This window comes from Haemorhous mexicanus, chromosome 2 (assembly GCF_027477595.1).
Source record: "Haemorhous mexicanus isolate bHaeMex1 chromosome 2, bHaeMex1.pri, whole genome shotgun sequence".
Classification (NCBI taxonomy): domain Eukaryota; kingdom Metazoa; phylum Chordata; class Aves; order Passeriformes; family Fringillidae; genus Haemorhous; species Haemorhous mexicanus.
The window spans coordinates 84,823,766-84,966,378 of NC_082342.1; the positions used below are offsets into that span (position 1 = coordinate 84,823,766).

Below are 142,613 nucleotides of genomic sequence, written 5' to 3' on the forward strand. Positions count from 1 at the left end.
TTTATGCACTGCACATTTGTCACCTGATGTTATCAGTGCTCCCAGAGTTTGTGACAAATATAATGCTACAAAAGGCACCACGTACATGACATAATTTCATAAAAATAGGTGCCTAGCACATACACATTATATATTTTTTATATACTTTACATTGCATGTCAGTAACACACTTACACACATAGTAAGTACGAATAGACTAAAAACAGGTGGGCTTATTCCTTCACCCTTCCTGGAGAAAGCGATTCTGCCTATTGCCCATCACTTCCTCTTTCATGGAGGACTCAAAACTTCTTCAGACACTCAAGAAGTATGATGCAATAGCTAAAAATTAAGCAGTGTTATGGATATCAGCCCTTTTAAACAAAGGAAACTATACTGGCTAATCAGGTAATAGTTGGCTGAGCACTTTCAGAAAATTATTAAAGCTTACTTTTGATACCTGTGAACACAGCATGTCCATGGGCTGATGTGTATCTACATCCTCAGGGAAAAAAAAAAAAAAAAAAAAAAAAAAAAAAAAAGAGGTTCTTGCTCAAAAGTCAAGTTTGTAATTTAGAGGGAGAGTTGAACTTTTAGAGCAAATATGTGTCTCCAGCCTAAAAAGAACTCCAAAGTTTTTACACTCTTCTAATAAAAAGCTTAAGAACAAAAAAGGTTCTGAGCCTAATGTCCTCAAGCTGATATTTATTTTACACTGAAATATAGACCCCCCCAACATATGTTTTTATACTTTTATAATTATTTTTATACATTTCTCTGAACAAATATATTCCAACAAAAGATCAATGCAAAAGGTCATCTCTGTTGTTCGCATTGTGTGTTAATCTAAGTCTCTGGTACGAAATGCTGTATTTATAATCCAAAGAAAAGAACAGGGATTGTCTGATGTGCTACTGAAAGTTATCGGGTCCCAAGTTTAGACCAGGGATAATGTCATTCTTTGGTAAACAGCCACTGTTTCTCCAAACCCAGCTGCCTTTGGCATATCAAATCTGTCAGAGGTGCTTACAGCAGTGCATAGGTTATTATAACGCTCGACATATATTCCCATTGAGAAATGGCATATCACATACCCCAAATGATTTTCATATTTGGTGACAGACTTAGATTATTATGTACTATGTCGTTTCCAGAATCAGCTTCTATTTCCAGGAGTGATGTAAGGTTAAAGTTATGAAACGATGCCATGCTCCTAAGAAACCGTGTTTTCTTAGATGTTAAATTAAAAACATGGATTCAGAAGTTCAGAAAAGATTCATAATTGGGTTTTTGGGGGAGCTTTAACTTACAGTATTAATTAATATTTAAGTGTGTAAAAAAAAAAAGGATTTGCAATACTCCTGGAAAGGAATAGAACCGGATTTCAGAACAGTTACTCAGCACACTTGAAAATCAACAAGAATCTATCTAAATGTTCCCCTAAACCCAGAAAGACCTAATTTGGAATAGTTTGATATGAGAATTGCTTTCTGATGCCAAATTAAAAAAAAAATCATTTGCATGTAATGCATTTTATTAGGTATGCAGAACTCAATAAAACCCAGAAATTATTCATCATAAAGAATTTGCCCATGAGTTGGAATCTAATATATGTATTTATAATTCAGTTGCCTTCAAAATACTAGCAATAATTGGGGTCATTATCTTCCAGAAAGAAAGTTACAGCAGGAAAAGCGTGGCAAAAATGTACTGGTCCAACCCTATTGCCACAGACCAGTGGATTACAGAATGACAGAGTCTCTCCTTCCTCACACATTCTCTTAATCACAGAATCACAGAATGGTTAGGGTTGGAAGGGACCTTAAGGGTCACCTATTTCCAGCCCTTCTGGCATGAAGAGGGACACCTTCCACTAGACCAGGTTGCTCAGGGCCCCATCCAGCCTGGCATTTGTGATTTTCTCAACTCTGCTGGGTATTAGCTACCCTACCTCAAAGACTGTGTTTATGCACAGGACAGTTTCAAGTGTTGAAAGGAGACGAGCCAAGAAAATGAACAGAGAAAAACAGGAAGTAAACTGGTAGCAGCTTGCTGTATGGAGAAAGCATAAGAAAGTAGTTTTCCAGTGGGAAGGGGTTACACATGGGTAGATTTAATGGGATACAGGTTCCTCAAGGACTGCTCTGGAGACAGTATGTGAGTACAGCAGGACAAATACAGCAGGTAGACTGAAGAGGGAAGAAAAATTAAAAAGAAAGAGAATGCAAAAAGCAGACCAAGAAAGGAGCAAAACAGGACCAAAAATATACATTATACCAGAGCACAAAAACATCCATTACATATAGAAAGGAAAGCGGTAATGAAAAAAAAAAACCCAGAAATTATTATGAAGGAAGATTTTCTTAACCTTCTTCTTGCATACCTGTTTTTAGGTCGAGGTTGTAACTACTTTGGGACAACAAATCTTCTCAGTCCACTTTTGCCAAGTATCTTGTTTACAAAGGCTTAACTGGTGTGAACTACTAATTAGAATAGTGTGATCTCCAATCACGACAAATTAATCTGACATTTCCCCAGTTTACTGCACTCCCCAGATGTGAGGTACAGCTCCAGGAGCAGCTGCCTGGACACCATCCATGGTTCAGCTCAGTGGAAGGTGCACAACTCACACAGGCTCTGCCTAGCTTTCACTCAGCTTAACGCTTCTGCATCCCACTTTAGCTTGACATCTTTTAGGCAAGGTAGAAATCCAGATGAATAAATCTCCCTGTAAATCTCCCAGGTTCTTCACTTCTGTCTTTCACACTTACTAATAATACCTGGACTGGGAATTGGCCTGTGAGGTGGCAGGATGGTCACTGAGACAGCAGCTCAGAACCTGAGCTACCCTGCCATGTTCACTTCTCAGAGGGCTGCAGTATTTCAATCCCAGTGTTTGACAATGTCCAGCTGGCAGGCTGACTGTGAGACACTCACAGCACAAGCCAGAGCGAGCTTATTTTCCAGCAGGTGAACATATGAAAAACAAAGTTCTGCTGGGTGATGACATCTTCAATCAACTAAGTAATAGGGCACCTTAATTGATATGAGTGAGCTTCTTACACTGGAAGAAAACATGAGCTCCGGCTAAATACCTTGCAATAGAGGATTTTGGAATTTTTTTATTGGCCTGTGAAATACTCACTATACAAATACTGCGAGCACTGTTGTATATTGTTGGTGCTGTCTCCCACCAGATGAAGGCTGCGTTTTGAACACAGTGGGTCAAGTACTGTACAACAGAGCACAGCCCCGGGGACAGATGTGTACCTAAAAAACCAGGCATTGAGTGTCTCCCCTGTTTGTCAATGTCACACAGATCAAGTGTGCTGACAGCTGCCAAAAAAAAAAAAAAATTGCCTGATGTCACTCTGGACATCTAACCTTTCCCTCTGTACTTGGCTCTGCCATGTCCACACCCTGAATCCTGCCTCCCATTCTGAGCCCTCACTTCTGCATAGACATGGAGGCACTTGAGCAAGTCGAGAAAAAGGCAATGGAGCTGGGGAAGGGTCTGGAGCACAAGTCTTATGAGGAGCAGCTGAGGGAGATGGAGGGGAGAAAAGAAGGCTCAGGGTGACCTTATCACTCTCTACAACCCCCTGGAAGGAGGCTGTAGCCAGGTGGGGGCTGGTCTCTTCTCCCAAGCAACCAGCAACAGGCCAAGAGAAAATGGCCTCAAGCAGTGCCAGGGGAGGTTCAGGTTGGACGTCAGGAGCAATTTCTTCATGGAAAGGATTTCTAAATATTGCAAGGAAGGTGGTGGAGTCGCCGTCCGTGGAAGGAGTTCAAGAAATGACCAGATGTGGCACTCAGCGCAGGGGTCTTGTTGACACGGTGGTGTTCAGTCACAGGTTGGGCTCGATGGCCCCAGGGGTCGTTTCCAACCTAAATGATTCTGCGATTCTGCAATTCATCCTAAGCATCTCATCGGCACTCCGAGAAGTCAGCAAAAACCTGACTTTCCGAGCAATCCCTACGCAATTTGCTTTATTTGTTCTGAATTACCACCTAGCAGTCCGTGGAGTTTTTGTACAAACGGGTGAATAAAAACCATTTACGTGGGGCTTGATTTGTTTTTGGCTGTTTTACGTATTTACCACGGCCCAACCCACGCCCATCCACAGCTCCCGCTCCCCCGCGCAGGCCGCTGCCTCTCCGCGCCCAGGGGGCGGGGCCGCTCAGGCTCTGGCCAATCAGCGCCGCGGCATCCGAGCCGCGGGGCGGGACTGGCGCGGGGGGCTGTCACTCCAGTGACGTCACGGCGGGATGACCGGGCGGGCGGAGGTATGGCCGCAGCCGTGCGCCTGCCCCTTGTGGGGGTGCGTGGGCTCTTGCTGCCCGGGGCAGCCGCCCTTCCCTCTGAGAAGGCCCTGGAGCTGGGCAAGGGGGCGGAGTGGGTGCGTTGCCGCCTGTGTCTTCTCAGGAGCGGTGTGTCCGTGGCTGGTGGTGGCTGCAGCTCTGCCTGTGTGCAGGCCTGCAGCTGTCCCGCGTGTCCTCCGCCTTCCCCTGCCTTGACTGGCATCTGCCACTCGCTCAAGGGGCAGCAACTCGGCAGGGCCGCTCGGCGGCTCCCTCGGCCTGTGCAGCTCCTCTGCGGAGCGCTGCCGAGGAGCGCCTTCGGGACGCTGAGTTTATCCCTGCCCTGCGGTGTCTTTCCTGCTCTCAGAAGCCGCCACAGGGGCACTGGTGTTGCCCAGTCCCCGTTCATTCCGCAGAACATGAGCAGGTCTTGTGTCCAGCTGGCTGTGTTGATGGAGGCCCTGTGTCCCCCTGGAGCTTTGGCCGAACCTGTGCTGTACCCTGTCCCTGGGGAAGGTTCAGTCCTTGCCTCTGTTACTTCACTCACTGGTTACCACCGTGTGATTTCGAAATGTTTGCTAGGCTATGTCTTAATGTCACATATTATGGTCCAGGCAGCTAGTTAGGTCTGGAAAAGCTAGTCATAAATATATAGAGAGGGCCAGAACCATTTCAGTTTATGCTTTGAAGCTTCATTCTCTAATGCAGAACATAAGGTGTGGAGTCATAAAGTGATTTGCCCATTATTGTACAGAAAATCTTTGAACTGCAGGTGCAGTCACTCATTTAGTACTCTTAAACAGAAGAAATAAAAGCAGGCATGCAATTTTTATTTATTTCTTAATTGGGGTTTTTTTCATAATAATGTGTAGATGTATAGACTGGGAACACTCCCTCTTGGTTTTTTGGGTTTTTGTTTGATTTTGGTTTTTTTAATAATAATTTTGGGGTTTGTTTCATTTCTAGGTTAAAGTGAAAGTACCTTTTGGAAACAAATACCTTGATGCTATCTTTTCTGTCCCAGAGAAGAAACCAACATTTGGAGTGATTCTTACTCATGGAGCTGGGGGAGACATGAATTTCCCTCAATTAGTGTCCTTGGCAGCCTATCTTGCATCCCATGGAATTCTGTGCCTGCGATTTACTTGTAAAGGCCTTAATGTTGCCTACAGAACTAAGGCTTTCAAAGCAGTTGTGGTAAGGAGTGAAAAAAATTCTTAGACCAAAGCTTAGATCCATGGGTGCTGTCTTCCAGGTTTCTTAAATTACAGCCAGAGATTAGTCAAGCAACAGTGGGAAAATTAGAACCAATGCTTAGGTAAATGGAGCGCTGTGTGTGAACAGAAACATCAAAGCAGTTCTTAGATGGACAACAGCTGGAACAGCTGCCACAAGTGTGTGGGTTCGAGTTCAGGGAAAAAGAAAAGCCTGACAAAGAGCAAGGGTGTTTCATGGGAAAACTTACAGCTTGCAAAAAGTGGAAGAATTAAGGATGGAAACGAGCTGGGTGAAGAATTTATGATGGGTGATCTGCTTGCATTGAGCAGGAGGCATTTTCAGAGGGGAACAAAGTCCAGTTCTAAAGGAATTTTTTATGATATCATTATGATTATATGTACATTAATTTGGAGTCAGACTTTACTGTCTTTGATGGGCATCTCCAGTCTTTCTGGAAGAAGCATAATGTTGTTAGTGTGTTTATGTTAATATGCTGCTATGTAAGGATAATTTTAAGGCATCTGCTACGATAGCATCTGATTAGTTATCTCCTAAAACCAGAAAAAATGTTGCTGAATTTTATCTTTTCTATTGGACTTAACTGATTGTGTCACAAATACATAACCTCAGTGAAGGGCATTTTTGCAAACCTGTTTTTCCTTTTGATGGGACAAGAGTGTGCATGGGTCTGTTACTATAACTGAGTTGATACATAGTAATCAGTTATGTTTTGGTAACTTTTTAGGCCATCTGATATTTTAGACTTGCTGAGAGCTAATGTGAAATTGATTATGTTGTTGCTGCAAAATGTCATGAAACCAGTTATGTGATAAAACCCAAGAGGGCACCTTGTATGTACCTGTTCTTTTAATCTGCAGTTCTGAAAGAGCTTCCCATTTTCTGTGTGGGGAAGAGATCCCCAGCTTCCTAGCTGTCTTAATTCTGACTTGTAATGCTTCTCTTTCTCTTATTTCTATAGGAATACTTAAAACTTCATGATGATTATAAACTTTCTGGTGTTTTCCTTGCAGGTATTGTTTTTATTATCAATAATTTTCTCTCTTATACTGTCTGTAGTAATAGCAAACTGTAAGTATTCCAAGTCTGTCCCACTTTGGTGAGAAGCAAATGAACACTCCTTATGATGCCATAGATCTTACTGCAGAAGAGGAAAGAAAGAGCAATAGATTGTTTTTTCCAGGTACTTTGGGAGAAAAATTCCTTGTCACTTAGAATTTACAGGGCATGAGTTTTCTGATTATCTATGTGTACTTTTTAACTGCAGATCTTGAATAATTCTGGTTACTGATAAATGGAAAACAATTTTCCCAAAACAGGTTTTGGTATTAAAACCCAGATAAAAAAAGTCAGCTCTATTATGTGGAAAGGGGAATAGATGGGGGTGGTTAGGAATATCTTGATAGGGGAAATTCTAAGTTTTCTCTTAAGTGAACCAAGTCTGTGCTGCTCTAAGAACTATCGACTTGTAACACTCAGTTACAGTGCATTGTCAGCTCGTATGCCTCCTCTTTGAGGAGATACTTTGAATCTTCCTTGCTGACCTCATGTTCCAAGTTCACACTTTTTTCCCTCCCTTCTACTTTTTCTTTTAGGCTGAAGTTCAAGGTGTGCAAAACACTGGCTGGACTTGTTTTGTGAGCCAAGTGAAATCAAGCACAGATTTTTGTTTTGAATTTGAGCAAATTGATGTTGCATGAAAATAATGATACAGGATACTATCATGGCTATCTCAAATTTCCAGGCTCTGGAGCGTAGGACCAGTCCTTCTTTTCCCTTGTCCCCAGGCTGGGGTGTTGTTCCTTCCAGTATTGCAAGGGATCCCTATCCATTTATATTTTCTTTTCTTTCTTTTCCCCTTCTTTTTTCAACAGGGGTGTAAATGTTACAACTAGGCTAATATCTTAGCCTAGAAAATGTTGAAATTAGGATTAATGTTTTTCATGAAGTAGAACATCCCTAGCATTTTGTGACACTGAAATACACTCAGTTGGATTGGTTTGGGGAGTTGTTTACTAAACCAGAATGTAGATGAGCTGACAGCAGATAATATTTTTTCCTTTATTTCTGCATGGGAGAAAGGCCGTTCCATGGGCTCACGAGCTGCTGCCTCTGTGATACGTCAGCTGAGCCAGGGTGATGATGATGATGGCTTCATTCAAGGTCTCGTGTGTTTATCTTACCCATTGCATCGACCAAAACTGCAGTCCAAGCTCCGGGATGAGGATTTATTACTGATCACGTGTCCAGTGCTGTTTGTCTCAGGATCAGCAGATGAGATGTGTGAAAAAGTGAGTACCCTTGTAAATCCTGCTATGAAAGGGCAGTCTGGAGGAGCAGCAATGAGCCTCAGTGAGCCTTAGGTGTATTTCACCTAATTAACAGCCTTGCCTAAATAGCTGTCTTCTGAAGGAAGCCTTGGGTAGAAAACTTCATCAGACACAAGGAAGCCTGGCAGTGTTTCCTTTTGCTGCTTAATACTTAATGGACCATGCTTGATCTTCCACTTTAGCAAGCTCATCTTTGGGTCACTGAAACACCTGATTTAAATGGTTTCAGTAGGATTGCAAAAATTAAAAGTGGTCTATGGAAGGAGTGAGTTATTTCCTATTTTGTTTTAACCATTTCAAGTTACAAAACCCATTGTGTGGTGCCATCAATGTCACATTGGTCACATTTTCATGGCAAATTCTTCTAGCAAAGCAGTTCTACCCCTAAGTCAGGCTTCTGTGGTAGAAAGTGATATTTGTGCAGAGATGAAGAGCAGGTGTACAGAAGGAGGGAAACAGTGCTTTTCTTTTTCTGTGTTTCCTTGCAAACAGGTGTCTGCAGTTCTTGAACAGGCCAGTGTGAATTTGAGTCTATGTGCAATTGTCATTTTCCATGCTTGGACAGTTTCTAAGGAGTCATAATGATTTTGTGAGGATTTGTTGCCAAAATAAGTCAGGCTGGTGACCAGCAGATCCTTGGAGTGCCCTCTTTATGGGGGAATCTTTGACTTTGTGAGCTGGTTCTTAGATCTGTTTGCTGAGAAATTTCAACAGTGTCAAAGCTAGTCCCTAAGGAATTACATTGCTACTCAGCCTCTGAAGACAAATCTGACTTAATTCTATCATTTTATTGCCAGCACTACCCTCTGACAGTAAAAATGGACTCCTTTGAGGTTTAATTTTCTGCTGTTCTCTTTGAATGAGGGTGAAGCTTTGAGCAGATCCCACTATTCATATCCTGAATAGAGAATACATCCCATTTTCCTAGCAGGGTATTTTTCATGTGCACACAGATCCATTTATCTGGTTTTTAGGAGCTGCCTATTTTGCATTACACAGGCAAAACAAGAGATACTTAGGAGTTCCAGAGTTTGTAGCAGTTCTCATATTGCCTAATATTTGCATTCTTGTTTTCTCCATAGCAATTGCTAGAAGGTGTGGTGAGCAAAATGAAAGCCCCTAAAAAAATCCATTGGATTGATAAAGCAAACCATGGGATGGCAGTCAAAGGACGAGCAGCAGATGATATCATGGAAGAAGTAAATGCTCAAGTTTTTTCTTGGCTTAGAGAGAATGTTCAACTGCAGCAAAAATAATTTGCAGTGTTCAAGCAGTATCTTCATTTAGTTTTTCCTAAATGTGGCAAATAAGGGATTTGTTATTGTTTAGAGGCATATTTTTCTTAAATCGGATGTTTTCAGAGGTCTAAGTGCAAATGCAAATAAAGCTTTGTATGAATGAAAAAAAATGCAAAATAATAATAAAGAACTTCCAGAAGTACAGAAAATATATCATGGCAGCATTGTTCTCTGTGTTTCTATGCAAATATCCATATACAACACTTTGGAATGCAGAGGATTAAGTAATGCTTTTGACTAATATTTGAAGCAATATACTGGAAAAAAATCTACTTCAACAGCATATCTTTAGGGAATTTCTGAGTATATTACTGATGCTGTACTCACTTGCAATTAAAACCTACTGATTTTAGGGTTCTGCCAGTACATCCCCTGAGGCTGGCAAGCCTGTTGTACTACTTTGCCTTGGTGCTGTGTGCTGGCCTTCCCAGGTGCTTCCAAACCTGTGAGGCAGGGAGAGGAATCTTTGGCTGGTTACATGTCTGCCACCTTAGGGAGCCAGATTCTGCCTCTGTGGGGAGGAGGAGGTAATGCAGGCACAGCTGGGCATGTGGAGCAAAGAACATGGTTCGGTTTTGAGGAGTCCCCTTCACTAATGTTCTTTGTATAAAGGACTGATCCCTTGTGTAAAGGACTATCAGAGACCCTCTGATAAAAAAAGACCAATAGACAAATTGTGTTTAGTGATGGAAGAACTCCTGGAGCAGGAACCAGTTCTACATCCATTGTGACAGGAGGATCTCAGGTCCCTGTCTGAGCTGTAACACTGGAGAGTGGATGAAACACTTTGTGTGTACTGGCAGCTGCAGCCCTTCTCATTATGGGCTGTGACTAACCTGTTGGTATAACCGAGCCTATAGCAGAATTGGACTGTGGTTTTCCTTCAGGTTAGCAAGATTTATTATGAACCCCACAGCACTGCCTTTGAGATTCTCTCAGAAGGGGCAAAGTTACGGTTTGAAGACAGAAGCCTTTGGATGGATGGATAGATAAACAGAGAGATAGAGTGGAGGGAAGATATACAATTCTCATCTGCCCTTCTTTGCAGAACAGTTTCATGTTTGTGAAAAGACTTACTTTTTACTCATGCTTGTATACAGTATCTGCATTTCTAAGGTAACACAGGACAGGAACACATGACTGATACAAACATGGTTTTTATTTAAAAAAAATTATAAAAATGTGTTTGAATAAGGCTCTGCCACCACTGCATGATAAAAAGGAAATCAGGGGTGCTTTGTTTTCTTCCCTACCTAGATCACAAAATGGTAAACTTTAAAATATCCACAGGCATACTAACCCAGATTTTTCTTCAAGACGACAGTCTGAATTTAGGTAAATACTGAAAAAAATTATTTACTTCTGTCAGAGTTCATCTTTGGCCTGCAGTCAAAAAAAAAGAAACATGTTTCAGTTAACTGGAAGCCTATTTTTCACTGTCTAGTCCTCTAGTCCTGCAAATACATCAAGAAGTGTTTCTAAGTTCGATAGGTGTTAATGGCCTGGCCTGATAACTGATACTGTGGGGCACTGAGCAGCCCTGCTCCAGCAGGGCTGAGCAGGAACTAAAGACACTCAGCACTTTACATTTAACTCTGCATGGACTGTACCTTTTTTCGGTGGCAAGTGCATGGGAAAAGGTCATCATCAGGCTGCTGCACCTTCTCCATCCCATCTCTGATTTTTGGTTCACTCACTTGCAAGCTGGCATATTCCTAGTTTTAGAAAAAGGAAGGTATCATTAATGCATAAATGTTATAAATTTTACATCTAGTTGCCTATATTGTACCAAATCAGCTGAGCAATTCTGTAAAAACTCCGGGGCTACACCATCTGTTCCTGCAGCCTGTCACAGACAGGGTGAGGGAACACCCAGCTGCAGATGGGAGCCCCTTCGGGTGCCGCCCTGGAGTTCAGTATCTTGGTGCTAATGCACAGATATTTTCAGCTGTGGTTCACAGGGTGTGCGTCTGATGTGGAATTCTTTGATCATTGTGGGCAACATATTCTGGCAGATTAGATCAAGATTTATGGGATCCCACTGCCTCTCAAACAGCCAGCATACTCTTAAAGGGTTTCATAGCATATAATTGAATACAACGTTTGTAAAAACCAAATTAAGATTTTAATTGCTGCTGCTTGCTTCCTGGCTTCAAGTACCAGACTGGCCAATTTCCAGCAGCTCTGTTGCCCTAAATTCTTGCTGTGTGATTTCTATTTCTGTGCCAGTAGCCATTAAAAATATACTGACCTGGAAAAGCTTGAAATAGTAACAAAAAATGTGGTCTCCCATGAGATTGTTTCTTGCAAATTCTTGTCCAGATTTTGCAATATTTTTTGCCTGTCAAATAAAATGAAAGTTTGGTTTATTTTTTTTATTGCCCAGAACTAGTATTTATTTTAGGGTGCTACTGTTGGTTACAACTGAAGTTGACAGGATAGGATTAGTTTAGGATAACTCAAATAAAACATTCTTTTTAAAAGTTGTCAGGAAGATACTCTTTTTTTTCCTGAAGTTCAGTCTGATTTCAAATTAAGGACAATATTATGCATTTTTGAGTGTTTTTCTTCTTTGTAGAGTTGATGAAAATAAATTTCAAGTTCTCCTAGTATTTTTTTTTTTGCTTTGTTTTAAAGAAATTCAATTTCTGTTCTCTTCTAGAAACATTACTTCATACTTCTTAATGCATATTTTACCTCTTCATCATGATCTTTAGCCCACTGTAGTTTTTCTAGCAGATCACTCAGGTCACTTTTAAATGGGATGTAGTGTTTCCATGGCTGCAACTCGTTATAAAAGTGCTCATAGTAGATGGAGTCTTGCTTTAGCACCACACTGTTTCCTGCTAGTAGATAAGGCAATCTGTATGCTGCCACTGTGCCATCAACATTAATTTGATATTTATACTGCAAAGAAAAGGACCAGAAGTTATTAAAAACCACAAGATCCCAGTGGCTTGGTTAGGTTATATTCTGAGGGCACTGGTATTACTGACTTGCCGACATTGAGACAGGTAGGACTGGCTAGGCAAGCATCAGTGTCTAAGAAGCTTTTATTATCTAGTTTGGAATTCATCACAGTGCAGGGTACACAGAGCTTCATCAATTAAGTTCTCCGGGAATTCTTAGGTGCTCATTCTCGGATGTGAGGGTAGATGTGCCACTTCATCCACAGATTTTCCCACTATGTTAGTTATGTTAGTAGTCCTGATCGCTGAATCAGGAAAAAGAAATAAAAAAAGGAACTTGAAGTTATATAGATTACACGAGGTTCTACAGAACCTTTAGATGTTACTCAGACATTACTATCCTGAGGGTAGGAGCTACATAGCAGTTAATTCCACCGGAGGGATGTCTAGTCATGCTTGTTACTGGTGGTGTCCTGAAAAACTAAAAATCATTTTATTTTCAATAACACATACTAAGTTATTTCATAATGGGAAACAGTGAGAACTGAGTTCTATGAAAAATTATTAGTGGCTTACCTTAAAAAAATCAAAAAATGAAATGTGCTTAACAATAGGGCCATAGAGGCTTTCATCATGTTTAAAGAAAAAAAAGTTTGTGAAAGCAGCATCTATGATCTCTGGATATTTCCTGCTGAGTTTTACAAGCTCAAGCCTCTCTTTGCGGCTGTCACGTCCTCTCCAGAAGGCTGTGGTGTTCTTGTCTTCCCACGATGGGCCAGTGTTTGCTTGGACTGACATCATATCCAGGCTGACTCTGCAGCAGAAAGAAGTGGTTTAATAGTGAAGCCTACTGGAAACTTTTTAAAGTGCAGTTACTTAAAAGAGTTCACAGTACCCATAGGCAGAGAGCAAAGATGAAGGCAAGTCATGAGCACACCATCATGTGTTACTGTACCAGTCATTTGCAGCAATAGAAACAGATAGTGTATGTTAAGTTCACAGGTGACAGCATCATTCAACAACATGGCATGTGGAAACAATACCAAGGAAAAAAAATAGGTAAAAGTGGATATGGTTGCCAGAGAAGGTTGATGCAAGGTAGTGTAACTTGCTCAATAAAACATACTGCACATCCTTAAAAATGTTAAGAACTTAAAGACAAACTGGGAGGGCAAGGGATAGCAAATTTAGAAAAAGTCGTGACCAAAAAAAAGGAACTTGAACGGAATGCAGTGAAACGATAAACAACTTCAAGATGGATTACAAAGATTTCTTAGAAGCAAGCTGTCTTTTTAGTGTGTCAAGACAGAACAGAGCAGTTGCTAAGGCTAGTTATGGTCAGTAATCAAAGTGGGAGATGGTAGCTCCTAGTTTGAAAATTCCTAATAGCTATGCTGGGATTTGAAAGGTACACAAAAAACAAATTCTAACAAAATCAGGAAAGAAAGACACCTGGCCAGTTGTTAACAAGTTCATGGGGGGAGAAACAAAGCAAACAAATCAAATGCCTAGCCTTGAAACACTCTAAAGTCCTGTTTTCAGTGATTTGACCATGTTTAGATAAATTTAGATTTTTTTAAATGAAACAGTGAAGTACAATAATATATTGATTACACAGTCACTGCCTACCTGGGTTGCCAGTGTTGCAATGAGTAAATGAAAATAGTTAATATACTGTTACCATACAGATCTCTATGGAAGATCATTAATTGTGAATTTTGTGAAAAGTTTAAGCCATTTCTTACCGTCCCATAGTCTCCAAAACCGAATCTGTTAAGTCGTATGTTGGCATGACAATGTCTTTTGACTCACTGGACCCACACCACGAGAAGATTGGGTGCAAGTTCTGTGGGGGCTTCCTTTTCTCCAGAGGCCAGTCCCCCAAATTAACAAAAAATTCTACATCTGGCATTTTCACCTAAAGAGAAGCAAAGTAGGCACAAATGCAGTTTAGCACAAACAATATTCTGCTGGCCTCTTGCATTATGAAAACAACCTCACTAAGAGGAAAAATAGCCAGGTGTCTAATGTACTTAATGTACCTGTAATAAATCATTCATATTTAGAAACCTGTAAGAAGTACTGAGACCACAGAGCAAAGCCTACAAAATAGTATTTTTTAAAAAAATATTTGCACAAAGTCACCTAAGGCATAGGAGCACCTTTTTAGAGGATGGTTTCCTGTTATACTTTACATGATTGGCCACACAATCTGTTTATCAGGCTAGCACTAGGACCTAGTCAGTAATTGTATAGTTCCAAGGTAAGCTGGATCACCTTGTTACTATATAGAAAACTGATGCTCGCTGGTAAATCAGTTTTCTGTCACATCAGTGACCTGACTGACCCTGTGTCTGCAGGATGCCTAAATCCAACAGAAGAGAAGAAACAGAAATAAACAGCCATGATGAGAAGACCACATTTAGTCAGTGCTTTGGTTAATTATTAAGCATAACAACGTCACTTATTTAAAATATTTGGAAGCGTGGAACCATACCTGAAATCACTGTCACAGCCAAAGGCAAGGAAAATACTGTTGATGGCCAGGAAGCAGGACAGAGGGCATCATTTTGCTGCTTTATGAAACTGTGATGCACCCCTGTATTAAACATTGTGTGTGATTTGGGTATTTTCAAGTGAAGTAAAAAAAGGGACAAAGAAAGGCACTTTGTAGTTTTCCAAAGAAAGGACCGGCTGCCTTGTGAGAAAACACTGAAAATGGTGGGACAGTTCAGTCTGGAGAGCCAAAGGCAAAACATGACATATGGCTGCTATTTTACAGAACCCTGAAGGCACATATAAGGTCAGTGCAGAACTAATGTCATATCTCAGTTCACTCTCTTCATTTCATTTTTAAAAAATATACATCTCCCATACATCACTCTCAGTTGCCTCTTTAAAACCAAAATAAATTAATAATTAGCCAAATCGCAAATACTTCTAAATGGTGGAAGATACTATTTTCCTTTCAAAGGGTGTCTGCTAGTCTCATGCTCAGCACCGAACTTCATTACTATGGTGCCATCTAATGGTTGTCATGAGCATAAACCCTACAAATTGTATTTTCTCCGCATCCTCAGCAGCAGAATCCATCAGCAGCCTGAATCCTCTTCTCCAACCAACTATCTACTGTCACACAGTGACACTATCCTAATAAAAGTTCTTATTTAATGGGAATGAGACAAACTGTGTTTTCTAGATTTGTAAACAGTTTCTTGTTTTGGAGTTAGCAAACCTTTTTCAACTTTTAGTCTAAAGTCCTTAGATGCAATTTAACTCCATTATTTCTTGTCCAACACTACTGACACCAAGAACAGTTTACTTCCATCTTCCAGAGAACAATCTTTTAGGTAATTGTATTCTACATTCATGTCTTCCCTTAGAACTCATGTCCTCCTGTAGACAGTGTTAGATGAAACAATCCCCAGATGTGCATTTGTACATTTAGTAATTTTTCCCATTTTCCTGTGCAATGTTAGTTCAGCAATGTTATCAACAGAGCAATCCTTAAAGCATGACACACAAAGGCAGACAGAGGAGCATAACTGATCCATTACTAATCCTGAGGATAGTGGAAAGGTTACTTGCTATTTCTTTAACATGTTAACTTGCGTTCAGATTTTTGCAGCAATGTACCTGCAGAGATAGAATTTTCTGTTAGATGCTACAGGATGATTTATTTATTCTACAGAAAAAAACCAAACCAACACACCCTGTTCTGGCTTATCAAACTCACCTATAAAAGCCTGCTTATTCAATTAACTTTTGTGATACTCAATCAGATGGCATTCCAGAACATAACAGCTTCAAACAAGGAAAATCCGTGACCTTTCCATAATTAATCAATGAGCAAGAGTTTTTTAACAGAAACAGCAACAAATACACTGACATGTATTTAAGGCCAGGCTTCTATAAATTAGGACATGCAGAAAAAGTGGCTGTACAGATGTACTCACTTTTCTGGTCAAAGAAAGCAGTATGGCATCCATGAAAATTCTGAAGCCAACATGTTCCCCATATGTCTTTATATAAACCTGAAAATAAACAAAGTTTTACTGGGTGATTTCATTTCAGAGAACAGCTGGCACAATTCAGAGCTGTTTCAATCACATAGTAACTACTCAGACAGACTACATGGCTGTATAGATTTATGAATCAGCTGGGAAGCAATAGAAATCTCATCACAGAAAAATGATGGAAAAAAAAAATTACAAAATTTGCTTGCTTTTGCAGATGTTTGAGGTCTGTTTCATGGAAGCAGAAACTGTTGCCTATTTCTGTGGTGTTCCACTCTTCTAATTTCCATATAAAACTCCACTGAAATAAGTACAGTATATACAATTCTTTGTTGTAAAGAATTGTAGCTCTGATCCTCAGTTCAACTAAAAGTGGTATCTCAGAATTATGCATGACGTAATTTATTGATGTACTTCAAATTAGATGACTGTGACACCTCACAGCAGTATTGCTCAGAGAACAGGAAACTGAATTAGCATTTAGGAGACTTGGGTGTGTGCCCAGTACTCACATTGATTGCCTGGAAAGTAATTTGCTTTTGCTGTGTTTCAGTTGTAACGTGGACAAAAAGGCACTTACAAAGTAGCTGAGACATTGCTGAGCTCATACACAAACTGCAAAGTATTCAAGGACAGAGAAGCAAGCAAAGTCTTGCTCTTAAAGAATACACTACAAGAAGCTTTTAGAACTTGGAACAACCAAACTGCCTATGTCTTGCCACCAAATTCCCATATGGACCTCAGATCAACCAGACTCCATACCTCATTGTCTTTGATGGTGTAGTGACACAAACTCTGTCTTTGTCCAAACCTCTGCGGAATTTCTTTGGCAATCTTATCTGGGTCAACAATGGGAAAATTTGCTAGATCTCTCTGAATCTGTGGAATGGTTTGAGGGCAGTTCATCTCTTCCAGCCATGCACTGCTTTCCTCCTGAGGGCAGTCACAGTTTTCATGGTAAATAGGTCCTGTTGGGACAAAATTATTATTTTACTTTTAATAAGTCATAATATTGAGCTGTTCAGATCACAGAACAGGGTCAAACATTCACTGCTTAGGGCCAAAACTTCAGCAATGCTAAATGGATGTGTCTGAAATTTTTATTAACTCTAATGGAGTCATCAGCTTATGTGTGAGCCTTCTACCTGTATTTATTAGGCAACAGCTTCACAGCATTTGCTTCCTTTTATTATTTTGAATACTATTATTCTGAATTCCAATGGGATTTGATAGTCCAGAGAAGTACTGAGATCCCAAAGAATCCTATGCTTCTAGTAGAAGACATTCTGGGACACACTTTGTCAGCCATGACAGGAAACCTGTGTGCAGTGGTGCCTCTTACCTTTTAATATATATGGAGACTTTGCAACATGCTTATCTCCAGTTTTGACTTCTATCCTCAGGCTTTTGTAGCTTGCATACATCCTGTACCTCACGAGGAAGGAACCATCTTTCCTGTCCAATACTTGCACACCAACACGAGTGAACTGTTCTTCAGGAGCAGTGATCTTCACTTGGAATGCATTTTCACCTGGTGATGAAGTGAACCTACCCAGAGAATAAGTGGGAGCTTAATAAACAAAGGAAACATACAACAAATTTCTTAGCTGGTCCATTCCTTTGCAAGTCAACAGATTTCCCGTGAGCCATGTTAGCCACAATTTCCTCTGAGCCGTGTTAGGCCTCTACAAGCACATCGAAATGTTCACTTTAACAGGTTAATAAGTCTATTATTTTACATTCAGAAGCAAAATGTTTTCAGATTACCTTATTTTCCAGGTATTATTTAAGGAAGTAAAGAACAAAGTTACACTTCTTAATCATTATGGTAGCTTATATGGGAAAAAAACAGGGAAAAGAAATTATAGAGGGATCACATAATTCAATGTGTTAATGAGATATTCTGGTATAATTAAACATTCATCAAAACAGAAAAATCTCCATAAAACCAAATAAAATAATCTGAATAATCATGAAGTTATCACATATCATTGAGGTTTTAACAAAGTTGGTGCAGTCAAAATGCTGTCAACTTCCTTCCACCTTTCTTCCAGTGACCAGGCTCTTGGCCTCTAACTCCTTACTTCACCTTGCCTAAAACTTGTCCAGACATACTCGAGAGCTGCCAGTTCAATTAAATGCAAGAAATATTTACTATCCAAGTTAAGATGAATTGGCAGCTTCTGTACTCATACAAGCCATGGTGCATCTAATCTGGATGACCTTGATAGAGCATTCTGAGCACCTATCTAGGTTGCATGACCAGTTTTCCTAAATAAATGGAAAGCAATGAGTATCCTCTGAAAATCACAGAATCACAGAGTTGTTAGGGCTGGAAAGGACCTCCGGAGATCATCTAGTCCAATCCCCCTGCCAAAGCAAGGTCACCGTGCAGCAGGGGACACAGGAATGTGTCCAGGGGGTTTGCAATGTCTCCAGACAGCGAGACTCCACAGCCTGCCTGGGCAGCCTGTTCCAGTCCTCTGCCACCCTCAGGAAAAGTTTTTCCTCATGGTGAGGTGAAATTTCCTGTATTTTAGTTTATGGCCATTGCTCCTCGTCCTATTTAATTCCTAAGAAATTTACCTATTAGTCTATGGAGTAATTCCTAAATGATTGCACTGATCTTGTGCCTCTGCAAGTAGGAGAAATACTAACGTACCAAAACAGTGGAAACAGTGATGCCTGAACCTAACAAATTAAATGTATTAGTCACTGCTAAAGTTTTGACAAAGGAGAATAAATAATGAATTTTTCCACTGACTAACACGTATGCTTTGCTGCTGAACGTTTTCATCTTCCTATCTCATCCCCTCGCGCCGTTATTTGATACTCCTTGAAAGGATTAATCAGCTCTTGCCAAGGGATATGCAGAGTCAGGGAGAGGGAGCTTTTAGCCTGCATCTTCTAGGAGCAAATCGCAAGCCTCCCGGTTTGACCCTGCCCAGAACCTCCCCGAAAAGCCGCTGCCGTCGCCCTCACCTCAGCCCTCGGGCGTCCACGGCCTGCACATAGAAGTACCGTGCGGGGAGCGCGGCCGCGGCGCGCAGCCCGGGCCCCCACACGGCGCTGCGCTCGGCGCTCGGCCGCCCGCCCCCGCCCGCGGCCGCCGCCGCGGCTCCCAGGGCGAGGCACAGAGGCCACAGCGCACGCATCGGCAGCGCTGCCCCGCGGGACGAACACCGCCGGCACCGGCCTCCTGCCCTCGCCCGGCCGCCGGGCAGTCCCGCCCCCGGCGCGGCTCCATGGGGCGGGGCTGCGGCATGGCGGGGCGGCGCTGCCGGGAGGCGCCGCCCGTTGGGAGGCGCCGGCTGAGCCCCAGGAGCTACTGGGACCTAGCGCATGAAAAAGATTGGGGAGCGCTGGGTCTGACGGCCCGCCGCCCTGAGCTACGGAGCCGGGCCCCTCTGAGCCGCTGTTTAACCCGTGCCATGAGCTGAAGCTCTTCACCCCCACCCCCCAGCCTCCCTTCACTCCGCTCCCAAACTTTAGAGTGGGAAATGGAATCTACAATCCGGAAAATGGGTTTTCAAAATCCTCCCCTGAGCAGCTGGAGGTGAAGAGCCTCTTTTCGCTGAGGGTGGCAAAGCCCTGGCGGCCCATGGAGGCCGTGGTGTCTTCCTCTCTGCAGACATTCCAAACCCTCTGTGTTCCCATGCCATCTGCTCCAGGTGACCCTGCCTTGGCTGGGCGGTTGGATTAGATGATATCCCGAGGTCCCTTCCTCCCTTAATAGTTTTGTGATTCTGTGATGTGTGGCTGCTGGTAGTGCAAGTCTGGGATTGTCTGGAGCAGAGGTGAGGGGGCACCAGGGCAATCGCCCAGTGCAGACGTTTGGTGATTCCATGGCCCTTTGTCAAATAATCCAGCCTCCGATTGCAGAGAGCTAGTCCCAAACTCTAATGCTATTCTCAACTACATGCAGAATCAGGTTGGAAAAGACCTCTAAGATACTTTCAACTTGGCTCCTGACTACTTCTCTCTTGTTAAGGCAAACAATAAAGAAAATTGAAACTCATCAGCAAGGACTCATGAATTTCAAAAAGATTTTGTATTTTACATTTTGAAATACTGCAAATATGCTTAGAGAAAAGCACACAAAAAGCACTTGTTTGAAGAAAATTTCAAGCTGAGAAATGACAACTTGGGTTGATGAAGAGAGTCTTTTCTAACCAACAAGGTCATTACAAAATGCCTTAAATATTATCAAGCTCCAGCTTTTAAAGACACAGTTTTTGCCCTGTTATGTTCTAACCGTCATGAGTTTTTCAGGACATTCAGCAGTTAGAAGACTTACAATTTCCAGTCTAAAAATTCACACAGACTCTATTGTATATCCATGACTCTTTAGCTCCTCTCTTTTCCCCGTCTTTACTCTCCTGATGTGTTTTACAGGCAGAAATCACACTCCTTCCAAGCTCATATTTTGCTGTATGAGAGAAGCTTGTCTCCTCTAGTGGGAGAGAACTTCAAAGTTGTTTTTAATTAAAAAGAAAATTGATAGCTGTAGAATTCACAGATCATGCTTCCTCCTCTTAGCAGGATGGCACTGACATGTTAAAAAAAGCACGGCAGTGATGAAGTAAAGGTGACACACTTCCATCCTCCTGATGTTCTCTCCTGCAGCTTTTTTTCCCCCTCATAAGTGCAGCTCAGGGAATCCATGCAGAGATTTGGCACTATTTGTCAGCACCCAAACAAGTTATAAGATAAATCATGCAACCTAATTTTAGTGTTGGCTGGCAAAGCCAACATCGCTGCTATCCTAATGCCTATAATTTGGCTCAGACAAAAACGCTTTGGAGGCAGAATTATTTAATTATATGAAAGGCTGTTGGCCGACTAAGGCTCAACAGGCTTCCAGCTGGCAAAGGCATAAGAGATGCTCTCCTTTACAAGGAGCAGGTTGCCTCAGGATGAAGCCACATAAACTACAGAATGTAATCTAGGGCTTCTCATGTCCAGGGGATGGCAAACATGGCTGTACCCTCAATTGCTGGAGCACTTTGGCAATTCAGCTCTGCCTAACCACTGAGAACCATCAAATAACACTAGCAATTCAGGAGATATTAGATTCTGGTTTTTTCTATTAATTTTCTATTAATTGCACCACCTCTCTACTCATTGCTGGGAGTAGAGGCTCTATGGACTGAGGCACAGTGTTGTAATTGCCAGGAGTAAATCTTCTGTCAGCAGGACATCATATATTTTGATGTTTTATTTAAAATTTTATAACGACTTTGTTATAAAATCAACCTGAATATTTTAAAATTAATTAATTTTACATATTTGTGGCAGTAGCTGAACAGCTCCAGTTGTATCTTCTGTACTGTGTTTGTTCATGTTGACTGCAGTGAAGGATGAGATGACAAATATTGTCAGCAATTCCAGACAGTGTTACCTAAAATAAACTTTCATTCCTTCATACAGTTTTACAGAAGCATTGTTGTTGCACATGTTCTTACTACTGTCAGGGGAACCAACCCTGCTGCAAATATAAGGGAATCTGGTCCAAGCTCCCTGCCCAGGCAGGGTCAGCCCAGAACACATTGCACAGGATTGCATCCAGACGGCTCTTCAATATCTCCAGCGAGGGAGACTCCACAGCCTCTCTGAATAATCTGTTCCAATGCTTGGTAACCTGCACAGTAAATAAGTACTTCCTCATATTCAGGTCGAATTTCCTGCACATCGGTCTCTGCCCGCTGTCTCTCGTCCTATTGCTCGGCACCACCGAGCAGAACCTGGCTCCATCCTTTTGGCACCCTCCCTTCAATAATTATAGACGTCGATGAGATCCCCTCACAGCCGCCTCTTCTCGAGGCTGAGCAGGCCCGTCTCCCTCAGTCTGTTTCTCACAATTCCGTGCCGAGCCCTTACACAGGCGGCGCTTCTCGTCCCCGCCATCCCCGACCTGCTCCTCCCGTCCCTCCCCCGCCCGCCCGCGGGACACCAGCGGGTGAGACCATGAGGGCGCATATGGGGGGGATGGCGACCGAAGAGGCGCCACTTACGGCGCCGAGGCACAGTCGCGGCCCAGCCGGGAGGCGCTCGCCACTGGTTCCTCCGAGGCACCGTGAGGGCCCTCAGCGGGAGCGCGGCCGCCGGGCAGCGCCGCACCTCCCCCCGTCCCCGTGCGGCGGCGGGAGTTGGTGCGGGCCGGCGGCGGAGGAGGCGGGGGGCGGCGGGGGCGCGCAGGTGAGCGCGCGGCTGTGTCTGCTTCCGGCGCGCCCGCGTCCCCGCTCCACCGCGGCCGGGGAAGCGACGCCGGCGAGCCCCGCTCCGCGCAGGTAACACGGGCCGGGGGCGGCCCCGCCGCCTCTGCCCCTCGCAGGCGCCCAGGAGGGGAGCAAGCCCACGGTCCCGGGGGGCCCCTTCCCCCAGCCCGCGGCTGTTCACTCTGGAGCCGACTGGCGGCAGCGCGGGGGGAGGGGCGGGTGCTGGGATGTGTCCCTGCGCTCCGCCAAGCGGAACCCGGCCGGCTCTGGGGGGCCGCAGGCGCTCCCGGGGCGCTGCAGGTGCGGGGCAGCGGCCTGAAGCCAGTGTTGCAGGAGGAGGCTGTGGAGCGGAATTCCTGCCTCCCTCGCGCCAGGTTCCCATCTGCGGCGCGTGTCTGCAGACGTGCGAGCTGCTGAGATGACAGATAACACACACGCTGTCAGCTTGCCCTTTAAAAATGATCGTTTAAAGCAAGCCAGCCAGCCGTCTAATTTTGTTTTTAGTAATTCTTAGCTGCCATAAACAAAACCTGCTTTTCTTTCTCACATTTTGAAGAATAGGAGGCACGTAAAAATAAAAGGGAACCTTTAACAGCTATAGGAGGAAAGCACTGGAACAGATTGAGGGTGATGTTGTCAATTTACAATCGATAAGGTTATAGTTACTGTAATTGTATGCTTGAACTTCACTTGCAGCAAAAGTTTGCAGGATTCAGCAGAATTAAGACCTTAAATTATGACCTTAAATTGCTGTATGATGATTTATTAATTTGTATAAATTATTCTGTATTTCACTGTGTATCATGACTGTAAGGGATAGAAGAGAGCAACCACAACCAAGAACATGTAGAAAGCTTTAAATTTTTCTGGTTTTTTATTAATGTGCTGGTTTATAAGTGCAATTACTTATGATGTCCTTATCATGATATCACTGCGGTGTATGCTGTTGGCACCTCACAAAGAGTTCTAGAGAGGCTTAGGGAAAGACACTATGTTGTGTTGTGGTATCTCAAAGGGTATTTCAGCTTTTATTGGTTATGAGTTCAAAGATAAGCTTTGTGTATATTTTATGCTGAATGAGACACCTGTACTAACTTAACATTTTTTTTCAGGTACCTCGTTGATACCTTGCAGAGGCAATGGAGGCAATGATGAAAATCCTGTTGTAATTAAAACATAAAGAAAAAATATTCTTCACTGTGCAATACTCTTAGTATCATTCAATGCCTACTATTTCAGAAGATGAAAAAGAAAATGGTTCTGGAAATAATGGAAACACTGAAAACAGACCTGGGAAAGAATCCCCGAAAGCTTCTCTTCACGATCCCGTGAAGCCATACTGCATGTCAGACAGCTCCACTGCATCCTTGGTGTCTAGGGAAGATGGGCATTATCCATGGGGATGTCCTGTGACTCATACAAGAGAGAAGTTTTATACCATCTGCTCAGACTATGCTTTTTTAAACAGAGTCACATCTATTTGTAAAAGTCCAAGTGCTTCAGTTAGTGCCTGCCTATCAAGTAGTGCTGCCTTAAATGTTGGGAATAACACGCCTAACTTACTCAGCGTTCAAACTGGTGCTTCAGAGATTATCTACAATGAGGATGCTAACTTGGAAAGCCTGCCTGGCAAACTTGGAAAGCTTCCACTGGCATGGGAAATAGACAAATCTGAGTTCAATGGCGGGAACTCAAATCTGAAGAACAAAGCAGGTGAGGTGGTGGTGTTTTGATGTGAAAGAAAAGTGCTTAGTGTTTCCGGCTTGTTTGTGAAGGGAGCTGGCCAGCTCACGTGTCCTGTGAGGAAGTGCTATACAAGAGCCTGTACTTCATTTCAAGGAGCCTGCTCATCAGGATAGGAGAGAGAGAAGGAGTGAACATCAAGTGTAACTGCCAGGGGGAGTGGATCCAAAGCAAGGCTGATTTCTGCTTAACTGTGTAGTATTTGGGGTGGTTTCTGGTATCCTCCCCCCCGGCCCTCCCACTGTGTTGTTGGAGTGGGTTTTTTTGTTTTGTTTTGTTTTAATAGGACCTAGTATATTATGCATCTGGATGTATGGCTTCAAAAGAGGACAGAAGTATTTCTGCTTTAGCACTTGGCCCAACTCTCCATTTTCTACTGTCACAGTGGCTTATAAAAAGGAAAAGACTTTGGATGTATATTATTATTAATGGATTTGCATATAAGTTTTTGTCAGAAACTAGCTGGTTGCAAGGCTGGCAGTGAAAATCAAGCATTTCATTATGTTCTGTACCTACATAGTTTTAGGAGATGGGAGGTCCATGTTGGTCTGAGAGTCTATTTCTGGGATGGGTGATTTAATGCATTAGAATAATCAGATTGACTTATCTCTCTAAACAGTTGGGCAGGTCATCATTAATTCTGTTCATGATCTAAACACCATGTTGTTCACTGAGCTAATGGCAGCTTTGCAAACCTGTTGACAATTTAGGTTATGTATTTGAGCTTTCTTCTTTCACTTAACGTTTAGTCCAGTTTATGCTTACTAACACAACTGGTGTGTCTATTTGAGCTGTATGCTATTACTAAAAGTACTTAAGAAGAAAGCTGTGAATAGTAAACTAGACATTCATTTGATTCTGAAATTCGGTTTGCAGGCAACATGAAGAAACAAGGTACAAAGAAAAAATCTGTGGACAAAAAAAGCAAACAATACAGGGAGTGTCCTCAGCGTTCAGCTCTTGAAGACGTGAAGGAGAGAAAAGTATTGGACCTGCGGAGATGGTAGTATTTATGAATTCATTTATGAAGTTAGGAATTTATGAACTACACTAGCTATGTATTTTCTCAGTAAACACTGTTGCTAGTTACCCTATTTCAAACTTCTCAATAATGTCTTTATAATTTTTTTTAGTAGAGATATTAAGCATACACACACTATCTCATGCATTCTAGAATGAAAATTAGAGCTTCCCTCCCATCTCTTGAAATTCTTAAAACGTTTCTCTTTCTAAACATACCTTTTGCTTTCAGCAAAGGGAAAAACTTACATGGGGATTCATTGCAAAACAAAATACGAGTTCAGTAGCATGGTCAGGCAAAAAGTAACCTTAAACATACCACTGATATGTTTTACTTCTGATTTTACTTTTTGCTGGGAAATACTTGATCAGAATCTGTAATTTCTGTACAACCATTATTGTATTAATATAGCTCCCTAATTCAATTAGTTTAATGCATCTGTCTGGTTCTAACTTTGTCTATGACACCAGAAAGTTGGAGTTAAGCTAGGGAATATGTGGTCCAGAATGACATTCATTAGTAAATGGAATTTGTTTGCCACAAGTGCATGTGTTAGAAGGGACTGGATAAAACCATTTATTATATTAGTACAGAATCATATCTTCCTACAGGATCATTTGTACAAAACTCCCATGAGGCTGTTAGAAATTTGGCTGATTTATATGAAATAGGGTAGTGGCATCTGGCAAAGAAATTGATTAACATATTTCTTAATTTTTGTTTTTAAGGTACAGTTGCTTTGGATTTTTTGTTTGCTTTTTTATTTTAATACAGATGACAAAAACATTCATTATAACATGGCACTTTACTGACATAGTACACAAAAAAGTAGTTCAGGTTTGTCATATATGTGAGTCAAGATTGTGTTACTAATATGTTTGAGGTTTTTTGTTTAAGGTATTGTGTTAGCCGACCTCAATACAAGACTTCCTGTGGAATTTCATCCTTAGTGTCTTGCTGGAATTTCTTATATAGTACACTGGGAGCTGGAAGGTAAAGTCACACATAGACTGCTTTGCTTTGCCTCTAGAGTGTCAAAACTATGTTTCTAATTACAACACTTTTGGTTTTTTTTAAGTTTACCCCCCATCACTCAAGAAGAAGCCTTGCATATACTGGGCTTTCAGCCCCCATTTGAGGAGATTAGGTTTGGTCCCTTCACTGGAAATACAACTCTAATGAGGTATGTTTGGTTCTTTTGATGCAGCTAAGAGATAAAACCTTTAAAAATATGGTAGTAGTTCATTTATTTAAAAACAAAGGGGCATGATAATTCTCTTAAGTTTTAGAATAATGACTCATACCCGAATACTCTGACAATGAAACTTCTCAAAGAGTTGTTTGCACTGGCCATTTTAAATGGTGTGATGTTGTTACACAGGTCCGATCAATGTGAAATTCTATTTGGTTTTTGGTTCAGTTTGTGTAATGGTTATATAATACTCTAATGAGTCTGGTCTCTTGATTAGGAAACTTTCTCTTTACACTTATTTTCTTATTTTTGAAAATGCATGTTAAATGCTTGTTAATATTGCTGAAATGGCCTGAAAAGACAATTGGTACACTATTAGCTTAATGTAAAATGTAATTTAAGAACTGAAAATGAGGTAGTGCTGAATCCTTGCTGCATTGGAGCTGTTCAGGAACAAAAACATGGGGCTGGAGTCACAGAATACTTTGAAATTTTTTGTCACTTCTGCTCTACTGTTTCCTGATACTTAAAAGTTGGACTTAAATTCTTTGTAGTTTGTTTTGTTTTGTTTTTTTTTTTTTCATTAAATTAATAAGACATTCTAGGATTAAACAGAGCCAAGAAGCATCTTGTAGTAGAGTGCTGAGCATTTTGACAGGGCTTTGGTTTATTACCTTTTGGTGAGATTAGATTTTGTAGTATTCTTGCTTGCTTCATGAGTTGTATTTGATTTAGTTTTTTTTTTTTTAGGGCAATATATACTATTTGGCAGATCAGGGTTGTGCTGGATATGAAAATGTTGCCACAGTCTATTCTCCATCTAGCATACTGGCTAGGTCGTTGGAAAATGTCATGAAAATTTCCTTACCTGCTTTAGGAAATTCAGATCCAGGATTTGTATCTCTTCAGGAGTATGTCAGGGTGTAGCAACTCTATGGTATAGCAAGTCTTGTAGACCGAGCTGATATAATGTTCTGTCTCTTCGTGTCAACAGTCTATACAGACAAAAGTTAAATTTATAATTCTTATTTGATTTCCTCTTTCAGCATTCTCTATGCAGCAGAGAAGTTACCAATCTTCTTGTTTTCTTTTTTTTTCCCTGCCTTGTCCAATAATTTTGAAGTGCTTAGCAGATTGGGAAACAGGAGGGCTGGAAGCCAGCCCCATTACCCAACATAGCTTTATGATTGAGGTATTATCTTCAAACATGTGAATTTGAATCTTCTGATGTGAAAAAATTGCTGACCTGTCATCACTTAGTGCTGCGGTGAGGAGTTGCAGTATGAGGCTTCTGTAATGCTCAGGCTTTGTGAAATTTAGGTGAGAGAAACCCAACAGGATAAGCAGAAAGTCTCACTTGGAGGGTCCCTTCTGGTGTCTTAGATTTCATTTGTGTACCCTACAAATCACGGTTGAAGTTTGTTACCTCAGAATTTGTGTGTCTTTCTAAAGGCTGAATAATTGAACATTAGAGGTGACTGGGCTAAATACAATAGGACTAACATTTCACATCCAGATCTTTGGTTATTATGTATCTATGTCAAGTCTGGAAAAGCAAAATGAAGGAAAAGGCTCTGTGTATTTACCTCTCTGTCTAGGATATGTTAGGTTTTGTATTGGGTGCTGTGGTCATCTACAATCTAAATATTAGTGAGGTAGGTACTTAGTAGCACACCAAGACTTATTTTCCTAAACTGTCAATGCACAGGAAACATGTGAAAAATGAAATTGCATTTTATAACTCTTGAGTTACTACAATCTTTAAGCTTATTGTTTCAGATGGTTTAGGCAAATAAATGATCACTTCCATATCAAGGGATGCTCATATGTTCTGTATAAACCTCATGGGAAGAACAAGACAGCTGGAGAAACTGGTACGTAGCTAATGCTAAAGTATTCATCTTACAGTGTATAAATTGAAAAATCCTGCAGTGTGTAGCATTTGACAGGACAAAGTCTGTAAGTAGTACTTCCAATCCAAGGTATCAAATAGCTTCAAGTTGGCTGATTTTTCTGGTTTTACTTTTCCTCTTATTTAGCTAAAAATTTCATTTATACTTTTATTATGATAAAATACATTCTGTGGTATGTATTCTGCTGTCACAGAATTGGAATTTTAAGATATCCAGGAAGACAACTGCATTTCCTGTTCTGTGTTGGTGTGTGGGAAGATTTCTTTGATGTCATCCACTGGGAGAACAAAAAGAATTTGTCCGTACTTAATGTTTTATGCTTTTAAAAAGCCCAGTTTTAAAGATAATGAACTTACCTGTACTGCCTGGCTGTAGCTAACATCTCTCTCTAAAGTTAGGTGATTATTCTCAGTTAGCTTATGAAGCTGCATTTCGGTCTACTTTTTAGGTGTGCTGTTTAAAAAATTTTACTTTCATGTGCTATTTACTAGCCTTTGGTATAGCCTGGCTAATTACCTTCTAACTGAAAGGTTCTTTGAAAGCACAAAACCACACTGAAAAGTTTTAGATATTATTAAAATGGATTTTTTTTTCTTGACATTCCACTTGAAAATTGTCATGTTTCAGTGCCTCTTCTAGTCTTCTCCTGAAACTGAGCACTGTGGTCACATTGCATGCCTCTATGTGTTCCTGAGACTAGGAAGCTCCAAGAGGCTCATGACACCAAAATGTTTGAGGGTTTTCAGTGGTTTCAGTATTATCATCAATGGCTGCCACATCTGACCTAGGGCAGCTGGGTCTGCGTTCTGTTGCAGTCTATATTTCCTGGGTTAAGAGATACTTCTGGTTCTTTTTTTAAGTTTGATTTTGATCTAAACATAAAGAATACTTTATTTTGCATATCCCTGGTACAGAATGTGCAGCAGATAGTATTTAATTTCCTGCCTGGTACAAAAAAGTAATAAGTTCAAAATCAAAAGTGTATTTTGTGTGTGCCTGTCAGGTCATGTCCTCGCACTTAACAACCAAGTAGTTATACTGCTTTTTAAATAGGTTTTTTTTTCCTGCTGACTGTGTTACACAGGATCCAAAGCACCCTGGACTGTAACCTGATCTTTCTGTGTAGCTGCAGGGGCCCTAGCAAAGCTAACGCGTGGACTGAAAGATGAATCAATGGCCTACATCTACCATTGCCAAAACCATTATTTTTGCCCAATTGGATTTGAAGCAACCCCAGTAAAAGCTAGTAAAGCCTATAGGTAAGATACTGTGTTTATGCTTATTTTAGTGGAAGAAACATACAGAAAAATATTGATACCATTTTTCTCCATAAATAATAGTTCGGGTTGTGTCATATAGGCATCTGTCTGAGCTAGAAAAACACTACATTGTGATTTGAAGGGACTGACTTAAAATGTAACATGACTAAACTGACTACATTGAAAGAATTAAAAACAGAAAAGTTTAAGTGGTATTAAGAAACTGGTTTTTTAAGACCTTCTAGCCATGTAGAGAGAAGGTAGTTATTTTATTGAAGGGCAAGTGAAGGTAACTAATCTGAAAAATAAAAACATGTGGGCTGAAAAAAGGCCAGGTGGGGTTTTTTTAAGGCTAAACAATAAAAAGCCAGGTAATTATGGGGAGAGTCTGTTCCTAGAGAGCTTGGAAGGGAAAACAAAGAAAGTGTGTGTATGTTGCGATTTTCCTTTATAAACTAGAAGCAAAAAGTCTATAGTGATATTACTCCTTCATGAGGTGGATGTGATGAAATTTACATTTAGAAACCAGTGCTTGAGTATGGCAATAGCAGGGGTTGTGTAGGTATCACAGGATGGTGGTTATGTACTTTTGTTGTATTAATGTTAACTAATAATGGTGATCATAAACTCCAGCTACTGGTATGTAAGGCATAGAAAAGTAAAGATATGTGAAGAATTTGTTACCAGGAATTGGGAGGGAATGGGGGAGAAAAGCTAGAAGAGATCTTTAGGCTAATACATTAGGTTTGGCTTTTTTAACAATGCTTGAAATGCTGGAGTACTTCTAAAAGCTTAATATGCCAGTTATTTTAGAATAAAAATACAGTTCCCTGTACAATAATTTCAGATTTGTCAGAGTGACAGTACTAGGATAATATAACACAACAGTTGATAGAGTTTTCAATTAAATACAGATTAAAAAAAAAAAAAGGCAATAGCATTAATATTCATACAGAATTTGGGGAGAGTCTTGCATTAAAGCTACAAATTTTAACTTTGAAAATGTTAATTCTTGAGATACATATTAGCTTTTGAAGGGTATTTACCTTGCTGCTTGATGTAGAGTGCTATGTGTTGTAGAGCACTCTGTGCACTCTCTTGAGGAGAGTAGTTTGTTTTACCTCATTCACTGAGTCACATTAAGCCGTTTTTCCTCTCTCAAAGTGGTTGCAAACATGGTATGTATTAAAGGATCCTGTTGGACTTTGTGTTCAGCTATTGGTCAGTATTTATTAGTATTATCATAGAGCATAAGTAGTCAATCCTTGAGAAAATTAGCAGATACCATTTTGGGGAATGTTAAATGATGAAAAGTGTAGGTCACTAGTATAAGGTGAACTTCTGCCTATTTGCTTGCTGTGCAGTCTGACTTTGAGGTAGGGTCACATCAAGGAATAGAGAATGCTAGCTCTGCTTTTGAAGTTCAAAATGGTCATTGATTGGGGTGGTAAAGCATAGGCATCCAAATCTAATTGGTTCCCAGTGTGAAGATTATGATAGGGTTAATTAAAGCTTTTAATGTATGAACAAAAGAATACAGTTTTTTATTGAGACTGAGTTCACTGACTTGCCAAGTTTATGAGAAGAGTGTAAAAAAATATTCCCCAAGTAGAAATCCAACACATCAGTCTACTTGAGTTTAACAAAATGTTAATCTCTTACTTAATCAGTTAGAAAGAATCTGCACAAGAAGACCAAAGTAAAAAAAGAAGTTTACTAGATCAAAAATATAATCTGCGAAATAATATGGTCCAGTGTGTGGAAACATTACATACCTTTTAACTAATTTAAATTTATGTTGTTTAGTAATGAGTGAGAGCAACTTTCATTCTTTACCCACGGCTGAAATGGATTCTTAGTCACTAGTGATGTTATTTTTAAGTTGATAGTAGTTTTCTTTCTTAACAACAGTTCTCTTCTAACAATGTTGCATGAAATATTAAGTTCAAGAAGCTTTTATAGCCTTACTGTAGGCTGGAGGTCAGACCAGATGAGCACCCTGTTTTCTTTGAATTTTCTGATCCTACTAAGGAAAAAAAAAAGCTTTGTTTTCAGGAGGACTACCAATAGATTCTGGAGCAGTTCTTGTTTGCCTGTTTTTGCACTCTACTTACAAAGTAAAGTTTTTATTTAAAAATCAAGCCAAGAAACATTTTAGGTCCCAAAAGAAGTGGGTGGATAGGTTGCTAGGCTGAGCTTAGAGACAGTTCTTAGGTCACCCACAGACTTCCTGTATGATCTTAGGTTGCTGGATTTGGACTCGGGAGACCTGGGTTCAGTTCCCAGTTCAACCACAGACTTCCAGTGTGACTTTAGGTAAGTCAATCAATCTATCCCGTGTCTTGGTTTCCCATCTTTGCACTGATGGAATACATTGTTATTTTACAGGGAATTTTTTGAAAGTAAACAAATTGTTCCAAGCAATAAGGCCATATGCTGTCTAATACCCTCGGCAGAAAAATGTCAGGTTTTGTCACAGTTGAAACTGATGTAGTTTTTCATGAAATAATTATACGCAGGAAGTCACAGAGCAGTCCTGTGTATCTCATCAGTTTTGCCCTAATACCTGTCAGAAATTTTCCTTGACAAGGTGAGTGCAAGCGTTGAGCTTCTTGGAAGTTGATTGCAAAGTGGTATTAATTGAAAGGTTTGGATTTTAGTATCTGGTATTGGATGTTTAGAAGTTGCCAGTTTTGTTCTTACAGATTACCCTACAGCTCTTAGTAACAACTGTCAGCCAAGGTATAGTTTAAAAACAGTGGAAAGGACTCTTTCATGTCTGTTAGACATCACAGATGGGGAGGAAGCTGCTTGTACCACATTTATGTGGCTTTTCACAACTCTTATTTGTATTGTTTCTTATGTCTATGTTTACATCATGTACCATTTGGATGATTCATCCAAATAAAACTGCTTTTAGTGAAAATCTGTTTTCCCCTCAAATGACATGTAGTAGCATCCCCAAGGTTTTCTTTCAGGCTCTGTGGAACAAAAGGTTCCCCGTACACAATTGCGAGCACTATAGCACAGGAGCTGGTTTTTTGTTTGGCTGAGGAAACAATTTTAAATGTTAGAAACTCCTAAAAAGAACAAGAGAGTGTTATTTTCTTTTTAATATGCACAATACATCTTACTAGTATTGTATCTTCTATTGAACAGAGGGCGTGTCTTGCAGCAAGAAGTAGAATATTGGATCTTAATTGGAGAGCCCAGCAGAAAGCATCCAACAATACATTGTAAAAGGTATGTTACTTGGTAAGAATGTAAAAGAATGTTTTCTCTCAAAACAGTTTGTAGTTCTCAAGAGTCACTGAGTGACTTTTTAGTTCTTTGGAATGAATTGTATACATGTGTATATATATGTATCTAATAGAAGCAGATGCTGCTTTAGTGAGAAGCTGTGTGTTTTGACGTCAAGGCTGGCTCTGCAGTTTTATATCACCTGTCAGAACATATGTGGGCTGCCGAGAGCCCACATCTCTTGTTTGAGTGTGACACAGCTCATATTAGTCAGGAAGAAAAGGCAGTTTCAGCTGTTGTTGTGCCAGTTGTGACTTACAGACTGCATGGCCCTTGGAGGAGTTTGCACTGGAGCTGAGGACATCCACAGGCTGTGTCTGGGATGTGCACAGAATATTCTTCTGCTGCTGGGATTGTGCACAGAATATTCTCCTAGCTCAGGTGCAAGTGCAGCCTATACTCTATTGTGTTATTTGCTTATCTGTGCGTTCAAACAGTACATTTAAGACGAGATTTGACTCAAACAAAGTTGGTGTCTAAACTAGACATATAGACTATGAGAACTAGAGGGTGCTGGAGGTCTGGAATTTGAAATTATGTGTTTCAGTTGGGCTAGAAGGAATTATGAAACTTTGAAAAGCTGAGTGAATGGGGAATGATTGAACTGATAGTTTAGAATTAAATAAAATGTAGGAGTGAGTTATGATGAGAGCTGTCTGGTAAAAGCATATTTAGTGTGCAAAAGAAACCAAGGAACTGAACAAAATAATACAAAAGTGTAGGAGAGGTTTAAATTTAAAAAAGGCTAATGTTTCTCCTTGCCTAAACCACACTTTGCTTCTTTCTTTTCCAAACTGATGAATTGCTACGTGTAAGGAATGTAACTATGACTCATGGTGCCCTTACTCATTCTGGAAGGTGTTTCCCAAGAGCAGGAATAATCACTGTGAATGCTTTGATTAAAAGTGACACTTTTACATCTAGCTTGATGTCTTTAATACTGAGGCTTTTGTAACTTTACACATTCATTTATCTTTAAATGAATCACTGATAAGACACTTTAAAGCTGCAGGTCTGCATTTGCACATGATTTGTGTATTTGTGTATGTGTGCATGAGTCTTTGTGCAGCTGAGGTTTCATAAATATCAGCTGAGTAGTAATGATTTTATTCTGTAGGTGGACAGATATTGTCACTGACCTAAACACTCAAAACCCAGAATATCTAGATATTCGACACCTTGAGAGAGGATTGCAACATCGAAAAACAAAGAAGGTAAGGTAAACTCACTAAGATGGGAGGAAACTCATGGTAGGTTTTTTTGCAAACTTCCTCATATTTCAGCAGTGTAAGATAACTTCACTAAAGGAATTTGTTCTGTTATGAAGTGTTGCTGAAGACAAAAGTATAATGTGGGTTCTTACATACCAAAGTAATTTAGATTTACTTGCTGGATGAGATATAAAACATCAGTAGCTTAGTATATACCAGGATGAACCAGGATATCTGTGTATACAGAATGTATTTGGTAAGAATATTTAACTTAGTTGGTTTAAAATGTAGCTGCAGCGAGTATAGGAGTGTTCTGCAGACAAATTACAGTCTTTGGGGTATAAGCCTCCAACAACATCTAAATGGGAAAGAAAGTACAATTGAGAAGGATCAGGCATAAATGCATGTGTGTGTCTTCCTTTAGTGGAAATACTGTCAATGCATGTGGCTTCCTTTCCTATAGATAGGGCTGTATCTCATGGGTGGAGGATGTGTTTGTGATTTGCAGATTGAAACTCTATGAGAAATAATAGACTGAAGAGATTATTTCAGATGTGAAGACCCTATGGAAGACTGTCAGCAAGATCAGAATGGACCAGAAAAGATAATTGCTGAGAAGATAGCTAGAAAGTAAAAAAAGACTAGCAGAAGATAAGTGATACTGGCCCATGAAGGATATAACTGATAGCTTAAGAAGATTAAAAAGATGAATAAGAAAGTAGTAATTGAATCTGGGAAATAATCAGAACTGATTGATGCATGTTGTATATTTCTGTATATGATTTTGTGGTGTTTTGTTGTTTGTTGTATTTATTTTTTCTCCTGGTTTGTATGTTGTGGCGCTCCTTGTTTGCTTTCTTTTTGAAAGTATCATGTTATTTGCCAAAATGTTAATGTCAAGTATCTGTGTGTGTTAGAAATGTGCCTGTGGTGTGCATTTAACAAAGAATCTCTTTTACTTTGATTAGGTTGGAGGAAATCTTCATTGCATCATTGCCTTTCAGAGACTTAACTGGCAAAGATTTGGTCCTTGGAATTTTCCATTTGGGAATGTTAGACAGAATAAACAATCCCAAACACAAGGACAAGGAATTTCCAAATCTGAGAGTGAAGACAATATATCTAAGAAACAACACGGGCGACTGGGTCGATCTTTCAGTGCTAGCTTTCATCAAGAATCCATGTGGAAGAAATCTAATCATCGGGAAAGGAGGAACAGTGGGTATCAGAGTTATAACGATTATGATGGAAATGATTAAAATTAACTTTAGATGATAGAGTTGATATATTAAAGTTAGTTTTAATCAAAACATATTAGGGATTTATTAGTCCTAGAACACATAAGAATAGAAATTATGGTATAAGATACAGCTTCATAATTATTAAATAAATATGTTGATATGGTTGCAATAGATGAGATCTGATGTATAAAGTGACAGATAAGCACAGATTGTTGTAATTTTGCAATTAAAGGTGGATATGATAGCAAAATCAATCATTTCTTTTGAAATAATTGTACTATGTCCTGATCTGTGAAAACAAAAGAGCAGGTTGAAATCAGTCGGTGTAATAAACAGACTTCATTGAATATATTTATTGTTCAAAAGCATGAAAAATTATGGTATGACATTATTAAAAAAGGGTTATTCTGCAAGTGGTATAAGGATAAAAGTAAGCATTGCCATTGTTTTTAGCACTTCATTTTAGTAAAGCTGCCCATATCCAGTGCAAATGAAAAAAAAAAAGTCACATAGGTTAGAAAACCTTGTTGGATTTTCAAAGAGAATGTATATTCTCTGTTTAATTCCTATTTGACTTCTGTCAGTCAGATAATCATATCTTGTCAAGCAGGTCTCAGTTTCTTTTCCCTTATCTGGTTGCCTGTTTTTGACTTTGAGGAATCACCTGTTTGAGGATGGACCTTCTCTGTTATTTTTGCTCTGTGGGTAAAGTGGCTGAATTCCTACCCTGGAGCCTCCTGAGAGCATGGACTCACTTAAAACAAGCTTATGAAATTCCGTATTAAAAGCTGCATTTACCATTAGCCAAATGAGCTAGCTGAACACTGAGTTCTGTTGGCAGTTCTTTTCCTTGTTCAGTCTTAATCTCTGTCCTTTGTCTGCTGCTTTTTTCATCTTGTGTGAAGGGGATGCAAGTGCTGAAAATTGCTGGCAGCCCCGATGATATACCTCTCAGCCAGCACACAATTCAAGCTTTTTCAGGTGTCCCAAGTGAATTCTTTTTTTCCTTTTCTCTCTTTCCCTGATAAATCCAGTTGTTTGCCCAAACACCTCTCAACAGTTATATTGTTCTGTGTACAAATGTTCATACCTGCTCAAAGATTAATTTTTTGACATAAAAATATTTGTCATGGAATGCAGGGGTTTTGTAGGTTGCTGCTTTTGTTAACCAAAAATGGGAGACTTTTAGACTTTTGTTCATTCAATAAAATTTCTTTTCTATCTTGTTGTTTGCTTTTCATTTGTCTTGGAAATGATGGCCCTACATTTAGTGAAGGTCTTCAGCAAAGTAGGTAAGCGGCAGATCAGAGCTGCAACTACTGCTTAGCAAAGTAGGTAAGATCCCTTGGGTCATAAAAAGTGGTGCTCAGTGCAGCCGCTGTGACTTCTACTATTGAATTTCTCGAAGCCTGTAGCCTCACAACTGAACAAAATTCATAGTTTTTGAAATTTTATTTTCCGGATGAGCTATTTTCAGCCCCTGTTTTTGCAAGCTGAGTTTGGGCTGAGGGCTCGGCTTTGTTTAGAGTACTTGAATTGTGTTCTTTAGGGGATTTAGGACTTACATGGCCAGAGTTCCATGTGTGTCTCTAACTTTTGCTTGATAATGACAGTTGCACTGAGAAACAGGGTCTCTCCTGTGATGGTAGCTGGCTGTTCTGCTTAAGTAGGTTGGGATGAAATTCTGGTTTTACATTTATTTTGCTCTTGGGCTGGAGACTACCACACTTTATCCACAGAGTATGTAGTATATGGATTCTTCTAGCATTAGCAGGAGCCAAGTGCATGTCCTTGGGGTTGTGCTGCAGGCAGTATTCCCTAGGGATTCTTGAGTGGTGGGGTACCTCCAGTGGGGTGCACTGGGGCTATGCTTGGGGCAGAACAGAGAGCACAAGGCTGCAGGGGAAACCATGTTTGGGAGTGGGAAAAATAGGACTACTTTCCATCTGCATTGTGGGATTTTGTTCTGGAACAGGAGACTTTTTCCATTCTCCAACCAGAGAAGGGCAATAGTGCTGGTAAAGGCTCTGGAGCACAAGTCCTGTGAGGAGCAGCTGAGGGAGCTGGGGTTGTTTAGCCTGGAGAAGAGGAGGCTCAGGAGTGACCTTATCACTCTCTACAACCCCCTGAAAGGAAGGTGTAACCAGGTGGGGGTCGGCTTCTTCTCCCAAGTAACAAGTGATAGGATGAGAGGAAATGGCTTCAAGCTGCAGCAGGTGAGGTTTAGGCTGGACATAAGGGAATTTCTTCACAGAAAGGGTGATCAGATATTGGAAAGGACTCCCCAGGGAGCTGGTGTAGTTAATGTTCCTGGGTGTTTAGACTGGACGTGGCACTTAGATCATGGTCCAGTAGACAAAGAGACTTTCGGTCAGAGGTTGGACTCGATGACCTCAGAGCTCTTTTCCAACATAATTGATTCTGTTATTCTCTGCTGTTAGGTACTAGGCTCTCCTCCAGGCAGCCGAGGAGCCCACCGGCCTCAGGAGCCGCAGCCGCAGAAGGGGCGGTAGGAGGGGCCCGCCTCGGTGCGCAGGCCGGGGTGTGGGCGGCCGCTCCTCCGCCGGGCCTGCGCCGGCTCCGCCCCGCGCGCGGCGACTCCCGGCGGCCCCGGGGCTGCGGCGGGCGGGGCCTGCGCTCCGTGCGCGGGGAGGCCGCGGGGGCTGGGGCCTGCGTCCCTTCCGCGTCCCTTCCGCGTCCCTTCCGCGTCCCTTCCGCGTCCCTTCCGCGTCCCTTCCGCGTCCCTGCGCCGGGATCCGCTCCCCGCCGCAGGTCAGGGATCGCGACCCACGCCTGTCCCTGCTCCTGTCCCTGCTCCTGTCCCTACCCATGCCCCTGGCTGTCTCGGCCCGAGCGGCTGCCTCGTTATTTCCGTTTAATTAATAAAGCAGTCGCGAGCTGCGTAATCTTTGGGGTATTCCTTCCTTTGTGCCTCACACATTTTCTGTCACAGCAGCTAAGGAAGGACAATGGGAGTTCAAGGACTTTGGAAGCTGCTTGAATGCACCGGGAGACCCATAAACCCAGAAACGCTTGAAGGGAAAATTCTTGCTGTTGGTATCCTTTAAAAGTAAAGCTGGGGAACCCAAGTTGCAAGGGAGATTGTTTTAACTATTTCCCTTATTTCTAAGAGATTATTATTATTATTATTATTATTATTATTATTATTATTATTATTATTATTATTATTATTATTATTATTTTTAATTGCCTACATTTTGGTAAGTGGAAGTTTTGCCTTACAATATGTGAAATACTAAGCTCTTTTATTTTCATCTTTTTAAAAATAGACTTTTTTAATAGGTTCCTTATGCAAGTGTTGGACTATAGAATTTTGCGCTTTATAAATAAATGTGCTGCTCTCAGTAGGACTACAAGATGAAGTCTTATGCTTATACATCAGCTTTCCTATCCTATATACTTGGTTAAATGCTGGAAAGATGTGGAAGGAAGTGACTCATCATTTACCTGTAAAAATAACTGGGGAGGTATTTGCTGTGCTTTTGCTTCCACTCTGCTTTTTATGCAGGGCAATATGGGCAATGATTTTTTTTCCTTCCAAGTTCATAGCTATTTGGATATTCTTGGTTATGATAAGACATGCTTGGAGCCATGGGCAAAAGCCACTCAGTCAAATCTGTGCACCTTATAGGAACTCCCAGTGTGGTATATGTGTAAAAGAGCACATTTGTTTCCTCTCAATGGTTTTTTAAGATATCAGTATTTGGTTGAACCAAGCAATAAAGGGAGCCAGAGATCGTAGTGGCATTTCTGTATGGAATGCTCACCTGCTCACTCTGTTTCATCGCCTCTGCAAGTTACTGTTTTTCCGGATTCGACCCGTCTTTGTTTTTGATGGAGAGGCACCTCTTCTGAAGAGACAAACCTTGGTAAGTACCTTTATGAGTTACTGCAATGTAAGAGGCTCTATGTCTGCTGATGATGAGCAGCCATTTTCTATTTCCTTCCTGTTTTTCTGCTTATGTTTCTGAGCTGTGGGGATGGAGGATTGAAGTCCACTGCTCTGCGGGTGTCCTTTGCAGTCCCAGCCTGGGTTAGCTCTTGGAGCATGCAGCAGCTCTTTAATCTAGGCAGGTTTGATTTGCATGGGAGCCAGGTTGCAGAGAAGTGGATGATGGCAGAAGCCTGGCTTCTGCTCGAGAGTGGACCTGAATGCAGCTCTGCAGGCATTTGTACCCGAAGAGAAAAGCTGCTTCTGAGTCCCACAGGGAAAATGGATATAGATTTAGAGGCTCTGAAGGCTCTGTCCCCCTTGGTGTAGAATGAGTTAGGAGTAACTCATAGGCTCAGCACACAGAATTTTAACAGGGATTCACTGGATGTGCATCTTCAGTCTCCAGCAAAATCTCTTTGGTGTTAATCTTATTTTCATAGGCTAAGCGAAGACAAAGAAAGGAAATTGCCATCAATGATTCCAGGAAAACTACAGAGAAACTCTTGAAAACACTTTTGAAGAGACATGTTATCAAAACTGCTATTACAGGCAAAAGGCAAGAATAGAAATTATTTTTCCCTGGTTTATAAGTGACAGTAACTCTTTCTGAACCTGTTAATTGCTGTTTTATTTTTTCTTTTTTTTTCCCTAAGCAATGAAGCTTTGCCCAGTATTACACAAGTTCGAAGACAAGGAATTGATGATATGTATGTATTGCCTGCTTTAGAGGATGAAGAGAAGAATAGGTAGGTAGAATTAAGAAAAAGCTTAAATGGCTTTTAATAAACTTGAGTAAAAGTATAAACCCCATTTTTTTATGCTGATGAAAGACCTTTAACCTATGAGACACGGTAATATATATATCTAAAGTATATTTCTTTAATTTATATTTTATTTCAGTTTCTTTTTGGATATAGAAGCCTCCTAGTTGTTTATGGGAAAGTAACAGAAGAAGCTTTTAGCCCACAGATTAAATTTCTACCCTGGATTCATGTATGAGGATCAAAGTTCTACCTCAGTGTCTCTGGCCATGTCCGTACAACTAAATGGGACTGATTGTTCAAACTTGGGTGTGGCAGCTTGATTCTTTTTTGTGTTGACATGTTCAGCAGAGGCAGGCTTTGTCTGTACTTGTCACACCTGTGGCATCTTCTTAAATAACACTAAGTGAGAATGTGAAGCTGCCCTGTAGGTTATTCTTTGCCCATCTGTACTTTTATATACTTCAAATGCTGACCATGATCTAAACAGCAGCAGTTGTCTCCATCTACTTTTAACTGACATAAGTTTGCCTTCTTACTTTCTGCTCAGATCTTTATCACCTGTGTGCATATTTATATGTGTGTGTATATGTATTATATGTATATATATATACAGATATAAATGTGTATGTAAATATATATATGTGTTTGTGTGTTTGATGCTGCAAATTTTTGTGCTTGACCAGCAAAGGCATGACTAATGTCTTTTTGCTTAAAATAGAAACTCTGTTTCCCTGGGTAAATATCTGCACATTTGTTTTCTCTTTGTGATTTTTAGCTCAGAGGAGGAGGAAGAAAAAGAATGGCAAATGAGAATGAGCCAAAAACAGATGTTACAAGTAAGTGCAACATAGTTGCCTTGTTACTATGTGCAATACTCTCATTCAAGTGCTGTGCTTGAAAGACAAGCAAAAAGCTTATAAAATCCAATTATTTGGAAATATAGGTTTTATTATAGCATTACTTATGAGAAAACAAGGTAATTTTCAGTGCTCTAAGAATTCCTATTAATGAGGAAATAGAAATGTGATTTCTCCACTAGAATGCAGCAGAACAGAAAGTTCTTGTGATAGCCTTTCTTTTTCTTTTTACTACTTCCTTTGAACATATGGAGAAGACATTGGCTTTGTAACAATGCAGGAGAAATGCACGCCTCTGACAACGTGTATGTACATAAATATCAGCAGATTTAACAAAATTTCTGTACTTCTCCAAATGTGAACTGAAGTTGAAGCACTTAAGTCCTTGTGATTTCACAGATAAATTCTGTGTTTGCTTCTGATGTGCTGATTTGATTGAAAGAGGAGAAGAGAAATACATAACCTAAGAAGAAGACATAATAAATAATAAAATCATCTCTGCTTTCACCAATAGGAAAAAAAAAAAAAGAAACACACTTGGAAAGATTTTTTATCTTTGAAGCAGTTCTCATTCAGAAGGAGAACTTCTTTAGAAGGACAAAATCTGAGTAGCTGAGGCTATATGACTGGTTCTGTGTTTTATACTAAGTATCTTTTTACAAAAAGAATAAAGCCAAGTTTCTCTGTATAGTGTACATCAATAATGAGGTACTTAGTGCTATTTTATTACATAGTAGTTACTTCTTTCATGTTTTCTTCACTATGTGGGGAAGTAGCAACAAAGTTCTTGAGGTTTTGGGGTTTTTTTGTCTTGCTTGGAATGATGCTCTAAATATTTTATTATTTTTGTTGTGCTGTAATATATGTACTCTTGTTTTCCATTTTTATAGGAACAGTTATGTGAAAATCCTTATTCTATAGATATTGAATCAGAAGATTTCCACAAGCTGCCTCCAGAAATAAAACATGAGATCTTGACTGATATTAAAGAACTTACAAAACGAAGAAGAACGTTATTTGAAGCAATGCCAGAGGTAATATTTAAAATAGTTTTCAAGGCATTGGAATGAAGCTGTTGCCATTAATGCAAATGAAGAAAGAGTACTACATCTGGAAAGCTTTACCCCCTGGACTGTTTAATAAGACATGTTAACGTGAGGAGAAAAAAAAATCCAGTGAGATAATGACTCTTAACAGCCTTATCTCTTGATTTCCACTGAAATTAGCAGAGGTAATTCAGTTTGGCAAAAATGTTAAAATTGTGCTGTGTTTTGTGCTTCATCAGCATTATGCCAAAGATTGCATAATATGCTGCTGGTGTGGATGAACCAAGCAGGATGAACACAGCTTGAATTCCATACCCTGAGGTTGTTAGAGGAGCTGGCAGCTGGGAAAAGGCTTTTGTAACTTAAGCAGCTCTGTTGGCGCCGTTCAGACATGAACGGAGAATCCTATAGTGCCACTTCTACAGTGAGGTTTTGAAAGTGCAATATACATCAGATCAAATGATGGCTTGTGTCCAAGTGTAAACTAAGAACCATCATTTTAAAATCGTCCACATGTGGATTCTGTCTTAATTGCTTTTTTTTTAAGATGGGGATGAGCTCTGATAGCCAAAATTGAGATGTCATGTTCTCCAGCACTCAGAACTACTGGTACCTTTCAGAGTTGTTGTATGTTGCCGGGACAGTATTGCTGTTGCTTGTTGAGTGCAGCAGCCAGTGAAAGACAAATGTTAGCTGCTTAAAGGAACTCTTGAAAGAATTCCCACACTTCCAGAATGTGGGAAATGAATTGCTTTAAAAGGGGTGTTTTATTTCAATTGATTTGTTTGTTTTGTTTTGTTTTTTTGTTTTGTTTTGTGTTTTTGAGGACTCCAATGACTTTTCCCAGTACCAGCTTAGGGGTTTGCTTAAAAAAAGCAACCTCAATCGGTGCATAGAAAATGTACAAAAAGAAATGAATCAACAGTACTCGGGTGAAATCCAAACGCAATATGAAAATGAAGGTGGTTTTGTGAAAGAAGTGGAATCAAGGAGGGTGGTCTCTGAAGAGACTTCTCACTATATTCTGATAAAGGGTATGTTGGGTCTTAATTTTGCAAAACCTGTTGTTTGGAGTGTGCACACTTAAAACTGGCAGGTTTAAGACAAACCTGAATATTGTTTATTGGTGCACCTAGCCAGTACTTTGTATGAAATGTGCATTACTGTTATACGTCATTAACTGTGATCTGTAAATCTGTAGAAAAGTGGTTTAATAATTTTTATATAATGATGTTTATTATGTAAAATGGAATGTTTTTATAAAGCAGTATTTTTCCACACAAAACTTTCTTTCAGGTATTCAAACAAAAGAGGCTATGAGTAGAGATTTGGAAACTACTGCAGGACCCTCATCAAAAGTGCATGAATTGACTAAATTAAATAAAATCAATGAATCACCTGCTAATGCAAAGCTGTCTGCATCTGACAAGAAGCAGACAGAGGAAGATGACAGTGTGGTGGCAGCACCCCCCTCTCCTCGGACTTTGCTTGCTATCCAGGCAGCCATGGTGGAAAGCAGCTCAGAAGAAGAACTGGACACAGGACAATTGAACGTGGGCCAATTTGTGCCAGAGGAAGGCAGCGTGTCTCCAAGAACACTGCGGGCAATTCAGCAAGCTCTGAGTGAAGATGATAAAGGGGAGGAAGATGTTGCTGGTACAACTGGTGGAGTGCTATCAGAAAAACCAGAAGGGAAGGATTTTCTGCTCTGTAGCTCAGATGAGGAAGAGCAGATTCCTGAAGTTAAGGAGGGAAAAAACATTCCTACTGCTACAATTGATTCATCGATCCAAGTGGCTATGCAAGATGCTAAATTTAAACAAAAGAGTCAGGAGTTGGAAAAAAGTGATATTACACCCAAGAGTACTGGAATATTCAGAGAAGAAAATAATTCTGCTATTGAAAATACTAGAACAGGCAAAGAAGATATAGACAAAGAAGAAAATGATTTGGAGAAGCATATTGCACCCATGCATACCAGTATATCCATAGCTCAAACTTATATTGACAATACTATAAAAGACACAGAAGATGTAGACAAGGAAGAAAATTATTCCAAAAATCATATTTCACCAAATGATACCAGTATATCCAGAGCTGAGAATTATTCTTATATTAACAATATTATAAAAGATAAAGAAGACTTGGACAAAGAAAAAAATAGTTCCAAAATGGACTTAAAGTCTCTGGGAGAGAAGGATATGAATTTGTGCTTGCAGAAGCCAAGCTGTTCCCCCGAGCAAACCAATATAGGTGCTTTGATTCACACGGAAACAAAATACCTTTCTAAAAATGAGGAAAACTTGAAAATTTCTGAAAATACACAGGCAGTAATTTCACAAACAGAGGAGAATGTATCTGAGGATATTAGACTTTTTCCAGAAACAAGAGATCCTGAGGTGGGAAGTGAAGGGATATCACAGTCTGAAGACAGTGATTCGGATGGTATGTGCTTTTTTATTGTGTAAAAGGATAAGAAAATGAACAGTATTGTATCTGTAGTCAGTTGAAGGTAACCTTTTCTCTTAGTAAGAAATGCTTAAAAATGCATCCACTCTCACATATATCAAAGGCAGGAAGAAAATCTGAGCTGTGTTTTTTCCACCTGGTGTCATATTTTACCATTGAAACCTGATTATAGAATATGGAGAGTCAGGAAAGCATGTTGTGTACACTGAATTTAATAGGTGTGTTAACCAGTCAGCCACTTGGTTTGTGTAATTTCACAATCCTTATATTTTTTAGCTGCATATAGAAAAAAAAAGTCACTGCCCAAGTTAAAAACCTGTACAAGTCTCTGTTTTCCTTTGGTAGGAAGCTTTATTGAAGTGGATGCTGAGGTCAGTAATGAGGCTGAGTCTCCTACTAAATATGAAGAAAAAGTGGGTGATGAGCCGACACTTGAGGAAGTGGAGACAGACAGACCTGGTGCTTTCACACTGGACTTGCTGAAGGAGTCTGATGAGATGCAGTTGGGAAACACTCAGAATGTTGAAGGAGAAGCTGATGGTAAAGGTGCAATGGATGAGTGGCAAGACATCAGTTTGGTAACTCATTGTTTCTTGTTTTGAACTTGTAATGGAGTGCTTTGTCTCCAAATAGTTGTTAAGGAAAACTATTGAACAGCTTCTTATTGTTTCATTGCTTTCTCACATAGCTAACTAATTGTATGGGAACTGATGTTTCTTTAAAGGTGGTTAATTATAATCTCCCTAAAATCAAAGGAAGACTTCAAGGTAAATTGATGACTAGACCATCTCTGGTCTTAAAATTTGCTGCATTAGAGAAGCTGTAACAACTTCCTAGAGTTATTAATGGAACATTTACTGCTAGAATAATTGTAGTGGGAGACTTTGTGCTTTACTTTCCTAGGTATACCCGAATTGTTGAAATAATAAAAATCTTGGTTTATACTTTCAGGAAGAGCTAGAAGAATTAGAAAAGAACCTTTCTGTTGAGCAGAGTACACTTCAGTCTCAAAAGCAGCAGCAGGAACGTGTTGCTGCTTCTGTAACAGGACAGATGTTCTTGGAAAGCCAGGTAGTATTTGTTGAGTCATTTTGATATGTTTCTTTCTTCCATCCCAGTCATTTACTCAAAAGCTGTTAGTAATTTTGCTTAGTTATAGGTCACCTTTTTTCCTTCTTTGGAGCTTGTTTTCTTCAGTTTGCTTGTTTTAAAATATTGAAAGTTTTGAGGTAGTCTTGAATTAAATAGTAGTATGGTTACGGATAAATCGGTATATCTTTTAAGCACCAGCTTTTAAAGGTTGACCCAGTTTGATCTTGGCCTCTTTTTGTGAAAGGTGCAAAATGAACAAAAAATATTAGGAAGCTATGTTCGTTCAGCAGCAAAGAATTGGTGCAGTCTGTGTGTTAGGTAAACTGTGATTATGCCTAGGGATTAAAAGGTTAAAAAATTACAAGATGTCTGTATAGTTTATGCCCTGAGTAAGCAATTTGAAGAATCTCACCAGTAACACCTGAATAAGCCTGATATTTCTGTGTCAGTGTTTCAAGATTTGGGTTATACAATGTGTTTGGGTTAGCAAACCCATAATATAGTAGACTAGTGATAGTGTCCCAAATAACCTTCTGCTAACAAATTAATTCTGAGAAATATGTAAATGCTTGTATTTTTTTTTTTTTCTTAATGGAACAGTTTAAGTAGTTTTAAAATGGTATTTCATCTGGGTTAAATATTTGAATATGTTTCTTCTGGTGATTTTTTTAATGCCAGTAGATTGCTTTTGTGGTATTATGTGCCATATAGTCATATGCACACTTTTATAGTTGTAAGTCTTTTGATCTTGCGCTTTTATTCTTAATTACAGTAAAATTTTAAAGTCTTGAGAATGATTGTGTCAAGCCTCAAAAGCAGTCTGAGAGAAGAACATAATCCAGACCTGTGTACCTAGCACAAGCCTGTAAACCTAGTGCGTGTGGGATATTTAACTGAGGTTGTGTAATGTATCCCATAAAAGCAAAAATGCATCAAAATAGAGGCATATCAAAATACTATCCAAGGAATGATTGGTCTTCCCACTGTTTCTTGCTTGATTTGAATGTTTCTCATATGCTTCATACTACTTTCTTAGATAAGGTGATGACCAAATATTTTTTTAATATTTTTTTTTTTTACTTTTTATATTTAACCTGTGTCTTTCTTTCATGAAGCCCACATAATTGTAATGCATGGAGTTTTCTCCTTGCTGTGCAAAACAATACTTAAGTAATACTTAAGTAATTAAGATGGCAGGTTCTCAAACTGTGGTAAAAGTGTGCTCAAGTAGTGCTTGACTTACATGGCACTGTCTGCCTGAGAGGAGTTGAGTGGGGATTCCCCCTTGACTTAACTGAGCTTGGCACTTTTTAACAGAAGTTTAAGGTTTGTTGTCAAATATTAAATAACTCCCAAGTGTGAATCTAGCAGTTCTGAGTCAAGCCAAAGTGTATTAGAGCTTAACTCTTTCGATGAATTTATAACTGTTTTCCTTCCATCCTCCAGGAGCTCCTCCGTCTGTTTGGCATTCCATATATCGAAGCTCCAATGGAGGCCGAGGCACAGTGTGCCATATTGGACCTTACTGATCAGACCTCTGGGACAATCACTGATGACAGTGATGTTTGGTTGTTTGGTGCACGACATGTTTATAAAAACTTCTTCAGTCAAAACAAATATGTAGAATATTATCAGTATGTTGACTTTCAGAACGAGCTAGGTAAGCCTCAGGTATTGATTTGTTAAACATAGTCTTTAATAATACAGCTCTGTCATCTGTCTCTTTGTATTTTCTACAGAATTTTGTGTCTCTTATTCAAAGTCTGTTCTTTGGAGAGTCTCTAAAGCTATTCAGTTAGGTTGCAGTTTTACTGCCAGATAACCCCCCTGAATTTGCATTTGATATACTGAGTTAGTGAAATGATCACCAAGGCTGGAGATATGAACTATTGTACCAGTTTCTGGGTAAATTTTAGCATGACTTTTCTGATGTGGTAGGAAAATTACATTCTCACATCATCCGATTTTTAGTCTTCTGGAAATAGAAGTTAGTTTTGGACATACTGAGATGTAATATAGTAAAAGTGGATCTGGAATACGTGTAAAACATTTAGCATAGAGTTGACACTGAAAGTTTTTTTTCTTCTATCTGATTGCTCTTGAGCTAGTCTAATCACATTGTTGCCAATTTTGTTGAACTACTAAGCTTCAGTGTCACATAAAGTATTAGGCAAAATACGAGCCAATTTAAACTTGTTATTATGTCTTGAGCAGAACTCTTTTAAAATCAGTTTTGACATTTTCAATTTGAGAGGCTACAGACTTTGAAAAAGTAGCATGTAAAATTTCATAACATTTTTATGTAGTAAAAAATGCAGCTTTGGTTTCTTCCAGCAAATGGAATGTAATAATTTTGCCCTACTTAAGTATGCTACTGTAGCTTAATTAGAAAGGATTGCTGTAAAAGCATGTCTGCGATTTTTAAATTGTTTTAATGTGATAAGCCAAATATTTATTGGGAAAAAATAGTCATCATCAGTCTTTATGTCATATTCCTCTGCAGTCTTGTGCTTCTTGTTTCCCATGCATTGCAGAAATTCTTCTGTCTGGACAGCTGATGGATATCGTGACTAGCATGATGATGGTCTTGCTTTGTTTGTTTAGACTCACATCCTTTCTTTTCTGCATGGAATTTTAAAAAATTTTTTTTCAAATCCAGACTCTTGGAGGTGTTCACTGAAAATCAGTCTGGCTGCCTCAGACCTTATAGCCTATCAAATAGAAGTGGTCAGCTGAGTTCTTCCTTCTTTCTGGCTGTTTCATGGGCTCTTCTGATCTACTTAGTGACTGTACCAGCACAGAGCAAAAGACTCACAGTTGAGGAACACTTCTAGGAAGCAGAGGCACTGCTATTATGGACTAGAATTCAAATAGAATGTTTTTATTTGATTCTGGCATTTCTTAATTCAGGTCAGCATTGGATGAGAACAGAACAGTAACTGGATGTAATAAATGTAAAAAAAACCATCTTGTAACAACCCGGAATTTTGAAATTACAGAATCACAGAATTATTTAGGTTGGAAAAGACCTCTGAGATCATCAAGCCAAATGTTTGTCTGATTACCACCTTGTCAACTAGACCATGGCACTGGTCTAGAAACAGAAACACATCCAGTTGTTTCTTGAACACTTCCAGGGATGGTGACTCCACCACCTCACTGCACAGTCCATTCTAATGTTTAACAGTCATTTCCGTGAAAAAAATTCCTGCTGAATTGTAACATTTTCATTTTGGCAAGATACATTTGCCAAATGTGCACAATTATTAGTGCTTAAGCTAGCACAGGAGTATGTATACTGCTTAGCAGATAACTTAGCAAATTCTGCTGTTGAAATAAATATAATTTTATGGAGTTAATGCCTTTGTGTTCCTTTCAGTTTTTGCCTTTCTGATAATATTTTTTATTTTGTAAGATAATAGATACTGAATCTGTATACTTTCTTTTTCAGGGTTGGATAGAAGTAAGCTAATTAATTTGGCATACTTGCTTGGAAGTGACTACACTGAGGGCATCCCAAATGTTGGCTTTGTAACAGCGATGGAGATTTTAAATGAATTTCCTGGGCATGGCTTGGAACCTCTCTTAAAATTCGCGTATGCTTTGTTATGATTTGCTTTTTTGGATCTCCATATTGTGATTATTAATAAATATGCTTTGCTGATGCTTAAGCATGCAGCAAAACATATGACCATCACTGATTAATGGGACCATCATTAATGGGACTAAGTAGGCTGTAAAACATGACTCCATTATATCACTATTTGGAATCACAGGTAGATAAGGTGACATGTTGATATAGCAGTCACAGTGAGACAAAGACAGCAGAACAGCTGTAGAATTGTGCATCTGCCTCAGAGTTTATTGGAGAGCTGGATCCATAGTGGAGCAGAGGTTCATTCTCCCTGGTTTGGTGGGAGGTTGCTGTATCTTGCTCATAGAGTAAGGGGACTTGACTGAGGAGTGAATGATCTGGAAGGAGACAGGCAGGTAGGGTGTGGGCAAGAACAAGATTTGAAGAGGGCTAAGGCAGCTGTATTGGCAATAACAAGGATGGCTAGAGGTTTTTTTTCTCCTTCCTTTTCCTTGCATACCAAAAAACTCTAAAAATGATCATTGTGTGGTGAACATCCTCTGCAAGTGAGGCTAAAGTAAGAGCTTCTAGTTAGCAGCTTATGGGGAATCCAGGTGATATTTGCTACTTTGGCTTACAATAACTGCATTTAGTGTGTATGTTTGGTCTTTTCTGCTTTTAAAAATTTTTGTCCCTTTGGCCATCTTTCATTTGGACATTTTCTACATCATCTCTTGTAGTAATTGAAGTAAGGAGACTAAGGCTATTGAAATTAGCATGGTGGCTCTTGATATTTCAAATTTTATTTTATGAGGCAGATTAATAATTTTCTCTGTTTTTCAGTGAGTGGTGGAATGAGGCTCAGAAGAATAAGAAAGTGATGCCTAATCCACATGACACCAAAGTCAAGAAGAAACTGCGGGAGCTACAGCTTTATTCAGGTTTCCCAAATCCAGCAGTGGCAGAAGCATACCTGAAGCCTGTGGTGGATGAGTCAAGGGGTTCATTCACCTGGGGAAAGCCTGATGTAGAGCAAATCAGAGAATATCCTTTTACTTGTTGGGTAAAAGTACTCAAAGTTCGTAAGGAGTCAGTAATGGAGTGTCAAGTTTTTAACATCTCTTTGTTGTGAGGGGTCCCAAGCCCTATCTGCATGTACTCCCCTAAAATGAAAACAGCTCTGGAATAGAAGGGAATGAAGCCATGCATGTGTGGCAGTCAGGGCTGCTTGCCCTCTTGAGAGAGTGGTCTGCCTCACATAACATGCAAAGAGAGTCTTGTAGCTGAACTGACTATTTTGTTGTGATATTATATTTCTGTAAGTGTCTGTGCCTGTTTCTCCTCTTTAAGTGGGATTGTTTGCACACTCCCTCTGTATGTTTGCCTTTTTTCACAAGTAAGTCTTGAAGTCTAGACAGAAATGGTGTTTTAGTCTGCTCTTTACTCTAGTTATTTCCTGCATTTCTTCCAAAATCTACTTTTTGCTTCAGTTGCAGTCTGAGCTGCAGCAAACTATTGAAAAGTAGATGGCAATAAATGCATAGCTAATAGTGTTTTAAACAGTAAATTAAACCTCCGGTAGGTACAAGTGTAAAAATAAAGTTTGTTTATAGGCATTTTGTGTTATGGCAATACCATTTAGCCAGAATGAGTTCTGCCTTCACTGAGACACGCTTTTGAAAATGCTGATGTTAGAGAAAAAGTTCTGCAACTAATAGAGATGCAGCAGCATGACTGTGATAAGTTGTTTTAACCGAGAGTCTTTTGTCTGATTTTGTAGTAGAAAAAGCTTTGAAGTGGAGCAACTTTCCTCCAGACATTGTTTACTTCAGGAATTTTCATTTTATGTGTTTACAAAATACCAGTAGTAGCCATTTTGTAAAGTTCCTTAACTTTCTGCACATTCTGCAAGGATCACTTTGGCTGGACCAGGACAAAGATAGATGGAATCCTTTTGCCTGTGATGAAACAGCTGAACTTGCAGCAGGTGAAAATCTATCTATAGTTTAAGGGTAACTGGAAAATTGTGAGAGAAGCATTTTAAAAAGTACAGCAAGACTTTGAAGTAAAATATCTTTCTTAGAAGCTGGTCTTTGGTTTTTAATCTTTTTATGTATTTATTTTTTTTTAAGTCACTAAGCTTGCTTCTCTAGATTTCATTTGTGTATGATTTGAGTATGCTGTGAGGGACTCTGCATAATTTCAGACATTGGTTTCAAGTTTCATTACCTATCAAGCACCTATCTCAAGTCATTGAGGCTGCTATCAAGTCATTGAGCAGCAAGGCTTCTGTTTTTTCTGGACACAGTCAAGCTACAGGTAGCTCAAGGAACTTCAGTACTTCTAGAAGACAGTGTTCCGTAAACACTTTATATGTAAAAGTGCCCCTGAGATTTTGGTGGAGTGATACTGCCCTTTTGATGCTGTACTCATCCTTTGAGGAAGAGTGCAGACTGAACTGTTGAGCAAGTACCCATTAGTAATAGCACTCTAATTTCCAAGTAAATGTTCTGTCAACTTTGTTAACATTTGAAAGTGAATGGTGATGCCCACTGTGGTAGCTGTCAAAGTAGATTGTAAAATTGACCCCCAGTGTTAGATTATTTTTTCCTTTTGCCATACATGAGATAGATACATTGTCTAAACCAGTGTTCTCGGTTCTCAGTGTCACTGAGTGGAGTGAAAGCCCTGTAGTTACATACATATACTTTCAGGTTGACAGGAATACCCTTTGGAAGAGTCTGTCTCTCAGCCAATGTTAGGGAAAAAGTAGAGGACTGGCTTGGCGTATACAAAAGCCTAGCTGTAGCTGAATAGCACAAATCCACACTGTGTGAGGACTATTAGTTCTACTCTGCAGTCTTTATACTGGTTCAGCATGTGGTGCAATGAACCTGAGTCAAACGCCTGCGTGTTCTTGCACTTGGAGGCAGAAATGTGAAGTGCACTTACAGCATTTACTTAGTAAACATTCTGCTTTCACAGCTGGAAGCTAAGGATATGTTTGTAAGGACATACTTAAGAGCACTACAGAGATTCTCTGTATTAGGGTTGACAACAGCAACATATGTCTAATCACCAGCAGTGCAATATTTATAAAATCTCACTGGAGTTAGCTAATTATTAATTTCACAAAGGTTCTTGTTGCCTAATTTATAATAAAAGTATGTGTATTACTATAATGATGTGTCTTATTGTTCACATCTGTGTGCATGTGTATTAATTTCATTACTCCTTTGTCCTGTTTTAGTTTCAGATCTTTATAATATAGCTAACAACTGGATTCCCACAAAAACATTCAACTGTGTTTCTGTTTTGTTTTTGATAGACTCAGCTTCGAATCGATTCATTCTTCAGACTAGAACAGCATGAAAAACAGGCTATTAAAAGCCAGAGACTGCGCAGAGCTGTGACTTGTCTGAAGAGAAAGGAAGAGGAAGCTGATGATGAAATCCAGGAAATGGAACTTAAAGAGCCTGGGAAAAGGAAAGGGAAAGGTACCACAGGCGGTGCAAATCAAGCTGCAGCAACAAAAGTACAGAGTGGAAAGAGAAGAAAACAGTCAGATTCCAGAAAAGAATTTTTATATGGAGGTGGTTTTGTTGGAAATTTGCATCTTTCAGAAACTTCTAGTGACTCCTCAGTGGAGGAATCCAAAGGCAGAGATTTAGGCAAGAGCAAAAGGAGAAAAAACACGTCTGCAACAGAGACAGCAGATCATAAAGGGAAAAAAGGGTGCAGTAGCTCAAGTGGTGAGGATGAAGACCTGGGAAATGTCGTCATGGTGACTGCCAAACCTGTATTTGAAGGCAGAAAAAAGAAATCACGGAGCAAGAGAGGAATAAGAAAGAAAATGTCTTAAATAAAAGAATTATTTAAAAAGACTGATTTTTCTGATTTGAACTTTGTAAATATTCTAATGAATTCTTTTTAAAATATAATAAATTATCCTTATTTGTACTGTATTTTGTCATTCATTTTCTGTCCAGAACTTAAGTAGAGGTGATTCCAAACAAAACACTAATTTTAGCACACTTACTCAGAAAGACCTAGATTTCACTTGATAGAAGTTTCCAGGCTTCAGATTTTAAAATTGAGCCAAAGCATGTTGTCCATTTATTTGCATTCTAATTGAGTTGATACAGCTGTTAAAACTACCTGCAATTAGTTGCTTCCTTAACTTCAAATTTAAATGAAATTCTGAAAATTTATTGGGTTCTTTCTAGGTGTTGGGAGAAGTAAAATAGGTTGAATTTTTTGCCTTTCTTCTTCTCTAAGCCTGTCTTGAAAGTTTAATGCCCCAAGTAATATTTTTATTGAAGAGAGATGGTGCAAACCCTCAAAAATCTCAAGGAAAAACATTCAGTATAGTAGGTCTCTTTATAATCTCATGTGCAGTAATTGTTCATATTCTGAACGTAAAAGACATGCTTCTAGATTTGGAGTTAGACGTTACAAACCCCATTTGGAGTTTGGCTGTGTCCAAAGACAGTATTTGTTTGCAAAGGTGATGTTCAGAGGTACCTCCTGGGTGCAGCACTCACATTGAATTAATTTGTGTGGGGTGATGTGAAGCTCAGACTTCTCACATGCCTCTCTTCTCTGAATGTAAAATTATTTGCAGCTCCTGGGTGTTAAGGAGGAAAAGCCCAGGATTCTACCCGTCTTACTTGTGTTCTTACGTTACATTTTAGTCTTTGCTTTTTGTGTGTGTGTGTGTGTGTGTGTGTGTGTGTGTTCTCATTTGATATTTCTACTGCATTTCTCATTGTTTCATCACTTGAAATCCATATGTTAAAGTTTTGTATGAGACATTAATCCTCCCCTAAATGGGCGAGGAGCTGAGGTGAACTGGGTGGGATTTGTCCCTTCCAATTGCAGAGAGTCTAATACTTCATGTACAGTTTATACTGGGTGAAAATCATCCCTTTTAATACTACTTTTAGAAAATATTGTAACATTTTAAACAAATTCTCAGTCTGTCCAGCCAGTTTACAGCACTATTTTATAAATCACTCATTAGCATTACTGAATTTTACTTTAAAAGTGTGTATCAGGTCCTGGTGAGTTTTTTATAAAAGTAGAAGAGCTCCCTTTAATTTCTTCTGCTAACTATGGTACAGAGACTCTCACTTCTTTGTAGGGCTTGTTTAGTGTTTTGGTACAATAATTTATTATTTTTTGGCAGCACCTAGAAAACCCAGTTGAGGTTGAAGTCTAATTTTTCTGAAAAATGTATAAAGTGAGAGACGGCTCCTGTCCTGAATTGATTGCAAGAAGTCTTAGATACCTGTGTTTGGCCCCACGACAGTGTTTGTGATCTGTTGAGTGAATGGACATCTTGGATATGGAGCAGTGCTATGTTTGTGTTTATGCAGGGTGACAGCAGTGTCGTGAGGTTAGGATTCTGGGGATTCTGTACCTTGTTACAGTTCTGCATTCCAACGGGAGCATGAACTCCTATACCACAGCTGCAAAAGCACCCCTTCCCCTTGGCAAATTTTTCTCCTTGAAGACCCTTGTGGCTCTGAAGAATGACTTTGTGTTCTTCAGTTACTTTTTAGTAACAGTGAGGAGTTGCTAACACCCTGCCACTATTTATTTTGTAAACAGTGCTACCGAGTTGGTTACTTTGTGGTTAGAGCTCCCTTGAGTGGGGGGTGTCTCTTGCTGTTACAAAATTGCTCCCTTAAGTAAGGGCTGCGTGGTGCCCTCTTTGTGCTCGGGCTGCAGCTGTCGGGATTTGTGATTGCTCCCGGTGTGGGGATGTTGGCACTGTGTGACACTGGCTTCGGAACACGCCTTTGCCTGCGGCTGTCGGGGGGGAAGCCACCGGCAAGATAAGGACTTCGCTGTTGGAGCACCATCTTTGGAAATCTGTGAGAGGTTCAGGTAATGTTGACCAAAATGCGGTGGATGCCAGTGGTGTTTCCCTTGTCTCTGTCTTCTATGCTAAATTAATTTATATAATTTGCTTTAAACAGAGTAACTGAGCTGTTTGGCACTGTTTAGTTGCTTGTAGCACTCCTGAATGCCCATGTTGGACTATTTTAGGTTGCTGTGTTCAGTGCACCTCAGGATATTTTTAGAATGACATAAAAAATGTAGAGGACCACAAAATACAAAGGCTTTGTCCTGTAGGGTGATTTTACCTTTTATTTTGTCTTCTAATGGGAAGACAATCTGCCATTTTTAATACTTCTGATATAGACAACAAGCTGATGAATGTAACATTTTCTGTTTAATATCCCTGTAGTTTCTTATGCCACTTGTTATTCAGAAGATGCATACAAAGACTTTGAATCTCACTGAGTCTCTTTTCTGTTTACTGTCTAACATTGCTATTGCTAAGTTCATGTATAGACATAAATATAATGGCAATATTTTTGTTCTGTGTGCTATGGTGATGTGTAGAAAGCCCCTAAGTTATTTTCTCCTTCAAACAAGATAATGGCTGTTGGTATTGTAGTAGTAAAGTTAAACATTAAACCTGTGTGCCTTTTGTGATATGAAGTCAAGAGAGTAAGGTACATCCTCTCAAACAGGAGAGGGCTGTTCCATACTGTCCTCTTGATCCTGAAGTTTTGAGAGAAAAACCTACCTAAGACTTTGCACTGTGAGGATGATTTGATATTCAGAATATATTCTTATTTTGATTGTCCTTTCTTTTTTTTTTCATTTTTCTTTTTATTGTTTGGCCCCACTATGATGAGATACTCTTTTAGTCATTGCCTTATTTAATTGCATCCCTATTGAGTGTTTAGACATCTGTAGATTATTAACTATATGCTACCTGTAACCATCCTGGCAAAAATCAGTCAAATTTCCATGTAAGAGTGGACATTTAAAAATCATATCAAAGTATCAAAAATAATCAAAGCACTATGTGGTTTTTTTTGTTTTGGGGTGGGTTTTTTTTAGGTTGTTGTTTTGTTTTGGTTTTTTTTTTCCTGTGAACTCAGTGTTCTTTCTGATTGTAAAATATCAAGAATTGGAGACTATTTGTTGTCTGCAGACAGCTGATAATGGTATTGTTCTCTGTCCCACTTTTCCTACTAGTTTTTTCTCCTGCATGCTCCTGTTCATATAGGCATGTATTCTTTCTGTTCAGCATGTTATTTGTAGATCCTGCTCCCTTATTCTCACGCCCAGCTTTTACTGTTAGATTGTTTCCTTCCCTTCCAAACCAGTTAATTATTTAAACAAGATTAGATCATATTGTTGCAATTTTTCTTCTCTCTCAAGAATTTGATTCTACTTTTCCTTTCAATCCTTTATAAGCCTACCAAACCTGATTTTGATTCTAACTTTAAAATTTCATAAAATAGATTTAAACATTAATCAAAACTTTGGTTTTTTTTTTTTTTAATCTGTTCTTTTTCCTTTGTGAGAATATAACAGTTGAACTAGTTTGCTGTGTCTTGTACTTTTATGCCTTGAATATTGATACTTGTGTCTTCATGTCTTTACTATCAATAGAAGTAAATTGTAGCATAATACATGTAATTTTTTTTTTAAATGAAGCTTATGTGTGAAAGAAGAAATAAAGTAATTTAATTGAGACAGACTTGTGTTTCTCTGTCTTAGGGTTTGTGGCATAGTATGGATCTGACATCATCACAGCATCATCATCTACAAAATCAAGGGGTCAGAGAATTCAAAAGACAAGATGGTAAAATGTTTCTTATTTCACTATGTTTCTTTGTTGCGCTTGAGAATATAAGTATGAGAAACAAAGTGTCTTGCTGACAATGAGCTATCTTCTAATTAATAATTTTCTGAAGAACTGTGTTGATGGCATTTGTACAGAAAATGCAACAGATAGCACTGTTGTAGTATGCTAGCAATGCACGAGGTATTTCAAGTGTGTTATACCTTCATACTCTTGTCCTGGCAGCTTCCTGCTGGTGCCTGACATCATCCTCCAGTTACTTGTCTGTGTCTGGTTCCAAGGAATGATGCTTGACTATGATCAAGCTTTTCAGACAGGTTTGTTTACAGGCTGTCAGTTAGGAGAATTGATTGTTACAAGCCTGATTTCTGCATGGACATCCTCAGACCCTACCTTCAAATACCTTCAGGGGCTGTTGGCAGTGTTTTCTCTGAAGCACTTTCATGGCTGGACATCTCTGAGGATTCTAAAGCTTCATAAATAGTCCCCTTTTTAGTGGTTCCCAGGAGTAGACAAGGTATTAAGACAAATGCATATGTTTTGCAATGGGATCTAGTTATGTTCTACAGCTGAGTGCAAAAGGTGGACATTTGAATAGTTATTTTATTTTTCATAATATTTTTGTGTAATATCTCAGCTGAGTTATGGTCTTTGTAGAGCCAGGTAGTTCTCTTCCATGTCTATAAACATTATTCTAAGACAATGAGGAGACAGGAATTGGATATCTTTACAGACTTTGCCATCTTAAATTCCGTGCCAGGTTCTGGAGGTGGAAGGGTGCTGAACCTGATGCATGGAGATTTACCTGCTGGATTAATTTGAGCCTGTGCCTTCCTTGTTCTCATCCTTTTTCTCTACTGCCTTCCCCATTCCTATCTCATTATTTCACCTACCCAGTCCCAATATCTGTTTCTCAGGGTTCTTATTCTAGTTCAGTCTCTTTGCAAGTTTCAGTTATAGGATCATAGACTCACAAAATGGTTTGGGTTGGAAAGAGCTTTAAAGACCATCTGGTTGTAAACCCCCTGCCAAGGTCAGGGACACTTTCCACTAGACCAGGTTGCTCAAGGCCCCATCCAACCTGGCCTTGAACACTCCTAGGGATGGAGCATCCATAATTTCTCTGGGCAACCTCTTCCAGTATTGGACCACCCTCACAGTCTCAGCTTTTTATATTTGGTGCTTTCCCCTTTGCTTATTAATTTACTTGTCACACATTCTCCAGTTTAAAACTCCTTGTTTTTGCTCATGATTCCCATTACTACCGGTTCTCAGTTCACAGGTCAGTCCTCACCCAGTCTGATCATTCCTTTTGTGGCTTTAAACAATCAGTTCTCCACATCTGCATTGTTAGATGTCTCTCTTTCCTCACATAATTTCTCCTATTAGCTTTAACTCTCCTTGGCTAAATGTTTCTGAGACCAGATGCTACCACTCCTGTCTTAATTTCTTGGGAAACTGAATTACTTTACCCTAGTTGCATTATGTAAATTCACCCCAGAATAATTTTATCTCTGAGACAAAAGGAGAAGAACAAGTTTGCAAGGTGTACTTGTCCTTGACAGTCCATCGTCTCACTTCACTTGGCCATGGCTCAGTTTTCAATCCATGAATACCTGAGAAAATGCTGACCTAGTAACCTTCTCGTAAATCCTGACATTTTAGAAGGGACAGGCTCCTTCTACTTGCCCTGCCTGACAGATGTCCTAATTGATGACAATTTTGACCATCATTTCAAGCATCTTGGTGGAGTCCAGAGCGGCGCCTAAATTGGGACATACTTGGAATGGAGCCGAGTGAAAAGCATCCTAACCCTGTAACTTACAATTTAAGATAATTCAGCTGGGAGGAAGTAGTGCTGTAGCACCTTGTTCATATTTCCTGGGTTACTTCTAGAGATACTTCTCATCTCTCTCATTCTCTTCTGTACTGATGCTTTTTCACTAACTTCAAAGGCTTTGTGGTAAAATGTGAAGAACATCCTGAGACCTGAGGATGGACCCCAAGTTTGCCTCTTCACAACTGAGTGCCTGATTTGTAGTTGGACTTTTCCTTTCTTCTTATCCTTCTAGTGTGATTCTTGCAATCCTGGTTTCCTGCTGGTTCATCTTATTAATTTAAAACTTCCCTGTTGTCTTTCTCTCCCCTCAATAAGTAGACACACTGTTTTTGCTTAAGCCATTTCTAAACTCAAGTGAACTCTTGTGCATGGATAGAACAGAAGTTGGAGGCAACACTCAAATAATCAAAGCATACATTACCTTTGTAGGGAAGTCAGCAACTTATTCTTCCCTCTCAGTGATGTGCACGTCTTTCCTATTTTCACTTTAGTCTTTGCAGTACCTGTATTTTGACAATAAATAATATATCTCAGCTTCCACATAAGAAAAGTGGTATGACTGCATGGGTTGGTGTTCAGGTCCTTTATGCAAAGGAATATTTTAGAAATCAAGGATTACTGATAGCTGAATACTGACAGCATTTTTTTTAGGACTCTTCCTATCTGTCAGGAAGTTAGCTGCCTTTTATAATGTATATTAGACCATCTAATTTAAGAACAGTGTCTGCTTTGCAGTCAAAGGGACATAATTTAGTTATTTTTAGAAAGTAAGTAGCTTCTGAGCCTAGACTTGGAGATGTTTTCAATGACAGACAAACATGATGAAGTAACAAGGGAAGTACTTGGCAAACTTGAATTCATTATGTGTTCATGGAATAAAATGACTACAGTACTTCTATTTTCAGCCATTTAATGGTTTTTAGATGACCTTTGACTTGGCTAGGGCTGGGATATCAGTGTTTTAAATTTGAAACTGAAAACACGCCTCTCAAACCTGGGTGAATACATTGACTGGATACTATGAGCAAACCCTTCTCTTGTTCCTGTGCCCTCATGGTCTGGGCTAAGTGCATCTTGTCTCCTGGCTGAGAAGAGTCTGCCTGTGGGTTGCAGTTTTGTATATGTGCATTTCAAAGCATCAAGTTTCAAGCATTTTGTTATCCTCACATGATATCTCAGATTGATCAATGCAATACATGCCTCCATGGCCATCACTTCAGCAGACAGAGTTTGAAATGAGTGTAGTGGAATGCCTACACTTATGTGATGACATCCCTTTTTGTAGGTAGGGATGAAGTAAGGAAAAATTAACTGTGCACTTTAGACATACTGGAAAGGTACTTTTCTTTATATTCTTAGAAAGGTGTAGGTTACATCTGACTTCTGTGAAGTCAAGAGCACAATTAGCTTTGCCTCCTAACGCTTTCCTCTGAGAGCCCTTAGGCTGAAATGGAATAAAATAGAAATAAGTGGAAGGAAATAAAAACACTAAAGTGATCCTGCCTGAAATTTAGGGACTATGTTGTGATTCAGGATTGTGTATGTTTCCACAGAGCCATCTGTAGTGCTTGTAGGACTAGGGCTCTGACCCTGACATGTACTAGCTCAGTAAAAATTCTGACACTCCAGAGTCCCTTACTATTGTGACCCGTATGTAATTTTAGGATAAATTTGGTCTGAGCCATTGGAAATACCCATGTGGATTTATTGGGATACCTTTGGATAATTTCTATCAGGGAAGTAATGTAACTCTTCTCCAGTCATCTCTTACAGTCACAGAACTAGTTGCAGGTTTGTTCCCTTCCTGATCTTTTTGCAGGTATCCTCTTGACGTTGGGATATATAGATAGTGACAATATATTTTTAAAATATAAACTATATCTATTATGCATATTATTTCCACATTATATAAATAAAATACATCTTAGATATTTAGTTTGGGTGACTCCACTCCTGTGTGTCCAGAGTGGGGGGTGATGTGAATGGTCCTGGATATTATGAATTCTTGGAATGTCTTGGAAACTCTCTAGGGTCACTCAATCAGTAATATCAGCACAGGTAGTCCTCCTTTCCAGAGCCAATTGCTGGTTAGTCATAGAGGAATCATCTTCACAGCTATTGATGCACGGTATTAAATATTTGTAAGGACAAGTCTAAATGGTAAACTTTAAATCTAAACTCTACAGGTGAGAACATACTCCTTCTGAAGATGGGAGAATATGTTGCTGTAGGGTTGAACTTTGTCAGGGCAAGTTCATGCAGAAGACTTGGATTCATTCCTTTTGCCAGCTGGAGAAAATCCATCAAAGCAGGCGAGAAGCAGATGACTGGATCTTATTTCCTTATGACATTGGGCTGTGACACCATGTGACCTCCTGAGATTAAGCAGAGTCAGGCCAACACTCAAAAGAGACTAATATGTTTTTTTCTTTCCTGTAGGCTGTTCCCATGAATCAATGGGTGAAAATACTTTTTTCTGAATGAATGCTTCTTCTAATCCACTAGCAAATACTTGGAGTATGTTTTGTTACTCTATGTGTTTTTTGTGAATGAGGTCTGAAAATGGAGATATTGAATGCTAGTATATTCTTCACATCTTTCGTGGTGGAAGGGTCCTTTTACTTTTTTAGTTATGTCTTAGTTCAGGTATCTAGATTTTATGTGACAAATGGTGTAAATAGCTGATCATGTAGCTTGTTTCTAAGGTAATATTTCTACTAATTCTAAGCAAAATTGTGCACATAAAGATTGCCTTAATTTTATAGAAAAAAGATGCTGCAGTTTGCAATTTTTTCCATTCTAACCTGGTCTATTTCCTGTTATTTTCTTTCTATCTTCCCTTCCCTACTTAAAGGGCTTCTCCAGTTTTCTCTTAGCAGAACTCACATAATTCTCTTAGGTTTTTGTTCTAACACATAGCATTTTAGCATTTGTTTAGCATGATGTGTCAATGTGTCAGCAAAATTCTCTGGTTCCCTACACAGGATTTTGCAGCTTGACACACATTTCTGTAACTAACCTGCCACTGGCTTCACAACTCCAGTTTTCCACATGATTAGTACATCTCTTTGGAAAACTTTGCATTTCAGTTGCTTTGCCTTTGAGAATGATGTTTAGGTATTTGAAGTCGTTGATTCAGTGCAAAATGTGTCAAAAGTACATGAGGTTTTCCCTCAGTCCTGATATTAGTGTAAAATCAAGGGAGCTCATGGAACATGCTCCAAAGGCATTAGACTTACACAATAAGCAATGCTTTATCTAAAATATTCCCAAGGACACTGTAAGTAATTAACCTCTTAGGCAAAAACTCTTAAGAGACTTGAAGGTATTCTTGAAGGATTTGGGGCACCTGTAGAGGTAACTTTTTGTACACAAGTTCAAAACAAAGGAGTTCACTATGTTTCACTAAGAAAAATGATCTCAATTTCTATATGTTACCTTGACTGGATCAAAATGCCTCATATTTCTGTAAATAAGGTTCTGGCACTAGAAACTCCAGTGGCTTCTGTGTTTGCTCATGCAAACATGAATAGGCTGAAGAAAATAGTTCTGTGTGTATACCACTTGCACACTTCTTCACATCAAAGAGGAGGGGTGAGAGCAAACCCATCTTGTCAAACACAGCCTGGGTGTTTGTCTTCTTCTGGCTCTGTGGAGAAGGGAGGAGCCAATCCTGGCAGACTTTTCAGTTGTGATGGTTCAGTATCTGTGCTCCAGTAGTATTGCTGGAAATGCCCATTATGCCCTTCCATTCTTACAAGAATTGATAGCCAGGTCAGTCAAGCCTCCTCTTCTCTTATCCTAACCTATTCTACTGATGGGTAATCTCTTTTTCTTTAAAATGTCATTAGAGTCCATTCATTGACTCATAAGTTCAGGGCTTTTTTTTTTTCTGAACAAGAGAATATTCACTTACACAGAGGTAAACACTTCCAGGAGAATAACTCCCTTTCAGCTTTTTACACCTGCTATCAAGGAACTAGTTTGATCAAAGTACCAGCAGAATTTCCTTAATGTTTTCAGGTATTGAAAAAGTTCACCTCATTAGGATTTTACTTACTGTTACAACTGTTTTTGGGTCACTTAAAACATTTCCCACTAGTTCTTTATTTTTCTGTTCTCAGTGCTTTGAGGGCAGTTACAGAAGAAATAACTTATTTCCTTTTGTGCACTCCCACAAGAAGTTGTTCTGAAAGATAAGAAGCAGCAGAGGAGTGTTTCTTGCTGTTCAAAGGGAAACCTGTACAAAATAAGTGAATCTGACTAAAATTCTGCACTCCTTATTTGTCAGCACTCTTTTTGTTAGGATCATTAATGTCCTGGTTCTGATAAAGTTTCTCCTTTGGGCCTTGTCTAACATATGGTAGCTCTGATGAAACAGATATTATTTTTGATTCTTCAAAATAGTAGTGTTTTCTTAAAGGGAAAAAAAAAAAAAAAACCCCACATAAACTTCTCCAGATAAGCCACCTGGAAGTTTACCAAAAGGATAAGATGGGCAAAAATTCAAGAGGTGTTATTGATCAGTAGATTTGGGATTCTTCTTTCAGAGTACAGACAGTGCTGAGGAAGAGAGTGGTTACAAACTCTGTTAGTGTAGGTGCTATGCAAACCTGGAGTAGAAAGTTTGCTGATCCTGCAGGGAATAGGTGGGAAATGTTTATTGAGTGCTAGAGGGGCAGCTGTAATACTGCTAAAGTTTTATAGATCTTCTTGCAGGAGCTTTATAAGTTAAGACCTAATAAGTTACCAGCTTCTCAACAAAATTGGATCCAAAACAGATGTCAAGGGAGGAAAATCCAGAAAAATGGTTGTAATTGAAAGGTAATAGAAAGAATAGCTTTTACTTCCACAGTCTGTAATGATCACAGAACAAGATCAGTCTGCTCTAAGCAATCGGAGAAGATTAAAAGCAGTCTATATCTGGTATGCTTGGAAACAGGATGATCTATTAAATACACTTATGATATGTGTAATAAGACAGCTTTTTATTATTTCTTTCATAAGAGAAAGATTAATTTTGCCCTGAAGTAGCATTTCCCTGGCACTTAGCTCATGTTTTTCAAGATCTCCCTGATTACAGGCACAGTGATGCATGTGTTTTCTCCCCGGTTAACATCAGAGGCTTGAAGAGGCTGACACATACTGCTTGTTTCCCAACATCTTAAAAGACCACAGTTTCAATGTTGGGCCTTTTATTTTTATATTAATAAAATTTGTGAAAACTTTTTTTCCTAGTAGTATATGCATGATATTATTTTTAATTTTGTTGTATCCTGTGATTAGGGTTCTTCCCCCCTGCAATAGATTCCACAAGTACTGTGGTTGGTTAGTCTGTTTTTATGGTTTTTGTGTCTTAGAATCAACATAACAAATCCAATTTTTTTTTCTTCCTCATTTGCTGCTATTCTCTACTTTCCTGTGATGCTGATATTTTAATTTACAAGCTTAAAGCACTGGCTAATAAGTTTGAGCAGCTTCTTGATGTCTTTTTGTGTGGTATAATGTTTTTCTTTGTTCACCCCTGCTTTTGTTCCTTGGAACAAGGAAGGAAGAGTGACTTTGTCTATAAGTTATCATAATAAAAATACTGGGGCATAGGACAATATAAATGACAACACTTGGGGTCTTTATGTCCTGTGAATGCAGTGATTCAAGGGGGAAGAAAATGTGAAGAATCTTCAGTTGAGCAAAGTCTTTTATGTTGATGAAAGCATAAATGGTTTCATTTCCAGACCCAGCAGATCCCAAAATTAATATCTGTGATTTTGATGGGAGCTTCAGGCTTGATACAGAAACTCTGCTTTGGACAAGGTGGTAACTGAGTTATCTAAATCTCTAACATGCTTTCTAGAAGGTGTAGCTTGTAAACATGTTTTTCTTTCACTGGTTTGCCAACAGACCATAGTTGTCTGTGAAAGCAAAATTCCCGTGAAAACTTGGAATGAATCTAGGCTTTGCTTAGAAAATGCTCTAGACAGTTTCACTTACATATTGTTTTCTGACATTGTGGTGCAGTTTTGTGTGATGATGGCAAAACTGAAACTAGCTTGGTATTCTGCTAAAAAGGAATGAATCCTCTCCTGTTAGAACAGTTATCCAGGATTTTGTTAGCTATCATAAATAGGCTTTGCTTAGCAACAGGGATGGCATTCAGGATATCAAGCCAACTGGAAAGAATCCCTCTGACACAGCTCTGTTGGGGTGGGTGGATAAGCTTTCCTGACAACACAAGTGCTTTCACTCCTGTCTGTCATAATTTGTGTTGCTAGGATCTGTTTCACAAGTTTTGTGACAGACTTATAAACAATATTCTGGCTCCTTTTGTTTACTGTCAGAAAGAACCAGAATATGGGGAAAGTGAACAGTAAGTAAAAGGATACGGAGAATAATGAAAAATCCAGGTGCATAAGGCTGTGGGTGTCTTTACTAGGGCAGCTGTTCTTGAAGGGAAAAAGAAATTTTAAAATTTCCTTTGGGTTTCTGAAATAGAAAACAATGTATGCTAACATTCCCCTTCTTTACTTTTTATGAACTTGGCTGCTTCAGTGAGACATGAAAGAAGTTATTTAGTCACACTGAAAATTTCAATTAGAATTCAGGAGAATAGCTGTGTACCATGCTAAACATTAATGGTAAAATGTATTTTATTCACAGATGTAAGTTATATTCTTGCTTCCAAATCAGCTTTTCAATATGAATTGATAATTGTATTATCAGTCCGCTCAGCCTCTTTCACCTTTTATACTTTTGCTTCCAGGGGAAAGAGAAGATGAACAGATAGTTGCAGAAATCATGGAGAGGCGTTTCTTTCCTGACCATATAGCTTATAAGACCTGGGAAGGCTTTCACTTTGCTGGCCATGAGATAAGAATTACAGAAGCCACTGATTGTTATGGGGCAGTCGTCTGGCCATCGGTACAATATTTTTGTAGTACAGCTATTTTTCATTTTTGGAACTATCTAGCACTTTAAGATTTGTTTTGTATAATAAATAGACTTTTTATGTGTTATAAACCCAAGGAAATAATTCTGTGCTTCTCTGTCTCTGTTTTGCAAATCCCAAACCTGAATTTAACCTGGTTTTGTGTGGATTTATGTTTCTCAAAGCTTACTTGGTATTTCTTGTGCATGTCCCAATCATCCAAAGTGTATGATCTTGTGCCCCCTCCTTGCTTGCCAGTAGCTTTTAATTCTATTAGCCAATTACAAGCATATTTTGAAAGAAATATGGCAGTTTTATGATGATTGCATTTCTGTACATTTTATAAATACAGATGGCTGTGTAGCAGGCAGATCCAGGTTGCAGAAACAACTGTGATACGAGCTCACAAGGTGTTATCACTCATAGAAGCTATTCAACCTACTCATGTAAGAACAAATTTACCTTGTTAATACACAGACATGGGAAAATGCTCAGCTGGAGATTTCAGTTTCTTTAACAGCTGGAAATCTAGTTGGAGAGAACCATTGTCCTTGGCTCTTGATATAAGAACCATCAACACATTCACCATACAAGTACTCTTCTTCAGGTTTTGAATATGTACAATGCAGCAAACTTACTGTTTTGAAGTAATTAAGACTGAAAGAAATCTCCAGGGAGGTGCCATGATACATGATGAAATTTGTGTCCCTGAAGGAGAGACCCAGGATGCTCCATTTCTTTAACAACTGGCTCAGCCTCCTAGGATCATACTGTTTTTTAGAAGTATGACCATAGTTCAGCTGAGGATAGTTGTCCTACTCTTCTGCTTTGAAGTCCGAATGATATTCCTGGTCTTAGGAGACCTGTACCAGTCATCTGTACTATATGTTTTGATGACCTCAGTGTATGTCTTTGTGGAAAATTTGGCTGACTAAAAATTGTTCACACAAAACCATGGACTTCAATGAAAAACAAATATTTTTCTTTTCTGGAAGGGCTTAGGCAGTTTTGTTGTGGAAGGAAGACAACCCTTCGATCTCTGTCTCTTGATGTTCTCCCTTCCACTTCCATCCAGCCGTACTTGAAATCTTCTGAAAAACGTCAGCCAAATTTTTCGAGAGTGCAGAAGCTTTAAGGAAAGAAAAGTTTCTGCATGTTTCATGGAAAGGAATGCAGATTTCAAAGTTTCCCTGATTTAACCTTCAGAAAGTTTGATTATGCTAGCCAGTTTCTACAATAGAGTACGGCAAAACCCTGAGGGAAGGAATTATAGGAATTAATGTAACGTGGAGGAAATCCTAATATAAGGTCAAATATAATGTCAATAGAATGTCAAATATCAGATCCAGACTTTAGGAACCTGACTTTAATTATTCCTGATTCTCACAGACTGATTTCTATATCAGTGCTGTTGATTAAATTATATATGTAAGTTCAGATTACCTTCTCTTCTGTGCTCTGAATTAAGAGGTAGAAAAAACCCCCTTTGTTTTACTTTCTAGCATGTTAACACTGGGTCAGCAGTCCCCCTGCTCCTTTCATTCTCATTCATAATTAGTTTAAAGCAAAACTAATTTTTCTGTGCCAGAGAAGGCTGCTAATGATTGCCTTTCCAAACGATCATCTGTATTGTGAGAGGATGTAGCAATCATCTTATTTGTCAATAGAGATTTTATAGCTATCAAAGTCTGAGAAAAATATGGAAGTAAATATGGAAACTATCTTTATGAGAGAAATAAAATCAACAATTTTTATTTAACCAGTGATCTAAAACTCACTGGTCATTTTGAGATAGGGCAGAAAAGCTGAAGAAGATTTTTAATCACTTTAAGATTAACTGATCAGTTAATCACTTTATATATACATGTGTAAGGAGTCATGTAAATGTTATTTTTGGCTATATTTACTATGAAAGTTTGCTAAGCTTAACAAGGTAAGAAAATAGAAACTGCAAACAAACTGGACCAGAAGAAAAGGGTGTAAATCTATGGTCCCTTTTGAACCCTAACAATAATTAATTATTCCCAGAAATAACGGAATATTGGAAGAACTTAACGAGGCTTGTTGTGGATTTTCTCTCAGAAGCAGTCTTTATATCAAGATGTTTTTGTGAAGGACATATTTTATCTCAACCAGAAGTAAGTCCAGTTATAAGCAGGAATTGATGACTGGAATTTTACAAATCATGTCATGTGTTGTGACAGATTATCTAATTGTAGTTGCTCCTTCTGTCTGTAATAATTCACAGACCTATATGGAGGCCTTTTGTAGCCTTTGTTTTGTGACCTATAGAGCCCAAAGATCATGGTGAACTCTGGTCCTTTAGGGACAGTGCTTGAATGAAAATTGCTCATTTGAACAGACAACTTTTTTGCATGCTTTTAAATGACAATTCATATTTAATAAAGGGATTTAGTTCATTATTTTGTTCAGTATGTTCATACATTTCCTCCCCTACAGGCTCTTGTTCTGTGTTATTATTTGGAAACTCATTCTAAACAATGCAATTTGGTTGACAAAAATGTGATTGAAATTGGAGCTGGAACTGGCTTGGTCTCCATAGTAGCCAGTTTGCTGGGTGAGTATGTGACATTTCTCTTAAGCTCTTGGAAACACCTCTCAGATGAATTGTGGAGGACAAATGATGTGGCTTGGTTCTTCTAAGAGACTGTAGCTTGAAAGTTTCCAAGAGCAAGAAATAGTAGCTTCTAAAAGGCTTGTTTGGAAACATGCTTTGGTGGTTTTTTTTCTGGGAGTGTATTGATACAATAAAGGAGGTCCCAGTAGATATGTTGTCATTAACCATGTTAAACTGGGGATCAAAATAAAAAATTAGTGGCTTTGCAGGGTATCAGTGGCAAATAGATTGAGCCAGATGTAGGTAAGACCAGCGCATCCCCTTTCTTTGACCAAACAGCTCTTGGATGCTAGGTCACCTTCTATCCAATTCTATCCATTTGTGTTTCAGTATTTCCCTTCAGCAACTTGATCTCTCTGCTACAGACATTGTTGTGTTTTCTCTCATGGCACCCTATTCATCTCCAAGAATAATCCAGGTCAGTGGGTTCTGCATTTTAACAGAACTTTAGCTTTTGGTAGTCTGAGAAAGCTTCTTGTGTGAGAAGGGAAGAACCTGAGGTAATGCTTATATCTCATGCTGACTTCTTGGATTCAGTAATGGTATTCATCAATCATCAGTCAGCCACTGTACTTTTAACCAATGTGATGATATCAAAATACAGTAAGTATCTGATTTCTCCCCACTAGTTGCATTTTGGTGGCAATCTGTAGAGTAGAACTACAAGGAAGAAAATATTTATTTTAAGCACAATATTTAAGAGTTATTGGGAGACACTGCATTTTTTTATTGCCCTCAGTGAGAGTTACCTGATAAAAACAGTTCCTTTTGCAGTGGCTTTTGTGAGTGGGCTTTTACTCAAGTGTAGCTGTATATTCAAATATTGTGTTTGTTTTCTCTGTGTCACAGGTGCCTTTGTGACTGCCACAGATTTGCCAGAACTACTGGGAAACCTTCAGTACAACATTCTCCAAAATACAAAGCAGAAATGCAAACACCAGCCTTGTGTTAAGGAGCTGTCTTGGGGAATTGATCTGGAAAAGAACTTTCCTAGGTCTTCCTGCCACTTTGACTACATTATGGCTGCTGATGTAGTTTACCACCATCCATTCCTGGATGAACTCCTCCTAACTTTTGATCACTTGTGCAAGAATGATACTGTTATTCTGTGGGCCATGAAATTTAGGCTGGAGAATGAGAACCGATTTGTGGACAGATTTCAGACACTGTTTGACTTAGAGATGATTTCTAATTTTCCCAGTTTGAACATAGCCTTGTATAAAGCAATGAGGAAAGGCAGGATGAAAGCCAGACCTTCCAAACTGAAGGTCTGAAAGAGAGATATAGGGAGGTGACAGTTGCAGCTGTTCTGCAGCTTTTTCTCTCCTTAATAATTTTCATTTTAGTAGCTGCTGACACTTAAATGAGTGACATTTCTAGAGATAGGTAAAACAAATCATCAAATTCCTAGTGCATTCCTATAAATTCCTAAATTCAATTTGCCAATAGTGATATACACAGAAGAGATAGATCTGTGACAATGTCTTGACTTTTATGTGCTAAGCTGACAACTCTAATAACTTTTACAAGTCTTACCATGATTGTTATGGGTCATATAATGAATATTTCCAGAAGTTTTCAATTACAGCTTTGAACAGTCTCTTATAAGTTTGAACAATTATTTAAAACTTTAGACTATAAATCTTTGTATTTAAAAGTTTTGGTGTTAAATCTGATATTTCCCCATTTTCACTATCATTTTATTCCTTCCTTTGAACACTGTTAATAGGACATTAAATTAGCTGAAAAAAACCTCACCACCTGGAAAACACATTTTTGTGATAAAGGGGTGGAATACATTAATTACTCTTTATGTAATGGTTATGTTTTCATTTTTAAATTTAAATTTAGGGATTCTTCAACACACAGAGCATGTGAGGCAAGAGGGATTTAAAAGTTTTGTTGCTTGAACAAAGGTCTTGTATTAGAGGCATATGACAACCAGCTGCCTTTTACAAAGAATTTTAATTCTTGGTCTGGAGCTCTTCTCCTCCAAAAATAGATGGTCATCTGAACCTGAGGGAGCAACAATGGAAAAGGGCAGTGGCCATCAGGAAAGGAGCTTTGCACTGCTGGCTGCTGGTGGCTGGAGGCAGAAAACTCAACCAGCCTTTCAGGGTGTGGCTGAGGCATGGATAGACTTGGAGATTTGTTTGCTTTTTAGTATGGGCAAACAAAATACTTTCCTCCTAGACACTCAGTACTGCATGCTCCTGTTTTCAGTGGCCTATCCAAGAGTTTTCTTTTGGGTAGATTATTAAAATTTTTCTTTCCACTCACCATACTTTCTGATTCTGTTTGTAGTTGACTTTGAGGCCTTCAAATCTCTTTCAGGTTAGAGAAGAGAGCTTAATCACCTCTACTGTAGCAGGCAACTGCCCTAGTAATGTGGAGGCTCTGGGGTCTGTCAGTATTTGTCTTTTAACTCCTATTTGTATTCTCTCATGGAGGTTTTTATTGTTGACTTCCTGAACATGCTATTGTTTTGGTCTTTGATTGTGGCTGATGCATATTACTTATTTACTCTGTCACAACTCTGGGGCAGAACTGTGGTAAATGTGATGTGAAATGGACTTTTTGTCCCAGCTGAGCATTGGTGCCTGCTGTTAGAGGTGAAGTGTTGCAGAGAGGAGAGGCTGATCTGCAAAACTTTTCCAGTGGGATCTGGATATCCTAGGGCATCCTTGGTGAAACACAAAGGGGGACCCTAGGATAAAACTAAAGCAATCAGTAGCATGTCTTAGCCCAGAAGGAAAATGAAAAGAAAGGGAGTCAAGTCTATTTTTTACCTCTCCTGCTGAGAAATCACATGTGAGATTTTTGGCTTGAAGGTTATTAGACAAAAATCTAATCATTAAATCTCATCAGTAAATTTCCTGTGACAAAGTTTGTAGAGGTAGAATCCTTTATTGGATCAATCAGTATAGCTAGAAAATTAGACTCTATACCAGCTGACAGGGAGTATTATCCCTCCTTACAGAAGTTACTGTGCCCACGTCCTTAGATAATTACAGCTGTAGAAAAGCAGACTGCAGAATGGAAATATTTGGAAATAATTTTCTTTCTACAGTGTGTAATAGAAATAGTTTAGTGTAAGCAAATAAAGAAACAAACAGGGATCACTGCCATTGCTTGAGTTCCTCTCCCTGCTTCCTTCCTCTTAACTTGCTTGCAATCATCGAATCTTCTGCAATTGTAACCATAATCCTTGTACCCAAAAGGACATCTCAGTCTACAAATGTTTCATGGATAAATGGATTGTCACTATAAAATTGTGAAATGACCTTGTGAACTCCAAAATGACGAAGGCAAAAGAGGAAGACTACAGCAAAGCAGTTAAGTGTGATCACTTTTAAATAGCTGTCCTGCTGACTGGCCCTCCTGTTTGAGCCACAGACTGACCCCTGCCGAGCTTCTGCTGAATTCAACAGGAGATGTGTTTGTCAAATGGAGTCAGGATTCAGCACTTTAGGCCCAACAGCTTGTTAATATGTACTGGAATGTAACATCAGCTCTCTTTCTCACAAGTCTGCCTAGCAGTGCTGTGTGAAGCTTCCTGGGAAATCTCTGGTGACTGGCTGCTCCATTGTACAGCCACCTTTTGTCCTCTGGTGTGACAGGCAGGTCATTAGCCATGACCAGTGGAGGGTGAGCTTGTATTTGGCATTTGCCTATGGAGTTTATTTCTGCTCTCAGAGAATAAGTCTCACATAAATGTCAAGTATTACTGACCCTAAAGTCAGTCATAATTTTAATAACCACTCATTCTTTGTTCTAATAGCTCAGATAAAGGATCAAACTGTCATTCAGTGCATTATATTGCTAATACAGATGACATTTGTAGCTGTAGTTTCTGAAAGTCAGGGGGCAAGAAGGTTGGTTAAATTTGTGGGTGAAAGAGCTCCACTTTTAAAGAATGCCAGGGGATCTGCCTATGCTGGTAGGATTTTACAGTCTCTTACAGGGTGCTATGATAATCAAACTAATTTAAGAGATAAATTTAGATGTATAGGTTCAATCCATTCCATGGGGTTTATGTATTTCAACCTAAGAGCAGCAGTATATTTTAGTAACTTGATGGTATTTGCAAAATTTTCCACAAACAATGTGTTTTTCAAGTGCTAATATTTTCAGGAAGGGTTCTTTTTGAATAAAGTGTATGTAGAATTATTACAGTGATTTACTTTGCTGCTTATTTTATGTTTTCGTCAAGTTTTTAACAAATCTTTGCCTTTTCCCTTTTAGAATTAAAGAAACAAACATTTTCAACATTGTAGAGTTTCCATATGGTCATATTTTGGTTTTGTCTCTCTCTTACTGAATTTCAGTTTTGCAGCTCTGAGTTATTTGGTTTTGTTTGCATTATTACACCCACCCACTTGGGTTTTTACCTCTTATAACTGCTGTAAGAAAAAGCTGCAGCTGCTGAAAATTTAGGAAAAAAAAATTCAAATGGCAGTGCAGATCTACTGTGCAAACCTAATTTTCATTTAGAAGCAGTAATGGAGCCCCAGCCTAAGAAATACAACTGCTAAAAATACCCAAATAACTACCCCTGGCCCAAATGGTAGTTGAATGATGCACAACTCATATTGGTCATTATAAAAGCACTAGTCAGTGCTAGGTGAGCAAAAAAGACCAAAGAACACCAGGTGTGTCCTCCTGAATGGATCTTCACTTCCAGTCACACTGAGTATGTCAGGTGGCTGAGTCATCTGAAGAAATAGTACATATACCAAATAACCCAGGACCTTGAAACCTAAATGGATTTAGAAGTCACCAATTTAGAAGTCACCAATTCAGCCAACACCCTTTGAACTCCGGAGACCTGAAGGGTGCAGGACTTTTCCCCATTCAGCCCCTGCTACTGCACTGGTAACCTTGAGGTGATCTCAAGATAAGTTCAGTGACAAAGAAAGAAAGAAACTCTCAAGATGTCATTGCTCCATGGGTGTAATTAAGAAATTGACATGTTCATTCTTATAACAGGTCTGTGACTTCAGGGAAATGTTGTTACACAGGTGTAAAGCAAAGAGGGAATTGAGCTAAATGTCAAGGGATTTAAATCTTACTCATGGGGGAAAGTCCAGTATCAAAGTTCTTTCACAGTAAAAATAACATTTCCTGTGCTCTGCCTTGTTTGAATTCTTTACATTAAGGAAAAAAGTAAATTAATTTTATTATTGCATAAAACCAAATATTTCTGTGCCACTCTAGATAAATTATAAACACCTTAAAAGTATAAGCACTCAGCAATAGGTCAGAATAAAATAACAATTTTTCCTTTTGCATAGTTAAGCCATCCAAACATACAATACACAGATTGTACTGGATTGTCTGGAATTTCAGAATCATTCAGGTTGGATGGCACCTCTGAAGGCTATCTAGTCCTACCTTCTGGTCACATCTGGCCCATAGTCAAAGTCTGAACAGGTTGCTCAGTTTCTCCAGTAGTACATGAAAATCTTGAAGAAAGAAGATTCCACAATACGCCTGAGCAACCTGTTAATTTCTTCCCCCCCACCTCCCATATCCAATTGGAATTTCTCTTGCTGCAACTTGGCATCTGTCTATTGTCATTTTGCAATGCACCTGCAGCTTCATCTTCTCTATAACCCTCTTGTTTTGTAGTAGAAGACAGCTATTCAATCCACCACTCAGGCTGAAGAGACCTAGTGCTCTCAGCCTTTTGCTTCCTCCTGCCCCTTAACCCTTTCAGTCCTCCTCTGCATGCTCTTTGGTTGGTTAAGATTCCTATTACTAGTGGCTCCACAAGCTGTCACAGTCCTGCAGACAGGGCACCATTATGCCTTGTGGAAAGGTAATGATCACTTGGAATGACCTGCTGGCCACACTCTTGCCAGTGCAGTTAACTTGCATCAACTGCAAGGCTTCAGCACTGTCTTTGCTCCTGTTCCAACGGGACATCCAGTTCCTCTCTGGCAGATGCAGTCTCTAGGTTGTCAACTCATGAGTTGGCATGAGTTAAAGCCTGTGCTTTTGCCTTCTGCTGCTCTGTTGGAACTTATGTGGATTTTATTGGCCTATTCCTTCTATCTGCCAAAGTCCCTCCGAGCAGCAGCTTTGCCCTTCCCCTGTTTGGTGTCATGGTAGCATTTAATTTCAGTTCATACAGTCTATTGTCCATATCACTGATGGAAATTAATGACATCAGTCTCTGCCACGACCCCACCTTCATCACTCCTACAGACTGCTTGCTTGGGCTTTTTTTGTTCACTAGATTTGATTTTAAAGGCCCATTGAGTTTTTAACCACTCATCCATCTGCATCTCTACAACTGAGCTACAAAGCCTCTATAGGAAAAAAATGTGATAAAGTGATGGAAGAAAAAGCACTGTGCTCTGCTTTTCCACAGGAACAGCCATAGAGAGCAGTTAGTTTGTTCAGATCCCCAGCAAATTTGTGCTGGTTGTTTGCAAACATATGTGCTTGGAAGTGTCTTCCAGGAGCATTTAGTGCATAGCCTGCCTGGAGATGGGATGATGCAGACTGGACTGTGGTCTTCTTGAGCTTCCCTCTAGTTCTTTTTGAATATGGACTAATATTTGCTTTTGTCCTCAGTGACTGGGAGCTCCCTCTGTCATGTTTCAGAGTTGATAGCACTCTTACAGTGACATCAGCCAGCTTCCTTGGCATCCTCAAGACACTGCCTTGTTCCATGGATTTCTGTGTGCCCAGAGGGATTAAGTGGACCCCAGCTTCGTTGTTCCTAAACCTACTGCTTTCACCAGATTCTGTCACTAAACAGGAAGATACAGAAGTCTTGAGAGCTGGCCTTGCCAGTAAAGACCAAGGAATGTGTTAGCTCAGCCTTTGTCATGTCCTTTTTTACACGCTACACCACTCAGCAGTAAAGTCACATTTTCGGTTGTCTTCCTTCTGCTCTTCCTGTATAAAACCCTTCACATCCATATCTTCTTATCCAACCTCAGCTTTCCCAACTCCTGAACTGCCTGTTTGAGCCTGCTTGAGCTCTTATGCCTCCTTGGTAGCCTATCCATGTTTCTACTTTTTGAGTATCTTCTTTTTTCCATTTCAGCTCAGTCAGAATCTATTCATTTTCATACATGCTATTTATTGCAGAGTTTTCTTGGTTTTCCACAAGATAGGTTAGACCAAACATCATTGAAGAAGTTGCTCCTGAATATTAGTTAACCTCTTGATATTTTTGCTCTTCATGTTTGTCTGCAATGAGATCTCATCTACTCATTTCTTGGAGCCTTCTCTTGGGAAATCTAATTCTTTAGAATATATTTTTATTGTCATAGAATCTTTATTCTTCTAATTGGCGCCTTCTCTTTTCTCGGACCCTACAACCCCCATTTTAGGGTTGCTGCAGGCAATGCAGCCGCAGGCTCTACTTATTTATGAGACCATTATTTATGAGTAGAATATCCAGCAGAGCACTTTCCCCATCTGGCCAGTCCAGCATCTGCTCCCAAAAAATTGATTTTTGACCTCAAAGCACTCCAGAAACCTCTTGAGTTGCTTGAAGTGTTGCAAATTACTTTTCCAAGATACATCAGGGGGGATTAAAGTCCTTGTGAGAGCCAGGGGCCACGATCCTAATGCTTTCTCAGGCAGTTTAAAGAAGGCTTGCCCACTGCCTTTTCTCTATGGGATAGTCTGCAGCAGATGTCTGTGTTGGTCTCTCTGATTTACCCATGAGCTTTTGGCTCACCCATTGCCTAACCAATAGCTGGGTATGTATGATTTATTTGAATCTCTTCTCGGAGAGTGCAAATCCACTCCTGTTTTTGTCCTCTTTTCCTGTCCTTCTTGAAGACCTGTGGATCACAGCACAGCAATTGTGCCATTTACCTGAAATACAAGACCCTAAAATACACCAGTGTGACTATGACTACCTCTGAGGAAGAAAAGTAATTGGAAATCAAGAGAGAAGTAAAGCAGGATTACTTTAGAGTGTAAATCTTAGGGGCTATCCAGGAATTAAGTCCAAATGCGTTGAAATCCTAGATGCTCATGTCCTAGAAGGTCATAATTAGATGAATGTTCTAGAAAAATTAATTGATTTTTAGAGATTATTAACCTCTAGTATGAGATGATTACTTTATTGGATTATCCAGATTATATATCATCAGATGATTATTATAACAAATTAGCTATAGGCCATCTGTCCTCCTCCATGTTACTGACCCTACTCACATTCTTTCAAGCTTGAAAGCAGTTCATGTAAACAGAAAATGTTGTTTCTCGTGGGATGTCTGTGATTTTTGCACCCCTGTGCACAGCAATGACTGTTGCACTCCGAGGGGCTCAGCCTTGGCAGCAGAGTAGAAGGGTCATTAAATTTTGGCTGTGCTCCTGCCAACAGTCAAGCAGTACTGTATCAGCAGGTAAAAGTGTATGAACACTCTGGGTAATGGCAGATTTCTGGATGGTAGAAACCATCTTTGTTCACACCTAATGTCTGGGGACCTCTGTTAGTGCTCGTTCTCCCAGAATGGGTGGAAACCAGTGCTCCAAACACTTTGGTTCAGATGAAACATTGGACCCAGAATCTTCAACTTTTGAAATCTTGAAGGTTTTCCTAGAAGCACAAAAACCAAATAACTTCAGTCAAAGTGTGTTAGTTGAAACTGATGCATGCTGCTAAACTCACTGTTTTATACTGCAAACAAAATTTGTCAGTAGAGTCCCAGCAAATTCTAATTAGGAAAATGCAGTGGGAAAAAAATTTATTAAACAAGCTGTGCAAAAGGTTGCAGAGATAAGAAATCATATGCAAATTATTGCTGAGCTATGTAAAATAGCTCGGCTTTATTCAAAATTTGTTTTCAATCTAGTGCCCATTTTTTAGTAACCTCCTAGCAGATAGTCCATACAGTAGCCTTAAGCAGCTGAATAATAGGGAAAAATTTTAGAAGACAAATTGTCTGACACAGCCTGTGAAGAGGAATCTGCCTTTTATTTAGGACATAAGGATACCCACTTGTAATCTCAGCACTACCAGAGGTTGTGATAGCTGTGGGGAAAAAAAGGATGTCAGAGTATAGAAAGAGGAGGAAAGAACAGATCTGGGATTCTTTTTCATGTGTGTGGCCTCACCCTTTTTTTTCTGTCGTATAGAAGTTTGATATAAAATGTATATTCAATTTAGAGAGTTATTGGGAAACTCCTTGCTGAGTCTTCCTTGCTGAAAGGGTTTTGTCATTTGTCATGCAGGGCTAAGCTTAACCTTGGGTCTCTGGTGTATGACCCCATAACTCCTACCTCCCTGGATGCAGAGCAAGCCAGATGCAGAACCAAAGAAGAGATTGTTCCCATCTAGGTCCATGATGAGAAAAAAATCTTGCACTTCAGTGTTTATCTTCTTGAATAAGTGCCATAACTACTAGACAAATACATAAAATCCTGCACCACTACTTCGCAGTCTGGATCAAGAGACTCCAGCTTTTTCTTTTAGTGGGAGAAGGGGATACATAATTTAAGAAAACTAGATCATTACCATGGTGTTTAAATTCTGTGTAATATAAATGGAGAGACGGAGACACTGATGACAAGTGGATTTGAAGACTTGTGAGACCTCTTAAGGCATTGGCTCTCTGCTATCTGTCTAAGGAGTATCAAAAATAATACTGAAGGGACTGGATATATCCAAGCAAACACCTAATATTTCACCAAGATAATATTGAAGACAAGCATGAAAATTAAAAATCCTCCCCTCCCCTCCCCTCCCCTTCCCTCCCCTCCCCTCCCCTCCCCTCCCCTGTACCCTCCCCTCCCCTGTACCCTCCCCTCCCCTCCCCTCCCCTCCCCTCCCCTCCCCTCCCCTCCCCTCCCCTCCCCTCCCCTCCCCTCCCCTCCCCTCCCCTCCCCTCCCCTCCCCTCCCCTCCCCTCCCCTCCCCTCCCCTCCCCTCCCCTCCCCTCCCCCTATTTGTGTCTCTGCTGAAACACAGACCCTATTTTTCAGTCTCTTTTTACAGGACTTCTTCTTTTGAGGGTCATTGCAACAGGAGGTAGCACCTCTGTTGCTATGCAAGAAATCTCACTTGACCTTGTCTCAGCATTTGGAGTTCATGCCCCCTTCTGCTGTTTCTTGCAATCCAGGTTGACAGTGGCAGGTGTCTCCTCCTTGAGCCAGAAAGTTCTTTCCAACAAGCTAACTAACAGCCTGTCCTCTCCTGTGAAATGCAATCCCCACACAAACGTGCTGGTGCTCTGAGAGGTTAGAACAGAATCACAGCACCTTTTTTGCACGTTTAGGGCAACTTTGTGCCAACAGAGATGCACAGCACCACCACGGGCTGAGCCTGCCCTCCCAGGGATCAGTTCAGGAGACCCAAACACTGAGCAGTGGGTATGTCTCTTGCCACTGCATTCTCCCAAAGCTCAGCTGCAACTGAGTTGAATGATGAACAGAAAGATTGTGATAGTATTTTAATAAAATTGGATGTAATGGTGGGTTTTAAATAACTGGAGAACATGACTGTTCAAGAAGATCCTGGTTGTATCTGTCTGCAGCTGAAAGACCTAGAAGCCTTGCCATCTTGAGGTGAAATGGGATAAGGTACTATGATAATTCAAAGTGGATTCTGTCACTAAGTGACTCTTCTGCCTCCCTTTCGGGTATTATGGGATGCTACCTGAAGTTTTATGATATTACTGGGATATGCCAGTTTGATGACACCTCTGTTTCATTGTCCTTCAGTCTTTTTTTCAACAAAGACCCTCTCATCTCTCAGGGGGTTGTGTTGATGGGAGCCACCTGCACCATGCATGAACCTGTAGGAAAGCTCTTGACACAAAAAGAAGGAATATTATGCCTTTTAAATATGCAACTTCTGTATGTACCTTAACCCTTGTCCTGTCAAGGCCTAGAGGGTTTTCCTGGAAATCTGGTGTTGAGATGGAGGGGCATGACAATATGCATGTGGTTGTGTGGAGGGGAGTGGGGGCCTGTGTATGCAGAAGAGAAAAATGGTTGTGCTACCACCAGTGGTGAATGCATGTGTAAATTCCATAGCACCACTTGGAAAAGGACCAGTAAGAATTGCTCTTCCATTATTTGAGCTTGACTTAAACCCAGCCTTTTTTCATTTATGCCTACCAACAATCAGGCTACTGACTGTATCAGTATATATCCTCAGAAACCACGGGAGTACTTCAGTAACCTGGAAACCACAATGAAGGATGTCACTTATAAATATGAGTGGTGGACAAGAAGACATCTCCCACCTCAGACCGTGTCTGAGCAGGCTGAGTGTGCTGGTTGGAAAATCTGTCTGCACTCTGAGGCAGGGGCTACTGACAGAACAGGATTTTTCAGGCTGTGGGTTATAGAGGGGCTACACCATTACAGCCCTTCTCCCATGACAGTCCATCAGTCCAGAGGGGGACTGAACAAAGCTGTTGCACACATCTAAAGCTGAAATAGATAAAGTTGTTGAATTATAGTACCAGAAAGTAGCTAATGCTTAGTATATGTGTTTCTGCACTTTTCTCTCACATTTTAGCTGTTCATTCTTGTAACGTGGAATTTGCTTTTCCATACTTTACAATATTTGATGGGGTTTTTTTACTGCTTGGGTTCATGTTTGATGAGAAGGTGTGAAATTTATCCCTCTAAAACAACTCTAGATGCAGAGATGCTGCTAGAAGGATTTATAGATAGATAAACAAACTGTTTAATTAAAAGCATACCAGCTAAAAAAATGTCTAGATAATGAATACTTTAAACTTTTCTCCTGTTACTTAATTCAAGATAACCATGATAGTTAGTCTTCAGCTTTGATCCAGAAGTACAGGGATCCAGTTTCCGTCTCCATTTCCAGACCCACCTGTCACACATAGATAATAATCAGGGATAGTTTTACCTTTCCTAAAATAAGCCTAGAAGCGTGAAAGGCTTCTTTTGGCCACTGGAGGTCACTGTAGCTCTACAGGAAAAAAAAAACCAAAACCCACACAACACAACAAAAAGTCAAGCCAAAACCACCCCCACCAAAAGCCAAAACAAAAATCCAAACCCCTGAAAAACATTAATTAACAACTGACCAGAAAAAGGTTTGAAGACTGAGTGTTCTGGGACTTTCTTTACTGTGTTTACAGTGTGAAGACTGTGGGATATAAAACAAAAACAAAACCCACTGAAAAATGTGACATCTTTTTGCACTTTTTTTTTTTTTTAATTGTGCATGTTTAGGATATATTTTGAGCAAATACTGTAGGATTCCACTTCCCACGTGCTCCTCTACATGCTGAGAAGATTTCAAGTGCTCAGTGTGAGAGAGAAGGCACTAAGCTAATGCTCATTCTCTCATCTTTACATAGGGAAGGATTTTCTCTACCATGATTTTTTTTCCAGCCTCATGTGACTGTTATCTGAAGTATCTGCATCCCTTTGCTGGCCACCTCTTTAGGACATCTAAACCCTGAGGATACAGGAAGCATAATTGGGGTTTTGTGGTTTCTCAAAATTTCACCTTTGTCCTTCTTTGCCCCACCAGATGGTAAAAGTGCAACATCTGCCTCCCAGCAGTTAGATTAAATGCTCAGCTACAGCAAGCCCTGGTGCACCAGGACCTAAAACCAGCTCTCATTACTCCTGGTTACTGATGCATATGCAGGCACTGTAACAGGCACTCTAACGAGCACTGAGCTGCCTTCACTGAAACTTGTTACCTGCTGCATGTGTAGCAGTGACACAAAAATGGGCTGCAAAATCTATGTCAAAAGGAGGTTAGACTTCATGGCTTTTATCCTGCCCTGAGCTCTGTGCTGCTGCAGCAGCCCTGCCATCAGCTGTCGAGCCATCCAGTTTAAAGTCAGCTCGGGAAGAATGAAATTTGGCAGTAATACACAAAATGGTTTCCTGCAGCAGAGCACTTTAACATATGCTCAGTCGGTCCCTGGCTTCAAATGGTGCATAAGAATATGGTTGAAGAATGCAAAAACTTTTTAAAAGACTCAGAATTTGTTAAGTTCTTGCACCAGAATGGTTTCCTGTCACTTGTACTCTAACAGGTGCATCTCAGAGATCTGTCACTAGAAGTTATAGCTCTTGACCCCAAAAAGCCTCTGGCTAAAGACAGCCAATAAACACTTAACATGAAAAATACAAGTGAGGGAAAATACAGGGAGAATAGGATCTGCTCCAGTAGATTGACATCTGCTAAATTCACTGAAGCCTGAGATCCTCCTGTGCAAGGCACAAGCCTCAGTTTCCTTTTACACTTTAGCTCTGAGGGGATTATTCCCCCTCTCTGCCTCCTTTCAGTTGTGCAGAAGAAAGCATAGGAGTCAATGAGAGTTGGCACCTCCCAACCCACCTTTAGGTGACAGTCTTGCCCTGTGGTGAGTAAGATGAGCTGTGCAATCAGGAACATGAGAGATCTCAGGAGCAATCTGCCTGTTTCCCCGAGAGGATGTTCACTGTAAACGGGGTGAGCTGGCAACTGAATGGCAGAAAAGGTTGCAAATGAGCATTTCAAAGAGAAGCTGTGTTCACTCACATCTCTTTCTTTGAGGTGGCAACAAACTAATTTAATAGAGAATTCATGCATGCTTAAGTGTTGGTTGTTTATTACATGTATTGACATCTGATAGTGCAAATAACCTTCAAGCACATATCTGGACACTGATGGTGCAAAGTGTGGCCAATGGGCTTGCAAGAATAGTGTGTGGTGGATTAAGAGAAAAGACGACCAAATAATACAGTGGAATCCCCTGGATTCATCCCCTGCATGTATACTAACAATGAAGCCTGCATCTCATGAATGCAATTGGCTTGTGCAGAGGACAGCAGCCCTGCAAGGTGTGTGGGGTAGGGAGGGGCATGCAGCACTGCAGCTGCATGATGTCTGCATTTCAAAGGAAAGGCAGCAAATTCGGAAAGAGTTTAAGACTCTGATGTTTCCATTTCAGATCAGCACTGCCTTATTGTCTGGTGACAAAAAGTCCAAAAAGTCTCTTTAGTTCCTGTTAGAAATGCTCAAAAGGGTTATGGATGGAGCTGTCACTGGTGCCCATTAACCCCTCTTTTAGGAGTATTGATGCTAAGTAAGGCTGGTGCTACCAGCTAGAGTTGTTTGGTGTTTTCATGGACTTGCACAGCAGCTCTGACTCCTCTAAGGAGCTGCCAGGAGCTCAACACCAACATATTTGGTGTCACTATGTGCAAAAATGTACTCAATATGTGATTAGGATTGAGTCCTGAGCTAGAGCTCGGAGGGCAACAGAGAAATGCTGTTCCAGGAGAGTTCATTGCATGTGTGCGATGCACAAAAGGTGCGTCAGGTAAAAATGCCAGTAAGGATGTGTGGACAAGGTGGGGAAATAGGGGAATAGGTTCACAGCTGGTCTTGTGGTTAGGCATTGGTACCATAAGAGGTACAGCCCCTCTGACACAAAAGTGTTTCTTAAATCCTTTCCTGTCACAAACTTGTGTCATGGGATTACGGAGAGAAGGGAGAGGCTGGTACAAAGGACTCCATGTCAGGGTCAAGGTATGTGCTCTACTGCTTCCAGCTGGCAGAAATTTGAGACATTTAGAATGCTGACTTTGGATTTTCATCTGATTTACTAGCCTTCTGGGCTAATTTCTTTGGAAGTCAAGTGTGGGAAAAGACCTTATTTGAGGTCTACAATTTTCCCTGTGCTGTGTGAGTCTGTGCTTGAGGCACATCTGAGAGAAGCAGAGAGCAGTAGTACAAGTTTTGCTCAGAAAGGCCTGATGAGGGCTGCCAGGAAAAAGGGCTGAATGCAGAGCGTGAGCTGAGTCTGGATGCTGTTCCTGTAGAAGTAGGGATGGGGAAGTCTCCAGGTGCAGCAGTTATCCCTGGAGAAGGGAAAAATATGTGTGGATGGGTCTGGAGGGACACATAGAAGGGAGAGTCCCAAGTGCAGGTGGCCACTGGTGCTCCTGCTCACTATTGAGAAACCTCCTTCATTCTTCTTCAAAGTGAAATCAGAAATCATATATCTAACACCTCACCAACCAACTCTGTTGCTTTCAAAATGTTTTGTGTTTACATCCTTTCTCTACCATTCAACTTGAATATCAGACCCAAAGAAGCACTTCAGAGGAAGAGAAGGTAGTTTCTAAGGGGTTTGCAACAAATATTTCACTGCAGGAGAGCTCAAAGGGAACTTGGTAGAAAAGTAAACATTTGATCCTAACCCGCAATCTAATTTGGAAAATCAGCTCCTTAGCTCATGATTAAAAACTGTGGCTGACAACTCTACAAAAACCAGCCATGCTTTAAACAGGAGACCTGGCATCTGAAAGACATTATCCATCAGTCTGTCCTTAATAGCACATCAACATCTTTGGGAGAAGCAGGACCAAACACAGGGCGATGTTCTTGAAGCTCAGCTTTGCTAATTATCTGTAACTGCCTGAGTGATTTTGGGCAAGCCTCTGCACTCCTGCCACTGTTTTCTTGTCAGTCAAATATGGTTTTCCTGCTGAGTGCTATGAAGTCTGCCTTTTCTCAGGCACTCCAATGTTTCCAATCTGTTTTCCAGTTCCTCCCAGTTTTTCCAGGACTGTTGCTTGACCTGTTACCATACACTTGACAGGGATACCAGACAGAAAGCTGCCTTCCCCTCCTAGATCTCCATGAGGAGCCTAAAATACAGGTCAGTCTCCACTAAGGCTGTGTGTGGCACCCACCATCTCATGCTGACCTAGGTCTGCCCCAGTGGCATATCTGGGAACAATAACCAAAACCTGCCGGGTCTGTGAGGTTTCAGCTTGCTCATGGTCTTCCTATCACTATCAATATCAGTTCTAGCAAAATGGTAACAGAATAATCTACCCAACTTCTAGAGGGGGGAGATGAGCAGGTTAGAGCAAGTCTTTATGTATGCTTCTGAGTCTGGTTCAGTACCAAGCTTGTGCTATTGTGGGTCATGAAACATAAAAGGGGGGGTGGTAGTGACAACTGGATGCATCAATCTGTGCCAGCAGTTTTACCAAGTCCTTTCTTGGCTCCTTCAGGGCAGGTTGCCTTTGAAAGAACACTTTGGTCTCTCACTTTCTCTTCCCCCTTAGTAAGCTCAGTCCTGGTTACCTGTTTTGTTGTTTCCCTTTTATTCCTCTGAGCTCTCTGAGAATATGTTGTCTCTGCTGGGGTGATTTTGAAGTGCAGGCAGGCTGTGCAGGTGTCACTGTCATGCAAGCTGTGGTCAGAGCCCTGCTCAGCTTCAGGGCTCAGGCACATCAGTCATACAGGCTGCATGAAATCCTCTCCTTATCAGAGGAGGCGAGTCTTCTCTTCTGGCTGCTGCGAGGCTGAAAACATTGCCAGCAAAGTCAGGAATTCTGCAATGGTGTTTGTCAGGACATCTCCATGCTAAAAATGAATCTGTTTCCGTGCTTCATGCTCACACAGAGGTGGAAGTATTGCTCACTATCTATCACAGCAGCTCTATATAAGACAAGGAAATAAGAAACTTCCTCTTCTCTCTAAGCCTGGCTCCCTTTCTTCTAGGACAGACATGCCAGGACGAACTACATGCCTTCCTGTTCTTCTCTTTTCCCTGCCTTCTGGGGCTGTCCTCAGGGTCTTTTTTCCACCCAGCAAATGCTCTATTGCATTTGCACCTTGCTTTGCTGGAGCTTGTTTCCACTGGGAGCTTGGTGATGTGGCCATCCTACGAGGCAACTTGCACATTCCTATTTTTAACATTATAAACTGAAAAAAACCACCCTCAAATGAACAGTTTGGCAGGTCTGAGCTATCCACCAGGGAGGATGAATCATCCTCCCAACCCACTTTGACAAGACTTGACCGTGTAACAGTGGGTGTGACAAACACTCAGAAAGAGGGTACGGGTGGACACATACCCACAATCATTCACACACTTATGCTGTGTGTACCATTGCTTCAGTAGAAGCTCACGTCCCTTCTTTACTTGCTTTGCAGGGGCAGTGGAGGCATTTTCTCTGATTGCTGTTGATATGTTCCTGAGTCACTGAGGGTGTGCAATTAACAGGGCTTGTTTCTAGCTGTTGGGATTTTGGTTGCTACGTGCACAATTTTGGACGTGCTTCTGAAAGGTCCCCTCTTAGTATGAAAAGATCACAGAGGATTTTCATCTTTTATTTTTTATTTCTTCTCAAAAACAATCAGAGATCTTTCCACGTTTGTTGAAAAATTGTTAAGAGGTGTATCCTGAGCTGCTCCTTTCAATTCCCCCTGGGAATTACTGCAGTAATGCATGATCATACATATCCAGCCAATCTTTCACTACACATTGTACATGGTGAATAATAATGTCTGACTGTGGGCCACAGTTTAGAGAACATAAAATTGGGCAATTTGCAGTAAAATTTGGATTTAGACACATTACTGCTAGTCTCCATCATTCCCAGTATAACAGACGGTGGAAAAAGGCATTAAAATAATAAATTGTCCACTGAAAAAGCTGTAAATCCAGACTGTGCTATGAATTTAGCACCGCAGAACCGCCTTAATGAGCCATGGGCTGCCACCTACTGACATGCTGTTCAGCAGGAGACTGAAAGCAAGACAGCACTAATGTTAGAAATAGTACAGGATTCACTGACAAGCTGCAGAGGTATGAAGAAAGAGGCGAGGAGGCAAATCATTAGTCTGCTTGTGTTTGGAGTAGGAAATAACAGCTGCAGCTCAGGGAGGTGGTGTTGTCATACTGTAACTGCTTAAACATCACATAACTTTGTGGTAAGATTTTTTTTCTTGGGATTTATTTGCCACTGCCCTTCACCCTGCAAAATGAGCATGATATTTGGTCAGTGCAGTCACACCAGAGAGGTGGGTACTGCAAAGAAAGGAGGCAGACAGGCGTTCAGTTGACCCAGTACAACTTAAAGGAGTTTGAGCCTGAATCAATCAGCTCAGAAGCAGAAAAGAAAGGCAACTACTTCTGGGTTTCAGACAAGTCTCAAGATTGTTAGGATTTGATTTAACAGTGCTGAAACCTTCAAATTATCAGTAGTGTAACTATCTGAGCCATTGAGATGCAAAAAAACATAAATTGAAGAAATTGCAAACTAAGCTGGAAATCAGAGATTTATGTATTCCTAAGGGTATTATTATTTAACATTACCAATATAATTACCTTAACAAAATAACTGCTATATAGTATAAAATACAATTTTGTTATTAAGAAGTATTTAGATTTTAATACTTAGATATTAGTAGAAATGCGAAATTCTGTTGTTGAATGGGTGGTGTAATTCGCCCCTCTGGGAGAATTCAGCTTCTGCAAGAAAGAACAAAGGCTTTAAAAAGTGCAGAAAAGAGATTGAAAATGAAAGCAAAGGCAAATTATTTTTCACTTCCACTTTGTGTCTGTCATTATGAAAGGTACCAATGAATGTATATTTCCCAAAACATGAGCACAGTGTGTGCAGGGAAGAATTAGATCCTTATCTCTGGACTCTGGAGTGGGATTTACGCTGCATAATTTCAGACACTTGCATTGTCTTTTTGTACATTTTCTGTTCGATAGAAGACTTCCCAAGCACCTTTGTAATTCACAAAATGTGGTTCACCTCTTCTGCTTTAAATGTCTACCTGAGGATGAGATGGGTTGTGTTCCTTGCTGCTGGGGGTGAAGGGAAGTGACAGAGCAAGTCCAGAGAAGGCCACCCCATCTCTCGTCAGGGCACTGGGAGAGCGGGCACAGCTGGAAATAGCAGAAGGACATTTCTGAAATCCCCCACCACTGCCTCCTGCCCTTGATTTTGAAAAACTATGCAGAAGTGGAGAAAAGGAGAGTCAGCTTCTCTAACCATGTCTCTGCATGATCTCTGAGAAGCAGCTGCGAGAGCATCTGCCAGCACAAGGTGCCAATTGCTGCCCAAAGCTTTGCGGACAGCTCTTTGTGGTGGTGGGGATTGATCTCATGGTCTGCTCTCCTCATGGGGTGCCCCTTGCTTGCACCCAGGCAGCACTGGCCATCTCTCAAACACTGTGCAGACTATTTCTCCTTTCAGTTCTTGCCTTTTCTGCTGTCAGAAGAATCAAAAAGCCCAAATGGGTGATAGTTCTTGTGAGGAGGACACACAATCACTGAGATCCCGACTGAAAAAAGCAATTGCTTCCCAGGTGAGAACATTTCAATGACAGGCTGCCTTAGGATGAGAGAAGAAAAGGAACTGAGTGGGGGAGCCAGTTTGCATGACAATATGCTTCAGGAACTTGAGAATTTAAATGAAAAACTAATGAAAATTTAGTTTTAACTTTTTTCCCTATAACTGACCTTACATCTCACAGCTGATCAATAATTTGCTTTGACATCTGAGTTTCAAAAAAGAAGAGAGAAAAAGGGAAAATCATGGCAACATGCCACCTAATTATAGCTGCAACACAAAATCACTACTTCAGCTGTATCTGACAAACATCAGGGAAGCTTTAAATCTAGCTATGCATGAAATTTCTAACAGACTTACCACATGTGAAAATTGTCTGCAAAACATTGAAAAGGATAAATTCTAAACTTATTGTGTTCTAATTAAATAAACAATGAGGCACCATATCTGGATTTTTTTTTTTTTGAGCCTTAGATACTTGCATATCTCATTATAATAATTAACAATACCACTGCAAGTGAAAATCAGTTTTGTGGGAGCTGATGCCCAAGTTGTCATGAAAGAGAATAGTGAGGAGAATTGCTTTCTACTTGGAGAAAATCAAGCTGTGAGATTTCAAAAATAATTATCATGACTGTGAAAAATCTTCTTGGCAGCTCATTTTATTTGTGTCTCAGGGTTGCCATTCTTTCTATTCAATGATTTCTTGCTAGGTCTAAATACAGACCTCCAGTCTGAAGTTAATTCCCCACTTCAACTTCTAAACTCACTTTTGAAGAGAAGAATTATGTTTGGTGACTTCTATGATACTTGGCGTTTAACTGCACTTCATTTTCACTCCTGGATATAGACTTCAAAGTGCCACAGAGCTATTAATCCATCCTCCAGTGTTTGCCATTTACTCCTACTCGAAGTTCTTATTCTGCTGTGGTTGGCAGCAGAAAATGCAGGCTAACCTTAGCAGGGGCACCAGCAGAGTGTCCAAGGACTTCACATTCTGGGATCTTGCTTTTGTGGCTGTGCAAATACCTACTTTAACTCTCCTTAGCAGTCTGAATGTGTGCATAAGGGTATATTAATTGAAAGAGGGAAATGAGGAACCCTCATAAACAGTTTCAAATGTTAAGCTTTGGCGTCAAGAATCCATTGGTGATTTACAATGTAGAAACAATTGATCACATAGGGCTGGCCTAGTTTGGTTTTAATGCACTGCTATAGGAAGTGTCAAGGGTAGCACTATAAGGGAAACTGGAATGAGCAGTGCTTATTTGTCACTGTCATATTTTCTGGAAAAATCATCTTGCCCAGGATTCTTCTCCTGGGAAGCTGAGAAGCCTCAGAGAAAAAGGAAAACAATATGATCTCATTTTCTTCTCCTGTGTTTTGCTGCTTTGGAATGTGGTTTGGCGATTGTTTATCCAGCAGGTGGTTGTTTGATTGGTGTCATGTGAATTGTTTTGACTTAATGACCAATCATAGTCTAGCTGTGTTGGGACTCTGGAGAGCCACGAGTTTTTCATTAGTATCTTGTTAAGCCTTCTGTAAGTATATCCTTTCTCTATTCTTTAATATAGTTTTAGTATAGCATTCTTTAATACAATATAATATCATAAAATAATAAATTAGACATCTAAGAACATGGAGTCAGATTCATCTTTCCTCCTCTGTCTGGGGAACTCAGAAAATACCTCACTTATTATGGGCTCCTGTTAGACTTTATACTTGAAATAGAACTGAACTATGCTCTAGTAAATTGTGTCTGTGACCCCTGGAAAATTAAAAATTAAAAACGAACCTAAAAACACAGAGGGTTATCATCTGAAAATGAATGGGCTTGAATGAAGGTGCTGTTGATACTTTTCTAATCTATATGAAAATATAATATTATGTGACTCCCTTGCTGCCTATTTTGCCTGCAAAGGATACCTTTTAAAAGGTAATTCTTGAGGCCAAGTCTCTTCTGAAACATGCTGTAAACCTGTGCATGTCTAGGATCATGGCAAAACATGGCAAAAGGAAGCCTAGGCAGATGGAGAAGGATTCCTGGATGCAGCAGGAGTTCTGCCTTAATTTGAAAAGGCATATGAAAATTTTACACATATATCTGCAGGTATTGTATCATGAAAAATGTGAGAGTAACAGTGAAAATCTCTTTTGTTTATATGAGGCTGGTTACATCTGTTGACCAGATTAGATCCCTTAGATTTTGTTTATATTTTCATGGATTTATACTGTATGCTTTGAGGGGCTTTTTAAAGGGATGTGACATTATTCCTGCTATCTCTGCGTTGGGGGAATCTCTCTCCAAAAACACTACTGTGAGAAAATGCTCACTTTTTCCATGTCTAACTAGAAGAGCTAGGAAGATAAATCCCTGAACCCTTGGGCCTTTAGGAAAATATCCTGCATATTAGGCAAGTGCTCAAAAAGGTCAGCAGTGACATAAAATGAGGGCACAGCTTTTTTTGCCCCTTTTTTTGCCCTTGCACTGTTACTGATGGTCTCTGGACAGATGTCATGGGAAGTCTATGGCTTTCCCTCCTCAGCTGAATGGTCCAAATCCCTCCTGGTTGCTCTAGGGCTGTCTCACATCAAATATGTGGATGGTCACAGCTTCTGGTTTGAAGCAGATCAGGTTAAATGCCACAGAGAACAAAATTATCTTTAGCAAACTCTTTTTAATCCAAGAGCGCATCCTAATCACACATTAGTGGACATTTGAAGGGGGAAGGCAATTCCTGGAGCTCAAACCACCTGGAAACTGTTTTCCTTGCTTACAGATCTGACAGCTCTCTCTCCTGCAGCTGTATTTATTGATTAACTGAGACTAGTCCAATATTTAGCAAAGCAACCTGGGAGGCAATTTTTAATAAAAAAATCTTTACAAAAAAAACTTTACTGTATTATAAAGCTGCATGTCGCAACTTGAATGTTGCTATTGGCAAACCAACAACAAAACCCACATGATAATTTGTACATTCTATTCTTACTGTCAGGAAAGGAATTTTGTTCTCAAAGTGTTATATGCTAATTTTTCTCCTCATCACAGGCTAGACAAAAGTAGAAGAAAGGCACTGCCATTTCTTTTCCTGGACATTGGAGAAAGCTCTGTGTACCTTTGCACTTCAGTGCAAAGCGTATATTCAGGCATTTTTGGCCTAGTTGCATGGTGTTGACTGATTCCTCCATGACTGACTCTCCATTTGTGGGAAGCAGTGTTATCTTTGTCACTCCATTCCTCCTGGTGTAGCTGTGGCTCACCTTTGATTCAGAGTTTTTTCACCCCATGCTAATCACCAGATTTGGTCATGGAATTGTCTCACTTCAGTAAGTTGGGGAAAACTTTAAAATGATGGATAAGCTACTGAAATGTGTATGTACAAGAAACAAACTTCTGATTTCAGCTGTTTTGAACATGTCTTTTTATCAGCAAAAATGAAATGACATTTCTATGACTGATTACAATAATTAGTGATAATTTAACAAAAAATGTTGCAACCCTGTAAAAATTGGAAGCAGAAATAGATTTTTAATGTGATTTTCAAAATAAATATGCATCTTAGGGAAGAAAGAGCAAAAAGGCTTTTCATATATTGCTGAAAAAAAGTTGAAAGACCGTCTTTGAACTTTTGAACTTTTTAGCACAAGGCTTTTATTTTCCTTACAAGACTGTAGACCTTATGTGAACACTAAGTATCTGCTCATTACTTTTTTTTCCCCTGGTTTGCTGCAGCTGGGTGGATACTGCCACTCCCACTTCTGCTGCCTCAGCTGCTGCTCTGAGCATGGAGAGCTGCTGAGCCCTGGGCCAGCTCTCAGCACAGCTGGCTGCACTGGCATTTTACTCACTGCATGGCTCCTCAGGGACTTTCTCAGATCCTTCAGCTCTGCTCCTCGGCTGCCGGTGTCTGGAGTTTAAGCATTTGCATTTCACATGCACCGTCTTCAAATCCTTATAGAAATGGGACAAACAGATACATAGTTTGGCCCTGAGTTTGTGTCTGAAATGCTTGTAGCTATAAATCCTTGGGCTGGTGAAAGGAGAGTTTATCAGGGAAGAGATTAAGTTTAAACCCAACATTTTCATGTTGATAACAGCATTATTATTGTCATCAAGCACATGCACTGCCTATCTCCCTAGTAAATAGCTCTGGTATATCACTCAGCTTCAAGGTCTGTTCAAAGGATTTTTTGTTGGGCTCTTGTTAGCTTTGGATTGACCTTGTTTTGTCCCCCTGAAGTTTTTGTTTGTCTGGGGAACAAGTTTTAGGGAAATTTTATAATAATTTACAAAGGCAAAACTAAATCTACTCAGGTTGTCTTGTCATGGGGCACAAATGCTACGACTAAAAGTTAATGTACAGTTTTTAAGTATATGCATTTCAGCAGGTTAACATTTAATACTTGATTCATTTTACTTATATGTGGTTGTTGCAAGGGGAAGAGCATCAGTATTCTTGTTGGCTGAAACTTCACTGCAAGCAGATACTTACACATTCTTTTATACTTTCTCTTACCTTCTGCAGTTCACCTGATCCAATTGCTCATGGCACTTCTTGGAGGCCAGCCAAGGTCCTGGGGCATGGAGCTGGGCTTCTGTCCAATGTGTTTGGGTGATTGGTGGGTGCCCATGCAGAGAATTTCTGCAAAACTGTTCTTTTTTCACAGTATAAAATCTGACATCTTCAAGGGTTTTCATCATGTTCTCTTCTTTGGCTTCCAGCAGCGGTGCTCCTGCGGCTTCTCAAAAGTCTCTCTGTCCTTCATTCTCATCACAGGTGACACTCTTTCTTAGTTCTTTAAGAACAATTCCGCATCTAGCTGTTTCTCTTATCCCAGGCTGGAGGTTGAAAATGCCAGACCTCTACAAAGCTGTTGTTCTTCGGGTAGTTCTGCAGATTGTGCCTGGTCAATGTCACGTGCCAACAATCTTCCTTCCACTTTTCAGTGTGATGGACAAACAACCATCCTTGCACCTTGTGGTCAAAGCACAGTCACCTTCATCAGACACACAGAGGTCCTAATAACTTGAACATGCTGGAGCATTTGTCAATAATGAAGTTGTTTTAAATATAATTTCTGAGTGGTGTTTTGGTGTTCCTGAACGTAGAGGACCAACACGCTGATATATTTACTTTAAACAAATGCATGAAAGTGTTTGCAGTCATTCTTCCTACTTCTGTGTCAGTCTTTGTTGGTCCACAAGTATTACAGTATTAACATTCTATCCACCTCTCTATTGGTCTCAGAATTACACAAAGTGGAGGTTAATTCAGGACCTGACTTGAGGTATCTGCTATAGATGCCCAAATAAAAATCAGAATAGACAGGATGCTGCTTCTCTGTGCAGACAGCATAGATTTCCAGCTCAGGAACCTGCCTGAGGATCATTGAGTTGGATAGTGCTGTGGCAGGATAGGGCTGTGCCTTTGTATGCTCTGAAATTCCCTAGTGTACCCTATACATCACTACCTACTGACTGTAAATCTGGCGAACAGTCTTCAATTGTGCAAAGAGTGAAATATCTTGCACATTTGTTTAAATAAAATCTGCAATTAGCCTGGAAGATTGTTGCATTTTGCTTGGCAAAATATCAGTGACAGTCTTTGGTGGCCAGTATTACAAATATCACTGTAGTCATATAGAATCATAAATTTCAGTTGAATTGAAACTATATGTGCTGAATGATTTTTCTTCAATACATGGGACTTCAGACGGTTTGAAAAATGGACTGAAATTTCTTTTGGTTGCACAATAACATCGATCCTCATAAGATGGAAAACCTCTCATATCTCCTTTTAAAAGTCTAGTGTGTTGCTGCAAAATGAATTGCTTCATATGAACGTCTTACTTCTATGATTAATGGAAAAACTGAAGTGTTTTTTTTTTTTTTTTTTTTTTTTAGATACAAGAAAATATTAGCTTTATCCGAAAGGGAGCACCAAAAGGACAAATAGCATGTTCATCAGGCAAAAAAATTTGACAGAGAAGAATTTAGTGGTGGCCAAAGATTAGAGTTTTGCGCATTCTGGCTTTTTCTTTGGTTGTTTCTCTTTAAGTGCTCATTATATAAATGTGATAATCTCAATAGGTGTTGAATAAAAAATGTTGCAGGATAATGGGATCTGCATTTTTATGTGTCTGATGGCTTCATGACTTGGTATAAGTTGGGAGTGGGTTCAGGCAGAGTTTGACACGTACACTTTATAACGCCGGTGTCAGAGCAGTGCCTTTGCTGCACAGGAGTGCCTCACTCAAGAGCAAACAGCTCCATGCTCATGGCTCACCCTGGGCAGCTCCCTAGCTCCTTGACTCTCTCAATTCCCACTCTCAAGCCATACTCCATCTTTTGATACTCTTCACTTGAGCCTCTAGCAATGTTCCAGTGGCCTAGGCTCACCATTGATGACTTCAGGCCCCACCTGAAGCATGCAGAAGTAGCTAAGGTGCAGCTCATGGTTGCCATTCAGGATTCTCTGGGGTACCTGAGACACCTGCCTGGGCCAGGCAGATATACCACGAGGCTTAGGAGAGTCTGTGCTCTTCCAAAGGGGCAGGTGCAGGCTGGGTGGATACTCTGTACCATCCAAAACAGAGTTGGCTACCAGTGCTCATGCAAATAAATCACACTCTCAGAGCCCTTCTGTAGTCAAGGAGGAACAATAATAATTTCTAGAGGATTGTTCAAGATACTAGGTATGTTGAATCATGCTGCTATTTCTTTTTCTGTTGACAGCAGAAGACTCTTCAGATGATAATGCTCCCAATGTTAAGCACCCCAGTTTGATTAGCTCTGGGTTTGTACATCTCATGTTCCAGATGACACGGTAACTGTGCAGAAAAGCGTATGCTGATTCTAATTAGTTTCTGATTAGACCTAGGCAAAGTGTTTTTCTCTGAATAACATATTTACAAAAAAAGCCCCTACTGTTTCAAGGTGGCTGATAATGATTCAGGCTATTTGTCTCAGTTTTGCTGAAAGACTGGGTTACATAAAAATGACAGCATGCTGTAAGGAAAAGTCAGAGGAATTTACTTTGATCTTTTTTGAAATGGTTGTTCCCACATTTGTCTTCAGGGTGAAGTTCTTATAATGCCAAGAGAAAAAGGGGACAGACATCACATTGCCAGAAGAGGAGAAACATGTTGCCTCTTCCTCAGACCACTGTGATTTGCCTGCTGATAGTATTTCCATGTCTTATCCTCTTTATTTTTCAAATTCTGATTGGAAGCCTGTTAGCCCTTGAAAACGGTGGGTTGGCTGGTAGACTGAGGCTGTGTTACATCATGCACCTTTCTCTGCTTCTCTTTGTGGCTGGATTGTTTTTATTCACTCTGCCTCAGAGCAGCTGCCAGCTTGCTGGAGGCAGGGCTGGCCTTCCTGTCCTGGGGCTACACCCCTGCCTCACTCAGACTGTTGCAGTCAAAGGCTCACCTTCTTCTCCTGCTTAAGATCATTCTGGTCTTTCCTAGGGATGTGGGGTGAACACACATGTCCCCTGACAACATTGCCTCAGCCTCTTCTGCTGACGCTTATCTTGGCTTTGTAAATATAAGCCAAGAATGAACCAAATTAGGAAGGGGACTGGGGCTTAAGTTTTCCTCTTACTGACTCATTCTCATTCTGCTTGTAGTATTTCAGAACATGACACAAAACAGAGAGGCATCAAGGGGAGGGATTACAACACCATCAAGGAGCAGCCCACAGCTTGGCTGTTATGGAACTCTTCTGGAGCAGGGACATCCCTTAGGTGGGTCCCACACATCCATAATGTGCATGCTGTAACTGTCAGACTGCTGCCCACGACCTGTGCTGCCTCCTTCAGCAGGCTTGTGAGACTAGCCTTTTGTTTCCATTGCCTTTCTCCTCCTTCTAGAGAGCAAATGTCAGGATGACAGCACATTTTTCAGGGCCATTGTTTTTCTGGCTTGTTTTGACAAGGATTGGCACATAGCACAGCTCCATCCCTTGAATGTGTCTGTGTGACATCATGAGCATTCCAACTCATTCCAATTTTATCACAGAAAAGGCAGGGGAAACCTGAGATAACTCAGCCTAAGCAGCCAGGACTTCTGAGACTTTTTAAAATACCTCATTTTCTCCATCAGCTGAAGAAGAAATAAACAAGTCAAAGTGGGAAGAACTGCTCTCCTCAGTGCTGCTTCTGTCGAGCTGCAAGACAAATGTCTAAGGAGGGCCAAAAGTTCTCCCTCCATCTTCACTGGATGCATTGGCAAAGAATAGAAAAAACAGTTGCAATGACATTAGAATATAGTAATAATGAATTAGTAAGACATCTTGGAAATTCAGTTCATTTCAGGTCATGAGTAAATTGCCTTTTAAAGGTTTTCTATGTATCAGCCAGGATTGCTGTAGAAGAGATGTTTAATTTATTTACTTGCTGTAATAAATTAGATCATTTACAGAAATTATCGGTCATAAATTGGTCATGGAGTGAATCAATCTGATCTCTATGAATCAGTTTATCTGTGACCTGTTTTAAGATACCTGATAGGATTTAGATGCAGAATTAATTAATTATTTAATTAAACCAGGCAAGTGTTGTCACTCTGAATGAGGTTCTTGCTCACTCATCTTACAAACCACAGCTGTAAGAGTTCATCTCATTGGCCATGCATTACTACATGATATATTCCCCTTCTGAAAGACTGCTTTCTCCAAAAAATATTTATAAAATATTCTATTTGATGCCCATCAACCTGATTGCTTATTTCTATACTGCTGAACTCATTTCCTCTGAAGTAATTGAGTCAATCGGTTTCTCATTATTTAGCAGATCCAGCTTTGGCATTTTAATTTTAGATATTCAATAATTTCTAGTCTGTCAGCTTCTAACTTTGATGTATACATGCCTTTATTACTGTATTTTAACAATTTCCTTATTATTAATTTTGATGCATTTGATATTTAATCACTAAGAAACACCTATTACTTGTGAATTGCTCTTGGTTTTGAGTTGTTTTTATAATGTTTTTATTATTAATACATATACATCACCTGAAATGGCAATTAGATGTACAGACTTTTATATATAAAATTATGGACAGTAAAACTCAAATTTTTGGAAAATTGGAAAAGCTATTTGGGGGTTTTTATAGCTAGAGAATAATCAGATATTTAAATGTCCATATTAAAATGATATTTACAAAATTATATGCCACTGTTAACAAATGTATTCAGCAGCTAGGAGAGGGAACGATACTTAAAAGTAAGGGGAGTGAAATAAGATGTAGAATATTTGATGCATTATTTCAGACATAAATTGATAAGCATATGTAAGAAGTTGATGTGAGGGAGAGAGAGGAGTTTGAAGAGAAAAACAATGCTGCCACACAGTGTCCTCATTTTTCAAAGTACTCTATTTTTCTTAAGGAAGTTGTTCTGCCTCTCTTTTCCCTCTCCATTTCATTGTGGAAACTTCTAGCAGCTGTTCAAAAAGTTCTTTGCTTGCAGCAGGTCTAGAAGGCCACCTTTGACACTTTAACCCACTTTTCTTCAAGGTTGTGGCTGGGATAAAACAGCATTGGAAAGAAAACTTTCAAGGCAACCTTGAGCTAGTTCCAGCTCACAGCCTCGGGCTCTGAAGATGTCCTTTAGTTGGAGTTATAAGGTGTTGGTGAACTCTGCTTGGGAGCTGTTTCATGGTGACCCACGATATAAACATATTTTTCTTTAAACACTTTGATCAGGCAGTTCCCTGTGTTTGTGGTGTTATTAGCCAACATGTGGTTTGGTTATATCCTGATTGCACAGTGATTGATGGGCATGTGCCAACTAATGTTCCTTTACCATGGTGTCCTGGAAAAGGAAAACTCTTCTTGTTGTTCCAGTAAGTAGCATATTTGTGACTGCAGTTTTCTGGAGGCTAAGCTTTATCCTGGCCTGACATGATCCCAGGATGAAGGGTGTTACAGCAGGCATTGCCTGCTGGGATTCTGTTTACATGGCTGGCCTTTGTTGCTGAATCACAAGCATTTATTGACTTTATCTGACAAACTGATGCTCATGCTTTACCTTTCTGAATGCTAAGATTGTGAATTGCTGCTTGTGAATTTAATGCAGGGCGTGAGTCTGCTGCTGGTGCCAGAAATGCAGAGAAAAACACATCTACAGCATGAAAAACTAGAGAATCAAGGAGGTAGTGACAACAGGCCAGGCACAAGTCAAGGCAGCTTCTGGGAAAGGTCAGTCCTGTGCACACAAGAGGGGAAAAAACCTTGGGCTAATGAACTTGCATAAATTAACTTTTGGCACTCCCTTCCCTCTTGGGACTCAATAAAGAATAACACTAGCAAAATGCAGACAGTTGCTTCAGTTCATAATCTCTTCATTAAATTAGAAAACACCTCCAAACAAAAAGCCAAGTAAAAACATGAAAAAAAAAGTGAGTGGCAAAAAAGGCTACTTGGAGTGTGTAAAAGGAGAATGACTGCTGAGGAGCCCTTTCCTCTGTCTCACTTCTTCATATGTTGGAAATTTCATCCCAGCAAGCCATACTTTCTGGTCTAAGGATTAGCTTTGATGTCACCTCCACAAAGACAAGCTCTATGGGCAATAGCCTGGTAGCAGAGCTTCTGTGCAAAGGAAACAGAATTCCCAGACAAAATCTCTTCCACTGTCATTCTCCAGACTTAACAACATCATATGATGATCAGACCTTTCCCAGATTCTCCTCAGAGCAATTTCTGCTCTCATAAAATGCCTCTTATTTTCCATCTCTCTGATCCGGGTAGAGCAGTTACCTCCCCTGGTTTTCTCCAGTTGTCACCTGCAGCAAGTAGTACCTAGGCAGTAGTACTACTAGTAGTACCAGTAAGCAGGGCCAGTAGTAGCGAGTACCTAGCGTGGAGGTAAGTTGTGAACTTCACATCTACAAAACAACTCTTGGAGTTTGGAAGCTCTGAGATGTTGGCACTAATTCCAGAAACCAACCAGCCCCTTGCTCTATGCACTCTTGGTTTTGTTGGTGAGCATAAAATGCATCAATTAGCAGGCACTTCCAAAGTGATTTTTCCTGCCTTGTTCCTATGTTAAGGAACAAGGCAAATTAGAAGTTAAATTTGGCTCTGTGTATTGTGCATTTATAGATTAATTCTCACCTAGTCCCAGTGGAAGAGACAGCACTCAGTTTGCTAATGTGTTTGCAATATTAGACAGCCCTCAAAATGTGACTCTATATTTAAAAGTGACCTAAAAGCCACTTAAAGAAAATTTCACATGGGACAAAAATTCTGATGAAGTGTTTATAAATATTTATGTATTACCATGAAACTCAGCACTAATTTTAACACTGTGGCAACACCAAAGAGGCAGGATACTTTTATGGCTACTCTGAGCTTCAGTTTGTGTGGACATGTGGGAGACATCACTGAGCTCCAGGTCTTCCACTGTCCTTGGAGGGGAGTATAGGTAAAGGTGATGTTTGTGACCCTGTAAACTGCATTGGCAGACCATGTCACTGGTAAATTGTCACCCATGACCCAAGATGAAATATATTCTCAAATTCCGATTCTCTCTGTGCCTTGCACAATTTCAAGAGTACTGCCTGGGAGAAAGTGAGAATGGCAAATCACAGTGTGCAGGGTAACCTAAATTCAGCATCAGTAACGGGTCAGGTGAGCGTGTGTAATGCAGAGACATCTTTGGATGGGTCCCTCATAGGCCACAGGGAGGAACACACATCTCCAGTCTAAACAAGGAAGAAACCAGCACCACCCATCCTAAATATGAAGTTAAGTGTAGAATGGACAAATCATGTCTGAAAATACACCCTCAAACCAGGCACTTGGAATGACTAACTTTGATGCAGATTGTAGACATTGGAAACATCAGGTACGGGTGAATCTGTGTCTGAATCTTCATTTTTCAGAGAAAGTTTATTATGGCAACATTTATTGCTCTAGATGCTTTTGATCAGCCCCAAAAGTTACTTTCTTCTGGCCCTGTATTTTCTGCTGAGGTAAGCATACATGTAGCTTTGCCGTTCTGAGTCTACTTTAAATAGATAAATGTTGCACCATCCCAGTGTTGTCCCTTACTGCATTCAAATTTGTCATTTTCCTTGAGGAGAGAACTGAGCATACAATGTAGATTTTCATTTCACGACAGTTCAAGACGTGTGTATCAGCAAAAACTTGTTTTATAGAGCATACTTTATGCAGAGTGGAAGGTCATGAAGTATGGGATGATTCAGCATTTCAATAGAAACCATATACCACCCTTGCTGTCTTTGTGCTGCTGAAGGAGAAAAAGAGAAATTAGTTTACCTACCTTACTGTTTCTCAGGTACCCAAATGCTATACTGATTACTGCTTTGCTGAGCTGAATATGCATTTCTATGTCTTTAGAGGTGAAAAAAAATGACTGAAGATTACTGAGACTTCTTAGTTTCTCAAGTCAAGTGAAATGTGAGTTTGTGGAAAGCTACAGGCATATTAACAGAGGAGGCAGTATACAGCCCTATCAGGAGGTTTAGACCCTTCTGCTACAAAGACATGCATTTTTGGTAACAATACAGAAATCTCTTTGTAATGAAAACAGAGTGGTCTCAAAACAATTCAGATGCATTTCTCAAGCAATGATAAAAAGATCATATGACTCAGTCAATTTTTTTTGCATACAGGATATCGGGACATTTTCAGCTAATAGGAAATAATTTTATTTCATGATGTTTGTCACCAGTCCCATGAAATCTGCCAGTCTCAGTGTCTCATATTTTCCAGCACCAATTATTTGAGAACTCCAAAGCTCAAGTGTCCAGTATTTCCCAGAAGGAAGAAATTTGATGACAAAATGAAGAGATCCATCATAAGCCTGTGCAGCTCACTCTTGTTCCTGTATTATCCTGGAACAGTGGCCTTGAACTCCTGAGAGCATTATGGAGCAATGTTCATCAGTTCTTTGCTCCAGGCAGCACTTGTTTTGCCAACTTGAATCCCCTCAAAGTTAAGTGCCTGAATTCTTTTTCCAGTTAATGAAGAGAAATCCCCACTTTCTCAGTGTAATTCATCTCTGCTGGTTTAGACATCTTGGCTGGTTCTTGCACTCCAACCCCATGTTTCTATGGGATCTCTGGCTAAGTAAAAGTCATCAACGCACTCACCTGTATGTGTAACTTCTCTTCAGCCTTTCATTAAGAATATATATATATTCACAACAAAAATAAAAGAGAAATAGAGATTTTTTTTTGCTTCAGTGAGAGAAAAAGATCATCCTTTCCAATGGTGGGGAAAAAGATGTATGAGAATTAGTATGTGAGAGAAAGATAGAAAATGGGTAAAGTGAAGGAAAAATGACTATTTTAAAACATATTAGGCAGTGAACTTACTCTGGATCTGCTTTCATTTGATTTAATGGCAACAATTCTGCCTACTTCAAGGTATGGGATAAAGCCAGACAGCAGTGCAAATGAACACAAACCTATTAGGAAATTAATGATCACTGTGATAAGAATGTTCGGAAGGCTGAAAAATTAGGTCAGCTTTAAACATTAAAATTTAACTTCACTAAGTTAATTGCTTAACATCATACTTCTCAATAATGGCTAAATCTTACAGGATATTAATCATCACTGTTTTGTACACAAACCTGTTAGTCCCTAACACTTATCCTGAATTAGCTGTGAGTATGTAATATCAAGTAGCTGATGCTGTGTCTAAAAGAATACACACAACAAATGTTAGTTTTTATCCCAGGGGCTCATGCATCAAGTTCCAGATCTCACGGGTATGAAAGCCAAAAAATTATGTAGGACTGTTCTTTTGAAGTAGCTAATTTGAAGCACTTTTTGATGAGGTTAGAGCACAGTGGTGCTGCATTTGTAACCACAAGATGCACAGTGAAGCTAATTTAAGTTTCACATTCGTTTTAAATTCTCACCACTGTGAACAGTACAGATAGATACAGTCTTTGTATGTGAGCTTTGTTTTTGTCAAAGGCAATGCTTGTAATGTGTCTGAGAATGTAAACCTTGGACAGTTCTGACCTCTAAATTCTCTAAATTCCAATGAACGGTAGCTGTAGTACTATTTTATTTCACTGAGCATTTATCAGTGCATATCTTGAACTTTAACCTGCTTTGATTTTATAGAGTTAAGAGTTGATGAAATCAGGATAGCAGAGTGCAGGCAGTATTGCTGAAACTTGTGTAATGATTAGCTTGACAACATATCCTTAAAGCGAACGAAAGAAATTTATCCCAAAATTTTTTCTTTCTTCATGCATCCATGAGAGGATGAAGAAATAAGAAAATAATTATTCTGTGAAACGAAGCTTCAAATTAATTCTATACTTTCTCTCTATATTTTCTGAATGGGCTCTGAAAGCCTTTCCTGAAGCTCAGGGATAGTTCACATGTTCTAACTTTTGGCGCTAAAACTTTAGGTACTCAGTCTAAGTCTCCCTCTTAGTCTAAATATAGACTCTCTTTAGAGAGAGAGGCTAGGGAGTGATTGAAAGAAGAAATATAATTTTGAGGGCTCTGAGGCTGCATACAGAAATACACCTGTCTTGTGGTATCTTGCCATGGATTTTTTCCTCAGCAGGAGGGACACTTGGCATGAACAAAAGCAAAGCCCGTGGCAGGCAGCAATGCAGCTATTGCTCCCACTGAATGGGGCTCTGGAGTGAAGCTGGATGAGTTTGAAAGTGGAGATAATTTTATTATATTATAAATTTAATAATTTTATCCCCTTATGTATAAAGGGAACTTAGAAAAAACAGGCTTATTTGAAATGCTGAGTGCCCAAAAGCAGATGGTGGAAAAGCTCTCCACCATGTTCATTGTTGGTCAATGATTTTCCAGAATGACAAGGCAAATGCTTGTACCATGTCTGTTTTGCTAGTATCTGATGTTTCATGTGTCCCTGTACGTGTTTTAAAAGGAGTGACAATATTTACTGAGTGAAACTGCAGTCTTTGCAATCACCTTTCCTTCTTTTTAAGTAGAAACCTAGAAGGGTACACCAAAAGATCCATCTCTGTCTTGGGGAATATTTTGGGGGATGATGTAAATTGCTAATGTTACTGTGAGACAGAGGTATAGCAGATGAAGGTTTTAGTTTTATCAGTTATAGAGGCTACTTTCTTACACCAGTAGGAGATCAAGATTCAATCTGGCATGCCTTCTCTACATTAATACTGCTCTTCAATTTTCCTTTTCTTGGCACAATTGTATATACCAATAGTACACTAAAAGTTAGTCTTTAGCCCTTTTATATTTCATTTGAAAATGAACATGTTTTCACAAAATTATTATCAAGTTGAAAGATTTAGTTCTAGAACTTTCTTCTAGGTTTCACAATTGTCAGCTTCACTACTGGTTAAGGAGGTCAGTTTCAGAAAAGTACAGGAAAGGGGAAGGTTTATGGGAAAGGCAACCTCCTGCACTGAGTCATATGCAAACATCTTCCGATCTCTCCTGATATGACATCAGCAAATTTCAATGCATGGAAGAAGACACACAAGTGGAAGAGTGCCAGAACATGCTAGAGAGAAAGGAAAGTTTCTGCTAGACTGGGAGTTATAAGAATCTGAAATGTTTAAATGTAGTAAAAGGTCAGCAGTGTGCTGATTCACACACACACAGTTTGTCCTCTAGTCTATGGTGTGGGGATGTGGCAATTGATGATTTTGCTTCTTTTGAAATGCCACTGCAACATTAAAAAAACAGTTGTTTGCTTTCCTGACAATTAAAAACCATAAAAAAATGCTACTCACAATTCAGAGGTTCACTCAGAAACATCTGGTGGGTGCTCGTGTGGCAGCAGGCTCTGGAGGAATCCCCTGCCTTTTGTGCTGTGAGGCTGTGTCAAGCCCCTCACACTGAAGTCCCCTGGGGCTTTCCTCTCCATCCTTTCACAGAGTTCCAGCTCAAAAGCCTGGTGTGATCCCTCTGAATGGGATGGAGAAGGGCACAGAGCCCCCAGGAGCCACAGATTGGTTGGTGGGGGCAGCAGTCCAGCAGCCTACCCTGGCTCTGCCCAGAGCTGGTACCAGCTTCCATCCATCCTTGCAGGAAGTTTGTGGTGGCCTTCCTTTCAGACAAAAAAACTTTCACTCTGAGAGGAACAAGTGGTGGACTTCTCCCTTTCAGTAGTTAATTTGTTTGTTTGTTGTTTTTTTTGATGTGTTTTTTTTTTGTTGTTTTTTGTTTGTTTTAGACCCAATGGCAGGAATTTTAACTCTGTTATCTACCTTGCATAAATTGATGTTTCTTTTTGTTGCTGTTTGAGAATTCACCTTATATCTACATGTGTAAATGACCATTTATATATGAGCAGCATATTTTTAAAAATTGCTAGTGATTTTCAGGTTGAGTGTACCATCTTAGTGCCAGTAGTTGAGAGGTAAAAGATTTTAGTGGCAGAAGAACACTGGATTTAGACTTGAATAATCTATGGGAATTATTTTGACGCTTGTTTCTACTTCTAAAGTTTTTTCATGGGTTTGTTTTTGCCATAGGCAAAAAGAGACATGAAGGAAGAGCTACAGTAGAAAAAGACCACAAGTAATATTGGACCAACTATTGCAAAACATCTCTAACCTTCTAGGAATCAAAAATGGTTGCTTCATTAAAAGAGAAATGCAGACTACACATGATGATCCGTGTGGTGGATACAGAATTTTAAAGATACTTCTTAACAGCAAATTTCCAGAGCTGTAAAAATGTGATTTGAAGAATGTAGACACAAGTAATATGTGATTTGAAGAATGAAGACACAAGTAATATGAATTCCTAAAAATGATTTTGAAAATGTTCAGTTGGAAACAAAAAAATAAGCTCATTGTGTCAAAACATAAAGGCAATACTCCAGATGAATGACCAGCAGAAAAATCCCCCAGGTTTTCAAGCATAACAACTTTTTTTGACTGCATGGGTAAAATTAGAAGATTCTATGGAAAGTGATAAAACTGTGGTCAGAAAACATAACCATAACTCCTATTTTCATCTGAAGGACAAAGATATTTTGCTCTTGCACTACATAAATGATTCCAATCAATCATTAAAAAAAAAAAAAAACAAAAATATAGAAATTAATTAAATAATTTTGGAATTATCTTTGTTCATAGTTCAAGAGTGATGCACTTTAACCACTCTGTATCTTCAAACTGCTATAGATTGAAACATTTTTCATTGCATTAAAAACTAAGCATTTGAACACTTTACATTACAGTGCACTTGGTATGAAATCTGTGGTGAATTTGTAATAGGTAACTAATTTGGGAAATTATTTTCAAGTATTATTTGGGCTTGTTTCAAGGTTACAGTGTGAAAAGCTAAACTGGTTTTTAAGCAACTCAGTACAATGAACTTGACTTAAAAAATGTTCTGTAAGTTTCAAAAGAACTATATATAGCATTGTGAGAGTACTGCAGCACAATTCAGGATGATTTATTAGGATCACCAGTTCTAAGGCTTATGGGCAGAAAGATAAAAACTTCAGTACTGACACCTTGAAAGCCTTGTGACACACAGACAATTAGCCCTGTAGAAGTTATAAAAAGAAGAGTGGGCCAGGAAAATGCTTTGACAAGAATGCTGCCCAGTCATTTCTTTTGGAAAAGGGGAGAAAATGTGAGCTTTGAAAATGAATGTGCTGGCACCTCCTAAGAAAAAAAAAAAAACACTGTTTCCTCTTCCTTAAGTTTACATGCCTTGCTAACTATAGTGGAAGGAAAGGGGACACGCTTGCAGAAGGAAGTGTAAACACTTGAACACTACCAGCAGTGTCATTGTCTCTCTTCTTCTTGAAGTCAGAGAGAATGTTTTGGCAAAGGTGACAAACTGTCCCCATGGTTGCTTGGAATAAAAGGTCCTGGACTTTCCAGCACAGCTCTGTGTGGGAAATGCACAGTCAGCTGCATGGCGAGTGTGGTACAGAAGAACAAAGCAGTGTTGTAAGAAAGTCATACTATTTGACTGAGAGTAAGTGGTGACAAATTTTCTAACAATTGATGAAACAGAAATTTCTTACTGAAAACAAGAAGTGTTGGAATTCTTTACCTGGATATCATATGTAAAAAAAAAAAAAAAACAACCCAAAAAGTTTTCATTTTTACATCCTCTCAGTCTTGGTACTGATTCATTTGATTTCCATTAAAAAAACCCATAGAAACAAACCCCCAAAATACAACAGTTATGATAGACAAAAGATGATGATACATCAATTATCTTGGAATAAGCTTAAAGAAAAAAGAAACTTCTGAAATTATTATAAAGCAAGTTAGCAGAAGGAAAGTAGGAAGAATTCCTTTATGGAGAGGAATTTGTAGCACCACCATTCATACCTTGTATGCTATTAACAATATGACAGAAATTATAGTATGTACCTGTGAAAGATGATTTTGCTAGTTCAGGGCAAAAGTTTACATTTTTAAGTGTAAGTGGTCTGATTTTCAGGTACCTTTAATATGTGCGTGGTGCACCAAATTTCATGGTATGCGTTGAATTTTTGCTCAAAGGAACAAAAGGAAGAAGTAGATGCTCATTATCAGTTAAAAACCAGGTCACTTCTTCAGGCAGGCTTATGTATTTACGTGGGCCCTTGATTTCAAATATTCAGCTTTCAAATATTTGAGTTTGCTACAGATTTATAAAGCAAATTCTTCATCTAGAGAAGAACTTATTTCTGTGCTCCTCAGTGCTTTTTGTTGCTGTTCTAAGGGAAAGCCATGCCAGCTGATTCTCTAAGCAGATAAGATTGTGATAAGCTGCAGTAGTTCAGTAAAGTCTTTCTCACTCATTTTATAACATACAATAAAGTATGTTTATATTTTACTTTTTTGTTCTTGGGAATTTCCTTACACAGTTCTTAAGATAGTTTTATTGGATTGTCACTGGTCAAGGATCATCAATACAGTTGGCAGAAGGGAACAGAATGATTTCTGTTAATTGAACATATGCATGCTTTCTAGGTACATTGATCTGTTAAGGATGCCTTTAAGATAAGAATGTGTCCTTTTTTTGTATAACAAATGCATTTTAGAGAGATTAAGAATGAAAGGTGTCTGTCTTGCATATGATCAGTTACAGGTGATTTTGAAGAAGCTCAGAGCTCTTGGTGTCTCTGAGTCTTTGGACTCAGACCCACTCCAGCACATCATATTACTTTTCATGTACTGGTTAGGCTAAACTTCAAATTGTCAAGACTTCGAGGAAAGAAAAAGGTGAAATTAAATTTATTTAATGCAGAAGTGGCTTATTATTTTAACAACCTTAATTTTAAATGTGTGTTTTCAAACAGATGGAGGTTCAGCTTCTTAATAGTCCTTAATATGCTCTTAGCTCCACACTTGTGCAGAGATTTAGGAGTGATTATTGATATGTAAGCTCTCCACCTCCCATCCCTCAGGCTTTGAACCAATAACACTGCAGCAATAGCAATTGCATGCATTTATAGCTGAACTAGGATCTTGTCTGAGTGCAATGGGGAATGAGAACAGTATTTCTGACAGATGAGGAATGGAGAGACAAAATTCCCTTGCAAGTGTCTCTATGAGACAATCACCATCCTCTGGGAGTTCTGCATTGAGTCCTGACACTTGCCATGCTGTCAAGTTAACCAGGTAGAAAATACCTGGAGTGTCAATATATGTCTGTTTTAGACACTGGCAGTTCAGGGATACTGGGGGACTGGAGTCTCACTGAATGTGCAGGGAGAGCAAAGCCTGATTGCTTGTCACCTTAAGAAATACAGGACAGAGTAGGTGCTGTTTCCAACACAGAATTAAACATATAAAAGTTTAGTAGATTTGGGGGTCTTTAAATCTCATTGTAGACAAAAATAAAAAAATTTCAATGATGCTCTGTAGCAAAAGACATTGAAATATTGATATAAAATATAATAAATTAATAACATTAAATAAAATATTTACAGTATGACGATATCTTCTATTACAACTTCCTTGCTCTGACAGCAATGTCAGCTGTGTCTAGCAGAGTTTCTGTGGCTCAGGCTCATAGTAGAGGGCAAATCAAAGGCATGGAGCCTCCATATTTCAAATACTCCAAGTTTAATTTTGTAAGACCTTTAGCTATTCAGGTAATCACAAGTGGGGGAACCCTTTCCATTGCAATTCTGACACCAGTACTGTAGCAGAAGGCTGCCCACCAAAAACTTGTCTCATTGCAGACAATTAAGAATGATTGTGAAACTTCCTAAATCTCACACAGATGTCACAGCAGAAGCACAGAGTCCTGCATAACCCAAAAGCTGCTAAGCTGTGAAAAAACTGAATTCTGCACTTTTTCTTGAAAGTTAAGAGAAAAGAAGGAAGGGTCAGGGAGGTTATTGTTATCTTACGTGTTGAAATCCCTTGGCTTCTATAGGCAGTGGGAGCACAAGGGACCGTCCCTTATACTTCAGATACTGATAAAAGATTTCTGCCTTGAATCATGTTTCAGGCTGTGTGTCCATGCTTTTCCACTGAAAATTTCAGTGAATGAGCCCCACTTGAGGTACTTGTAGTGGATGAATTAATGTGCCTTCCTCTCCTACAGCTTATGTGCTCAGGGATAGTAATTAGGGGCAGTGAGATAACAATCATCCCTCTATCCCTCTAATCACGAAGTCCACTGGACTTGCTCCAGTATGTCCTTCTCTTTCTTGCAGTGGTGGCACCTCGGAATATAGCATTCAAAATGCAGTTTCAAAAGTACCAAAAAAGTCCTACCTTAGATCTGTTTTCTGCACTTTTACAGCCAGGATGCTGATGGTCTTTGCTGCAGCTGCTGATGCGTTTTTCACTTGTCCATCAGGCCCCTGAAGTTGATTTCTGCAGAGCTGCTTCCCAAATGGGTGCCCTATAGCCTGTACTGTCTCATGGAGTTATTGCCATTCGAGATGCAGGACTGCAATTGTTTGTCATGGAATTTCTTTAGCTGGAAGGGACACATAGGAATCACAGAGTCCAACTCCCTGCTCCTCACAGGACGGCCTAAAGGTAACCCATTTGACTAAGAGCATTGCACAGACTCTCCTCGATCTCTGACAGGCTTGGAGACAATTGACCACTTCCCAGGGGAGCTTGTTCCAGTGGCCAGTCACCCTCTCAGTGAAGAACCTTTTCCTAATGTCCAGTCTGGACTCCCCCTGCTTCATCCCATTTCCTTGTATCCTATCACTGGTCAGCAGAGAGATCAGCACCTGCCCTCCACTGCCCTCCTTGAGGAAGCTGCTGGCTGTGATGAGGTCCCCCCTCAGTCTTCTCTTCTCCAAGCTGAATGAGCTAAGTCACATCAGCCACTCCTGTGAGTCTTGCCCTTGAGGCCTTTCACCAGCTTGTTTGCACACCTCTGGATACTCATCATTTGATGCTCTGCTCATGTTGAGGTGCCCCAAACTGAGCACAGGGCTCAAGGTGGGGCTGCACGGTGTAGCACAGAGTGGAGCTTGGAGCATCACCCTCCCTTGGTGGGCTGGTGATGCTGTGCCTCGTGCACCTCTGAGTGGGTGAGACTTTTGGCTGCCAGGGAGCTGATGACTCACATTCAACTTTCTGTCAGCCCAAACCTCCATGGGGCTGCTCCCCAGCCTGTGACTCCCCTACCTGTACATGTAACCAGGATTACACCCATCCCAGGTGTAGAATCTGTCACTTGCTCGTGTTAAATTTCACATGTTTGCTGATTGGCCAGCTCTTTACCCAGAGTATATCCAGATCTCTCTGTGAGGACTCTCTATCCTCAAGAGGGCTCACACGCACTCCCAATTTAGTATCATCAGCAAACTTACTTAACTTGCATTCTAGTCCTGAATCTAGATCATTTATTAAAATATTAAAAGTTTTGCTGACAGCCAGCAAAACTCCAGCTTGTCTAGGATCTCTCTGAATAGCAATATATTTGGTGCCATCTGCAAACTTGCAGAGTATACTGCGGAGAGTATACCCACAGTGTTAATGGGGACACTAAACAGTGTTGGTCCCAGCATCCACCCCTGATGGATGTCCCTATTAACTCACTGCCAGCTGAAATTTGCACCACTGACGATAACTCCTTGAGGCCAGCAGTCCAGCCAACTTTCCACCCACGTTATTGTTCACTCATCCAGCACATATCTTACCAATTTGGTGATACAGAGGCTGTGAACACTGTGTCAATGGCCTTGACAAAGTCAAAGTGTGTGGCATAACACTGCCCTTCCCCTTATAACAGTGCCAGTCATCTCATCACAAAAAAAATAGGCAGGTTGATCAGGCATGATTTGACCTTGGTAAATTAATGTTGATAGCTTGCAGTCACCTTATATTTTATATGACTGGAGAAGGCTCCTAAACATATTTAGTCCATGCTCCCGGGGCCTGAGGTAAGGCAGGCTAGCCTGTAGCTCTTGGGCTTTTATCAGTGAAAACTGAAATAAAAAAAGGGATTGAGGACCTCATGTTTCTCCTTCTTACCTCTTTGTCCTGGTTTCAACTGGGATAGAGATAATTTTATTCCTACTTGCTGGAATAAAAAACTGAACACAACAGTGCTGTTTTTTTGCATTTAGCATGAGAATAACATTGACAATACACCAATGTTTTGGTATTTGCTCAGTAGTGCTTACACCAAATCAAGGGCTTTTCGGTTTCCCATTCTCGATAGCGAGGAGATGAATAAGAAGGCAAGAGGGAGCATGGCTCTTCTTCTTCTTCTTCTTCTTCTTCTTCTTCTTCTAGCCTTACAATTGTATTACTTTATTTAAATTACTAAACTGGTCTTAACTTATGGGCCTTGCCTTTTTCCCTGATTCTCCTCCCTGTCCCACTGGGGGTTGAGTGGGGTGAGTGACTACACGGTACATAGTTTCTGAAGTTAAAACATGGAAATCTCAGTCTCCTTAGACATCCTTTTGTTGCTTCTGTCCTCATAGAAATCTTTCTTGCTGAATTTTTTTTCTTTCATTTCCCCCACTCCACCCCCGCAAAAGTATGATGTCTAGATTTTCCACATAATGACCAGATCCTGAATTTCCTTTTTCCCATGTGCTATTTGTAGAGGAGAAACACCATGAAAAAACACAACCATATAGTTGTTTTGCTATAGGATACAGTGAATTCCACCTGAGATGGGATTCAACACAGCTCCATGGGTGGTGAACAATAACCACAGCAGGACCTCTGCAGCCTGCTTGCCTTAATTCTGTCTTCAACATAAGAGGCACAAACTGGGAGGAATGGCCATCATTACAATGAACTAACTAGTACAAAACAAGAGTGAGAATTCATACCAGCTGTGTGAGAATCCTATAAAGGTCTTTATTTTTATGTTAGGGGCTACAGTGAAAACATTCCTTTACTTTATAAAATCCTGCAATATAAACAAGAAGAAATTACAGAAAAGAAAAGTTGTATCTGATGAAGGTATTTTTTTTGCAAAGTTGTCCTTCAAATAGTAACCTTTTGGTCAGGGTTTATTGGGTAATAAATTCCAAGCATTATATTTACAGAGATATGTAGACAGCCAGCGTTATGTTTTGCAGTTTCTGTAGCTCCATCTGCGTGGGTCTCGTAGGGTGGTGCACACTCCATGCCATGTGGTGCCCAGTGACTCATGGCCCTGTGCCTCAAGGCTCAGCCTACCCAGGGTGTGCTGCTCTCATCCACCATGGCTTGGGCTTAGCTTTGGGTATCTGATGGAACCATGTGGTTTTAGGACATTATCATCATGTTCTTTGTATGATTGTTCATTTCTTTGTGTCTGAAACAATGAAAGAATGGTTGTGCGGAAGCCTATTAGGGTAGTCATTGTATGGCATAGAGTGTAATACCTGTGTTTCACAGGAACATGGGAAGTCACAGGGGAAAATATCTCTACAAGCTGCCTGACAGTGAATGACAAGGTAGGAAACATGTGAAAATATAATTCCTTAATGTTAAAAAATACTTTTTCTTTTAAAACCCAAATTTGCTTTAACAAACAATAATTATGAGATCCTTCGGTTCTTCACCTGGCTTCAACGCATGTTTCCTTTAAAATGTGGTTTTATGGAATCCTTTTATAGCTCTTACTAGTGACCGTGGTTTTCAAACATCATCAGACGCTTAATGTTTAACACGCTTTCTGATGTACTTAACCTCAGAGTTTACCAGATTAGATATTCATTTTCTACAAATGGGATAAAAAAAGGAAAGTTTCCCAGCTGATGTTAGCAGTATATTCTACTGGGCAAAGCACCCTTTATAAAAGGAAAGCCCAAGAAGCAGCTGTGGTCCATGCACAGTGGTGAGAGCACTAGGCTTAGAAAGAAAATGTCACCATGGCAAAATGATCTCCGGGCGGTGCCACGTGTGACATAGAAACACAAGAAGTTTCAACTGTGTTTCCAGAAGAAGCCTATGATACAAGAGAAACTCCTCTCTTCTTGATGAACTGAGAATTGATTATCTGAAGAGTAGTGATAGAATGAGAGTTGGTGATCTGAGAGATAGATGTATTAGAAATTTAGTGAGAATAAGAGGAATGGTTTTAGAAAGTTTTCATCCTGAGTTCTGTGTGTTTTCTTTTACAGTTGTAGTTTAATAAAGTTTTTTCCCTTTTATTCCTAAACTAGAGCCTGCTTTGCTCTATTTCTGATCACATCTCACAGCAGACACCAGGGAGGAAGCATTTTCATGGAGGCACTGGCATTGTGCCAAAGTCAAACCATGACATATATTTACAGATGTTTACATTAAGCTGTGATCTGTCAATACTTAGGAAATAACAAAGGTGTTTTCCCATTACTGCTAGAGTATGATTCTTTGAAAAATGGTCCTTCTTTTAGAAACTGAAAAGATGTTCCATGAAAGTACTGCCTTATCCTCTACTCATTTTGAAGCCACAAAGGTCTTCAGAGTTGCTGAAGACAGCAAACTTTTCTCTATACTAAAAACTGGGAAAAGTGTCTGTACAAAAACATATTGATACTAATGACATGTTGACTTGGTCATGGAGGTCTAGAAATGGCTGCATGAAAGAAGTTCCTTCTTTGCATCTGTAAGCTGCACAAGGATTGTTTTTTAAGTATATACAAGTGTCTCTGATATTGTAATTGTGTTAAGTGCCCCCAAAAGATCTGTTGCCCCTAACAACTCTTTGGTTTGTTTTTTTTTTTAACTCCCTTTGTATTTTGTTGTAAGATACTTTAAAATGTACATATATTTCTAATATGAAAAAAAGAATATCACCAATGCTGACTTGATGCCTTTTTTTTAGGGAGGCAGAGTGATAGAGCAAGCATTCACTCCAGATCCATGGGAATCTCTCATGGGCCCATTTGCCAAGTAATGGGAACAGATAATTTAGGTTCTGTTTTATTTTCAGTTTCTTTACAGAAAGCTGAAACCATCCAAGTGCATTGTTGACAGAAAAGGACTTCTGGAAGATACTTGCCTTTGATCTCCTGCCATATTGTGCTATGGAAGTTATCAAGTGCTCTCAGAACTGCTAGAGCAAATTTTGCCCTCTGAATGCTCTTATCCATCAGAGCTGTGTCCCATATCTCTAACAGCTGTCACAGTTTTCTCACAGAGTTATCTCCATCTGAAGGAGAGCAGGTGTTATTTCTAGCACTCCTTCGTGGCCTGGCATCAGCAGTCTCTCACTGTCACCGCAGGACCATGGCACTGCTCCAAGCTGCACATTTCCCACAAACACTGGATAGCAAGGATCTAGAGATTAACAATAGGGCCCATACCTAATTTTCTGATATAAAACTATAGCACTCAGGAGGTTTATCTCACCACCTATATTATTTTTCCTCCAGTCACATCAGAGTAATATGAGTTCAAATTGTCACCTTCCCACGGACAGGGCATCTTGTTTCTGCTTGTTTTCGGCATACACTCTGGCCTCATGAAAATCATAATCTTAGCTAAGTGAAAAAAAAAAAGCTTCCTTTTCAACACCTCTTTCAAGTATGGGAAACAGATGGCCCTCTCCATGTTTCATGGCTGTTACCATTTGATGTGAAGTATCTCCAGTGTTTGAATTTGACACATGCAAGGGCACCACTCTCTGCTTTAACACATCTTCCATATCTTGAAGATATTTAGGGATGGTACAAGGCATCCCTTCAGAACAGTTCCTATGGTTCTTTATGATGTAGTTGGTATAAATGAAAAAAATGTCCAGTGATTATTACAGAGAATACTGTGCCTCACACCATTTATACGTCTGTATTGCCTGTCTGCCCATTCATGACAAGTGAATGTCAAAAAGGAAGAACCATCTCCATTTCACCTCTCTGACTCAATTGAGTAGATCAGAGCATCATCCATGTTCATGATCCCTTTCTGCTAGACAGAGCAAAATCATGTAGGCGGACCTAATTTTTTCTCTAGATAGCTCTAGACAGATGTTATCTTCAGATAACTTAGCTTGCCTCTCTAAAGTTCATGCTTACCCATTTTTGCTGAATCACATAGAGGATAATTTAACCTAAAAAAATAATTGGAAGATTAGAAAAAATAATTGTTGGATTCACAAACCTAAGAAACTCCACAGGTTTTTGTTTTTGTTTTTTAATAAGTTTACTGTTTCTTTACGACCTCCTTGTTCCCCAAGCTGTGTGTTACTAATTTTCAGGGTTCTTAATGAATGAGGGACATTCATTAGAGTTCTTAAACAGGGTAGATAATACTTTCTATATCTATTTTTTTTAAACAATGAAATTTGGGGTTTTTTTGACTTACAAAATAAGATTTTAAAAAGTGAAAGATGAGTATTAAAGCTTCATCAGTTTAAAGTTAATATAATATAGTAAAATTTCCTCAATTAGTTTCAAGGAAACCTATGCTACTGGTTTTCCACACAGGAGTCAATCAGAGCCTTAATGTCGTCTTAAATTGTAACATTGAGTACTCTAAGTTATAAAAAGATTGAGTATGGATCACTCATAAGCACAATACATATATTACAGTTCCCCAGCTGTAATGTATTTTACACACAAAACCTTAGTAAAAAAGGTAGAATATTTGTACATTTACATCCTATTATGTAACTTTGAAGAGGCTGATATCTGTGTCTGAGAGTCTTATTTCCTCATTTCAATAATTTGGGGTATGTTTATTTCTCCACTGATTTGAAGCTAACTGTCTTATGTTAAGCTGCCGCTTTCCTCATGGCTCCAGAAACTGTTGTTGTGAATCTCTCTTTCTACTGCCTTCCTCTCCCTCTGTGTCACATGTGGAGTTTAGGCAGTGACCTTGGCATGCTCATGTCCCTGAACCCTGTCGTTTGTTTGTTGGGTGTAGTCCTAAATAACTTGCCAGGTTGTCCCAAAACCACTTGACTAAGCAGTAAACTGAACCCAGCTCCTAAACTGTCCTTCAAACCATTTTCCTAATGTCTATTTGTCTGTGCATAAAATATTGCAGATGATGTTGCCACATCAGCTGCTTTGTAAAGAATTATGGCTTTGGAACAGCCATGACTGCTTAAATATCAAATGGACATATTATGTGCTATTTGAAATACATGTTTCTATTTGAAATATGTTTCTATCTGAAATACTGTGCATTAGGCAACTATAATGGCCCACCTAAACAAATAATTGGTATCTGAAGCTTCCTGTAATTGAACATTCTACTGATAGCAAGGATTATAACTGATGATATGGACAATGCAATAAAACACAATGAAAGGTAATGAAATCCTGTACCTTGTCTAAACAGATTTCTTTGCTTACTTTCTTTTGATGTCTTCAGCAAGACTAGAAGCCCAAACTTCCGTCTAGTATTTGTAGGTTGTGATATCACCCAAATATGACATGCTTTTTGAACTGGCACAAGAATACTGCCCCAAACCTAAAAATGTCACTTATAAAGCCATTTTGAGATGATGCTTTCCTAGTTTATTTTGAAGAACGCAGTGGTTAAATAAAAGTGACTAGAACTGGAACACAAAGCAAGGCATCTCATTTCAAATCAGTTTCTTTTACAGCCTGTAGCAGGGTCATCAACCTGTAATCTGCTTTCTAACTTCAGTACTTTTGTTGAGAGAAGGTGGGGAAGTGAAATTTAACTTTCAAACTTGATAAATAACAGAGGAATAGCTCATCATGGGAACAAATACTTTCCAGAGCAAAGGTGCCCAAACAAATCTGGTTTCTCACAGAAAACACACCTTCTCAGCCCGTAAATCCATGTCTCCTCTCCAGTATCTCCTTCATTTTGTTCACTACAAAGTAAAACATAAAAAAATTTGTATTTTAAAAATTTTTTATTATCTGAAAAGAATAGCTGTTAGGAGAGAATAGTGCTCCTTTGAAATCAGAGGCTTGAAGTGTTTTAATTTAAGCTCACACAATTAACAATGTACAGTTTAAAATTTGAGGTTAAATGAGGTTGGCATTCTAGAAAAATCAATAAAGATCAATTTACCTCCAATTACTTTGTTATTACTATGCTAGAGAAGAACACCTGGGTTACTAAAACAGCAAATACTAGTGGAGGTTATTGCCTATCACAGTAAAAATTAAGAGATGAAGTAAGAAAGAGACAGCTTCTGTCCTCAGTCATGTCAATCCTTCTAGGGAAGGATTTACTAAAAAGGAATTTAATCCCACTACCCTTTTAGCCCTTAATCACTTGAATTTGATTCCCATGATGGAGAACACCTGTACAATGCCCACCTTAGCACTGCAGTGTGACCTCATTCAATCTTTAGTAACTCTCATTAATCTTTAATTGAGATATCAGGAAAAGGTATATCACTGCAAAGTCCAGTTCTTTTTATTTGGTGATTCATTTGAAATTCTAATTAGACACTTCCCTCCCCACTTCCTCCCCCCCACATTACCAGATAATAGAAGTAACAAGTCAAATAAGACAGGATTTCTTTCTACAATTGTTCATTACAGTTCCCTTTCTCCCTGGACTATCTAGGTCCTTAGCAACTTGCTTTAAGAAAAACCAGTTTCCTCAAGACTAAAACTCTGAGTATATGTTACATGCCAAAAGTAGGAAAATTTTACCTACCCCATGAGAATTTTCGTTGATATCTAATAGATGCATGTATTTTATGCTTGTGTCTATATGTCTATCATGTACATACATATGGCAATATCTAATTAACATGAACAAAAAATTCTGCTTTACAAAAGATGTTAAGCCATATAAAGGTGTGATATTTGTATCAAGAGCCAAGTTAGAAAGGACTTTTGCCATTTAAATTGCCAAGTTAAATACAGCACAATTGAAGCAAACGTGTCCCTCCAGGCGTTCATAAGCCTACACTTGGGAGCTCTTGGAAGTTAACTTAGCACCAATTGTATCTTATTTAACTTGGCCATTTAGAGGGCTAACCCTTTAGCAACTTGGCTCATACTGACTGTATCACACCTTTACATGACTGACCTTCCCCTCTCAGCTTTCCCTCTTTTAGTGCACGCTGAGTGCTTTTGATCAGGTCTGATTTATGTTATTTTGGCCAATTAACATGAAAGACAAAAGCAAAATCTCTGAAGGACAGGTCTGCAAACATAAAACATAATTGGATGGAAATGGACCTGTTCCCATTCTTTTTGCCTTAGATCAACATGAAAACATTAAGTGCCAGCTTCCTGGCTTTGCCTGTTGTCTGTGCCACCTTACAAGTAAATTTCACCAAAGTCAGGGAGTTGAATCTTTTGTACTCTTGTACAGAGCTCATGCATTGCTCTAAAAGAAGCAGGTACCTGCTCTGAGAGGCAATGAGGTTTGGGTGCAATTAACAGAAGAAAATGGAGAGGGCAGCTGGTGTGCAACTGAAGGCTTCTGCAGTAGATATGTCAGGGCATGCGTGCAGTAGGGCTAGATGATAGGTTCAAAAGTGCACAAATGTTTAGATTTTGATTCTTTGGGTAAATAAAATCTTGAAAGACAGTAAATTAGAATAGTGGATTCCTGTGGAAAAGTATCAATTGTGAAGTATCAGTATCAATGAAGAGAGAATTCAGCAAAAAAAGGAATTTATTTTTGACATTAGGATGCTGTAGCCATACAGGGCATGGGAAACTGAATTTCTTCAGACTGAAAATCATGCATAATTAAAGACACTCCCAGGAGACTTCTGTCATTTGAGTCAGCAAAACCAGAAGAAATGGCAATGGAATCTGATGGAAATATCGTGTTGCAATCTTTGTAGATTATTACATAAGATAATGAAACACTTATAATAATGCCTGCAGTATAAGCATTTAGATTAGATATAAAGAAGACAAAATGACTTCTCTGAGACGTGTACGTCATCACATACATGGTGTTGCACCATCTTCCGATCTGGCATGACATTCCAGCCCGTGCAATAAAACCTCTCCATTCAAGGTGATGCATGGACAGAGATGCAGGGGGAGCAAATGAAGAGGGGTCAAATGGCCCCCAAGAACTGGAGTGGTTAAAGATGGGTTCATTGGTGGTAGGAGAAGGGAATGAGTATGTCATCCATCTTCTTGGTGGTAGTAATTGTGTAATACACAGATTGAACAGCACTCTTCACACTGTTCTGGAAACTGGCCCCACATCAACAAATTTAATATTATGAAGCCAGGGCATGGTTCTGTTTACAGCTAAGCCTAAGGAAGTGGTGTCTTCCTCAAGAGGAATGAGGAGAATCTTTCCCAGTACCTGGGATGTATCTGCTCTTCAGGAATCAGTGGTGGACTTGGCACAGCTGGGTTCACAGTTGGACTTGATCTTGGAGGTCTTTTCCAACCTATGGATTCTGTGACCCTTGACCATGTGGGATGATCGTCCCATGGGCTGTGTAAACAAGCAGGGTGACATCTTGCAGTGCAGGCAAAGCCAGTGATGGAAGGAACTTTTGTTAACATCCAGCATGGCAGTCTGGCCAAGGACATGTCCATGAGGCTGATTGATTGATTAGATCTGTTTCCTCTTGGGTTGTCTGGGTTGGTATTTCATTGAGTTGGGTAAATAAAAATGCTTTAGTAGAAGCAAATCCTCTTGACAATACACTATCAGCAAACCCTACACCTATGTCATACAGAGCTAAAAATTAAACCAATTTGTGCCTGGATTTGTACTCCACCTTGCTATCTCATATCTCTAGTACCAGTTTTAAAGAACAAGATATGCAAAGAAGCAATAACTTTTTTCACACATTTTGCTGTAGATAATATTTATGGTCTTCTTTTCATTTGAACACACTGTGCTGGCACATCCTGCCGGGCAGGGAAACCATCTGATCACAGGAACTGCTTATGCAAAATGAAACTGGAGCTCAGTTTTCCCACTCCCATCGTATGTCATGTTAAATGGTGATATTTTCTGATTTCTATGTAAATATTTTACATGATTTCAAACATTAAGTTTCAGGACATAGAATGAAAAAATAGGAGACAAGACAAAATAATGTAAGCTAGTTAGAAGGAAGGAAAAACAAATGCAGCAATATAGAAATTTGTTTCCCAATTGAAATAGCAAGTGACAGGTCTGAGATGACCAATGAGTTTAACTCCACAGTTACTTGCTTTTTAAAGACAATTGAGGTTGTTTAGTCTGGTGGTATAGGATAGAATGCGGAATTCACATCAAAATCTCTGCAGCCAAAATCTACTCTTGTTCTGAAAAGAAAGTAAGTTTTAGTATAGTGCTTCAAGAGGTGGAGTACTCACTATCACTTAGGCCAAAATGTCAAGGGATTGATTAAACTGCAATAAAAGATTTCAATTATCTGTGTTGAGATCTAAAATTAGTCTAAACTCTGAATTCACAAATTTCAATCATCTGTACAAAACCTTTCTCCACACAAAAATCAGATCAACCTCCACAAGGTTAGAGTTATGGAGGAAAGAGATAATCAGTTGTGCAATGTACTACTTAATGAGCACACAGTAAAATTGTGCTAAAATATTATATATTTGCTTAGGCTGCTTTCTAAGCTTTTCCCTAAGAATAAATAGATTCTATTTGCTACAGCACACTGTTTTTCTGTGGAAGTTCAGTCTGTGTCACAGTCAGTGAAACAGTGCACTATATGAAACTGCTTAGCACGGATCTCACTTTTTCTGATATAAATTAACCAGACAAATTAAAGTGGGCTGAGAAGATAGGGCCTATACTGCAGCCAGAAAAACTAAATTCTGCTTGAAAGTTACAGAGAAAAACTGACTGAACTCCATCAGTCAGTTGTTTAAAAGAAGAAAATTAAGCAGATCTTTGTATAATTACCAGGGTACAGGTTGAAGGAGAAAATAAATTATTTTCTTTTAACTCTTTACCATTTAGCAGTTGTCCATTGCTCACTTTCTAATCCAAAGTGCATCTTTTAGATGAGCTCTTGTCTCATATCTCTTGAAATTTATCTGATAAGAAAAGACATTTTTATCTCTGAGGTTGTAAAGATGAGACTCACTGGCAAAAGTGTGCGGCACACCCTACTTGATTCAGCATGTAGTTAAAGACAGAAGGAATATTAAACTTGGAGCTGTTACTTCGTCATCTGTTTTGATCTCTAAATTTTGAAGGTACATTTTCATAGAAAAAAAGAGGAATATGGAAAAATGTTAACTCTTTGGCAGTTCTTGGTGTCAATGTGAAAGGTTTCACATGCTGTTTTTGTCTAAAAACTGCTCTTGTAAATTCTGAGCCCTCATCTCAGTTTCATGTCAAAAACTCCTTGGTTGGATTGCCGTGTTGCAATCAGCATTCCTGAATTTCCTTGTGTTATATCCATTCTGTTTCTATCTGCTCAGACTTTACTTCCATCAATAGTTAATCTAGTCGCTTAGCTTCTTGCACTTCACTGATATCTGATATCTGATATCATTCTCATTTCTTTTCTCTCCTTATATTGCCCTTTATGCTCATACATACTCGTATATTCACATGTGTATTTCTGGAATGGATAAATCTTTTTTTGTCCATCTCCTGCTAGTGATTTGGCCAATCTGCATGAAGTATGACAGAAGTGTTCTCTACACCTCTCTGGCTGTGTCTAGATTTATTTTTTGTTGTTTAGTGCCATGCAATGCATGCCATTATCTGTCAATTGCTGACAAAGAGCTGGTGTGTATAACAGTGCCTTTCTGGATGGAAGATTTATCTCCTGAGGAGACCAGGGCTATCTGTGATGGGTCTGGCATATGCTTAGGCACATCTTAATTGGAGGCCCAGGTACCTTTGCACAGCCAGGAGGAAGATTGTCTCATTGTATTTGTATACACCATTAAAGCAAGGGACAGGGCCTGATTCAAGCCCACAGTGCTGGGGGCTCGCCTTTGCCAATACTGCCAAGTACTGCAAAAACAACCAGCAGTGGGCATGAACTGCAGCCCTGTGTGCAGGCTTTCTTCCTGGCCACCTTGTCATTTAGCAATATTTCCTTCTGCAGGGGATAATCTCCTCCCACAGACTGGAATGTGCAAGGAGTTGAGGTGCCACGGCTAACATGGGTTGCTGGTGACACACATGGTTCTGGGATGCAGCTGTAGGATTGTTGGTCATTCTCCTACAATCCACCAGCTGGGCTGTGCTCATGGTTACTTTCCCTCTGGCTGAAGAGGGTCTCTGGGGGGCAGCCCCAGAGGCAGGGGGTGGTGTTTGTCCTGTCTCTGGCATCTTGCAGTCCTGTGTTACAGCACCATTAGCATTATTGCTCTCTTCTAAGGGGAAGAAAACATAGGCCTCAACAAATGCCTCCATATCTAATTTTGTGCATAAATCAAAATCTGCATAGGTTGCTTGCTCAGTCTGGTGGAGTCTGGGAGCAGTACCATACAGTGCTCTGTACGTTCCCCTGAGTGCCTACAAACTATTCTCTGCCCTCTTCCACCATTTTCAGGAATGTAAGCAGTTTTACTACCCCTAGGGAAAGTTTTCATGCTGCTAGGAACACAGGACTTCTGCTTTGAGAGTTCACAGTCACTCAGAGAAGGGACACAGTGTGTTAGCGTTCAGGAAGCCAGCTGAGAGCAGAGGTACAAGGACATCTTGGCTCAAAGGCTCTGTGCTAAGGATGCTGCTAAATGCTGAGCACAAGTGTAATAAAAATAATTAAGTGGTTGAGCTTGTTTGAGGGAATTGAGAAATGTGATTTAAATCTCCTTGGATGGAAGAGGAAATGGAACTCTGCTCCTCTGCCCCCCTATTTTTCCAAAGCAAAGGTGATTTGGCTGATGTACACTGAGAGGAGGACAAGGAAGTAGGAAATGGGTCATCAACAACAACTGCATGTAAAAAAACCCAGCAGAAACACCCTGTTGCTCTGGGATTCAAGTAGGTTTGCTAAGAACATGACTGAGACTGAAGCTCTGAGGAGCAACTGATGATGGAAGTCCTCATCTCCAGGTCCTTGCTGGGCTTTGGAGTAAACTTGTTTCTGACTTGAATGATCTTATAAGCACTTTCAGAGTCTGCATACTTGTATAACTTAACTGTCTGAAGAACTCCTAGATAAAACTGTAATATGTCTCTGGAATTCAGGTACCTTTTCTGAAGAGTTTAACATTAAGTGCAACAAAGAGTTTTTCACTTTTGCAGTGGTATTCATGTATCTGACTGAGTAGTCTCACAGCACTAATCTTCCAACTCCACTGTCAAGAGTGTCCTTTCTTATAATGTTGTCCTGGTTTTGTCTGGGAAAGAGCTAATTTTCTTCCTAGGAGCTGGTACAGTGCAGTGGTTTGGATCTAGTATAACATTGTTAGCACACTGATGTTTCAGTTGTTGCTAAGTAGTGCTTACCCTGGGTCAAGGACTTTTCAGCTTCCTGTGCTCTGCCATTGAGGAGATGCACAAGAAGCTGGGAGGGAGGGAGGGAGGGAGCATGGCTGGGATACAGCTGGCCCAAACCAGGCAAATGAATATTTTATACAATAGAAAGTCACACTCAGTATATGAACTGGGGAGAGTTGGCCGGGAGGGGATGATCACTGCTCAGGGAGGGGCTGAGCATCAGCCAGTGGATGGTGAGCCATTATATGGTGCATCAGTTGTTTTGCTTGAATTTTATTCACCTCTCTCTCTCTCTTCTTTCCCCCCATTTTCATTACAGTAATAATAAAAATAAAACAAAATAATAATAATGATTATTAACATTATTTTTAATATGCTTTATTTCAATTATTAAACTCTTCTAATCTCGAGTTTTACCTTTCTTCCATTCTCCCCCCCCATTCCACTAAGAGGGGGAAAGTGAGCAAGGAGCTGCATGGAACTTGGTTGCTGTCTGGGGTGAACTTACAGCACATGCAGGAGTAAATATCAATGTAAATGTGTGAGTCACAGAGTGTTTGAAAAACCTGCCTAAAGACAGCACATCATCTCTGAACCTGGCTCTGTAGTTCTCTGCAGTTAAACATAAATAGCTCATGCTATGCAATTAGCCTTCATAACACAGTAAAAAAGTAGAAACTCTTCTTTGAGAACTTAATTCCAGGGATCACTTTCATTCCCTCTCATAGCCATTAATTTATTTAACAATAAAAATATGTAATGTTCAAAGTGCAGTGTAAATGGCACCATGACTAAACTGTAAAAAAACCACAACCCAACACTACATCAAAGATATGGTATTCTTTTGGAATGAACATGTTCATTTCTTTGTATAAATGGAGGCTCTCTTCCATAGAAGCAGAAATTGCTCTAACTGAGATATCTACTTAAAGCTTAATTTATCATTAACAACATGAGTCAGAGCTGCAAGAAGTCTACATGGAAACAATAGGGGAAAATACATGGTTTTTACCCTGAATTTTCTGCCCCCTCTAAAGCCAGATAATTTTGAGTGTTTAAAACCAAAAAATGGGTTTGGGCATGTATTGTTTCATCTACATCAGTAAATAAGCCAAGAGGAGGGCACAGGCTTGAGGGCTGTCTCATGACTGTTTGCACCCTTCCTGGCACAGCTTCAGCTCTTGTGACCTGGCACTCTTGAGTGGCGCCAGGCTAGGGCTGATGAAGGGGAATGTTCCCAGAAGGGAGCCAGAAATGTGTTTTTCCTGCTTGTGAGGGAAGAGAGCAGACTTTTGTGCATGTGAATGAGATGGTGTTGCTTGGCTTTGGGGTCAGAGATTGCTCCCCAGTTTATTTACTAGAAAAGGGATAGTGTAAACTTTCATCTCTACTGTCACATTAGCTTGGATTTGTGCCTGAGCCCAGCTTATTCTCTTGTTCACACAAGCCTGAGTAGTGGCTTGCTGTCTGGCTCTAGTCTATAGGGAACCAAGAGGAAAAGAGTAAGCACAGAGAGTGTGACTGCTTTATCCTTCTCCACTGCCCACATGGATGGTGCAAGTACAGCTTGTAGCCCAGCTGGCTGGAGAACAAGGGGTGAAATAGTACTGTCTGCTCATCACGACCTGAACACAGATTCCTTTCCCAGCCATCCCTGGTTCCACACCTCCCAACTAATGCAGCTGAACCCTCTACACATTTTGTGTTCATGGGTGACAGCAAAGACTTGAGGAGAATATGTTCTCTTCAATTGCAAACTAGTCTGACCATATTCCAGTGTATATCCAAACATCCTTTGGGATTTTGATATTGTAAACAGTATGGTTGTTTTGTATTTTCTGACTGTGGCAGGTTTTAATTTGTGTTTGTAATGGTTTCTGTGGTAGATTTCTGAAAAATACAACAGAACAGGTGAAGTGATACAGAATAAAGTAATCTATGTGAAGACTGTTTCCTCTATAGACAGCTAGGTACGTCTTCACAAAATAATTTTGCTTGAATTTTCTCCTTTTCCTCCCATCATTGCATTGTTCATTTCAGTATAGCCTGTTCCATCCTTCTACTTAGATGTTATTTCCCTTTCAACAGGCAAAATATTTGAAAGCAGCCTATGTTTTTCCTTGGATTTAATGTTTACTAGAGATGATTGCACAAACAAACACAAGAACCTCAGATCTTCAGTTAACTTGGCAATGATACAAGTAAGTGCCTTAGAAAAGGGTGTAAGAGGTATGGGCACATATCTCTTCTGCTTCCAGCAAATTATTAAAGACTATCCTATGATCTTTATCTTGAGCATCATATTAAATTGCTAGCAATGAATTTACAGTCTGTAAATCAGTCTTTTTATCATCTTTTATTTTAGCCCATTTTTTAGATCTTGTGCATTAGTTTTATCTTTTTTTTTAGCAATCATTGGATATCTTAAACCTGAAATATTTGTTCTTCTAGGCAAGCTGTATGTATTGTTGGTTTCCTCAGTAGGTGCACTTTTATGGAAAATTGTTCCATACTAGCTGTGGTTTATTTTATGAGTTCAGGTTATATTTTTAAAGAAAAAGCCTTTCGTGGAAAGAATTTGTGCTTTACCTACAGCAGATTTACTACTGACATTAGAAACACATCACCAGCACAACCTGTAACCCTGACATTTTCATTAATCCCCTGCAGTTAATTCCACTTGTGGGGAATTAATTGTACCATCAAATTATTTAATCAGGGCCTTACCATCTCAATATGACCTCCTCACTTCTAGTCTGAATTCAGATGGGGGAAAGCATATTTAAAAACCGTGATGAAATCTCCCAAATGAGTAATACTTGAACTCATTGCAGAAGAAGGAGACAGAAGGTCTGCAGTCATATTTGAAAGAATGTATCAAATTACCTTAATGATACCTGATCAGCAGACCTAATCAGTATATCTGAAGCAATTAAGAGAAATCTATATGATATGAAGCAATGTTAAATTTGCGTGAGTAACACTGGGTGTGTAATTGCTAATATTTCTCTTAGCCAGGAACAATAGCAGTGAATGGGAAACGGTGCATGAGCCTTGTGTGCTCTAAGGGAAATTAACTGGGTTCTGTTTGCCTGGAACAGAAACCTTTTCATAACAATATCTAGGATATGTAGTAAGCAGGACATGAGCATCTTAAAGCAGCTGATCCACTCCCTGCTGCAGTCAACAAGAGGTTTCTTCAGTCTTGAGCTTTCCCTTCCCTTTCTTTGGAGTTTTAAAGTATTTGCTGTGATTGCAATAGATTTCTCAACTGGTGGTTAGAAAGGCAAAAGTTAATTCCCCATGGCTGAATCTCCAAATAATTGAAGTCCAAAAGATGATGGATGTCCTTTATTTCAATTTAATATTTCTAAAGCTTCATGTTCTCCTAAATCCAACTTACTACAACTAATACTACTAAGGTAGTAGACTGATTTATGATCTTTAGAGAGAAATTGGTAATTTATTGAATCATTTTACATTAAGTCCATTATGAGCAAGTAGATATATCACTAATACTTTTTTGTACTCTCTTTGTTTACATAGACATAATTTAAAATGTCCTTACTGAATTTTATTTCTAGACCTTTTCAAGTTCCGTGTAGTTCTAGGGGGAGATGCAAGGCTGGGAGAAATCTTTTAAGGAAATATACTTTTGGTCAGTTCTTAGAGGCAACTGAAAGTAACACTTTAGTTGCTTGTTTTTGTGAATTCCGAAATATTTTACAATATATCACAAGGGTCTTCTTATGGCCTTACAATTATGCCATGTGAAATGCTGACCTTTCATCTGACTGTGGAAGAATTAATACATATCATGGGAAACCCTGCAGATAAGGATGAATTACAAGACACGAGGAGTATTAAGGCTGATTAAACAAGTGTGTGGTGCTGTTTTAGTTGCCGTAGGGCCGTGGTAGGTGCAGGCAGGACACAGGGCTTACAGAATACTTGTGACTTCCAGCTTGGGCAGTGGAAATCCAGGCAGGACAACTCAGGGCACCTCACATTGCACTAGGTCCTGTGTTCAGGCAACTGAATTTCATGCTTGATTCTGCACAATGTCTTTGTCTCCTTCCAGAATTCTCCCTGTCCTAAATCAGATGTCTGAAGAGTGTGATGGCTTGTTGTCCAGAGATATATTTTTTTTTCTACTGGCAGCACTGACTGCTTCTTTCTAGGCAAGGAGGAAAGATTGATACTGGAAACTTGTAGATGGCTAAATTTAATGGAAATTAGAGGGACAGGGTAATATAATTCCACAGCACATATCTATTAATGAAAACAAATTAAGACTTCTTCAGAACCTTCAATTATCCATATTCTGCAATTCCAGTTTGAAGATTGGCAGATATCCTGGCAAGTAAAAGTTATTTTTACATTTGATATTTTAAGTTAGTTTAGTGTTCAGTTTAAGTGAGATGTTTTGGAGCAGAATGAATATTTCTTACAAGACAGAAGCAGAAATTTACTTCTACTGCCCTTCAGTTCTGGCTTGAAAGATCCAGTCAGGCTTGGTCGGTTACCATTTGGTTATGGAACTGTTACACTATATTTGCTTTAATTTTGGATGTAAGCAAGCGACAGTTAATTTGTGGGGAGCAGATTCTGGTCAGATACCAAAAAGTGAAGGTCTGTACTCTGGGAACTCGGGAATACTGATTATTCTTTTAGATTTGCATCAGGTGTACAGTATGCTAATTGGTTGGACCACAAAAAAAAAAAAAAAGCTCATTTCTCTTTTTTGTGGCTGACAAAAATTATATTGACTACAGATATTATAAAAGTAGGTTTTGAACATCAAAACCTTATTAGTTTGTGTGGCAGTTTTGGTTCAGCCAGGCAGAAACACCAACTAAGTGTAACGGCTTTGGTTTGCCAATCTGAGTTTCCTGGCCAAAGCACCAATTAATATAGTGGGTCTAGCAGTGGCCAAACACCAGTGCATCCACTGGAATTATTTACTCATTTTCTGCTGCAAGATAAGGATTAGGCTGAGAGCAAAACAGGCTCAAAACTGTGAAGGGTATACAAAAACTTTATTAACAGAACTAAAAGAAAAATATAAGAAATCAGAAGACCTTCAGAACACTTCTGCCCCCGACTCCTCTTTCTTTTCCCACTGACAAAGAGACAAAATTTGGTATTTTCAGTCAGTTAACCACTTCTAAAATAATCTCTCTTCAGTTCACTTAAGGAGAGGGGTCTCTCCTGCCACATCGTGGAGACTTTTCCACAAGAAACAGCTCTCTCATGATTTTAATTTTCATGAATAGCAGCTGCCTAGAAATCTGCAATCGTGAAGTCCCTCCCATGGTTTGGTAGTCTTCCCACAACTACCACCATGGGTCATTTCAGCTTATTGGGGTGCAATTTTAAGGACGAGCTGTTCTAGTATAGAAACAAATGTTCTTTTCTTTTATCTCTGGAAACTGAGGTTTTCTTCTTCTATCCCTGAGGCAAGGTTTCTCATCTCCCTCATCTCTCTCTCTCTCTGTTCAAGCTTCTCATTGGATCACAGCTGCTTTAACATCTGCTTGTTTCAATACGGATGCTTCCCCACCAGTCTGTGTGGAATGCGCGGTGGAGCGGGACCTGGCCCAGCCAGTGTCCAGTTACTTGTTCAAAGACTGAAAGCAAGAGAGCTTTTGTTTGGGCTTGTTCATCTTAAAATGTGATTTCACAGAGGTGGTTTCAGCTCTCTTAAGTGGTTTTACAGGTTGTCAGTATTCAAAACTAGCCAGCTTATTTGTTCCATTAGGTCTGAAGGAAGCTGCCAAGGTCCTTACAGGGAATCATTAACGTAGCTTGTGTATTTTTTCCTTAACTAAAAACTAAATTACATTAAATCATGACAGTTTGAAACAAGAAACGCATTTAATGAAAATGGCAAATCAATTTGCTTTTTAATTCTACCCATATAACACTTCTTCTGACTAACACAGCACACTATATGGCTGAACCAGTTGTTCTATCTGTCTTTAAGCCAGATGAGAAATTATTTCTATATAAGTTATATAATAGAAAGAATCACCACACAGTCTTTTATTTTGTCTATTTTTTATTTTCTCAACTACAAAGCCTATCTTACAGGTCAAAGGAGAAAGATTGAGCATCTCAGGATGCTCAGAGACCTTATGCAGAAACAGAAATAAATGTAAAAAGATGTAATAATTTCAGCTTTTGTTTTTTCTCTGAGACTAAAAATTTAGATATTTGATCTAAGTCAGGCCATCTTAATCTACTTTACAGAGATGGACAATTCTGAGACAGTGGGCATGATTAACTCTGTGGTGTTTCAGCTCCTTCTCTTTGCTGACCAGAGAATGCATCTTTGTATCCTGTATGCTGGTGAGGCAGCACCTTGAGTGCTGTGTCCAGTTCTGGGCCCTCAGTTTGGGAAGGATGTTGAGATGCTTGAGTGAGTCCAGAGGAGGCAACAAGGCTGGAGAGGGGCTTGGAACACAAGCCCTGTGAGGAATGTTTGAAGGAGCTGGGGCTGTTTAGCCTGGAGAAGAGGAGGCTCAGAGGTGACCTTATTGCTCTTTACAACTTCCTGAAGGGAGGTGGTAGACAGGTGGGGGTCAGTCTCTTCCACCGGGCAGCAACTGACAGAGCAAGAGGACACAGCCTTAAGCTATGTCAGGGAAGGTATAGGTTGGATATTAGGAAGAAATTTTTCACTGAAAGAATAATAAAGTACTGGAATGTTCTTCTCAGGGAGGTGGTGGAATCACCATCTCTGGATGTGTTTAAAAAAAGACTGGACATGGCACTTGGTGTTGTAGTCTAGTTAAGGTGTTAGGGTATATGTTGGACCTGATGATCTTAGAGGTCACTTCCAATCTCCTGATTCTGTGATTCTCTGATTCTGTGATCTGGATTTATGGTTAAAGATTGGCTTGGCAAAGTGTGATTTTTGCATCTTTGCAGGCCTTATACTACAGACCTTGGGATGAGTGAGGCATTAATTCAACTGTCATTTCAGCTTTTAGGATGTCTGTCCTTAGACATGCTTCATCAGATTTTGACTGCAACAGCTTGAGAACCAGCACTGCAGCAAAGTCATGGACCACCCAGGCACTCTGGACATGAATGATTATCTAAAAGTAAACTTGCAGTGGTAGCCTAGAGCCTGTACAACTTCTTAGGAGTGGAAAATTCCTGATTGCCAGTAAGAGTTAATTAAAGTGGGTATTTATTACCCGTAACAAGGCTGCATGATGCTTTTAAGTTGCACAAGCTGCAATGTTCCATCCACATGTTGTTTCCAGGCAGAGAAGATTGCTAAACAAGCAGTAGTGACTCAGTGATACAGCCTTTCATTGAAAGGATTTTTATACTGTGGAATGTGAGGAGATGACACTGAGCAGGTGAAACAAGGTGATCTCAGCAGTCCAGGGTTTTCCTTTTGACAATATCAGTATTTTGATGATAACTGCAAGGTTATCCGGAGGCCACCAGACCCCTGCAACTGAACAGCCCATATCCCAGCATTTATAGGTCCATATATACCCAAACATCTTTTTGGACACCTCTGGGGAGAGGACACATCTTCCCCAATGGTTTCTTACACTACTGTGATATAGCCCACCCCAGCTCCACAAGTGATCTGATACTGGTGTTGTCCAGACTTCACTTCTACAGCAGGAGATTTACAAGGAAACATTCAAGGTCCGGTAGGATGGTGCTCTGAGTAACCTGATCTAGTTGAAGATGCCCCTGCTCATCGCAGAAAGGTTGGACTACATGACATTTCCAGATCCCTTCCAAGCCAAACCGTTCTATGGCTCTAGGATCATTAAACATATCCATTTGACCCATAACATGAGATGTTTTTGTTACATCTCAAAGCTATAAACTCTGTCTGCATGTTCAGTTTCGGTTTCAATTATTTTCACCTTAAATTACTCCAGTGGGCAAAATTATAAACAGTTTCTCACTTTATTTAGTTAAATGTTTTTACAGTTGTGTTAAATACACACACAGACACACAGACACACAGAGTATAAGCAAGACGAACTATTATTCTTCAACACATTTTCAAGATCTGCTTGAAGTATACACAGAAACATTGAAGTTCAGCAAGCATGGGGGAAGAGTAGCAGCTTTGTGTGTAAGAAAGGCATGATCCTAACTAAGTTCCACTGTCCATTTTTTGATGGATGCAGAAGCGAGACAATAACCATTTTAGTACAGATGTTGCAAATAACAGCTCATCCTTTTCTTGATGAATGTGTTACTTCACAATTTATGATTTCTCCATAACAGTCTTTGCCACATTGTTTTGTTTAGTCTTTGTTCTATAAGACACAGAACACCTTGTTGTGTGCTAACACCCACTCAGTGTTGAACTCCTCCTTGGAAGTTATGATCATTCTGATCTCCCTGCCAAAAGTAAAGCAGCTTCAAGCCTCACAGAACTCAGGAACATTTTGAGACCCTTTCCCTAACACATGGTAGACAACAATAATTAAATCTTTGTTTAGTACTGGGCATGCTTCTGCAGCAGTGGAAAGATGCACGTTGGGAACTTAAATTCCACAATTTCAGTTGTGTTTGTAAAATACCTGCCACATTAACACACTATACCTTGTAAGGTCTACTTGAATATGACAGAAAGGAATATTGTTTCCTTGTGCTGATAGCTGGATCACTCTTGAATTTTTTGGTCAACCTATCTCTCTCTCATTTACCCGAAGTTCTCTGGATATTTTCTTTACATAACAGCTACAGGACCAATGTTACTGAGCGTTTCCTTAAAAAATTGCAGTTGCAAGGAGTTTACTGCACTCTTTCTCTTAGAATTGTACTTATTTTCTGCACAAAATTAGGAGAGATTTCCTCTTGAATTTTCAGAAACAAACAATATATAATGTATGTATATATCCAATTATTTCTATTCGCGGTTGATATAAATAAAATCTTAAAATTGTCAACTCTACCAATGTCTACATGTCATAGACATCTGGCAGGTTCAAATTTATTTAGCTCATAAAATAATAAAAATATTTAACTCTTTCCAAGAACTGCTGTCTCATGTTAAGATTGGTCGAAGAAGTCCTGGATGAATCAGGGACATTTTTTTGTTCCATTTTCAAATGCATTCCTTTCAGTGCAGAAGCTGATAATTTCTTACACTTCCAGAACCTCTTCTTGCTCCTTTGTATGCAGCTGTCACTGCTGTCAAGGCTTAAGGCCTCACCTTTGTCTCTCTGTTCCTGTTTCCAGCACCTAAAAGACCCAGACCTAAGATGTGAGACTGCTACATTCTATTACTTTCTATTACTTTGGGAAAAATAATGGACTCATAAGGTGCCTTGCACTTGCTAAAATTATAGCTTTAGAATAAATTAATGCTTCAAGCAATTAATACAGTGCTTTAATCTGCCCAGACTGACCTAAATGAAGCATTTATTTCATTATTGGCTTGGTCCAATTTCATGCTTGATTCATATTCAGCCTTACCAGATCTTCCATATCAACTCCTGTTCCTGCTCAGACACTTTCACAAGATTTCTTTTTGTTTTGTGTGGGGCTGAGACTAGCAGGTGGATTTGCAGGATCATGGGCTGGCGTTGGGATTGCAGATAGCTGCTTCTTTTTAGCAATAGCCCACCTCTATTCTGCTTTTTGTTAAATAATCCATAATAATAACATGTAAAATAACCCATAATTTAGGAAATTATCCTGAAAACCAGATTCTATGATTGTGGCCAAAACTAAGTTAATAATCAAAATAGATCTTTCTTAAGTTAATAATTTTAAAGTCTCTCCGTACAATGTCAGCAGAACTTCTTCTTTAATATTTCCATGAAAAAACAGCATGTGAAAAAAAAGGTTTTAAATAAACCATATATTCTTTGTTTTCACAGCTGATGGAAAGCAGATGTAATTGTCTATTTCATCTCATCTGATACAAATCCTCCATTTGTTTTAGCACTTGATTTTGGATCCTCTTTTTGTGGTGTTTTCTCAACGTCTGTCTTTGTTTTGACATGGTGTCTTCTGTAAAGACGGTAGCCTGAGGATCAATATATGGACAGTATTAAATAAAATAATGATAAAAATTGCCTGAAAAAGATGTTGTAGTAACATATATCCATGCAACATTTCTTTCCTTATATTGCTAAGACATTTCAACCCCTCCAGAAAGTCTTTTTAAAGCTACAATTTCATTTTGAAATCCATTTGATTATTTTTATCCCTTCTTGTTTTCCCAACATACATGAAAAGTTAAACTGGTGATAATAATGATAATTATATTGCTATAATATAAAATTACTGTACTTTACCTCCTAAAATTATTAGTGCAAACAACAGCTGGAAAATGCTGTAGATGAGTGGGAAAGTAAACATCAGTTCAAGTTGATCAGGAGTGAATGAGAGCTGTACTATAGTGGAACACAGCTGAGTGTTTTGCATGCCTGTTTCCAGAGACACTGTACGACACCTATAGGGAATAATACAGAGACAGTTGGGAAATAACATCCAGTGGGTCCTTATGCTTTTTGCTAATCTGGATAAGCAAAAAATGTAAAGGATAACTAAGAAAATTTTTTCCTTCAGCTGACATAGTCAGCAAAACACTCCACCTATGGGTGGTGCCACCAATTACTGGCAGTTCAGCATCTGTAGAAGACTGTGAACAACCTTGAAGGCACATATGTGACACTGACTGTCTCCCTCTCTTGCAATGATTGTAGACTGCTGCATCTGCATGAGAGGCTTTACTGCAGTTCCAAAACACTTACAAGTCAGGTCTGTTTCACTTGCTTGAAGTGCACACAAAGGGAAAACATATGAAGAGCTGGAGGAAATGCTATAATCAGAATCTGTAAATCAATGTGCGCGAGAAAAGTTTTGTCTGCACACAGTATCACAAAAAGCAGGCTTAATGAACGAGTGACTCTGTAACATAACTAATGTTTAGGGAGCATTCTCAGCATTGATTAATCCCTGAATAAAATCTTTTTATATAGTCGAATAAAGGCTATGCATTACCTGTTCCAAGACAGACCAGCTAGACGAGCCAGAAAGAATCCTAAAGTATATCCAGCTGCTGGAAATATGGTGCCAATGATCCATAATTTTGGTGTGATAACCCAGGAGCCTTTGTAGAGTATTCCCCCAACCACAGCAATGAGCACGATGAGCACTGCTCCCACAATGGAACCTACCTGTGAAGCAAAAGAAGAGGGACTGAGTCAGAATCACAGAATCACAGAATATTGCACAAATGACACCTCAAGGAATTTTAATGGAAACAAGCATGGTGTCAAATATGAGTCACTGAAATGTTGTGTTAAACACAAAACCTAGTGTTTACAGCAATTCAAAGAAGGCAGAGAGATGAGACAGTTGCCATTTTAACAAACAGGAGATGTATGATATATTTCAAGGTGTGATTACAGCTCTAGATCAAGACACAGCTGTAATATGTTTCTATGGCAGATATCTGCAAAACTAGTCTTTTGAAGCCTTGACTATAATTGTACTTAGGGCTGGAGATTAAAAATAATTTCACAGATGTGATATGAGTGAGGAATGGTGCACACATTCGAAAAATTTCCCTGGAGTTGTTTAGAAACTGACAGCCTAGTAGGTAGAATACTGCATTTTCCTTCCCCCCCTTGGTGAATCACTCTGAGGCTTAGTACAGTGTGTACTAATTAGAAGCTGGATTGCTAGTGAGCAAGTGCTAGGAAATTATTTGCCAAGTGCAGGGGTAAATCTTTAATGAGGCTAAAAATTCATGCTTGAAAACGGGTTATGAGCTTGTATAGCCCTTCCTAATAGACCTAAGCAATGCTGTTGATCCTGCTTCTTGTGACTGAATGTACTGAGATCTTTACCACTGCTTGCCTAAAAAGTTATAACTCACTCTCTTTTCAATACCCAAGTGGAACGTCTGTCATTATAGGCTGTGTTGCCAGGGATCTCAGAGACACAATCTAAGCGTACCAGGATCTATTTCTCAGCTAAAACATGTATTGCCATCGAAGTGGTTTCATCAGTCTTTGGCTGAAGCATTTTTAAGAGCACTGAGTGAACAAGTGCTTTTGTTTGGCTGAGCTATTTACCACATGCACTTCGGAAGAAGAAACAAGGTCTGGCCATGACAAGCTCTTCTTTCACCTGGCACACTGTCTTTGTTCTCTTGTGTGAATTTCTCACTATATAGGCCTTAATCTGACAGCTATAGCTCAATCTTCACTTGATGCTTCATTGTGCTACACAAAGCGAACTCTCAAGGCTGTGGGTTGCTCACCCACTCAGTAAGAAGGAATGAAATGGGGCTTTGCTGAGAGTTCAAGTAGAGTTTCTTTACATGTGGGTACAAGTCCATGCTTTCCCCTCAGCTTATTAAATAGAAATAGTAGGATGATTTAAAAATGTAATGTGGTAAGCTAGCAGTTTTATGAAAATGCATTGACTTAAAAAGACCTAACTTGTGCTCTATGCTGTCTGAGCCAATAGCAAAGAAGTGATACTGAATATAGGTAGAAAAACAAGGGACTGGACTAGTTTTCTTTAGGAAAATTTAGATAATATATTTGTTTACTGAGAATGGTTAGCAAAGGCCAAGAATTCTCAGCACATCTGAAAATCTCTTTAAACCTAAAACAAACGTACAGAATGATTGATTTGCTGTCACCCTGGATGTGGCAGAATTAATATTATTATTACTTTGATGAGAACAGTTTTTTTCCAAAATCCCCATATTCTTGATGCATCTGAAACCATTTTGCAAAGGTAGCTGTACTTTGTGAGTAGTTTTTTAAGGTTTATATAAGAGTTGGAATATTTTATGTTTATTATTTTTTAATAAAAATTGGCTTAATTGTCTTCACACTCAAAAATTGACTCATAAAAATCAGGAAACTCCCTTAAAAGTAGAAAGGCATTTTGATCCAGAATGATTTTATTTTTTATTGTTTTGCAGAGAAAAACTGCTTTCCATGGACCTGAATGATTTTCCTTCCAATTTCAGTTTACATTATTTACTGAACTCAATTACTAACATAGTTGCAGCCAAAGACAAAAGTAGGTTCTTTAGATTATGATGGTTTCTAATAATGCATGCAACTCATGCATGTTTGTGCAGGGGAAAAGCAATACATTTCCACAGCACCTCATTTGTTTTCTGCTGAAAACTTTCCTGGTCTTATGAAGTCAGATACTAATACTATGAATAGCAATGTACTGCTTCAGTGGTCCCACAGGGATTCCGTAATTTGTCCGTAATTGCTTATACTTCAGCCTTGTATATCCTACCTTAAGTATGATTTTTGCTTTACTAGGCCATTTGTGGTTGACAAATATTCCCACCGAAACAGGAATTACAAGAGCTACCAGAGAAAGTCCTGTAAAAAAAGAAAAGAGAAGTCAAGACCCTGTATGGTGCAAGAGCTCACCACAGGACAGACACCACAACGAGAGACTGTGGGCCTGGATCAGCCTTTCAGGGGAGGTTTCTGGTGTGCACACCCTGGAGCACACATGCACACTCTACCCACACCTGCCTACTTGCTTTTCTATAGACTCTATTATCTTTGGCAGCCTGTTGAAGTAATTGCCATTCTGCTGAGCTACATGCTCATTCACCTGCAGCAGAAAGGCAGACAGAAATCTGAGTGGGCTAATCATCACTATCCTGTGATGTGAGTAGCTATATTAAATGTTCATTTTGTCTGCAGGTGTTTCGCTACTGTACCGTATCAGCAACCAGTTTAGAGATTCTTTTGTTTTGGCCTTTTGCCCCCAGTATTTATTTTGAAAGCACAAGCGACGTATTGGATTTTTGTTTTTCCCCAAGGACAATGGGAAGTGAAGTTGAAGAATGTGAAAGTGATTCTGCTGGCTTTTAAGATTAGCACAACATGGAGCTGCACTTGATAAGCACTAGGGCCACAGCTCTGCAAAGCACTGGAGCATGTATTTCTAAATACTTTAACTATTTTCTCTTTGTAGCTGAATGAGATTTTAGACAGGAAGTCAAATGAAGCCACTCCTGGCAGTGTAGATTGCAGCTTTTCAAAGAGACTCAGCAGCTTTAATCACTTGCTTAATTATCCACGTGTGCTCAACTATTTTGCCAGATTATGGCCTCAGCATTTAGCACTTTGCAGGATTGTGTCTTAAAGCTGTTATAAACACTTTCACCCAGAAGAAGCAGCTATTCCTGTATGAATTATTCTATATTCTTATGCCACTACCACGTAGGTCTCAAAGCCGTTTGGAAAGAAAAACATGCACAATCTTGTCATCATTATCTGTAAAATATTTATAACAGCTTCAAGTCTTTCTTTGGCAGAGTTGTGGGTGATGTGAAGTGTTTTTTGATGCCTAATGCCCATGGAGGTTATTAAAAAGTAGAAAGAGGAATATTTTTAAAAAATCTGAGGTGATTTCTTCCTGACTTTAGGATGATGGTATAGAGGTGGTTGTCCCTGGATGGAGGATAGACAGAAGGGAAAGTGCTGTTTCACTGGACTCACCAATGCTGTTATAGGGGAGTACAATTGCATCAGCATCAGTCCACATTTTGGTGTAAATAAAGAGACAAAGTGGCATCATTCCCATTGCAAGCAGCGTGGAGCAAGTTGTCATGCTGATGCTGCAAAGAAATTGGTTACAGTGACAGTTCATCTCATGCTAGCCCATAGTCTTTCTCATTTTCTTATTATCATTTCACACCTTGTGCAAGAAATGTTGCTGGCCACAGACAATTTATCAGGTTAGAGAAAACCTAAATGGAAGGAATGGTTTCTGCTGAAAAGAAAAGAACATGAAAAGTCAAGGTGTTCTGCAGCCACAGAACCATAACTTTTGGTACAAAGGAGACAGTCAGACAGGTGGCCAGCAGAAAGGTCTGTTGGCAAAACTGTCTCCATGCTGCCTGTCTGGCTGGTTTCAGAGAGGACAGCAAGCAGGGAACAGGGGCAGAGATGGACATCAAATGGAGCTTTCCATTATACTAGCAGTTCTAGAGTGTTAAAATTTCACTCTCAAGTCAATAGCATAGAAATCCATTTCATTGTCTATGATATGTGATATAATAAAATCCCCTTTTCTGGCTTGTTTTTTCTAGGCCAAAAAGTAGGTGCCAAGGATTGCTCAGTGAGGCTTAGCATAAGGATTGTTGCTGCATTTTGCTAAGATATTTCTGTTTTCTGTTGTACAAAAAGATGCATTCTGCTACAGGAGTGAAGAAATAGGAAAAGGCAAGACACCTAAAATAAGGAGGAAACTCCTTATTTTAAGGAGTCGGAATTGGAATAGAGTGGATAAAATTATGCATGCATATCTCATTTTTTTCTGGTATAAAAATAGTGAGAGAGGGTTCTAGTTAAGAGATTTTGGAAGCTTTCTTCTGAGCCTCACTTCAGATTTGTCTTTATTGTTGCTTGTTCTCAGAAAAGGGACTACTGATTCTGTCCCACAAGCTGAGCAGATCCAGAGAAATCTAGAAAAAGTAATTCACAGCCCACAGGAATATCTGCATTCGTTTTGGTTCCAATCACTCTCTGCTTTAGAGTCATTGAACAGGATTTTGCAGGAGCCTCTGGCAAAAGAGTTCCTATAGAAGTCTCCTACAGAGAAAAAGAGTTACAGGCTACAATTAAGGTCTGATGAAGTCCCAAATGGAAAAAAACCCCCTTATGTTTCCTACATCTGTATTTCCTGTATCTTTATACTGTCCCTGAATGTACCTCCTTCTCCAAAGTCTGGCCATCCTCTAACCCCAGTCTCTGTTTCCACAGAAGCAGTTGCTTTTGTGAAATATCAAAAGATATTTCTCTATGGGGCAGCGTTAGAGGATATCAGCTGGGCTTGATTTAATAATAAAGATTGAAACATCACACTTCACCTGACTATGATTTTAATGCTAATTATAAAACTATTTCCTTTTCTAACTTGTGGTCTGTTTGCACAGAGATGTTTTGAAGCAGAAGTATAGACAGTGACCATGGGTTATAATGTATAATCCTAAAATATTACAGTTAAAACCAAAACATTGTCTGATATGATGGGCAGGTTTCTATAATACTGTGGTGGCTCCAGAAGCCATCCACACAACTTCTAATGTTATTCTTCTATTGAGAAGCTGCTTGCCTTGACAATCTGCTGTACTCATGTATCCTGTGGTCCCTGCATCTTTGTTGCAAGGGTACTGACCAAAAGTCTTTGACCTAAGGTAGAGGTCTTTACCTGAAGAATAACCTTTTAAAGGCATTTTCTATTAACTTCACCCTTTGTCAGCATCATGGAATAGAAATCCTCTTCATGTTTATAGTATTATAAATTCAGATTTTTACCATTGATTTCATTGGAGCAATTCTGAACATACACAGCTGACCAAGCATAGTTCAGCTCAGTTTATCCTTTTAGGGAGAGATTGGAACAAAATTTCAGCCTTGTACTCAATATCTTCTCATCTGTGATTTCTTAGACCTGTATTAATTCAAATTAATATTCTTACAGTTCTTAATATCATAGATTTTTCCTCTAAAATGAGGAAGTCAAGGATTAGCAGAGCTAACCTTGTTTATAAATTGAAAGCTATTTTTTTTACATTAATACCCGTATGTGACAGAAAATTTCAATATTCTTGAAGGATGGAAAAAAATGTTGTACTACAGCTACAAATATTAACATTCTTAGACTATTTACTCTAGCTCCACATCTTTCTTACTTCTACTATTTTTTCCATTTCTAATTAACACTGGCACATGATAAATTGGATGAATGCTCCAATTTATTTTACTCTGCAGGAAAGAGAGAAATGATCCTCTTTATTTTAGACCAAAGTAATCAGGACACAAAAATAAAAAGGGAACTTGTTTTTAGAGGCTCTTAAGAGTTGATGAATCCCTCATGGAATTTGCATCAAGAGTAGGATTCACTTCTCCTGTGAGTTTGATGTCCTAGGCCATGTCAGGTGCCTTACACATCTGAGTTCATAGCACTTTGTCATTGAGACCATCACACTGCCACAAAGGAGGGCTTTCATTGCTCCTAATATGCAGGGCTGCCTCAAGTAGTGGTTTCTAGCCTTTAAAATATTCCCTCAGTTTGAAGACTTTGCATAAGGTTCCAGGAGCAGAAAGAATTATCACAAGTATTCATTAAAACTACTATTCATTGAGAAAATAAATACCTGTCTTTTTATTGTATAGAGCACAAAAAATAAGGGAAAATATTTTTCCACAGGAGCTCTTTTCCAAGAAACATTACTTCAAGAAAAGTTGCATAGCCACTGTTTTGTACAGAGGATTCTGGTACCAAAATCCTATATTATTTTAAAATATTTTCTCTACTCAAGATCTTGAGATAAAGAAAAGTAATTTTAACTTGGGCAAAGTTTTCATAATATATATTATTTTAACTGTCTTCATAGATGATATTTGCTCCAGGATCTGAAGTTTAACCATAAAGCTATTTTCTAACATACACAATTCTATTGTGATATCTTCCTCATGAATTCCCAATGAACCAAGGATATTTGCTATTCTGCTTATATTTACTGCAATTACAATAACTAACCCTCTTTACAAGGAGGAACCACCACGCATGTGCCAGGAAGCTAAGAAAAACCTCAGACAGATCAGACAGTCCATTTCAATGTAAAATTCAACAATGCAAAGAGCCACATGAAGTACTCAGAGAACGGCTGCTCTTACCTTAGGTCCATGTCTCCATCCACCCAGTAGGCGATGACATTCGAGGCTGTGCCTCCTGGACAGCATCCCATGATCATCACCACGACAGCTTGAATAGGAAGGATGTTAAAGGCCAAAGAGAGCAAGAAGGCTGTGAGAGGCATAATTCCAAACTGGCAAAGGAAACCCACAAATATACCCCAGGGTCTTTTTATGTGGTTCAAGAAATTCTTAATTTCCACATTGCAGCCCATGGAGAACATCACCAAAGCCAGCATGATTGTAAGAACAGTACTTAAAACTACACTCAAAGTATGATTAAAATCATCTTCTGGCAATACACAAGAGGTGCCATCACAAATAGTAGCATTTGCTGGACAAGTTGTGGAGTTTTCTGCCAAAGAACCAGCATTAAATTGCTGGGAAAGAAAGCTTGTCTGCATTTTGAAATACAGAACTGCTCACTATATCCGCAGTAAACTTTCAAGCCTACTGTTGTTTGTCAGTGACTTCTTTTAAATGATCCAGGAAGCAATAAAGTGCAATAAATGCCAGAAAACTCTTACTACTCTTGAAGGGTTTGGCTCAGTGCTGATTCATATAGTTATAAAAGTTGCACTTGTTTGGTACAGTGACCATTAATCATTTATTCATATGGTAATGAGGGATCCCACCTCAAGAGAATAGCTATGTTAATATTTAAGGGTGTAAAGGAGGCTTGTGGTGCTGCTAAGCCCATGAGATGAGAAGCACAGGAGCAAGAGAAAGTTTAGACTTCATTCTTTGAGTTTCCTGCTGAGCGACCTGCTCATGCATGCAATGTTGCTGACAGTACAGGGGTCTGTGTGGTGAGTGACTGAGACACAAGAAACCATGAGCAGAAATCCTGAGGTATGATTTGAATCTGCAACCCTTGCTAAAGGATGCAACATTCAGCACAACACACAGGCTCATTTGAATGACATGGAATCTTTGTTTCTGGCAGCATGGAGATTCAGCATCCTCCTGACACTTTCTGCCAGATGCAGTCACACTTTGATCCAGCTTGGAATGGAAGTGGTGGACAGTGAGAGGAGGAGAGTGGGGTGGCAGGGGCGGAGGAGGAAGGAGATGTATTCTCTGAGTGAAGTGTGGGGAGCAGAGAGCAGGGCAGTGAGGCTGGCTCACTGTGGAGCCATGGCACCCAGCAAGCTGACCAGGTCCCCTTCCCTGCCACGACACGCTCAGCGTTCACACCAGGGATGACAGTGCAGGTCAGTCACCTTTTCCTACCAGGTGCAGCACAAAGGTTAGGAGACAAGTTTCTTGTGCCCGGCTGTGGTATGGCTCGTTGTGCTCTGTCATCCCCATGGCTCAAAAGCAGTCTCAAATTTTGAAAAGCTTTTAAAGATTTACCCCTCAGGCTTCCATGGAAATCTGGAAATTTGGAAGGTTTACAGAGGAGGAATCTTAATGATTCTTCTTTACCTGTGTCTAAGCTCTGTGGCAGAAGTATCTTCAAGTGTAGATCTTAGATTAAAATGGAGTTTAGCATGTAAAGTGCAACTGATGCCCCCCAATAATCTTTATTTTTCAACACAGAAATATTTTTTACTAGGGTAACGTGCTAAGCCATAAGTATCTTCAGCAAGCAAGACTCTCATTGGAAGTCTCAGCACTTTGTGCCTAACATCAATGTATGAAATTATAGGAATGACAGGAGTTGCTTTTTTTTTTAAACTTTAAACCTTGAATAGTGTAGGGGAAGCTGACTGCCTTAGAAAGGATTTCCCAGCATGCTCAGATGGCACCTGCTTCTTTACAAAGGGGTCAGCTAAATGGCTGTATCTCCTAAGTCACTGCTGGGTGCCTGATGGGATAATGCCAGAGTAGCTTTATCCTCCCAGGCAGCTGGCAACTCCTACCCTGCGATTAGTGCCACATCTGTGTGACTAGGATATGTCTGAGAGAACAACAAGTAAGGTAATAAGGAGCAGATGAAAGGAAAAGAAAGCCACAAGATCTCAGTTTGGCAGAAAAACTTTTTCTCCTTTTTATGCTTGCTTTCAAATGGAATGTTTTAGGAGATTTTACTTTTCAATACAAATCTTTTAAAGGGCTAATAAGGTTTTTAAAGCCATATTAATAATGCTGTATGAATATTTTCTATAAAAAACCTCTATCAGAGTCTTGATTTGCACTTGAACTTGTTTCTTGTTGAAACTAAAATTTTTTTACAAGCATCTTGAAATCTCCAGCAAACCTTGGGGCTGGGGGCAACTTTCCTAGTCCTGTAAATGTCTGGTATGCTGTGGAAACCCAGAGTGAGTAGTTTGGGAGAGGACGTGAGGCTTAGAGTGGCTGTTTCTCAGCAGAGCCTCATGCAGGAGCTTGCTTTTACCTTCTCTGTCTCCTTGCCCATCCTTTGACTGGGTGCTTCAGGGGTGCTTGATGCTGCATCCCCAGAGCCAGCAGAGATGAAATGTCCCTGGTTTGGGTCTCCAGACTCTGATAAGGGACTAGCCAGTGCAGCTGTCATTTTGGAGTTTGATTTCAGGGGTGTAGGGGAGACATTCATGCTCAGGTTTTGTGTTTAGCTAAGGACAAACAGCACATCAGCTACTCACCTATGTGGCCATGTGGAGCAGCAAGTTGTGTAAAATTAACTTGTATTTAACTGCTAGCTTTGCCTTTGTTTTTTCCCCTCTATTTTAAAAGGGATGATTGTGAGCCATTATTTCAGCAGCTAGCTGTATAAAACCTTAGATCACAAAAATGCTGTCTGGAAACAGAAGAGAGCCCTTCTGAATTCAACTTATTATTAGGCTGACATTGCCACAATATAAAACAGATGGGAATTTCTGTATCAAGCAGTCCTCCTGTGTTAGGGAAGTAAAACCTTATCCAAGACATTGAAATATTTACAGGCACAGTTAAAAAAACTTGGCATGTTGCAGGAGGTATGGTATTATTGAGGAGGCAGGTGGGTCTCTCAGGAGTGCTGGGTTTCAAACATTCCTCTAAGTCTGTTTTGCTTTTTAAAATGTGCTTCTGGGATTTAATCCATTTGCCTGGATTAAATGCAGGCTAGTGGGAGACATCCTCAAGGAAAGCAGCAATTCAGAGATGGTTTTCAGAGATACTTAGCTGTATGCCTCCTGTTTTTCACTGCCTGTTTTCCACTCAAGTTATGCTGCTTAACTGGTAAGATGGACTATGTACTGCTCTGTGAACCTGG

At 39.6% G+C, this 142,613-nt stretch overlaps 6 protein-coding genes across 9 annotated transcripts; 4 read left to right on the top strand and 2 right to left on the bottom strand.

Moving 5' to 3' along the window:
• The first annotated feature begins 4,210 nt into the window (after positions 1-4,210).
• Positions 4,211-9,296, top strand: TEX30 (testis expressed 30). The gene is made up of 5 exons (XM_059839309.1): positions 4,211-4,266; positions 5,248-5,478; positions 6,479-6,530; positions 7,600-7,808; positions 8,930-9,296. The coding sequence occupies exons 1-5, from the start codon at positions 4,249-4,251 to the stop codon at positions 9,101-9,103; spliced, it is 684 nt and encodes a 227-aa protein (XP_059695292.1). The 5' UTR covers positions 4,211-4,248; the 3' UTR covers positions 9,104-9,296.
• A 990-nt stretch (positions 9,297-10,286) lies between these two features.
• On the bottom strand, positions 10,287-19,271 carry POGLUT2 (protein O-glucosyltransferase 2). The gene is made up of 10 exons (XM_059839308.1): positions 19,053-19,271; positions 17,413-17,618; positions 16,833-17,038; positions 16,011-16,088; positions 13,800-13,972; positions 12,631-12,868; positions 11,843-12,052; positions 11,397-11,486; positions 10,756-10,860; positions 10,287-10,528 (listed from the first exon to the last, which is right to left on the bottom strand). Exons 1-10 carry the CDS (start codon positions 19,223-19,225, stop codon positions 10,511-10,513), a joined length of 1,497 nt encoding a protein of 498 aa, XP_059695291.1. The 5' UTR covers positions 19,226-19,271; the 3' UTR covers positions 10,287-10,510.
• Positions 19,272-22,235: 2,964 nt separating this feature from the next.
• On the top strand, positions 22,236-36,389 carry BIVM (basic, immunoglobulin-like variable motif containing). Of its 2 annotated transcripts, XM_059839312.1 has the most exons (11): positions 22,236-22,360; positions 23,401-24,001; positions 24,908-25,034; positions 25,950-26,045; positions 26,131-26,235; positions 28,024-28,118; positions 29,284-29,416; positions 31,661-31,732; positions 32,576-32,659; positions 33,834-33,930; positions 34,896-36,389. In XM_059839312.1, exons 2-11 carry the CDS (start codon positions 23,512-23,514, stop codon positions 35,184-35,186), a joined length of 1,590 nt encoding a protein of 529 aa, XP_059695295.1. In that variant the 5' UTR covers positions 22,236-22,360; positions 23,401-23,511; the 3' UTR covers positions 35,187-36,389. The 2 variants fall into 2 exon arrangements, with proteins under 2 accessions (XP_059695295.1, XP_059695296.1); XM_059839313.1 differs by lacking the exon at positions 31,661-31,732.
• Positions 36,390-37,784: 1,395 nt separating this feature from the next.
• On the top strand, positions 37,785-52,890 carry ERCC5 (ERCC excision repair 5, endonuclease). Of its 2 annotated transcripts, none has more exons than XM_059839310.1 (16): positions 37,785-37,940; positions 38,125-38,225; positions 38,883-39,058; positions 39,564-39,679; positions 39,777-39,869; positions 40,663-40,723; positions 41,635-41,778; positions 42,617-42,824; positions 43,087-44,235; positions 44,605-44,837; positions 45,211-45,330; positions 46,798-47,011; positions 48,803-48,947; positions 49,769-49,969; positions 50,828-50,912; positions 52,254-52,890. In XM_059839310.1, exons 2-16 carry the CDS (start codon positions 38,138-38,140, stop codon positions 52,785-52,787), a joined length of 3,567 nt encoding a protein of 1,188 aa, XP_059695293.1. In that variant the 5' UTR covers positions 37,785-37,940; positions 38,125-38,137; the 3' UTR covers positions 52,788-52,890. The 2 variants fall into 2 exon arrangements, with proteins under 2 accessions (XP_059695293.1, XP_059695294.1); XM_059839311.1 differs by having other exon boundaries at positions 37,814-37,940; positions 38,122-38,225.
• Positions 52,891-54,617: 1,727 nt separating this feature from the next.
• LOC132323746 (protein-lysine methyltransferase METTL21E-like) lies at positions 54,618-72,179 on the top strand. Of its 2 annotated transcripts, XM_059839314.1 has the most exons (6): positions 54,618-54,817; positions 56,513-56,597; positions 64,173-64,251; positions 65,198-65,355; positions 67,823-67,940; positions 68,850-72,179. In XM_059839314.1, exons 2-6 carry the CDS (start codon positions 56,595-56,597, stop codon positions 69,272-69,274), a joined length of 783 nt encoding a protein of 260 aa, XP_059695297.1. In that variant the 5' UTR covers positions 54,618-54,817; positions 56,513-56,594; the 3' UTR covers positions 69,275-72,179. The 2 variants fall into 2 exon arrangements, with proteins under 2 accessions (XP_059695297.1, XP_059695298.1); XM_059839315.1 differs by lacking the exon at positions 64,173-64,251 and having other exon boundaries at positions 54,622-54,817.
• A 59,450-nt stretch (positions 72,180-131,629) lies between these two features.
• Positions 131,630-139,839, bottom strand: SLC10A2 (solute carrier family 10 member 2). Its single transcript, XM_059840313.1, has 6 exons — positions 139,418-139,839; positions 136,232-136,350; positions 135,009-135,097; positions 132,735-132,910; positions 132,026-132,183; positions 131,630-131,754 (listed from the first exon to the last, which is right to left on the bottom strand). The coding sequence occupies exons 1-6, from the start codon at positions 139,837-139,839 to the stop codon at positions 131,630-131,632; spliced, it is 1,089 nt and encodes a 362-aa protein (XP_059696296.1).
• Positions 139,840-142,613: the final 2,774 nt, after the last annotated feature.

Excerpts from the sequence above, each read along its gene's own strand:
- TEX30 (XM_059839309.1), top strand. Across the intron at positions 6,531-7,599 it reads TTCTGGTGTTTTCCTTGCAG|GCCGTTCCATGGGCTCACGA; the intron begins GTATTGTTTTTA and ends CATGGGAGAAAG. Across the intron at positions 7,809-8,929 it reads CAGATGAGATGTGTGAAAAA|CAATTGCTAGAAGGTGTGGT; the intron begins GTGAGTACCCTT and ends TTTTCTCCATAG.
- POGLUT2 (XM_059839308.1), bottom strand. The coding sequence starts at position 19,225 with ATGCGTGCGCTGTGGCCTCTGTGCCTCGCCCTGGGAGCCGCGGCGGCG. Across the intron at positions 13,973-16,010 it reads TGCTTTCTTTGACCAGAAAA|GTGAAAATGCCAGATGTAGA; the intron begins GTGAGTACATCT and ends GCTTCTCTTTAG. Across the intron at positions 11,487-11,842 it reads CTAAAGATCATGATGAAGAG|GCAAAAAATATTGCAAAATC; the intron begins GTAAAATATGCA and ends TTTATTTGACAG.
- BIVM (XM_059839312.1), top strand. The coding sequence starts at position 23,512 with ATGCCTACTATTTCAGAAGATGAAAAAGAAAATGGTTCTGGAAATAAT. Across the intron at positions 26,046-26,130 it reads AGTACACTGGGAGCTGGAAG|TTTACCCCCCATCACTCAAG; the intron begins GTAAAGTCACAC and ends GTTTTTTTTAAG. Across the intron at positions 31,733-32,575 it reads GACTTCCAGTGTGACTTTAG|AGGGCGTGTCTTGCAGCAAG; the intron begins GTAAGTCAATCA and ends TCTATTGAACAG.
- ERCC5 (XM_059839310.1), top strand. The coding sequence starts at position 38,138 with ATGGGAGTTCAAGGACTTTGGAAGCTGCTTGAATGCACCGGGAGACCC. Across the intron at positions 40,724-41,634 it reads GCCAAAAACAGATGTTACAA|GAACAGTTATGTGAAAATCC; the intron begins GTAAGTGCAACA and ends CCATTTTTATAG. Across the intron at positions 42,825-43,086 it reads TCACTATATTCTGATAAAGG|GTATTCAAACAAAAGAGGCT; the intron begins GTATGTTGGGTC and ends ACTTTCTTTCAG.
- LOC132323746 (XM_059839314.1), top strand. Across the intron at positions 64,252-65,197 it reads GAAACTCTGCTTTGGACAAG|GGGAAAGAGAAGATGAACAG; the intron begins GTGGTAACTGAG and ends TTTTGCTTCCAG. Across the intron at positions 65,356-67,822 it reads GGGCAGTCGTCTGGCCATCG|GCTCTTGTTCTGTGTTATTA; the intron begins GTACAATATTTT and ends CCTCCCCTACAG.
- SLC10A2 (XM_059840313.1), bottom strand. The coding sequence starts at position 139,839 with ATGCAGACAAGCTTTCTTTCCCAGCAATTTAATGCTGGTTCTTTGGCA. Across the intron at positions 135,098-136,231 it reads ACTCCCCTATAACAGCATTG|GACTTTCTCTGGTAGCTCTT; the intron begins GTGAGTCCAGTG and ends CTTTTTTTACAG. Across the intron at positions 131,755-132,025 it reads TGCACTAATAATTTTAGGAG|GCTACCGTCTTTACAGAAGA; the intron begins GTAAAGTACAGT and ends ATTGATCCTCAG.